At 56.6% G+C, this 127,573-nt stretch overlaps 38 protein-coding genes and 1 non-coding gene across 39 annotated transcripts in view; 20 read left to right on the plus strand and 19 right to left on the minus strand.

The window, feature by feature from the left end:
* The first annotated feature begins 2,013 nt into the window (after positions 1-2,013).
* F5Z01DRAFT_667504 (uncharacterized protein) lies at positions 2,014-5,637 on the plus strand. The gene has a single exon (XM_046264281.1). It carries the CDS (start codon positions 2,498-2,500, stop codon positions 5,483-5,485), a length of 2,988 nt encoding a protein of 995 aa, XP_046113916.1. The 5' UTR covers positions 2,014-2,497; the 3' UTR covers positions 5,486-5,637.
* Positions 5,638-5,916: 279 nt separating this feature from the next.
* On the plus strand, positions 5,917-7,363 carry F5Z01DRAFT_667505 (glycoprotease family protein). The gene has a single exon (XM_046264282.1). The coding sequence runs from the start codon at positions 5,995-5,997 to the stop codon at positions 7,276-7,278; it is 1,284 nt and encodes a 427-aa protein (XP_046113917.1). The 5' UTR covers positions 5,917-5,994; the 3' UTR covers positions 7,279-7,363.
* On the minus strand, positions 7,364-8,543 carry F5Z01DRAFT_667506 (proteasome catalytic subunit 3). The gene is made up of 2 exons (XM_046264283.1): positions 8,265-8,543; positions 7,364-8,180 (listed from the first exon to the last, which is right to left on the minus strand). The coding sequence occupies exons 1-2, from the start codon at positions 8,400-8,402 to the stop codon at positions 7,461-7,463; spliced, it is 858 nt and encodes a 285-aa protein (XP_046113918.1). The 5' UTR covers positions 8,403-8,543; the 3' UTR covers positions 7,364-7,460.
* On the minus strand, positions 8,544-13,394 carry F5Z01DRAFT_667508 (C2 domain-containing protein). Its single transcript, XM_046264284.1, has 3 exons — positions 13,003-13,394; positions 10,309-12,944; positions 8,544-10,259 (listed from the first exon to the last, which is right to left on the minus strand). The coding sequence occupies exons 1-3, from the start codon at positions 13,202-13,204 to the stop codon at positions 8,961-8,963; spliced, it is 4,137 nt and encodes a 1,378-aa protein (XP_046113919.1). The 5' UTR covers positions 13,205-13,394; the 3' UTR covers positions 8,544-8,960.
* A 1,736-nt stretch (positions 13,395-15,130) lies between these two features.
* Positions 15,131-16,934, minus strand: F5Z01DRAFT_630545 (uncharacterized protein; the record flags this gene model as incomplete). Its single annotated transcript, XM_046261732.1, has 3 exons — positions 15,131-15,702; positions 15,765-16,159; positions 16,231-16,934. The coding sequence occupies 3 exons, from the start codon at positions 16,932-16,934 to the stop codon at positions 15,131-15,133; spliced, it is 1,671 nt and encodes a 556-aa protein (XP_046113920.1).
* A 925-nt stretch (positions 16,935-17,859) lies between these two features.
* On the plus strand, positions 17,860-19,028 carry F5Z01DRAFT_695764 (uncharacterized protein; the record flags this gene model as incomplete). The annotated part of the gene is made up of 3 exons (XM_046266267.1): positions 17,860-18,339; positions 18,396-18,503; positions 18,554-19,028. The coding sequence occupies 3 exons, from the start codon at positions 17,860-17,862 to the stop codon at positions 18,722-18,724; spliced, it is 759 nt and encodes a 252-aa protein (XP_046113921.1). The 3' UTR covers positions 18,725-19,028.
* Positions 19,029-20,895: 1,867 nt separating this feature from the next.
* On the plus strand, positions 20,896-26,129 carry F5Z01DRAFT_684214 (uncharacterized protein; the record flags this gene model as incomplete). The annotated part of the gene is made up of 11 exons (XM_046265914.1): positions 20,896-20,947; positions 21,086-21,141; positions 21,412-21,852; positions 21,910-22,199; positions 22,300-22,994; positions 23,043-23,068; positions 23,126-23,260; positions 23,313-23,437; positions 23,491-23,494; positions 23,525-24,536; positions 25,006-26,129. 11 exons carry the CDS (start codon positions 20,896-20,898, stop codon positions 26,127-26,129), a joined length of 3,960 nt encoding a protein of 1,319 aa, XP_046113922.1.
* A 95-nt stretch (positions 26,130-26,224) lies between these two features.
* On the minus strand, positions 26,225-30,424 carry F5Z01DRAFT_431711 (P-loop containing nucleoside triphosphate hydrolase protein). Its single transcript, XM_046259687.1, has 6 exons — positions 30,316-30,424; positions 30,171-30,255; positions 29,554-30,115; positions 29,409-29,503; positions 26,410-29,356; positions 26,225-26,347 (listed from the first exon to the last, which is right to left on the minus strand). The coding sequence occupies exons 1-6, from the start codon at positions 30,338-30,340 to the stop codon at positions 26,321-26,323; spliced, it is 3,741 nt and encodes a 1,246-aa protein (XP_046113923.1). The 5' UTR covers positions 30,341-30,424; the 3' UTR covers positions 26,225-26,320.
* An 833-nt stretch (positions 30,425-31,257) lies between these two features.
* Positions 31,258-32,668, minus strand: F5Z01DRAFT_431496 (uncharacterized protein). The gene is made up of 2 exons (XM_046259685.1): positions 31,512-32,668; positions 31,258-31,410 (listed from the first exon to the last, which is right to left on the minus strand). The coding sequence occupies exon 1, from the start codon at positions 32,305-32,307 to the stop codon at positions 31,642-31,644; it is 666 nt and encodes a 221-aa protein (XP_046113924.1). The 5' UTR covers positions 32,308-32,668; the 3' UTR covers positions 31,258-31,410; positions 31,512-31,641.
* F5Z01DRAFT_640649 (uncharacterized protein) lies at positions 32,313-34,066 on the plus strand (the record flags this gene model as incomplete). Its single annotated transcript, XM_046262534.1, has 3 exons — positions 32,313-32,367; positions 32,454-33,673; positions 33,734-34,066. The coding sequence occupies 3 exons, from the start codon at positions 32,313-32,315 to the stop codon at positions 34,064-34,066; spliced, it is 1,608 nt and encodes a 535-aa protein (XP_046113925.1).
* Positions 34,067-34,681: 615 nt separating this feature from the next.
* Positions 34,682-35,600, plus strand: F5Z01DRAFT_630522 (uncharacterized protein; the record flags this gene model as incomplete). The annotated part of the gene is made up of 2 exons (XM_046261730.1): positions 34,682-34,846; positions 34,920-35,600. The coding sequence occupies 2 exons, from the start codon at positions 34,682-34,684 to the stop codon at positions 35,598-35,600; spliced, it is 846 nt and encodes a 281-aa protein (XP_046113926.1).
* Positions 35,601-35,734: 134 nt separating this feature from the next.
* F5Z01DRAFT_t101 lies at positions 35,735-35,824 on the plus strand. Its single transcript has one exon. It is a non-coding gene; the product is annotated as a tRNA-Phe (tRNA).
* Positions 35,825-36,017: 193 nt separating this feature from the next.
* F5Z01DRAFT_430725 (Calcium/calmodulin dependent protein kinase) lies at positions 36,018-37,819 on the minus strand. Its single transcript, XM_046259683.1, has 5 exons — positions 37,592-37,819; positions 37,461-37,512; positions 37,028-37,392; positions 36,582-36,967; positions 36,018-36,525 (listed from the first exon to the last, which is right to left on the minus strand). The coding sequence occupies exons 1-5, from the start codon at positions 37,596-37,598 to the stop codon at positions 36,148-36,150; spliced, it is 1,188 nt and encodes a 395-aa protein (XP_046113927.1). The 5' UTR covers positions 37,599-37,819; the 3' UTR covers positions 36,018-36,147.
* A 748-nt stretch (positions 37,820-38,567) lies between these two features.
* On the plus strand, positions 38,568-41,703 carry F5Z01DRAFT_431732 (putative fungal-specific transcription factor). Its single transcript, XM_046259688.1, has 3 exons — positions 38,568-38,685; positions 38,752-40,381; positions 40,441-41,703. Exons 2-3 carry the CDS (start codon positions 38,893-38,895, stop codon positions 41,400-41,402), a joined length of 2,451 nt encoding a protein of 816 aa, XP_046113928.1. The 5' UTR covers positions 38,568-38,685; positions 38,752-38,892; the 3' UTR covers positions 41,403-41,703.
* Positions 41,704-43,120, minus strand: F5Z01DRAFT_431733 (uncharacterized protein). The gene has a single exon (XM_046259689.1). The coding sequence runs from the start codon at positions 42,832-42,834 to the stop codon at positions 42,004-42,006; it is 831 nt and encodes a 276-aa protein (XP_046113929.1). The 5' UTR covers positions 42,835-43,120; the 3' UTR covers positions 41,704-42,003.
* Positions 43,121-45,131: 2,011 nt separating this feature from the next.
* Positions 45,132-46,903, minus strand: F5Z01DRAFT_430751 (WLM domain-containing protein). The gene is made up of 2 exons (XM_046259684.1): positions 46,694-46,903; positions 45,132-46,640 (listed from the first exon to the last, which is right to left on the minus strand). The coding sequence occupies exons 1-2, from the start codon at positions 46,824-46,826 to the stop codon at positions 45,283-45,285; spliced, it is 1,491 nt and encodes a 496-aa protein (XP_046113930.1). The 5' UTR covers positions 46,827-46,903; the 3' UTR covers positions 45,132-45,282.
* Positions 46,904-46,906: 3 nt separating this feature from the next.
* F5Z01DRAFT_667554 (sulfate transporter family-domain-containing protein) lies at positions 46,907-49,812 on the minus strand. Its single transcript, XM_046264285.1, has 2 exons — positions 48,671-49,812; positions 46,907-48,624 (listed from the first exon to the last, which is right to left on the minus strand). The coding sequence occupies exons 1-2, from the start codon at positions 49,641-49,643 to the stop codon at positions 47,096-47,098; spliced, it is 2,502 nt and encodes an 833-aa protein (XP_046113931.1). The 5' UTR covers positions 49,644-49,812; the 3' UTR covers positions 46,907-47,095.
* Positions 49,813-50,245: 433 nt separating this feature from the next.
* Positions 50,246-51,723, plus strand: F5Z01DRAFT_630519 (rab-GTPase-TBC domain-containing protein; the record flags this gene model as incomplete). Its single annotated transcript, XM_046261729.1, has 3 exons — positions 50,246-50,728; positions 50,778-51,550; positions 51,600-51,723. 3 exons carry the CDS (start codon positions 50,246-50,248, stop codon positions 51,721-51,723), a joined length of 1,380 nt encoding a protein of 459 aa, XP_046113932.1.
* Positions 51,724-52,543: 820 nt separating this feature from the next.
* On the minus strand, positions 52,544-54,698 carry F5Z01DRAFT_431508 (hemolysin-III family protein). Its single transcript, XM_046259686.1, has 2 exons — positions 52,854-54,698; positions 52,544-52,560 (listed from the first exon to the last, which is right to left on the minus strand). Exon 1 carries the CDS (start codon positions 54,537-54,539, stop codon positions 53,001-53,003), a length of 1,539 nt encoding a protein of 512 aa, XP_046113933.1. The 5' UTR covers positions 54,540-54,698; the 3' UTR covers positions 52,544-52,560; positions 52,854-53,000.
* A 990-nt stretch (positions 54,699-55,688) lies between these two features.
* F5Z01DRAFT_432429 (putative hydrolase protein) lies at positions 55,689-56,613 on the plus strand. The gene has a single exon (XM_046259692.1). The coding sequence runs from the start codon at positions 55,830-55,832 to the stop codon at positions 56,448-56,450; it is 621 nt and encodes a 206-aa protein (XP_046113934.1). The 5' UTR covers positions 55,689-55,829; the 3' UTR covers positions 56,451-56,613.
* A 469-nt stretch (positions 56,614-57,082) lies between these two features.
* F5Z01DRAFT_684224 (major facilitator superfamily transporter) lies at positions 57,083-58,717 on the plus strand (the record flags this gene model as incomplete). Its single annotated transcript, XM_046265915.1, has 2 exons — positions 57,083-57,766; positions 57,830-58,717. The coding sequence occupies 2 exons, from the start codon at positions 57,083-57,085 to the stop codon at positions 58,715-58,717; spliced, it is 1,572 nt and encodes a 523-aa protein (XP_046113935.1).
* Positions 58,718-58,866: 149 nt separating this feature from the next.
* Positions 58,867-59,935, plus strand: F5Z01DRAFT_432413 (Fms-interacting protein-domain-containing protein). Its single transcript, XM_046259691.1, has 3 exons — positions 58,867-59,362; positions 59,419-59,662; positions 59,713-59,935. The coding sequence occupies exons 1-3, from the start codon at positions 59,016-59,018 to the stop codon at positions 59,752-59,754; spliced, it is 633 nt and encodes a 210-aa protein (XP_046113936.1). The 5' UTR covers positions 58,867-59,015; the 3' UTR covers positions 59,755-59,935.
* Positions 59,936-63,553: 3,618 nt separating this feature from the next.
* Positions 63,554-65,971, plus strand: F5Z01DRAFT_432474 (uncharacterized protein). The gene is made up of 2 exons (XM_046259693.1): positions 63,554-64,313; positions 64,466-65,971. The coding sequence occupies exons 1-2, from the start codon at positions 63,720-63,722 to the stop codon at positions 65,840-65,842; spliced, it is 1,971 nt and encodes a 656-aa protein (XP_046113937.1). The 5' UTR covers positions 63,554-63,719; the 3' UTR covers positions 65,843-65,971.
* A 572-nt stretch (positions 65,972-66,543) lies between these two features.
* On the plus strand, positions 66,544-67,714 carry F5Z01DRAFT_432563 (ThiJ/PfpI family protein). The gene is made up of 2 exons (XM_046259694.1): positions 66,544-67,351; positions 67,406-67,714. The coding sequence occupies exons 1-2, from the start codon at positions 66,820-66,822 to the stop codon at positions 67,537-67,539; spliced, it is 666 nt and encodes a 221-aa protein (XP_046113938.1). The 5' UTR covers positions 66,544-66,819; the 3' UTR covers positions 67,540-67,714.
* Positions 67,715-67,730: 16 nt separating this feature from the next.
* On the plus strand, positions 67,731-69,844 carry F5Z01DRAFT_714909 (uncharacterized protein). The gene is made up of 3 exons (XM_046266510.1): positions 67,731-67,994; positions 68,100-68,576; positions 68,633-69,844. Exons 1-3 carry the CDS (start codon positions 67,908-67,910, stop codon positions 69,479-69,481), a joined length of 1,413 nt encoding a protein of 470 aa, XP_046113939.1. The 5' UTR covers positions 67,731-67,907; the 3' UTR covers positions 69,482-69,844.
* Positions 69,843-73,051, plus strand: F5Z01DRAFT_714911 (kinase-like domain-containing protein). Its single transcript, XM_046266511.1, has 5 exons — positions 69,843-70,467; positions 70,520-71,888; positions 71,943-72,060; positions 72,100-72,192; positions 72,242-73,051. The coding sequence occupies exons 1-5, from the start codon at positions 70,236-70,238 to the stop codon at positions 72,926-72,928; spliced, it is 2,499 nt and encodes an 832-aa protein (XP_046113940.1). The 5' UTR covers positions 69,843-70,235; the 3' UTR covers positions 72,929-73,051.
* On the minus strand, positions 73,012-74,770 carry F5Z01DRAFT_667571 (Endonuclease/exonuclease/phosphatase). Its single transcript, XM_046264286.1, has one exon. It carries the CDS (start codon positions 74,482-74,484, stop codon positions 73,099-73,101), a length of 1,386 nt encoding a protein of 461 aa, XP_046113941.1. The 5' UTR covers positions 74,485-74,770; the 3' UTR covers positions 73,012-73,098.
* A 34-nt stretch (positions 74,771-74,804) lies between these two features.
* F5Z01DRAFT_432706 (uncharacterized protein) lies at positions 74,805-77,146 on the minus strand. The gene is made up of 2 exons (XM_046259697.1): positions 75,263-77,146; positions 74,805-75,204 (listed from the first exon to the last, which is right to left on the minus strand). Exons 1-2 carry the CDS (start codon positions 76,668-76,670, stop codon positions 75,182-75,184), a joined length of 1,431 nt encoding a protein of 476 aa, XP_046113942.1. The 5' UTR covers positions 76,671-77,146; the 3' UTR covers positions 74,805-75,181.
* A 340-nt stretch (positions 77,147-77,486) lies between these two features.
* F5Z01DRAFT_667574 (uncharacterized protein) lies at positions 77,487-78,867 on the plus strand (the record flags this gene model as incomplete). The annotated part of the gene is made up of 2 exons (XM_046264287.1): positions 77,487-77,678; positions 77,732-78,867. The coding sequence occupies 2 exons, from the start codon at positions 77,487-77,489 to the stop codon at positions 78,602-78,604; spliced, it is 1,065 nt and encodes a 354-aa protein (XP_046113943.1). The 3' UTR covers positions 78,605-78,867.
* A 2-nt stretch (positions 78,868-78,869) lies between these two features.
* Positions 78,870-79,669, plus strand: F5Z01DRAFT_714922 (dUTP diphosphatase). The gene is made up of 2 exons (XM_046266512.1): positions 78,870-79,220; positions 79,280-79,669. The coding sequence occupies exons 1-2, from the start codon at positions 78,980-78,982 to the stop codon at positions 79,531-79,533; spliced, it is 495 nt and encodes a 164-aa protein (XP_046113944.1). The 5' UTR covers positions 78,870-78,979; the 3' UTR covers positions 79,534-79,669.
* F5Z01DRAFT_667578 (Ribokinase-like protein) lies at positions 79,670-81,070 on the minus strand (the record flags this gene model as incomplete). Its single annotated transcript, XM_046264288.1, has 4 exons — positions 80,857-81,070; positions 80,785-80,795; positions 80,652-80,731; positions 79,670-80,587 (listed from the first exon to the last, which is right to left on the minus strand). The coding sequence occupies exons 1-4, from the start codon at positions 80,908-80,910 to the stop codon at positions 79,671-79,673; spliced, it is 1,062 nt and encodes a 353-aa protein (XP_046113945.1). The 5' UTR covers positions 80,911-81,070.
* A 529-nt stretch (positions 81,071-81,599) lies between these two features.
* On the minus strand, positions 81,600-82,896 carry F5Z01DRAFT_432689 (proliferating cell nuclear antigen, N-terminal domain-containing protein). The gene is made up of 2 exons (XM_046259695.1): positions 81,728-82,896; positions 81,600-81,666 (listed from the first exon to the last, which is right to left on the minus strand). The coding sequence occupies exons 1-2, from the start codon at positions 82,493-82,495 to the stop codon at positions 81,649-81,651; spliced, it is 786 nt and encodes a 261-aa protein (XP_046113946.1). The 5' UTR covers positions 82,496-82,896; the 3' UTR covers positions 81,600-81,648.
* Positions 82,884-85,603, minus strand: F5Z01DRAFT_667587 (Mysoin-binding motif of peroxisomes-domain-containing protein). The gene is made up of 2 exons (XM_046264289.1): positions 84,515-85,603; positions 82,884-84,458 (listed from the first exon to the last, which is right to left on the minus strand). Exons 1-2 carry the CDS (start codon positions 85,375-85,377, stop codon positions 83,354-83,356), a joined length of 1,968 nt encoding a protein of 655 aa, XP_046113947.1. The 5' UTR covers positions 85,378-85,603; the 3' UTR covers positions 82,884-83,353.
* Positions 85,604-86,138: 535 nt separating this feature from the next.
* Positions 86,139-92,855, minus strand: F5Z01DRAFT_432833 (uncharacterized protein). Its single transcript, XM_046259698.1, has 2 exons — positions 87,953-92,855; positions 86,139-87,896 (listed from the first exon to the last, which is right to left on the minus strand). The coding sequence occupies exons 1-2, from the start codon at positions 92,660-92,662 to the stop codon at positions 86,244-86,246; spliced, it is 6,363 nt and encodes a 2,120-aa protein (XP_046113948.1). The 5' UTR covers positions 92,663-92,855; the 3' UTR covers positions 86,139-86,243.
* A 565-nt stretch (positions 92,856-93,420) lies between these two features.
* F5Z01DRAFT_432907 (uncharacterized protein) lies at positions 93,421-95,864 on the plus strand. The gene has a single exon (XM_046259699.1). The coding sequence runs from the start codon at positions 93,568-93,570 to the stop codon at positions 95,749-95,751; it is 2,184 nt and encodes a 727-aa protein (XP_046113949.1). The 5' UTR covers positions 93,421-93,567; the 3' UTR covers positions 95,752-95,864.
* Positions 95,865-96,303: 439 nt separating this feature from the next.
* F5Z01DRAFT_684236 (uncharacterized protein) lies at positions 96,304-97,836 on the minus strand (the record flags this gene model as incomplete). The annotated part of the gene is made up of 2 exons (XM_046265916.1): positions 96,304-97,767; positions 97,822-97,836. The coding sequence occupies 2 exons, from the start codon at positions 97,834-97,836 to the stop codon at positions 96,304-96,306; spliced, it is 1,479 nt and encodes a 492-aa protein (XP_046113950.1).
* Positions 97,837-119,172: 21,336 nt separating this feature from the next.
* F5Z01DRAFT_678214 (uncharacterized protein) lies at positions 119,173-120,594 on the minus strand (the record flags this gene model as incomplete). The annotated part of the gene is made up of 3 exons (XM_046265428.1): positions 119,173-119,878; positions 119,932-120,190; positions 120,243-120,594. The coding sequence occupies 3 exons, from the start codon at positions 120,592-120,594 to the stop codon at positions 119,173-119,175; spliced, it is 1,317 nt and encodes a 438-aa protein (XP_046113951.1).
* Positions 120,595-123,612: 3,018 nt separating this feature from the next.
* F5Z01DRAFT_432912 (uncharacterized protein) lies at positions 123,613-126,474 on the minus strand. The gene has a single exon (XM_046259700.1). It carries the CDS (start codon positions 126,295-126,297, stop codon positions 123,727-123,729), a length of 2,571 nt encoding a protein of 856 aa, XP_046113952.1. The 5' UTR covers positions 126,298-126,474; the 3' UTR covers positions 123,613-123,726.
* A 35-nt stretch (positions 126,475-126,509) lies between these two features.
* F5Z01DRAFT_667603 (uncharacterized protein) overlaps positions 126,510-127,573 on the plus strand; it is a 1,614-nt gene continuing 550 nt past the window's right edge. The window contains exon 1 of the mRNA XM_046264290.1: positions 126,510-127,573. This exon is cut by the window's right edge and continues 550 nt beyond it. Within this exon, the coding sequence (XP_046113953.1) occupies positions 127,351-127,573 (223 nt within the window). The 5' untranslated portion in view covers positions 126,510-127,350.

Raw genomic sequence — 127,573 nt, forward strand, 5'->3', positions numbered from 1 at the left:
CCCCCCCCCCCCCCCCCCCCCCCCCCCCCCCCCCCCCCCCCCCCCCCCCCACCCCGCCCCCCCCCCCCCCCCCCCCCCCCCCCCCCCCCCCCCCCCCCCCGCCCCCCCGCGCCCCCCCCCCCCCCCCCCCCACACGTCAAGGTCCGGGGGCGTGCGAGGCCTATGACTTACCAGGAACAGGTGTCAGAGGAGGTTGTGATAGCGACGGGCTCGTCTTTGGGTTGTTGAGGGATAGCAAGGTACCCGCCCGTTGCTCGCTGAGGGTCGTGTGCTGGCCAGCCGAGGAGCGCCTTCGGTGGTGAGACTGAAATGGCCTGCCGCTGAGGGAGCTCGAGGAGCCGGCCTCGGGAGGCTGAGACGGCGCCAGCGTGCCGGTTTGCGAGGACGCAACGGGGACAGGTGTACTCGATTGTCGCGACGGCTGGTCAGGCTGGTCAGGCGCCGCTCGACGGTGCTGGCCGAAATCTGGGAAAAGCGGGATTCGTGTTTGTGATTGTGGCGCGCTCGCCCGTTGCGAAATGCGAGTCTGGCAGGTTGCGCAGCGTCGCAGCGGTGCGTGCGATGGTGTTGTATGTCGTGTCGAATGGGGCGCGCCGCAACGCAAGGAGGGTCGGACAGCGTCGAGTCGTGGTATTGAAGACACTGGGTGGTGGCTGCGTCAAACCCGCGTGACTAGTGGTCTTGGTTCGTGTTGACGATTGCAATTGGCGGTGGTGCAGCCGTAATGATCCTTGGAGCTACTAAAGCATCGCCAAAAAAGCTCATCAGATACGACAGGGAGGATCCAGATTCTGTTCTGGACACTCTGTTGGACGCTTGTTGATGGTGGTCAGGCTAATGAGGTGCTGGCTTGGCGCTGCGGGTTTACCTGCAGTGGCACGCACTGGCAGCTGAGATCGCAGATAGGGGACCGACCCCCTGAACGCCGGCAATCAGTGGGGGGTGCAGTCCGGACTGTGACGCGGGCTGTTTGAAGCTCTGGTGAGGTTTCATAAGGTCCAGTCGCTCGACGAACACGTTGCCTATCAGATAATGCTGTTGGAGTGCGTCTTTCTAGAAGATTACATCGGCAAGTTCATCAAAGTCCAAGTCTGGCGCCCGCTGCGCATCGTTCAGCTGCCATGCGTCAGCAAGACCCATACCTTACCCAGCGCAGCATGGGATGCCTCACAAGGTTTTCGGAAAGATAATACTCAAAAAATAGTCAGTCTTGGCATGCTACTTGAGCACCTCTATCTCTGTGTGACTTAGGCCGGAAGACAAGTACCACATTATCGTGCCATGCTGCTTTCTCCCTGCCAGCACCATTCCAGACAGCGTCTCCTGGGCCTTCATTGAACTAAAAGGTTCCTGGGCCCCATCCCCAGTTACCGTCATACACAGCCTTATTTACTATTAAATATCATCTCACTCTCTGACGCGGTCTACATGACCTACTTTAGACTACTCACCCACCAGGCGAGGGCCATTGAGAAACATGACACGTAACCTAGCGTTCCAATGCCTTCTTCACGAGCACTCCAACCGCGTGGCACCGGCGGCCCCTCACCAATTGAGACAGATGAGGGCTAGAACGTGCTTAATTCGAGAATTCTTCAAGGCCCTTTGAGCATCGTGAGAAGGCTGCGCTTGTCACATACCTATCAATCATCATGCTTCAAGACTCAAGTCCACGTGAAGTGGCTCAGACATGGTTTCGGGCATTTATCAAGTTAGTCTGGTTGCAGCTCTTCATCTTTCGGTATGTGGGGGACAGACAGCCCTGCCACAAGACGTCGTGATTTCCACCTGCAGCACATGTAATTATTTGATCTTAACTGAATGAAATAATTATGAAGAACTCGACAAGTGAATAACACTGTACAAATGTGAATAAGAACTGGAAGATTGTTCTGCAGCGGCAGGCTGCGACAATGGGCCAATCACCACGCACCACCAGCTCGGCGCCAAAGGGTAGCCAATAGTGGAACGCCGCGACCTCACCAAAGCGCCTATTCCAAACGCTCATCGACCGTGAACCATCACAAACCATCGAGTTGCTTGCGTATCCTTCATCCACGACGCTGCCGTGCGCCCCTCCAGACGCGACATTGCGGAGATGGTTGTTTTATTTAGTGAACATGACATACGTTCGACCGGCTTGGAGCCGCCAGTCGCGGCTCTCTCATCCGTTCTCCCATGCGAACCTAGTCCTTCTTCTCGGTCCAGTCCTCACTCTCTCTTCAAAGTTTCTTGAAGCATCCAAGATTCCTCGCTCTCTTTTCTTCCCTTTGTATTGTTCGCCCTATTGTGCCTCTATTGTTCGTTGCTAGAACCCACATCCACTCCCTATTGTTATTGTCACTCGTTCTCCCGTTCCCAACAGACAAAAGCGTTGTTCTTCCTACGTTACCAAGAGCTCTTACCAACAGAAACCTCGCTTCGACGGTGAACTAGTTGTGGCAGGCCACCAACATCAGCACAGTACGATCGTTACCATTATCAAACAGAGCCAATCATGGCAACCACACACATACAACCACAGCAGCTTGGGGATTCAACCCGCCGCCAATCTACCGACGACTGGGAGAACTGGGAGGATGAAGATGTCGTCACCCCAATAGACCCGAGTGAGCAAGTCGCGGTCGATGCCGCGCCCCCAAACTCCTATTCATCGACACAACAGAAACACCATGGCCCACGACAATCACTGCCGAGACTTTCAACTACCAGAGTTCGACGCCTTAAATCAAGGCACAGGCAGAGGGCACAGAATGCAATGGCGGGGATCAAGGTCATCACGGACATGACCACGTTTCGAAGACTGGATCAAGCTCACTCACACAACGGAAGACCTGCCAAGTTCGTCGATGCGGCGGCGCTCAGGGCACTGGAGGGTGAACCCAACTCGGCTTCAGTAGGCAACTGGAATTGGCTCAAGAAGAATAAGGGGAGGAGCCCTGCCTCGGCCACGCCTCAGACTTCGACCCCAAAGAGCGGAGGCGTCAACTTGACACCAGGAGATGCGCCGATCATGATTGGTATCTCATTTCCTCCCGATAACGAGAACAGAGGTGGCGACACTACACCAAGTGTTCCGAGCGCCAGCCCTGGCGAAGGGCCGGCACATTCCCCACGGGGACCATCAGGGCCACAGATATCGGTTTGGTCCCCTGACACGCCAGAGACTGCGTCAACCACCAACGGCTTCCGTCCCGCATCGAGCATATACTCACAGGCCACCAACCTCAGTGGGTCTAAGCAGCCCATCAATGAAGATGTGCCTCCTGTGCCTGCCCTGCCGTCCGGCTACAAGACGTCTGCCCATCGCCGACTCATCAGTCTCGAAGGCGGCAACAACAGCGATGATGGAGGGTCACCATGCACGCTCTTCGAGGAGGATGGAAGCCCAAAAACTCCAAAGTCAGCCCTGCAACAGCGGATGAAAGTCGCGGGCTTGACACCTGACAGCGCGGGTTCCAGAGCAAACGGGTGGTGGGATCACGTTGTCACACCTTTCATGGACAAGCGGTTCACCTTTCAGAGTAGGAAGACAAAGCTTGATTCGCCGATCATGGCAGGCGAGGCGCAGACTCATGACAGCCCTTCTCATGACTTTCCTGTCGATGAAAAGGTTCCTCAGACTGTCGCCTTGCCCATACCTCGCGCGAGCCCGCCTCCTATCGTTCGAGCACCGACGCCTCGCAGGACACCGACTCCCCCGACCACTGAGGACCGTCGCTCCGCACAGGCAACACCACCTACCTCACTGGCGTCGAACAATCCTTTTCTATCTGAGAAGACGCAGGTCACGATCACGCCGAACCTAGCACTCGGGACTCCCCCGCCCTATTCTCCGCCAAGACAACCCCATGAGCAAAGTAGGGGCGTCCCGATGCGATACCGTGCAGTCTTTCCACCTGGGCACCCTCTCCAAGCTCAGTTTCCACCATCGCCTGTGCCTGGCCCGCCTGGCTCACCGGGGCTAGCGGCCACCATGACATCGCAAGGCGCCACTCAGATGACCAACATCCCTATCACCCCTACATTTCCCCCAGACATGCCAGCGCCTCTCCGCGTGCCGCTGCCGGATCGCGCGTTGGCAACCACACTTCTCCAAGAACACTCACACGATGCCCGCGGCGACGCACACAGGGTAGAGCGTGAACGGCGGCGACATGAGAAAGAGGATATCATGGCCCGGAAGCTTGGTGGCTTCTGGCGAGGCAGGGGCTGCATTCCTTCCACTGGTTGCTTTGGGAGGACAGGTCGCGAAGGGCGGAAGCGCAGAAGATGGTGCCTGGTGATAACTGCCTTGCTACTCTTGCTCATCATCCTCGCCACTGTACTGGGTGTCGTCCTCACGCAACCCAAAGGAACCCACGAGGTCGACTCGATCTGGCGTAACTTGACCGACTTTCCGCCCATGCCAACAGGTGTCCTGACAGTGGTGGGAAGCGACAACACTGTTGCCAAGTCTGGCTGCACTGAGCCGTCCACGCTCTGGAGTTGCTCCCTGCCCAAGGAGAAGCATGAATCTGTCGCCCCTTACAAGGCGAACCAGCCGACCTTTATCATGCAGATTCAATGGGACAACAGCACGCGCGAGCAGTGGAACGTCCCGAATGGCGAGCCTCCGAAGTCTGTGGCGCGACGCTCCACGGGGGTTGCCGCCTCGGCGCGCGCCTTCGTTCGTGACGGTCAAGCAACCGCGTTCAAGCCAAATCCCGAGCCGCCAGCCTTTGAGGAAATGTGGTTTTTAGGAGACACCACAGACGAGATTGAATCCGATGAGAAAGCCGGCGAGCCCGCGCCATTCTTCATCAGTCTACTTGATTCTGTTGATGATCAGGTTGAGAATTCTGTGCTTGACAAGAGACAGACAAGGATAGGAGATGATCTTGTCAAGGACCTCATATCGGCAGCGGATCTCGGAGAGGACGGTACACCGCAGCCAGCGCGGATGCTCCCAAACTCCGTCCAGCAGCCCGTGCGATTGTACGACCGCGGTCTGCCCACGGAGCACTACGGCTTCTACACGTACTTCAAGCGGACAATCTACCTCAAATCGCTCAACAACACCGCCAACGACGTTCCACTGGACAAGGACGGCGGCTGCACGGAAAGCGAAGCAAACTTCTACGCGACTTGGTCGCAGACCCGTATGCTCGTCCAGATCTGGACCCAGACTCTGGAGGACGGCTCTCAGCTCTTGCCGGAAGGTGACAGCATAGAGGGCACCCCCGAACTGGTCAGACCAGGCACAATGCCCTATCCAGTGACCGTGACACTCGACACCCATGGTGGAGATCCCAAGAAGAAGTTTGTCTGGTACTGGCCCATTGACGAGCGAGGGCAGCTGGACCAGGACAACCCCAAGCTGCTTCCCAATGACCTGGAGTTTGCAGGGACTGTCGTGAATCACCGCAAGAATGACAACGATTCGTTCGGGGGCTTCGACGGAGGGACAGGCGGTTGTCGATGTGAATGGGTCAACTGGACATGAGTGAACTTGTTTTTGTGTAGTAGTTGTGGAGGGAAATGTACTTGCTAGCGTTGCTTCAAGGCATGCATCAGGCGGCGTCAAAAGGGATTATGAACTATATATAGCTTGAATGAACAAGAGGGAGAGCGTACTTATCAAGGCTTTATCATCCTATTGATTTCAATCTCTTTTGATACTGTGACAAGATGACATGTAAAGCTGTAGTGTTGTATCGGTGTCAGCATGAACGAGGCAGCGTCAAGTTGTGCGACACTAAACGACAGCATGGCAGGTAAACCTTTCATCAGGTACCGAAACACTTGACGAGAGGAATACTAAGCCATCCACAATTCAAGGTAAGGTGAGCAACGTCGCTTATGCTGACGCTGGCGCACATGTCGCTGCCGATACAGGGTAGCCACTATTCGCATACCTCACATGGAATTTGGAATATCGATACGTACTTTCATGTTTCCTTCCCAGATCCAAGACCTCTCCAACTCCAGTCCTCTCCATGAGTCCACGACCTCATGCGCTTCCGACCATGTTCCCTCCTTCCTAAGCGGCAGGCCCTCCTCCGGCCATCGCTGTTCTCCGCCAGATATCTGACGACCCTCGCGATCGAGACATCATGCGACGACACGGGCGTCGCGATCCTCCATCGCAATGACCTGACCAACGAGCACAGACTCCTCTTCAACGAGCGCATATCGAGCGACCACCTCGCCTTTGCAGGCGTCCACCCCGTCGAGGCGGCCAAGGGCCACACCCGCGCCCTCGCGCCGCTGCTGCAGAAGAGCCTGCCATTTCTGCCGGACGGGGCCACCAAGCCGGACTTTGTGTCCGTGACGAGAGGTCCGGGCATCGTGACCAACCTCGCCACAGGCCTGAACACGGCCAAGGGCCTCTGCGCCGCGTGGAACGTACCCATGGTCGGGGTGCATCACATGCAGGCCCACGCCCTCACACCGCGACTCGCCAGGGCGATCCGGGCGCCCATGCCCGTGGACGAGGGAGGGTCACTCGACGGGTCGTTTCTGTCGTTGCTCGTTTCGGGAGGACACACGCAGCTTGTACATTCGCGGAGCCTTGTCGATCATGAGATCCTCGCCAGCACGCTCGACACGGCCGTGGGCAACATGCTCGACCAGGTGGCGCGTGTCGTCCTGCCTGCCGATGTCCTGCGCTCCGCCACGGACGTCATGTACGGTCGTCTGCTGGAGGCGTTTGCCTTTCCCGACGGCGGGACGGAGGAGGAGTATGCCTTCTTCCAGGCCAAGAGCAAACGAGGGGAGGAGGCGATGGTGCTTCAGAAAGAGGGTTATGACTGGGCTCTCAACACCCCCCTCGCCCACACGCGGAAGCTAGAGTTCTCATTCTCCGGCCTGGGCTCGAACACGAAGAAAATCATGGACCGGGTGGGTGACATGGACGTGGAGCAGCGCAAGGTGTTGGCGCGGTACATCATGGCGGCTGCGTTTCGGCACATTGCGGATCGCCTCGTGCTCGCCTTGACCGATGTACATGGTCTGCAGGCGTGTCCTACGCTCGTGCTGGCGGGCGGTGTGGCCTGCAACAGATTCCTGTTGCATGTTGTGCGCTCCACGTTGCGTGCTAGAGGCTTTGGTTTGAAGATCGCGGTGCCGCCCGTGGGCCTTTGCACTGACAATGCGGCCATGATTGCTTGGGCGGGGATGGAAATGTTCGAGCGTGGATGGACGACGGACTTGGATGTGTTGATGATCAGGAAATGGCCCCTCGATGAGAGGATAGATGGTGGCATCATGGGTGCCCCCGGCTGGGTGAAGAACTAATTTTGGACCCGTGTACAAACAAACTCCCGTATATAAATGCATCACATAGTCAGCTGGGTTTCGAGCATAAGCACGCATTACGGCATTTAGATTAGAGCAAGTCTTAATTGAGTCGTTATTCTTCATTTGTTGTACAGCTGTTTGATCTGCTGCTGCGTCTCCCACTACCATTCCCGCCCCGTCTACTCCAGCTCGCTCGTGACGTTGGAGAACTCGCCCTTCTCGAGCTTAGTCTTCCAGAAGATGGGGTTCGTGTCGCTGAAGCCGTGGCGTGTCCAGCCCTTCTCCTCAATGTGGTACAGGTTGATGTAGCCACCAGAGTAAGCATCCCTATGCGCCGCCGCGAGGATACTCCTCCGCCCGAGCTCCAGTGCCGCCTCGTTGCTCAGCTCGTACTTGTACTCGGCGTCCAGCACACCGTACGCAAACGTCTGACCGGACCCCACGCAGAACAGGTTGCCCGCCAGCCGTGTCCCGTCGCTGTCGACGTAGTACAGCGCAGGCCCCTCCTCGGCCGTCACGCCCGCGCACATGGTGCCCATGCTCAGTCCCATGCCCTTGTACGAATACACCAGGTTGGCGAGAATCTTGCTCGCGGCGGCGACGCTGATGCGGCGCTTGTGACGCAGCTCGTGCAGACGGCACTGCATGCCCAGCCAGGCGAGCCAGTACTGGCAGTCGGCGGCGCCACCGGCCATGGTGCCCAGCAGCACGCTGTTGATCTCAATGACCTTCTTGACGGTCTGGCTGGCAATCCAGTCGCCGGCGGTGGCACGGGAATCGGTCGCGACGATGATGCCGCCCTGGAAGCGGAAGGCGAGGGTTGTGGTACCGTGGGCGATCTTGATGGGGCACTCTGGGTTGGATCGGTCGTCGGTCGCAGCGCGGAGCCATGAGGAAGGCTGTGGATGACAAGTTAGATTCCCTGTCCTGATCGGCCGCCACCTGGACAGCCCGCCTGGCTCTACTGGATGGAAGGGTCATACCTGAGCCACGGGTGGCATGGCAAATTTAAGAGAGAGATGATCCGCCGGGTTCATGAGATCGTGAGACTCGAGCTCATTCTCGAAGGGGTCTGATTCCTCTGCCGCGGGGCGGCTGTACTTGGCCACGAGGGCGTCCATGATGGTGGATTGTGAAGGAGAAAAAGAAGCGGCTGTATGTGAGATGGGCCGTAGAATGACGAGATCTGGGGTTTCGTCGCTACGGTCGTCGAGGAGGTGGTGGACCAGAGTTGTGGTAGACGGTGGGATGAGGTTGCTTGCTGAGCTCCAGTCAGGCAGCTTCCGCGTCGTCACTGGCGCTCGCCAGATGTGAGGAGACTTGGAGTGTGGCTTGCCGCTGTGGCTGAGGGCCCCACCAGGGGGGAACCGTGACTACACGCTTGTAGTATAGGGTAAGTAGCTACATCTGAGGGATGAGCAGCATGACAGACAAGCAGGACAAACTCGACAGGTTTAATTGCAGTTGTACGGTAGATCATGTAACAATAACAAAATTGTCACAGATATAGAAACTACATTGCTATTCTAGCCCGACCAAGGAACCCTTCCCCGACAATACACATACTTGCTTCACAATTAGCGCACTGATAACACGAACTCTGCTGAACCAAACCAGCGACAATATAACAGCAACAACAGTCCACATCACCCTCCTCATCACCATCGCGTCGCATCCTTCTAAGCGTTGGGCGTCCCCTCCCTGCTGCTGCGTCCCGTATCGCGCTTGCTCAAGAAGCTGCGTCGCATATGCGAGCGGCTCGGGGAATCGGCCGACAAGCTGGATGACTCTGGCAGCTGGAACGTGCTCTTGATCACGACCGTGCCGCTGCCCACGGACACCTCCTTCTCAGCACCAGATCCGGACTCATCGACGACATACTTGGTCTCGCCGAGTTCGTCGTCCCTACCAAACGTGTGATCACCCTTGACCTCGACCTTGAAGAAGGTCTCTGCGGTGCATGTGGCCTTGAACGACTCGTCAAAGTTCCAATGCCCGTCAGAGGACTTGAAGTGCTTGGTCTTGCCAACGGTCTTCTCCTTGCCGCCCAACTGGGTGATTTGCACGTACAAATCGGATGAGGGAGGGAAGCCAGTCGCACTGACAACAGTAAAGTGGGCTGTGCCCGTGCCTGCAGCACCTGGCTGGTAGCTGCGAGTCGACGCGGCGCCGATACTCTTAGTACGGCTGTGGTTGTTTTGGCCTTGGCTTGTTGTAGGTCGGTCAGTGGGGGTCTCAGTCCCGCCTCGGGATCGGGCCGGACTGTCACCTCCATCTGTGGTGATCATGGGCACCGATCCATTCACTGGCTCGTCCTCATCCTTCTTGCCGAAAAGACCACGACGCAAGAAGGTGGCACCCTTGCCAACGCCAGAGCCCACCACACCAGCCACGGCCGCTCCACCCTTGATAGGGGCGCCGGCAACACCAGTGACAATCCTCCCAGGACCACCAAACGTGCCTTGGAAGGTAGAGGTGCCCTGTCGAGCGCGTCTGACGTAGTCTGGCCGGAAGAGCATGCGGACCCTGACCGTACCGGATTTGCCGTCAAGGATGAGCTTGGACTCGGTGGCTTTGAAGGGGTCGAGAGCCTCGAGGTTGATATTCGCACCTCCCAGGAAATCCGGCTTGTCGGCAAAGTCGTAGTCATAGACCTTGACAACGAGTTCGGCGGCTGTGCGCGAAGGTACTTCCACCTCGAAGAACTCATTCCATACTGGATTGAGCGTCTTCTTCTGGACCTTGGTCTTGAAGATTTCGTTGCCGTTGAGCTCGAATTTGCAGTAAGGATCACTCTTGCCGTTCCTGTCAGCAGATGGCAGATCTTGACCGTCGAGAATGTCGAGGCGCAGCTTGCCCATGTTGTTGATGCTCTCGCTTGGATCGAGTGACATTTTGATGGGCACGTATTTCAAGCTGACCTTGACCCAGCCGCCGCGGCCCTCGTCAGGCTTGAGCTTGAGTATGGTGGGGTTGTTCTGCAATCGTTAGCAACGCCCGCCAAAGAGATTTCTCCAAGAGACTTACCAAGCATTGCTTGAGTGTATCCAGGGTGTTGCCACTGAGGGACGCCAGGTGTTCGTCAACGTCGTCACCCTTCTTGCGAGCCTTGATCGTAAGACGCGAGAACTCGAGCTCGCGAATGACACAGTCGCCAATCTCTTCAAACTTGTAGTTCCGCTGGGGAGCCGTGGCAGAAGTGTAGGACGGATACAGGTGATCATCGACGAAAACTTCCAGCGAAGTGTGAGACTCGGGCATCTCAGCCTCCATAAGCCTGAAGATCAGCAGACCGCTCTCATGGCGAAGCAGCTCCTCGGGGCTGAGGCGCAACTTGGGACGTTGATCCACGGACGGCCTCCCAGCGGTCGTGGGCGTTGGCGGTGGAAGGGAGTCCGAGTCGGTGCCGCGGCTCTTCTCTGAGCTTGGCTTGGCGAGGCTCGCCTTGAACTTGCCGGCGTTGCTGGCCCGGTCGCTGGACATTCTCGGCTTCTCGCTGACCTCGTCCGATGAGGGCCTAGGTTTCGCCTCGGCAGCCTCTTCTTCGTCTTCCTCGGGGTCGGCAATGTTCAGGGTTGGGTAGAAGGCCGCGGTGTAGGTCAGAGTACCCTTGGGCATACCCTTCCCGTGGAGAAGAAGACCGTCCGCGCGCAGCTTCTTCTGGTCGTGGACGAGGTATTCGCCATTCTCCTCTTTGACGTAATCACCCGCAAAGAGCTCCACCAAGCCCAAACTGCGGTCCTTGCCCATCTTCTCGGTGTCCATGACTTCCAATGTAAGCTTGTCGCGGGGTGAATGAATGGGCACGTAAAGGACCTCGTCCCACTCGGGGTTGAGGTCATTGCGGAAAGTCACGGTCCTGGCCTTCTCGATACCGGACAGCAGCACGCGAGTGTAAGGGTCGGATTTGCCAAAAGCCTCAAAGTTGCGCAGATCGTTGGCCTTCTTGAAGTGAAATCGCATGACGCCAATGGGGGTAGAGTATCCGCCGGTGCCAACGACTCCTGATATGGCCACAGGTCGCCACTGAGCGGTCATGTGCACACGGCCGGTGGAAGCGCCAGCCAAATGGTACCATTCCTTTCCTTGCTCCATGCACTCAAGCATATCATCAAGCTTGATCTGGTACTTGCCAAGCACCTGGTCGCCAGCGAGATCCCGATCATCCTTGACCGTAACACCGAGCTTGGCCTTCTTGCGATCAGTGATGAGGATCTCCCGGGAGCCATTATCCCAGATGGGGTTGTTTGTTCGTTTGAGCTTCTTCGTCTGGTGGATCTGCTTGCCGTTGAGGAACATGGTGGCATAGGGGTTGAGTTGTCCGACCAGACTCTTGGTGCCGTCCAGATCCTTGGCCTGCTGCACGCTGAAACGGAGAATGCCCTGGTTGGACTCTGGCGGAGGCTCCTCGACACCGTCCTCATTCTTGGTCGTCTCCAAGACCGGGAAGAAACGAAAGTCAGCTGATACGGTTCCGCGAGCCTTGCCATCTGCAATCACTTCGAGACGTTCGTTCTCATGCACATGCAGTTCCTCGAGGTTCTCCAAGCGGAACGAAGCAACACCGAGCATCTTGGATTTGCGGAACTCGTTCTTGTCGAACACCTGGATATCGAGAGACTCGGTGAAAGAATTGATAATGATGTAGTGAGTTTCGTTCCAGCGGGGGTTAGCGTTGTCTTCAATCGTCTTGGTCCGGGCGAGTTCAGCGCGTTGATTGACCGTGATGCAGGCGTATGGATCGACGGTGCCGGCGAAGTTGTCTGTGTTTTTGAGGCCGTGGGCACCGTGGAGTGTGACAGCCAGTACACCGACAGCTTGGTCCACGGGCGAGCCTGCCAACATTTTGGCCACTTCGATGGGGAAAGTCTTGGGCGCATACATCATGGGCGCGAGGTTACCATGAATCTGCTCCTGGATAAAGCTCTCCAGACCAGGGATGAAGTTGATGTCAAAACCGAGGGTATCACCACCCAAAGGCTTACAGACATAATCGATCATGGGTCGCTCGAGGAAGCACATTTCGACTCGCTCAATGTGCGGGAACGGAATCTGGAGCTTGACCTTTAGCCTCATGATGCCGGAAAACGCCATGTCCTCCACGATCACGTCCAGTCCCTTGCTGATCATTGCCTTGCCAACACGGATTTCCAGGACAACCTTGGGGTTGATCTTGTTGGTGAGCTGGCGAGCAGTCATGTCGGCGGTGTCGTTGGGGGTGAAGCTGAACTTCCAGTCCATGAGCACAATGTTATCTTCTGTCTTGGGGTATGTCTTGACATGCTCCATGCGCGGGGGTTTGGTTCCGAGCGTGAATGTCTTGAGCTTCAAGCTGTCGAGGAAAGATGGCGTGGCGGTGCTAAGGACCTGGTCGACCGAGTTGATGACGGTTTGCGCCAGCACAGGCTGGTAAATGGGCCAGAACTTGACGAGGAACGAGTTGATCCATTCCAGCGACTCGTTGTCGTCTTCCAGCTTCTTCATGGCCATCTCGCGTCGAATGTCATCGCGGAAGTTTCGGCGCACACGCCGCAACGAGGTCCTGTAGTACACTGAGCAGGTAACCATGATGATGAGGACCCAACCCAGGCCACCGCCGAGTACGGCAATTAGCCATGAGAATACGCACGCAAAGACAATCACGGCGCAGTTGTGGTACCAATCTGAAAAGGTGTGAGAAGAGGCGCGTGGGCAATTCAAGAGCGCTGGGTAAATACTTACCACCATAGAGGTGATCTGGGAGCCTGCCTTCGACCCAAGTGGCATGGTCCAGCAAGCTCTCGCCGTCGGTGATCTTTTCACCAATGGCACCAAACTTTGGGGCCCAGCCTGTCCGCGAAAAGGGAGGTTCACTCGCTTCTGGGTCTACCTCTGCTACCTTGTTGCCAGATGCATCCTTCGCAACGTCAATGGCACCTCCCATGCCCGCTTCGGGCAGGTCTTCGTCGGGCCCAGTGCCATCATCAATGTCGGAAACGATAGCGGTCGCCTTGTTGTGCTTCCGGAGCTCGGGAGGGACGGCCTAGATCCATCTTGTCAGTCCGGATTCGAGAAATGCGTACTCGGAGGCGAGTCACCGAGGTCTACTCACAGCTTCCGCTTGGCGGCGCTTCTCCTCGGGCGAGGCATCCGGGTCAAAGGTGAATGCAGGCACGCCCGCATTCTTCGACTGTGCGACCATCTCCTTTTGCGCGTCGTCTGCGGTGACACTGCTCTCAGGGTTGTCCGCCGCCTCAATCACGCCCTCGGTTTTGAGCTCCGCAGCTTCGCGTGACGCCATGGCTGCGGTTTCTAATCTTCGCAGAGGCAATAGGTGCCAGTGGATGTTGTACCCAAGGCCGATTGGGTCGGTGCGCGGTGCTCAGCAGCTGTCGCGCATGTGCTGTCAAGACCAAGTAGCTAGCTTGTCGAGAGCTACTGGCTGGGTGAGGGGTCCGGAATGGCGAGAGGTTGGCAGGGCGCGAGTCGAATTGTTGTTGGAGATGCGGAGTAGGCGCGTCGAGAAGCGGGAAATATAGCGCGCAGGCCCGGGTCGGCTGGTAAAGGTCAAGTTCGACGCCCGTCGAGGGATGGAGGGAGGGCAATATGAAATGGCTGTCGACGACAGGTGGAGAGGAAGGCTGGAGCTGATGGAGGGAAGGCAAGCTGCCTTAGCTTACCAGTAGTAGGGAGCGGGAGCCTACTAGTGGAAGTGCGGCTGGAGCAGGAAGATTCCCTTCCAACCTACTAGACTAGCTTGCCGCGAGCAGATGGGGGGCAGAATAGAGGACAAAGGAGAATTGAAGCGTCGGACGACAGAGAGTGTGGTTGAGGCGAAGGGAAATGGACTGGATCGGGCTGGACTGGATTGGATGCTGAACCGGATAATGGTGACTGATTGTCAGGCCCCTGCCCAGCTGCCCAGCTGAGAGGGCGACGTAATGCCCAGAATTGACCCTCATCATTGGTGGCTGGGGTTTGAATGGTACCTTTCACGGCACACAGGCCACGCCTGATGACGAGGTATCTCTCACCATCCCCATCTCCCCACCCGCCCTGTTGATCCTTGCGCCAACCAGCGGCCCATCTTCAAAGGGCCAAGGTTGCGGCGGGGCTTGCTAAAGATCGATCTGCATGAGCTATTATGGATACGCTGGTAAATGATCAAAGTCGAGAATGACACCAACTTGCAAAACCAAAGTGTCGCCCTCGGCTGGCGGCCTCCATTGCAGCCAAGTTAAGTATCTAGGGTAGGCATTCGGCAGCTAATAACAGTAATGGATCGCAATTAGACATTTGGCCAGGTCTCACGAAACATGAAGGTTTCACAGCTGAGCATTTCTGTTGAGACCAGAGTAGCCGTGCACTTTGATTTGGCCATTTGTGCCTCCTGGTCCAAGCTGCGGGCGCCATCATCTCCAGTTTCGCGACAGAGTACAGGGGGCATACAGGCTTCATGTTGGCGTGTCTTTGTCATTCAACATGGGGCGCTGTATATTCGCAGCCCTCGCCAATACAAAGTTGTAAGTATCGGTTGTAGCGTCTCTGCGACTATTAATACCCTATGTAAAAGTCAGCTTGCCAGTCTCATACGTAGCGCTGCTTGGAAGTGAGAATTTAAGGTCATAATTGCTATCGCTACATCGTTCCAAACAGAGAAAAGAAGTAATGATATGCTGAGCTACTAAAGAATCAAGGTAGGGCGACTATCGCGTCTCGTTTCCCTGGTACCAGATACTGGGAGAGTGAGGGGAGTGTATGCCAGCTCCTCATGCCCCCGAAAAGCATACCACAGACTCCCCGTTGCGCCGAAACAGAAAGAATTCCATGACTAACCGTCCATGCTATGTTGACAGTCGCAGATGCAGCGCTAATATCCAAAACCGTCATGCTGGTGCACCGGGCACCTCCCTGGATGGTTGACGAACCACGCGGTGATGCAAGAACGATGAAAACGGCAGAGACACTCCAGTCGTGCCATTGGCACGCCGACCGCAAACTCCTCCAAGCATATGGTGCATTCGGCATCATCGATGCAGTCCTTCTCGGTTGCTGGGTACGTGTACATGCCAGTCCTCCTGGGTGCGACCGCGGGCTGCTCGCGTGTGTCGCCTTCTGCCCTCGGCAGTGGGCTGCCGTACGTGCTGTGCGACTGGATGCACGCATTGATGTGCTCTTCTCGCAGAGTGGCAAAGTCTGGGAGTGTCCGCCGAGGCAACTCGCGGTGGCATATGGGACACTCGTCTTCCTCTGCGATCTGAGGAGTTGGTGGCAGGTTTCGATGGCGTGGTGAGGCCGGTCCTTGGCTAATGGAGCTGTAGCGCGCAGGATAAAAGGGTGCAGATGAGCTCGAAGCGCTGGTTGAGTATCGGGCATGGACACCAGGGTAGTACGTGGATGGGCCCGGCCGCGCTCGTGATGACTGGTGAGGCATGGCGTGAGCTCCCGGACTCTGCAACGAGTTAGCACCGGCGTATTGGAAAGCAAACACCACATTATACTACGTACCATTGTGACACTTCTGTGTCTCGGCGCAGAACTTTGAAACACGTCGTTCTGCTGACCACTGGCAAAAACAACGCCGTACCTGTGAGAGGCAGTCGCCGCACCATACGCATCTCCAATACTACTTCGAGATCGCTGATGTGGCACGCGAGCCGAGCCAGGCGAGGTCGGCGACAAAGGACCCGAGGCATTCTGAGGCGGCGCCACGTTCGGGTCTGGGACGCATGGATTGCAGAGTCTGACCCTTTCACCTCCAGACCCATGAACATCAACATACCCAATTCCGAGTTGATCCATGAGCAAGCTCTCCGGAGGAAGCTCGTACCCCGGTGGCCTCACAATGAACTGATGAGGTATGATGATCCGATGAGGTGAGCAAGCGTTGCACACGACCCTTCCGCATTTCCTTTTGTCCACCCGAGTCAGCGAATGTCCGGCTTGGACAACAAGCCTCCGGTGCCTTACCTGCAATGGTGCTTCCGCACAAAGAAGCTGAACTGCGTCTGGCAGATTGGGCAGTACGTTACCTCCGCATCCGGCTGCCATCTCGGAGCAATGTATTCGGAAGATCTTCGACCGCCCGTGTGCGGTCTCGAACGGTTATGGGGCAACGCTGGAAGAGGTCCATGGCCCAAGGGGATCAAAGGTCTTTCCGCGCCAGGCCGGAACTCATAGCGCCCCGGCGTACCAGGCGATGGCGGTAGTCGACTGGCGGATGCCTGGCTAGGTCTGCGAGCAAAGGAAGCCATGCGTTCATCTGGCCGTGCCGACCCTTCGTCGTCCGACTGCGCCTCGTCTTCCGTAGGTTGGGGCGGAAGCGGACGGTCGCGCGGTGCGATCGCAGGCGTTGTTTGCTCGTTCTGTGTAGCTTCGCCTGGTCGGCTCGCCATTCCCAGATCTTCCAGGTCCAGGTTGGGCGGGCGGTCCGCGTGACGATCGGTCGGGCTCGAGCGAGATCGTTCAAGGGTGTGGGACGGACAGTCGAAGTATCGTGAGCACTCTTGGTCGTGGAAGTCTTGGGTTCTCCACGGACAGCTCTGGCGGCCAGGAGATCTCCCAGATGCGGAAGAGGCGACGGAATCGGAGTATATGCTATCAGGGCGATGGCTGGGTGCGTCGTCGGCGAGGTCGGTGGCGGGGCCTGCTGCATCCGGCTGGGAGCTTGCCATCGTAGTGCATTCGAAGAAGCTGGCTTCTTTAACAAGAAAAAGAGGGAATAATCAGGCAGTCGCTGTGATTATGAAAGGAAAAGATGAAAAAGAGAACATGCGCACGTGGGCAATAGGTGCGAGGGTCTCGATGAGCCCAAAGTTGCGCCCTTAAGTCACTCTGCGACACGCTTATTAGCACCTTGGGGGGTGGTTGACTCGCACCATCCGTCTTACCTTCGGCTAGTCTAGGTCAGGTAGGGTCTAGTCATGCTGCATCATGGACGCTGTCAACGGGTTGAGCCGCACCGTAGCATGCGATTCGGACGGCGAAAGAAATGATTCCAGATATGCACTCGTGCGTCGTGCGAGGGGAAGCTGGAACACGCGATCCAGGTTGCGTCGTCGATAAGTCACAGACAGGGATCATGGAGCATGGACTTTCTTATCGGTAGATGGGGAAGCTTATCGGGATCCACTTTTGACAGCCCGGACCTGATCACGCTACGTCTCTGATTAGTCATTTTATACCATTGCAGTACAATGCGTTGGTTTTCAAAAGACATTTGAAAGACTGGTAAGCGCACTGCAATGGGAAAAGTGGAACATGCCGTAATTTCAAAAGTTATGTCGCCAACTGACCTGGACATTTATGTATCCCAAGATGCTGGAACAACGTCGCTCGCTGCTTGCGATTGCTGCCAGCCAACTTCAGCAGCGAACTGCTGACTACCCTGTGTCTTGACCTACTACGTACTTATGGCACGGTGCCTGAAAAGTAGCACTCGTCCACTGGTAAGGGACTTTCACTTCCTTCTAGAAAGAATTACTCCAAGAGGGCTTATTTACCCCGCATTGGCATTAAACGTAACCTCGAGAGCTGTTCACTGCTGTCACGCTACTAGTCCGTATATCCTGATCACACACCAGCCTGTCGCTGCTAAACATGAGTGCAAAGCCTGTCGCGTTAATTACGGCTGGCTCTGCAGGACTGGGAGCTGCTACTGCCAAGCTTTTCGCAAGGAGTGGCTTTCGTGTGGCCGTGAATTTCAACAATAACGAGGCGCGTGCAAACGATCTAGTGCAGCAACTACGGTCCTCGACAGAAGATGCAGAAGCCAATGATTTCATAGCGCTTCGTGCCGACCTGGCAGACCGCGACGCCATCTACAAGTTGGTAGATGCTACTGTCGACCATTTTGGGCGTTTGGATGTAGTCTTCTCAAACGGCGGTTGGACGAACTACAGGGACATCACCAACCTGGACGACAATGTTGTCGAAGACGATTGGGACAGGTGCTACAATATGAACGTCAAGTCGCATCTGTTCCTGATGCATGCATCCAAGAGTCATCTGGATAAGACATCGGGCTGCTTCATTGCCACTGCTTCGTTGGCTGGAGTGACTGTGAGCGGGAGCTCACTTGTAAGTCATGGAGCTTATTTGCCAGACGGACTCACACTGACGGCTGGGTGCCGCAGGCGTACAGTATCTCCAAGGCAGCGCAGCTACACCTCATCAAGGGTTTGGCCAAAAGTGCTGGTCCCAACATTCGAGTCAACAGCGTCTCGCCTGGTTTGATGTTGACCGTGGGTCCCAAGCCGAACATGTCTCGGATACAATCGCTGACAAGTCTTAGGACTGGGCTAAGACGGTTTTCCCCGAACACGTACCCGAAGCGACGCGAGAAAGGACGCCGCTCAAGCGTTTGGTGACGGTCGAAGACGTGGCTGAGCAGGTGCTGTGCTTCGTCAGATCCAAGAGTGTCACTGGTGCCAATGCTGTGATTGACGGCGGCCTGTCTCTGTGACTGCGAGGAACATGGATGACACGTAGTAGTGTCAATCGTGCTACGTAGCGCGTCCAATCCATTAGATCGCGTCATATACTCAAGTTCAGTGACCCGAACAAATAGATAATTAGCGCCTGGCCATGTTCTGGAAAAAGCAAGCAACCTCTCTGAATCGACTCGCAAACATTGCCCATGTACGGCACGTAATTGCCGTATTGGCGGGATTGAAAACGATTATCGTAGAATAGCCTTGTTGGTGTACTGTCAGAATGCTGCGATATCGCATGCTGACATTGTCCATGCCAAGATTGCGGCTTGGACCCTGCCGAAGGACACGCGTACTCGTTTCGCCGCAAGTCACTCGCCAGCGCACGCAGAAACCCAGCAACCGCCTCCGAGTTTGTCGTAGGGCTGACGATTCGTGCCATTGCTCAAGAGAGCTGAAATGGCAGCGCGGAGCAACAGCCATTCCTCTTCGACGCTGATACAAAGGCTCGCGCACACATGGTCATCGTTTTGATGGCAGGGCGTCAAGTGGCCGAACCGGGGACGCGTGGCATTTCATGGCGGATCGATTCTCACGAAGGAGCTTGGCAGCTTGTGCCTGTGATCTTGGCACATCAAAGGTACCACAGGCAGAACCCACCGCAGGAGGTGCCGCTTGATCATCCACAGCACTTTGGGCATCGAAATTGCGAGGCATTGGGGCCGGCGGTTGCCGCTGGATGCACTGACTGACCTACAAGTTTGAATCATGCACGTACGTAGTACGTAAAATACGTGGAAGTGGCACGGATATGATGGTATCGGAGCCGGGCGCAGGCAGACCCCCTCATTCCGAAGGTGCCATTGCCAAGCGAAAGCAGGAAAGGCAAGCAATTGCCTATGAATAATAATCCTCGCGAGGGCGCAATTCGGGGACGAGTAGGCGACAGATCGCACGCAGACCCTCGGACGGGGTGGAAATGGTTAGAGCATCCTGTTTTCGTTGCTTGCTGGAGTTTCAGCGACAGTGACGACTGACAAGCGCCGTTGACTTGACCGGAGTACCGGCCTGGAGCGACTGGAGGTCGGGAGGGTCCGCCAAGAGATGGTACGCGCAACCCTCCTTCCGTGACGCCAGTGATGATCGGGGGGGGATACAGAGAATTACAAATGACTGGCGATGCTCTTCTTGCCCCAGTTACGAGCTGGGCGAGAGGAGGGGGGCAAGTGCGGTGTCGGGCAGTACGCGTATTCCATGAGGAGAAAGAAGCTCAACTCAACAGGAAGGCACGGTTCAGGTGATTATCGCATCCACCCAAGGTACCTCTAAGCTTGCGCGGCTGATGCTTATCGATATGGACCTGACTGCCGGAAGTCGCCCACTCATTATTGTGTGCACCCGAGCCGGACGCGCGGATGGGTGAGAGAGAGGAAAGAGGCAAGAGCGAGCAAGCAGAGCAGCGTGGGCAGGAACAAGACGCAGCAGGACCTTATTTGTACGAATACACGTATTCAGGGGTAAAGCAGATCTCAGACACCATCTTCGTACCTTAACGTATCCTTAATTAAAACCTTGTTGCTATTCTCCGGCGCCCAGCCTGAGCCATGACGAGGCCTGCCGGCCCAGGATGCATCGATGATTTGCTTGAGCGCCGCCGCGGTGCAGAAAAAGAGCTTACGACGACAGCCCACCTCGGAGCGCCTCGAATATGCACTGACGGACCGGACCCCCCTTGGCCTTGACTGTCGGGGTCCAGTCCTCCCAGCCCCAAGTTGACTTTCTCTTCCAATCTTGCGGATCTGCTGCGTACGTGCGTACGCCTTCTTCATCTTCCTATCCTCAACGCGGCTGACTCTGCCGACCAAGTTACACCAGTTTGGCTCAACGGGATCAGCCTCCACACCCGCACCCGCACCCGCACCTACATACAGTCAACCAGCTCGCCGACCAGCGACTGGAGCGATACGCGCATTCGACAGGAAGCTCTTGCTGCACTGCCTCTGCGCCGCCCATGTCGCTCTTGTATGCGACGCCTCTGCTGGGCCCACTGCTGTCTGTGAACCACCTTGCGCTGCGCGAGTCGTCCAGGCGGGTTTGGTAGTTGTGGAAGACTTCTGGTGGCTTGTTGAGTTGGGGCGGGCGCTGGACTTGTTGGACGTCTTCTCGACTCCCACCCAGACGGACAATCGGCAATTCTGGAACCATGGCCGGGCCACTGTCCCATATCCTCGACCCTCCCCGGCCAGCATCTGGACGTGATCTTTATCCAGCCTCTCCTTCTTCGTATGCTAGTCAGCAACATTCACCACAGGCGCATCCGCAATCGCAGCAGCAGTCCAGGAACGTGTCCAGGGTTGGCGCCTCTGTCAGTCCCAATACGCGTAATCACACAGTCCCACCAGTATCGCTGCCGCCACCAGTGCCGTCGGGCTCAAGCTCAACCCTACAGGTACGACTGGCGCCTCCCACTGCGCCCACGGCCTCATCTGTGCATTCGCCCACGCTGAGCCCACCATTGAAAGAGCCGGCGACAGTTGCGCAAGTTGGGCATCTTCGCACACTCAGCCATGGCTCGACGGACGCTCGCCACCAGCCGGGTCATAGGGCCGCGTCACCTTCATCTCCGGCCTTGACTGCGACTTCGGCCCCGGCTGTCAATTCGAATCGCGACACAATTGATAATACTGCGAAAAACAACCCTCCCCCGGCAAACCCGCAGACGAATCATCGCGGCACCAATCTGTACGCATGCCGAGACTGCGGTCGTTCATACTCTCGACCAGAGCACCTCGTGCGTCATGTTCAGACGCACACTCTCGGCCGTCGATTCGTATGCGACATCTGCCAGAAATCCTTTGCCCGCAAAGACTTGCTGCGACGCCATGTGGCCAACCATGACAACGACTCGCCCAAGAAGCGCCGACGTACTACGAACTCCCCTGGTGCCGGCCGGGTGTCCCACGCCTGTCGCTCTTGCGCCGTGGCTCGTGTGAAATGCGACGACACAAAGCCTTGCAAGCGCTGTGTCACGCGCAAGCTCGAGTGCGTGTCAACCGAAGCGCCGTCGACGGCGGCCATGCATCTGATGCATTTCTCGGCCAACGCACATTCCTCTGCGCAGGGCAGCAGCAAGGACGACAATGAGCAGGAAAAGGAGGACGTGGCGGCAAGGCGTACGACAGCGGCGGCTTCTATCAACAACAATGGACCGGCCCAGTCGACGACCACCACATCGCGAGAAGAATCCCACTCGCCGGGATCCATGTCCTTCTCCAACCACCAAGCTCAACCCCGCCCTCTGCCGACAACTGCGCCTCAATCAATGCATGAGCTGGCTCCGCTGCACCACAATAATCAGCGACAGCACCACCGCCACCACAGTCAACATCGCTACAGCAATGACCGACTTGGCAGTTCTGTCACCCCTCTTCCTTCCTTCCAAGCCAGATTTTCGAGTCATGAGCCTAGTCAGCTGCTGACACCAGAGACTTATGCGGAAAAAGGCAGGTTGCGGACACGCACACGGATATCAGAGCCCTCAGCTAACCAGACCCCGATCTATAGGAGCCCCGATTGACCCTTTATCCGAGTTGCAGCCAGCCACTAGTGCGATGGACCCCAGTCGTCTCCCCTTCTCCGAGTTCCTACGAGATGTTGTCCATGAGAACTCGGCCGAGACGACACGCTCCGGACCCGTCCAAGGTCTGACTCTGCTTGACTTTTGTGACCAGGGCAATCTTGATCTCAACGAGGATGATCTTGGCTTGCTGGACCACTGGAACGTGGACGGTCACCAATCGTTGTCTCAGGGGATAAGGTTGGCGCCAGGCGGGCACATCCGTGACGGCTCCACAGACATGGCGCAAGTGCGCCAGGACTTGGTGAAAATGTGGACGAACTCGACCTGGACGCCAGCCAACAACGGCAAGAGCCGCAACAGTGGGACAGCTGCGAGTCCGGCCAGCACGCCTGACATGCGTGATCGCATCGACAGGATCACACCGGAGAGGCTTGAGCCTTCAGCTCGAGACCGTGTGCTCGCAATGGTCCTCAGTACATGCCGGCCAGGCTCCAGTGCCATGCGAGTGGCCTCCTCGTTTCCCTCTGTGGAGGTGATGGATGTGCTTGTCCAGAACTTTCTGCTGTCCATGGCAAATCAGGCTTCACAGTGGATCCATTTCCCAACTTTCCGTCTTGACGGACAATCAACGGAATGGGTCGCCATGGCCGCTGCTGCTGGTGCGGCCCAGTCGTCCATGTCGACACTGCGAAAACTCGGGTTCATCCTACAAGATGCGGCTCGTAAGTCAACTGAATCCCAGAGTACGGGGATCGAACATATGCTGACAGGAACAGGCGCCACCCTCCCGACCCAAGTATGCACGCTCCTCACCCGAGCACATCTGTCTCCTGTAGATACTGACAAGTGGCAGTTTGAGGACAACACCCCCACCGCTCGCGATATTGGGCTCGTCCAAGCGCTGCTTCTAGCACAAGAAATTGGCCTGTGGAGCGGCAACCGGAGGAGAATGGAACTAGCCCAAAGTCAACTTGCGATCCCCGTCACGGTGAGTAGAGCATGTGCCCGCGGCCAGACACAGACATCTGACCAATAACCAGCTCCTGCGATATCGCAATAAGTTCTTACGTTCCTCTTATCCGCATGTGGCAGTCGATCCCTCGGATGATGGCGCTGAGCTAGAAGCCAAGTGGAGGCTTTGGGTGGAACGGGAGCGATGGAAGCGGTATGTATAGCCATCAACCCATGGACGGCTGTGTTCAGGACTGACTTGAGTAGTCTGGTCTTCCACTGCCTGCTTCGCGATGCGCAGTGTTCCATGGCGACTTTGACCAACCAGGCCATCTCATACGCGGAGCTGACGCTGCCCCTGCCCGAACCAAAGGAGCTCTGGATGGCCGGCAGCGCGCTTGAGTGGAAGGCCGAGTATCTGCAGCGCCATGCTGATCGAGGCCGCCCCCTTCCCTCAATGGGCGACCTATTTTACGACATACATCAACTGTCAGGCAACATGCAGCGCTTGGACGTGCAAGCGTCCGTTTCGATCTACTTGCATGGCTTCTGGGCTCTGATACTCGAGTATCGGCGGCTGAGCGCCATCCACAAAGCCCGCTCCAACAACGGCAGCGTGGGAGGGAACCAGAATCTTCTGCTCGGATCCCGTCACCAAGAGCTCTTGAAGGACCTACAGAGCTTCCAGCTGCTTGCACAGGAATGGCCGGACGTGACTTCTGAAGAGCACATGGTACTCAGCTTTCTCATCATGAGCTTGCACGTTTCACTCGACGACCTGCAGCTCTTCGCTGGAAAAGAGGGAGAGGACCAAGCGCGGCGCACCTATCCCGTGCTGCAGCAGTGGGCATCCAGCTCCGAAGCCCGGTCGGCTGTTTCGTGCGCAAGCCAGATTCTCCGATACGCAAAGGCCGTCGCGCCTGGTCAATTGAAAGACTTTTGTGCGGTGGCGGTGCAGCAGGCCGCTCTAGCTCTGTGGGCGTATGGTGTCATCAACAAGGCCAACAACAAGGGCCCTCCCGCTCTGCCACCGCTGTACCAGTCTTCTGACCCCGTGTACTTGGATGGCACCGATACCATGCCCATTCAAAGATTTGTTGGCTTTGGTCAAGGTCGGCCAGCCATCCGCGGACCGACGAATGGCGAGAGCGCATCCGAGTCCAGTCTGGACGATCCGCGCGCTTGCATGGCGATCACCCAGGAGGTTCTGCGCAGCAACATGAACGACGGATGCGAGAGCCTGCCGCCCATGGTGGAGAATCTTTGCACGCTGGTCAAGCAGCTGGGAGACGCTGCTTGGGCCGTTGGGCTGGGTTCAGCTTGAGAGCGGAATGGTGGTGATGAATGAGCGACAGCAAGCACTACTATGCTACTACTTTCACGACGAGATACCCCCCTAACGGCCGAACAGACAAAAGCTACCTGTACGATAGAGCTCATGTAAATAATGTATTGCGTGCGACCTGTGCCTTGTTTGTGCTGAGAATTGATGATGAATATGATGACTGATTCATGAATACGGGGATGCTCGACTGGACGGGGGACGCTGCGCAATCGGATGCTCCGGCACGTGGCAGGCACGACCCGTCCGTCCTTCGTTCGTGCCTGCCCGATGACCTCGAGGCGTGGTCTAGTTCAGGTACCGTGACGCGGCGCCGTCCTGGAGAAAATAACGCGGAAACCCAATTCCTCACAATTCCTCCACCTCGTCCACAATTCTTTCGTGATCTTGACCTCATCCTTAGTCCCCTTTGAGCTGAGGCCCCTCCTTCAGGCACGCAGCCATGGAATCCCCCGCCGCCTCCACCACGCTCCTCGTCACCGTGACCGTCACCGCCCTCGCGACGACTACCCTCCTCCTCGTCGGCAAGACGACCCTCTGGCCTCGACGCGAGAAGATTCTCCCCAACCCACTCAAGACCGCGCTTCCCCATCTCCCCGCAGAGTCCCTCAAGTCCCTTGTCTACCAGCCCGACCAGTTCCCCGGCGCCCGTGACGTGGACACGCCCTATGGCAGGATCCGCGCGTACGAGTTTGGCCCCGAAGATGGGGAAAAGGTTCTCTTTGTCCACGGCATATCGACGTCGTGCGTAACGCTCTCGCCCATTGCGCACGGTCTCGTAAAGCGCGGTTATCGCGTCTTGCTGTACGATCTGTTTGGCAGGGGGTTCACGGATGGCGTGGGAGATTTACCGCACGACGAACGGCTGTACATCACGCAGATGCTGCTCGTGCTGGCGTCGTCGGATCTGAGCTGGACCGGCAAGAGCGCGCGCCTCAAGGTCGTGGGGTACTCACTCGGCGGCGGCATTGCGGTGCAGTTTGCGGCGGCGTTCCCCAACCTGGTCGACTCGCTGGTCCTGTTGGCGCCGGCTGGGCTGATCCGGGCGGAGCTCTTTGGTGCCGTGACGCAGTTTGCCTTCAAGAGCGGCTTCGTGCCCGAGACGCTGGTGGCCTGGATGACCAGCAAGAGGCTGCAGCAGCCGATTGCGCGCAAGAAGAAGTTCCCCGAGGTCAAGGAAGTCGAGGTGGCGGCGGCCGAGGCGGCGGATCCCGCAGAGGGAGTGCGTGCCACGCCCATGGAACACAAGGTCCTGCACTACGTGCGCTGGATGGTGGAGCATCACCGTGGTTTCGTGCCCGCGTTCATGTCATGCATTCGATACGCGCCGCTGACCGACCAACATGAGGTCTGGGCGAAGCTGGGTGAGAGGAAGAAGGGGACCACGGTGGTGCTACTGGCCAAGGGAGACGAGATTATTGATGAGGCTGATTACACGAGGACCGGGTTGCCGTTGATCGGCGGCGAGGACAAGGTGTTCTGGAGGGTGCTACCGGGAGGCCATGATTTTGTCATGACACATGCAGACGATTGTCTCAAAGCGCTAGACGAGGCATGGGCATAGACAGAATAAGGTATAGAGGGCGCAGATAGACCATAGAGGGCTTTCTTGTTGTTGGAAAGACGTAGAAATCGGATTGTATTTCTTAGAGCAGTGTGTGATTGTACAAATGATGCACTCATCTCTGGGAGTGAAGTAGATTTCCCAACCATTACGCCAAACAATGCGAGCTTTTCTTTTTACAAAACACTCCTCTACCGATCGAGTGCTTGACTTTGACACTGAAAAGGGGTAAGTCAGTACGAATTCTGCGAGCGTCGGCTGGGTTCTGGTGGCGACTTACCATTTGGTAGTAGACACCCTTCTTCTTCAACAACTCCACGTGGTTCCCCTTCTCCAGCAGCTTGCCGCCCTCACCGAGAACGAAAATGACATGAGCATTCTGCACGGTGGCCAGGCGATGTGCCACACAGACCATGGTGCGTCCCTTGCCTGCCTTTTCAAACGCGGCCTGGACGAGCTTCTCGCTCTCCGAGTCGAGACTGGATGTGGCCTCGTCGAGGAGCAGGATTTGCGGGTTGCGGATCAGCGCGCGGGCGATGGAGACACGCTGCTTCTGGCCACCGGACAAAGAGACACCCCGTGAGCCAATGTTGGTATTGTAGCCTTCAGGCAGCGACACGATAAAGTCGTGGATGGAGGCGTCGCGACAGGCCGCGTGAAGCTGCGCGTCCGTGACGGAGTCGGCGTCGACACCCAGGAGGATGTTGTCGCGCAGGGTGCCCTGGAACAGAGTAGGCTCCTGAGCCACCAGGGAGAGATGTTTCCGGTATGCGTAAATGTTGACGTCGGTAATGTCCACGTCGTTGACGAGGATCTTGCCCGCGTCAACGTCGTAGAAGCGCTCCAGGAGCGAGATGATGCTCGTCTTGCCGCAGCCCGAGGCGCCGACGAGCGCGGCAAACTGGCCCTTTTCAATGGTCAGGCTGAGGTCTTTGAAGACAGGGTCGTCGCGCGACGGGTATTTGAATCCCACGTTGCGCAGCTCAATCTTCATACCGCCCTCGCTCCCGGGGATGCCCTGCTCGTCGGTGTGTTCGTCGCGGAGCCTGGACTCTCGGGCGTCGAGGATGCGGTTGGCGGACGCGGTGACCGAGGCGGCATTGGGGCCGAAGCTCAAGCTGTTGCCCGCAGATTCGCCGGCGTTCATGACGGCCATGAGGCAGACGAAGAAGGCGATCAGGTCGACCTCGCCGCGCAGCAGCAGCCGGCCACCGTAGTAGAACAGCAGCGCTTGGCAGGCCATTGTCGAACTGTCGGCCAGGCCGAAGATGATGCTGACCCAACGAGCCTTCCTGTACGCCGTGACGACGTGGCCTCGACACAACGTCTCGAAACGACGGCAGATGGGCTCCTCGAGCGTCAAGGAGGTCACGGTGCGGAAGGCACCGATGGATTCGGACGCAAACTGGGAACTGTCGGCGAAAACATCGTTGTTCATCTTGGCAAACTGTAGCTCGTAGCGAAAACGCCAGTACGAGGAAGCCAGGGTGATGGGGAGGACGACGCAGATGGCCACGAGGGCCAGCTTCCAGGCAAAGACGAGGGCGATGATGACGGAGCCTGTCAGGTTGAAGAGGGCAATGTACACCATGGACATGTTGGCCCCCATGAGCTCCTCGAGCTGCTTTGGGTCATCGGCCACGCGCGAGGTGAGCGTCCCGTGCGATCGGTCTTCGTGATCAAAGTAGGCTGCCTTTTGGAACAGGATGGAGTCAAAGTACTGCTGCTGATACTTGGCCCTGACGGTGCCGGAAATGCGGGTGGACGCGGCCAGGGTGCCCAGGTACGCGAGACAGACGCCGATGGCGAGTACGGTCCACATGAGTGACCAGAAGCTGGCCTCGTCCATGAGCTTGCCTGGTGGGTACGGGGGGTTGCCGTACTTGAAGAGGTCGATGGACGTCGCAAACAGCCAGGCTTGGATGGGGATGGCCGCGCCCGCACAGGCGGCGAAGAAGACGACCAGCGCCAGGAGCAGCCATAGATTCTTGGACTCCCAGAAGAAGAGGCCGAAACTGCTAAACAGGCCACGCTGCTTCGCGTTCTTGGCCTTGTCCTCTTCGTCATGCTCGGCGAGTGCGGACTGTGCTTCGCTCTTCTTGCGCGTCAACGAGTCTTCATCGTCGTCATCATGGACCTCGGCGGTCTTTGCGTCGGCTTCGCTGGGCTCGCCCAACGACAAAGCTTGAGCCTGGACCAGGCCCCTGTACACTCCCTCGCTGGCAATGAGACTGTCGTGCGTGCCGCTCTCCACGACCTTGCCCTTCTTCAGTACCACGATGCGGTCAGCCTTCTTGATAGTCGAGAGACGGTGGGCAATCGTGATGGTAGTGCGCCCCTTGGCAACGCGGTCGAGGGCGGCCTGCACGATGCGCTCGCCACGTACGTCGATGGCGCTGGTCGCCTCGTCAAGGATGAGGATCTTGGGTTTGCGGACGATGGACCGAGCGATGGCGATGCGCTGCCTCTGGCCGCCAGACAGCCTTGCGCCACTGTCTCCGACAAGGGTGTCGTATCGGTCCGGAAGTTTGTCGATGAATTCATCGGCAAAGGCTTCAACGCATGCTTCCTTGACCAGTTCTCTTTTGCGCTCCTCGGGCTCGTGCTCCCACTGAGAGCCGTTGAGGCCGTTGGCAACGTTTTTGTAGATTGTGTCGTTGAACAGGAAGGGCTCCTGCTGCACGAGCCCGATCTGTGACCGCCACCAGGTGAGGTCGATCTCGTCCAGGTTGTGGCCGCTGGTCTCGACAGTACCGCTCAGGGCGATGGGCGGACCGGTCTCTTCCTCCTCGGCAATCGATGTAGGATCGTCGTCCTCACTCTCTTCCTTCGCCTTCTTCTTCTTCTTTTGCTTCTCCTGTTCCTTCGCCTTTGCAATCACGTGCTGGTCCCTCAGCGTGTACCATCTCTCAATCAGGCCAACAATGGTACTCTTTCCAGATCCAGAGGGACCAACGATGGCGGTCAGCTTGCCGGCTTCCAAGGTCAGATTCAGGTCGTCCAGAATCTTGACGTGCGGGCGGCTGGGGTAGGCAAAGGTCACGTTGCTCAACACAAGGTCGTCGTCGGCATGCACGTCGGGCTCTTTGAGGTGACCCTTGTTTGGCTGTGGTGCATCAATGACAGTGAAGAATTCGCAGGCGGCGACGCTGGCCTTGCCGATAGCCAGGAGTGGCGTCGAGATGCGCTCCATCGAGAAGACAATCATCATCACGGATAGAAGAACGCTAAAGCCCGTTAGTGAGTTGCCAGCTAGCAGTGGCAGCTTTGGGTACTGACACAATAACGACGCCAGGATTGTCGATCTTGTTCTGGGAGTACATCCTGGTGCCGTACCAGAAGGCAAGGCCAAAAGAGGCGAATGCACCAAAGAACTGCGCATTGTTAGTGATAGATGGCTTGAGTGCATTGTACTTCCACTTACGACGAGGGCGAACTGGACCGAAATCAGGGGCGACAAGCGCAATGCCTGCTTTCGCGCCTCGGCGACGTGCTCTGCGAATCTCTTTGACGTCCTGGCTTCAGCACCGCTCGCCATGATCATGCGAATGCTCGCCAGAGCTTCACTGGAAACGGCACCGGCCTTGGCGTCCGCCCTGCCTTGCTTCGCATGGACCTTGAGAACCAAGGGTAAGATGACACCGACGGCCGTGACGATGAAGACGACGCCGGAGAAGGTCACCAGCGCGAGCTCCCAGTTCCAGGTGAAGGCTACGATGATGGCAGCGATCATCAGCGAGGTGAACTCGACGAACACCCCAAGCTTTTCCGAGATGCCCAGCTGGAGGACGTTGCTGGTCGACGTGATGGTGCTGACGGCGTAGCCGGGGGGCATGGAGTCCAGGACGTGGATGCTCTGGCCGAAGAGCCTCTGGAGATAGTGCAGACGGATCGCCGACGACAGGCGAATGCCAATCATACGAAAGGCGAACTTGTTGATGGAACCGGCACCCCAGCGAGCGATGAACAGGGCAAACATGTAGAGGCTGTTCGATATTAGTCTCGATCATTGTCGCCTCGAGGGAGACAGGGTAGGCCTACGAGAGCCTGTTGATTGTGGCTTTAAAGTCATCTGGCGTTTGACCATCACCAATGGAGAAACTGCTGAAATTACCGACAAAACGTCCTGCGCATTGGTGTCAGTGGTGCGGATGGAAAGCATCGTCGCAGCCGGGTCATGGCATACCAAAGATGACATTCATCAGGGGCATCGTGACACCAGCGCCAATGGCGCAGAAGAAGCCCGCCGCGTAGGCGAGGAAATCCCACTTTGTGGCATATTGAAAGATGCGCTGGGATGGGTGAGCTCAATCCTTTGGCGAGAGTTGATGAGCAAGTGAGGCCTGGACTCACCAGATAGTCCTGAAAGGTCGCTGTGCGCTCAGGGCGAGCGCTCTTCTTGCGCGCCTCATCCTCATGGACGACGGGATTCGGGTTGGACGCGTCGGGCGAGTCCGCGGTAGGCCCCACGGTGGTTGTCGCTGTGGGCAGAGGAATGTCGTGTTTCTCCAAGGAGCTGCCCAACTGGGCGCTCTTTTCCTCCGCCATGGCGGTTGTCGAAGGGGGATGGTGGCAGCTGGTGCAGGGTCGTGAAAGGCCTTGGGAATGGATGACGGTTGGAGGTGTGGCACTGGGTTGCCTCCAGTCTTTAATGTTGTCACGCTGGCGGCAGAGCAGGCAGCTAGGGTGTGCCAAGACGGGTGCCTAGGCCCTGGTTCGAGAGGCGTAGGAAGATGATTTGGACCCCTGTGATCTTAAATACATTAAAAGTACGTATGTACATACGTAGCACGTTTGCAATGCGAGATCCGACGAGCATCAAATGAGACGTGCTCGTAGATGCCATCCCAGGGGTCAGAATCCCCCGCAACTATCATGATTCATTAGCAGGGATCAACCCCAACATCAACAAGCGAAGTACGGATAGTAGATAAAGAGCTTCGGTCCCGACTGTAGATTCGATAAAGTCTTCAGTCAAAAGCTGACCACTACTGCCGTGCCACTTTCTCGCATCTGTGGAAGCCTTGAACAAGGCAGCAACCGTATTTAGACCAGATTTTAACCTGCATAAATTGACTTGGCTGGTCAAGTCGAAGGACAACTCGAGTCTGGCGACAGCAGCTCGCAACGCAACGCTGACGGGTTCCGGCTACAGCCCGACGCCCCGCCCCGGGCACGACGGTAGACTCTGAATGCTGGATTGTCGATCAAATGATGGTCTCTTCAACGCGACAAGCGTTGGCAAAGGGCTGCTCAATTGCCAATAGCCTGCTACCTTATCCTGTTACGGTTATCATCGGGCCATGATGTACTCGTAGGGGACCTTGGTGGGGCCTTCTCTTGAACAGGGCTGAAGGCTGAAATGTTCATGGACTTTATTACCTTACCGTACGAGGGGAGAGATGTTGACTTTACTTGCTGTCGATTGTCCTTCTCGCTTACCCCTTTCTCGGTGAGCCTCTAGCTCGTCCACCATGTATATGCAGTACCTACGTCAGTTAAATTGAAGCCTTCAGTATATGGAGAACCCTGATTCATCCATTTGACAATTAATAGGCCGCATCGCCCCGTGTGTAACAACAAAAGTATCTTCCAAGAAGCATATTTCATGAGTCACCGGTAGATATTGGTCAGACCCAGCTCTTCTGTGTTGTCGCTGTTTGCGCTCGATGATCGTCACAATCAACTTCACAGATGCAGCAAAGACAGAGCGCCTGAGGCACCCCCTGCGGCGACGGACCCGCAGAAATCTTTTTCCCTTTCGGATGGACAGCGCAGCGTTTAGTGGTCGTGGGACTGGAGCCACGCTGCTCCTGATGAGTCCCAACTCCCAACTAATTAACTGCCCAAGCTTTGCTGGCTCGGACTGGACTGGAGCACATTGCCTGTAGCATAGGCGGCGCCGATGCATGCAGCAGCAGCAGTCGACCTCGAACCCCGATTTTACCCCTCCAACCTTGAGCCTGGATGAAGCCGCCTGTGGGCAGAGTCCTGTGCAGATCTGCCGCTGCCACTGCACAGAGTCCTCCTCCATTTCTTTCTGCCCCGCGATCGCGACCACGCACAACAGCCACCACAACCACCACCTTGACGAGCCTGCCACGACAACGTCGACATCCCCTCTCCACGACGACGCTCCATCATCGCATCGCCCACGACGACGCTGCACAGAGCGCATTCGACATGGCGCCCAAGGCCCCCAAGTTCGAGCTCAAGACCCCAAAGGGCACCAAGGACTGTCCGTGACGCATCCTATCCTCTGCAAGCACAGCAAGATTTTTTTTTTTTGGCTTGCTTCTCTCGTACCCGGCTGACACCACACAGGGGAGGGCAAGGACATGGTCATCCGCGACAAGATCTTCAGCACCATCACGGACGTCTTCAAGCGCCACGGCGGCGTGACCATCGACACCCCCGTCTTCGAGCTCAAGGAGATCCTCTCCGGCAAGTATGGCGAGGACTCCAAGCTCATCTACGACCTGGCCGACCAGGGCGGCGAGCTCACCTCCCTCCGCTACGACCTCACCGTGCCCTTTGCCCGCTTCCTCGCCATGAACAAGGACATCCAGAACATCAAGCGCTACCACATTGCCAAGGTCTACCGCCGCGACCAGCCCGCCATGACAAAGGGCCGCATGCGCGAGTTCTACCAGTGCGACTTTGACATTGCCGGCATCTACGACCCCATGCTGCCCGACGCCGAGGTCATCCGGGTCATTAACGAGGTCTTTGAGGGCCTGGGCTGGAACGGCGAGTACACAATCAAGCTCAACCACCGCAAGATCCTCGACGGCATCTTCCAGGTCTGCGGCGTCCCCGAGGACAAGATCCGCACCATCTCCTCGGCCGTCGACAAGCTCGACAAGCTGCCGTGGACCGAGGTGCGCAAGGAGATGACCGTCGACAAGGGCCTGGCCGAGGACGTGGCCGATCGCATCGGCGAGTGGGTCGTCCTCAAGGGCAAGCGCGACCTGCTGGAGAAACTGGAACAGGACGAGAAGCTGTCGGCCAACGAGTCGATGAAGCAGGGTATGGCCGACCTCCGTCTGCTGTTTGAGTACCTCGAGTCCTTCAATGCGTTTGAGCGCGTGTCCTTTGACTTGAGCCTGGCGCGCGGTCTCGACTACTACACCGGCCTCATCTACGAGGTCGTCACACAGGGCTCCGCCCCGGAAAAGGCCCCCGTCACGGCGGGCGAGGAGGGCGCGGCGGCCGCCCCGAAACAGAAGAAGAAGAGCAAGGCCAACAGCGAGGACGACGATAGGTCGGACGACCCCACTGTCGGTGTTGGCAGTGTCGCCGCCGGTGGGCGTTACGACAACCTCGTCGGCATGTTCTCTGGCAAGACCCAGATCCCCTGCGTCGGCATCTCGTTTGGCGTCGACCGCATCTTCTCGATTACGAGCGCGCGCATGGCGAAGAACAAGACGGCCGAGCAGGTCCGGAAAAACGAGGTCGACGTCTACGTCATGGCCATGAGCGGCAATGGCTTCCTGAAGGAGCGCATGGAGGTGTGCGCTCAGCTCTGGAGTGCGGGCATCAAGGTACGTGGAGTTCTCGTGCACGAAAAAGTGCTTTGAGGATCTCTTCTAACGTGATTGTAGGCCGAGTTCATGTACAAGGTCAAGCCCAGGATGCCTGCGCAGTTCAAGGCCGCGGACAACAATGGCGTGCCGTTCGCCATCTTCCTGGGGGAGGACGAGGTGGCCAACAAGCAGGTCAAGATCAAGGAGTTGGGTCTCAGCAAAGATCACCCCGAGAAGGAGGGCATCCTGGTCTCGCAGCAGGACTTTGTCGCCGAGATGAAGGTGAGGTTGCAGCGGAAGAAGGAGCTCGACCAGGTGGCGGTCCAGGCCGAGGGTCTCAAGGTGGTGGACGGCATCAAGAAGGGTGAGCAGGACGGTGACGCGGCCGCAGAGGCAGCGCCAGCGTCGTGACAGCCGCATGGCATACAAAGATAGAAGAAATAAAGCACGTTGATCATCCAGTCATTTGGTGCCCGGCGCCGGTGAACGCTCCGCGCACGCCAAGTGGAGAGCACCAGCACTCGGCGGGAGACGAATGCAGGGCAGGGCGCTCTACCAACTCCCGCGCAGTCAGAGAAGCTGAATTGTTCGACCGGCTACGCAATCAGGCGTTCTCGCCCCAGTGTCGACATGCCGAGCGTCTCGGCTCATGCATGTCTCTGTCGTTGAAAGCCCCTCCAACCCAGGCCGCATCCCTTACATCTGCTGCACCAAAGCGCATGTTCACCCTTGCCCCCCTGGATCCCGATCCTCTGCTGTTTCATATCTCAGCATCTTGTCACAATCCGTTTACCCTCACATTTCGCCTCACTTGGATTAATTTTTGTTTGCCTCATAAAGTACACACATACAAGTACTACAAGGCATCAAAGTTGAAAACCCACGCCTCAAGAAACACTTCGCAGAGCAAGTCAAGTCGGAGTAACCTCCCCTACCGCCATTATGCCCTTGGGTCTGCCGTCCTCGACTATTGATCTCCACGGCATCTTTGCGGGGTTGAAGATCCCAAGCACGAGCAGCAGCAAGATGGCCAACGCCTCAACGCGCGTTAAGAAAGCGCCAGGGATACGGCCACGTACGAGGGCAGAGTGGAAGAAGGCATTGGGCGACGTGAAGAGAGAGTACAGGAACAGGCGGTACCGCTCTTGCGCAACGAGATGCGAGGATCTACTAGATGGCGCCAACACACTGGTGAGGCATCCTGGACAGCGTACCTACCGTACCTGAGCAAGTGACACTGTCCCGCTGACAAGGAGGCACGCAGAAAACCGCCGAGGCAGTACAACTTGTGTATCTACACTTCTACGCGGCCACCTCGCTCGAAATGCAGGTCCGCAGTCTACACCACGCCTCGTCCTACCGTCTCACCCTCCGGGACCAGGCACGACTGCACTACCTCCAGGCGGCGACCTTGTCGGAGAGCGAGGCCAGGTCTCTCGACGAGGGCACGCCGGACCTGAGCGCTGGCGACGACGACGTCTCTACGAGAACAAACTCCCCAACACCGACGGTCACGAGCAGTGGGGAGAGCGCCGGCAAGACAGACAGAATAAAGACCTTGGTCAGGGTCGACTCGCCGACACTGGGGGTAGCAGAATACGGCGAGGCAGCACATGACGACAAGCAAGAGCCTCTGTGTCTACCCTTGGCGAGCATCGCCACGCCTGGATCGACAGTGTCCGCCGTGGAGGACGCGGAGGCGAGACGGAACGCGATGCAACGCTACGCTTCGACGCTGTCTGCGCTACATCGGCAGATTGTGACGGTACACCTGCCAGCGTTGAACGACGACGCTGCTCCGACGAGCGGCCTCGATGAGGAGCCGAAAGCAGTGGATATTAAGTCCAAGTGCGAGAGGCTAAGACGTGAAGGTGGGAGGAAGAGATTCGATGCGGGGCGGTATGAGAGGCTACGAGAGGCTGCCCTCGCGGACCTGGGAAACTGAGGTCTTGTGTGGTTCTGTGATGTTATTACGGGTGACGGACGGGGAGAAATGCAACAACAGTGAGTAGAGGTCGATTCACCTCATACTGTCTTGCTATATGAGCCACAATTGGTGGGACAAAGTCATCAATCCCAGGGGTGATGGCGTAGTTGGGAGCGCGTTCGACTGAAGTACACCTCAGTCTCATCATCGAAAGGTCACCGGTTCGATCCCGGTTCGCCCCAATGCAATAGCATTACAACTCGATCACGAGTTGTCTCTCTTTTGCCCATTGTGCACACGATTGGCTTGTCCTTTTATTTTTGCCGAATTATCATGGTAGTCTATACACTCGTTGTCCAACAACATGTTCTATTACCTGTCTGTCAAGTTTTGGCTGGGATGAGGATTTTTAAGGCCTGCACTCACACGTGGGAGACACCATTGTGCACAGGAGCGCGATACATAAACACTCATGTGATGGGAAATTGAAATTGAAAGAACACGCTGCCTATATCATCCAATATCATCGAAATCGCGCCACATGCCTGCTGCCGCCGCTGCCTCCTCAGAACTGCCCCTTCCTTTTCGCCTCCTCGACCAGCTCCCTCTCGGCTTGCTCGGCCTCCTCCTTGGCCTTCTTGTCCTTGAGGGCACCGAGGACGACCTCGCGGAAGACGGCGCCGTCCTTGACCTTGTCGCGCAGGAGGTTGGTCTTCTTCTCGCCCTCGGGGATGGCGCCGGGCGCGCTGTCCTCGACGTCGCCCATCTCGTCGCTCTCCTCGTCCGACTCGACCGTCTTGAGCGCGGCGATGCGCTTCTTGAGCGCCACGGCCATGATGGCGTGCTTGAGCTTGGCCCGCGCCTCGCGCTGCCGGCGCAGCTCGGGGAGCAAATCGTGATCCGTCGCAGTGTGGCCCACCAGCCAGCTGTGTCCCAGGGCTTGCTGTGTGGCTTGTCAGTCCCATGTCCTCGAAGGGGTCTCTCTGTACGTTTCCATACCTCGCTAGTCCAGCGCTTCTCGGGCTCGGGCACAATGAGGCGCATGATAAAGTCCTTGGCGTCGTCGCTGACGTCCTTCCAGTACCGCTCGTGGAAGACGACGGAGCCGGAGCAGCACTCGTCCAGCAGATCCCGGAGGTTCTCGCTGCGGAAGGGAGAGTAGCCGCACAAGAGCGTGTAGGTGATGACACCCATCGACCACATGTCCACGGGCTTGCCGTGGCCCTTGCGGTCCATCACCTCGGGGGCGGCGTAGCCGAACGAACCGGCCATGGTCTGCAGCGATTCCTCCTTGTTGTCCAGTGTCTTTGCGATGCCAAAGTCGGCCAGCACGATCTCGGAGTCGGGCTCGGCGGTGACGTACAACAGGTTCTCGGGCTTCAGATCTGGCGCCTTGTCAGCTGCAGAACGGCAGTGGTCGAGGTGCTGTTGTCCCTCTCACTCACCTCTGTGGACCACTTCGTTCTTGTGGAGGTAGTCGACGGCGCTGAGCACCTGCTTGATGGTCTGCGACGCATCCTTCTCCGTGAACTTGCCCTGCTCGCAGATGCGGTCAAACAGCTCACCGCCGGTGGCGAGCTGGGTGACAATGTAGAACTTGTCCCTCGACTCGAACCAGTCCACGAAGCGGACAATGTGCTTGTGCTTGAGCCGTTGCAGCATCTGCAGCTCGTCGTAAACCATCTTCTCGTTGCCCTTGACATTCTTCTTCAGGATGATCTTGACGGCCACCTTGCCCGTGGGGCCATCGGCCTCGCGGACGACACCATATGTTCCGGCACCGAGGGTGCGACCAAACTTGTACTTGGCTCTGTTCGAGGGGCGGTTGTCAGCGTTGGGACTTGGGACCCGTGGGGGAGTGTGGAGGGGTGCGCGTACTTCTTGTCGTAGCTCTCGGGCTGGCCACCGAGCCTGTTTAACATGCCTGCGACTTTGACATTGTTAGCCAGTGCTTCCTTGCAATGTCTCGTGTGGTCAATGTTGGCTTCGCATGTGGGCAGGCTACCTACAGCTCATGGCGACGACTGTATGGCGGGGTATCGCTGGGCGGTGCGAAGGAGGGTTGCGCTCCTGTTGAAGCTATGTGCGACCAGCGCTTTCTTTGGTCAGGATGTAGGAGAAGAGAGTGTGTCTCTACGTTAGAATGGGTGCAAGTGAGGAGTGATTGTGGTTTTGCTGCTGGCGTTGCGAATAATTAAGGAATAAGACGAAGAGGGAGGGGGCACTGGGCTGGAGGGGCCGGGGTTGATGAATGGATGGCCGTTTGCCTTTGGAGCTGTAAAGCCTGTAATTACCTAGCTCCAGTTGGCTGTGATGGATGCGCAGGCTGCACGACGACCTCTAAGAATTCGAGTGTGTAATTGAGCCCCCAGTAATGCTTGATGCACTTTTCAAATTTGATCTATACGAGAGCACTGTCCTCATTGTCTACAACGTAAATCTACGCGGCTGCCGCGAGGCCTGGGGCCCTGACAGGGATGTCCGTCTGTCGCGGCAGTCTGGCGATGCTTGGCGGCTTACTTGTACGTACTGCGATAGCTCGGGGCGTTTTGCGCTGTTTCATCGGGCATCCGACTCCTGGGCCACTTAATTTGTGTTCCAACTTCCTGCGCCTCGATACTGGTTCTTTTGGGTCCAGATATGCCGAGTTTTCGATAGAAGTTGTGCCCGGACTGCTTCACAGGGCACCATCAGCCTCCGCAGGGCTGATTCACAGCCCCAGTTGAAGACGCGTATCAGCCTTGGCTGCGCCTCGTCAAGCCACTTCCGCAAATTGACTGTAATATCAAACCAACATTAAACTGATGAAAAGTTCCTCGTCCAGCGCAATTGCAGTAGTATCAGCTATACACTACCTAAACTTTTGTATGAGCTGGATGCACAAGATAATACTGCAAGACTACCTACCGCAATAGTTACAGCGCCCAATGTTGGCATTGGACAGGCGTCCAGGGTAGGTAGCTGACTTGCAGTGGACTGTGGTCAGACAGGTCGTCTTCTGTGACCGAGATCTGGCCTCATGGGCTGTGAGGATCTTTTTACATGACATTGCAAAGGCCTTAGATGCAACGTACCAACGGTCAACTTTATAGCTAATGTGGTAGTAAGTTTAATCCTTGAGGACCGAGGCTTGCGGTTCTCGGCTGTGTAGACTCTGCTGACTCATCAGCCATCCAGGTCGGCGTTCGGCGCAAACGGCCTCCATGAGCGTTTTCGAGCATCCTCAACGGTGGCCAAGGACGCCGACCCGCCGATCTAACCTCTGCGACAATGCGACAAATGGGCTGAACGGGCTGCTCAACGGGCCACTATGGAGCTCGATCCACGCCTGAGGGGTGTCTCACATGACGGCACCGCCCAAGACCGCCTACACGACGTCAACAACCCTCGTGATCCCCAGCGTCCCGACATTGTCGCAGAACACGACGATGGCGCCACGCCGGATCCGAAGCGACAGCGCGCGTGCGACAGCTGCCGTGGTCTCAAGGTGCGATGCGATCCGGACGAGGACGAAAAGGAGCCGTGCAGGCGCTGTCGCAAGGCGGGCAGGAAGTGCATCGTGACGCCCCCCGCCCGGAAGAGGCAGAAGAAGACGGATAGCAGGGTGTCCGACCTCGAGAAGAAGATCGATGCCCTGACGGCCAGTCTGCAGGCCAACAGGAGTGGCTCGGCTGGGGCCGATGCGGCGGTGGACTATGACTACCACCGCGCAGGCTCGGCGCACCAGGCCAGCCCCTACCATGCGAGCGCGAGACGAGAGAGCGCAGAAACCTCAGGGACACCCGTGCACCGCCGGTCTGCGGTCGACGAGTTCCGCGACAGGGAGAGGTCGCATGGCGCAAGTGGCTCCATGGGACATGCCGAGCCTCATGGCGTCAAGAGGAAGCATCCGGAGAGGTCGATGAGCCAGGACGACGAGCTGCATCGTCCAAAGGAGTCGCCCATGTCGAGAGCATTGCCTTCGCCTTGGATACGCCCGGACCAGGGCGATGTCATCGATCGGGGCTTGATGAATCTCGAGCTGGCCCAGGAGCTGTTTGTGCGGTATGCGGATCACATGGCACCACAATTCCCCGCCGTCATCTTCCCACCGAGTCAGAGCGTCTCGGAGCTACGCAGGACGAGGCCCGTCCTGTTCCTGGCCGTCATGGCTGCCGCCTCGTCGGAGATACAAGCGCTCCAGGCCGAACTCCAGCGCGAGCTGATGATGGTATTTGCCGAAAAGGTCTTCCTGTCCGGTGAAAAGTCCGTGGAGATTGTGCAAGGGCTCCTCGTCGCGACAGCCTGGTACTGGCCGCCGGAGCACTTTGAGGAGCTCAAGTTCTACCAGCTGGTCCACGTCGCCGCCGTCATGGCCATCGACATTGGCCTGGGGAAGAAGAGCGCCCCCCTCCGATCAGAAGCATCCATGCACAACTTCAGCCAGCCCTGGCGCGCCAGCAAGAACTTGGCTGTAGACCCGGCCTCGATGGAAGGTCGACGGACGTGGCTCGCCTGTTACTACATGACGTCCAACACGTCCATCTCCCTGCATCGGCCCAACCTGGTGCGCTGGTCGCCCTTCATGTCGGAAAGCCTCGAGCTGTTAAAAACGTCACCCGACGCTGCCCCGTCCGACCAGTACTTCTGTCACCTGGTGGCGCAGCATCGCCTAAGCGAGGACATTGGCGAGCAATTTCTGATGCACGACCCTACCCGGAACGTAGACATCAACGACCCCAGGACGCAGTACTCTCTCAAGGTACTCGAGAGGGATCTGGAAAAGTGCCTTTCGGGTGTTCCTGAGGCCCTCCAGCAACGTGAGTGCAGGTGTCTCATCTTCTCATGGTAAACAGGCTGACTGACTCCTTTTCCCCAGCGACCATGAAGATTGGGCACAACATGCTCAGTCTGTATCTGCACGAGATCGCTCTGCGTACGACCAACCACCGCGCACCGCACATTGAGCTGCGTCCGCCGTTCAATACCGAAACCTTCAAGGAGGGCGTCGGACTGTCGGCCGAACCCCTGTCCGCATCGCACATCAGCGCCGTATCGGCTTGCCTGAGCGCTGTCGACGGCATCTTCACCACTTTTCTCGGCATGGACGTGGTTGAAATTCGGTACCTGCCCGTCTTCAATCTTGTCCGTGTCGCCTACGCCATCGTCATCCTCGTCAAAATGTACTTTTCCGCGTCAAGCCCAGGGTCGGAGCTGGGTAAAGTCATCAGCAAGGGCAACTTACGGGTCGAGTGGTACCTCGACGCCCTGATAGACAAGTTTCGCCAAACCGCGGCTGACGATCGATGCCGTCCAGCGTCCAAGTTTCTTTCCGTCATGTCGATGCTCAAGAGCTGGTTCATCAAACAGGAGAAGGCCGAGCAGGAGGGCGGTGCTGCCCACGCGGCGCGGACAATGTCGCCTCACGAGCAGAGCCATCATACCTCCAACCTGCATGTCTTGTCCGAGGTCGCCACGAGTAATGCCTCGCCGGCGAACAGACCATCGCATGCGTCACACACCTCGGACTTCCGGCCTCCCCCGCCTCCGCCATACTTCAACCAGGATGCCACGGCGACGGGGACACCACCGCACTCCCAGCAGCAGCACCAGCCGATGCAGCCGTTCCCCGACTGGTCAGGCCAGCAACAAATGACGCCGCACCAAATGGACATGAACCTCATGGGCCCTGCCATGGGACTCGACATGAACAGGCCGCCCCTCGCGCCAGAGTCGCAAGACAACGGGGCGCGGATCATGCTGGCCGAGCCGTGGTTCGGAGACGTATTCAGAGGCTTCCAAGAGTTCCAGGACAACACGGGACCCATGTTTCCCTTCTGAGATGGGCATTGGCTCTCCTTTGCAGACCAAAATCTCACAGGTTCTACACACTGCATTTTACATATGTAGCCTGCTCAGGCAGCATCATTAACGCATAGCGATCACGAGATAACGTTTCAATTTACATAAAGTAAATCTGCCATGCTCATTCTCCGATTCAAAGACGACACAGCATAGTAACCTGACGTAACAATCCTTGCATCCCGAAGTCTCCCTGAAACGCCTGATGTTCGGTTGTGTCACTGAAATAAGTCCAATGGAATCCTGTGCAATCGCGATATCGAAACAACTGTCGTCTCGTACATGTGTCTTGAGAATAGTCGAGATAGCAATACTTGGTCATCTCATCTTCATCATCATCATCGTTGTCTTCTTCTTCTGCTGCTGCGCGATCATGCTCAAGGGCTCCTTGCCGTAGCCCCTCTTGTCTCTCGACATATCCGTGTCCTGGTACCCCAGAGTCCAGTATCGTATCAAGTGTTCTTCCTGTAAGCAAGCTTGCCATCGACGCCGAGACGAGCCAAGCCAAAATCAAAGCAAAACGCACAAAACGCCAAAATTGCTCGCTTCCATCAATCAACGGGGTGTGCATGGACGCCCCTCAATCCATGTAAAAGTCGCCCTTGAGAATGCGCTCCTGGAACGCATCGGGCTTCTGCCTCTGAGGCGGGGGCTGCGGCTTCGCTACAGGGGTCTGCACCGGTGGTGCAGGCAGGTCGGAAATGGACTTGGCGCGGTCGTGAATGGGCGCACCGGCCCTTGGCGGCGAGCTGCTGGCGAGGGAGAAGGACGGACGCGGTCCTTGTGTGACGTTGCTCTCGGCACGAGACCTAAGCTGCTCGGACCAGTTGAAGCCTTGCTGGTCTGATCGAGCGACACTGTCAGAAGGATTGCTCTGCGTCTTGAAATTGCTTGCCTGCGGGAGAGACGTCGCCATGCCAATGCTGGCACGACGGCTAGCGGCGAGGGTCGCAGCGACGCTGGGCCTTCGCATGGGCTGTGCTGGAGGTGGGGAAGATGGGTTGTTGTTACCATTGCCAGGGCTGCCGCCGGGGCGGTATCCCCTCACGGCGGAGCCGCCAAAGCTCATGCGCCGCGTGAAAGGTGTGGTCGGGGCGGTTCTGGCGCCCGTGTCGTCGTCCTCGATCGCGTTCTCGTCAATTGAATCCGAGTTGTTTGAGTTGGTAGACATGCTGCCGCGCCGGATGCCGAGTGAAGCGGCGCCGCTCTGTGAGGCTCCAGACAACCCGAGCGTCGTGACCGACAAGCGACGGCGGTTCGCGTCGGCTGCTGTGGAATTGGGTGGACCAGGGAAGGCTGGCCCAGTGCTGCCAGACGGAGGGCCTCGTTGGAACAGGTTGGACAGAGCGGCCTGCGTGATGGAGCTGCGACGTTGTCGAGGGTTTTCAGGGTTGGGGCCGTCTGTAGACATTTTGTGTCGTGCGTGGTTTACGGACTGAAGAAGACGAAATGTGACGGGGTGACGGGCGACTTTGATTGCGTGTGCAGTCAAACGGAAGAACAGAGCTGTCGTTCAGAGCGCAGGCAAGCTAGCCGACGGAAATGTAGTCGTATGCTTCCTTTGAGCGCAGCGGTGAAAGAGGCATCAAGGTTGCGTTGGGGCAAGTACGTCTTCTGACGGCGATGGGTGTTGAACCAGAGCTCAGTCAAGAAGGCCGCAGTGGTCTGATGTATGAGGAGGGGTCTCACAAGGTCCAAGTCGATAGGACCGTCTTGTCACAATAATGGCGCGATTTGAAGGGGCCGGAGGCCGTAGCAGCAGCTTCAGTGGTGCGTATGGTGATCCGCCGCTGTCCGCTGGATGAAACACAGTGTAGGAAGTTGGCAGTAAGGCGATAGACTGAAGAATAGGGGAAAAGTACGAAGAGAGGAATGGGAAGACGGTGGGAAATGAAGAAGGGGGCCAGAGGTAAAAGTACCTGGTAAGGAGGGAGTGGTGAGCTAAGGTAAGGAAGGCAAGGTATGTGATGGAGTGGGGGATTCTAGGCTTGCAGCAGTGTGAGCGACCAGCCAGTCCCCGTCTCAATCCAAGTGCAGCAAATGACACGGCTTCGTTGAGATCGACCTGCACTGAGTCGCGGAGCTGCAGCCGGTGCGTCGTGCGTGCGTATCTGGTAAGGTAGGTGGCATATGTTTGCGTAGCGCGAGGTATGGGGATTGCAGGCGTTGTCTCGATGGACCCTTGGGATCGACGGAGCCTGAGGTCCAGTCCCTTGTCGCTGGCGTTCCGTCCGCAACTTGTGATTCTGGCGCCTGCTTGACTGCGTGATCGCGGCACACACGCTCTGCGCCATGCCACTCACTGGCAGTACTGGTCTACTGTGGCTGATGGTGAATCAGTTCGCTCATGGGAGCTCCAGTCTCGTTGGTGTGAGAAGACCTATGAGGTGAACAGTTGACGCAATTGCTCGGGCCGCTTGGTGGGGTGCTGCTTTGATAAATGGCTGATGCCGATCGTGCAACGCAATGACGGATCCTGCCTCCAGGCTGTGTGACCAAGGGACCACGATGATCAGTGGACACCAGCCGTTTTGGATTGATTGATGAGGTGGCCTGTGATCTCTCGACAGCGCTGGCCGACCTTCCGGGATGATGGCGGCGAGATCGGTCGGTCAGGGCGCGAATCCCTTCAGGTTCGTAGACGGCGAGGGGGTGGGACCTCGACTGGAAACGGCAGAAGGTGGTGACGTCGAGCCGATGCCGGTGGCTGATGGTGGAGTTATCGCAAGTGGGGGTCTGGACTAGCTTGCCTGGTGGCTCTTGCCCTGAATGTCCTCCTCGTTAGCCTCTGCCGTAATCACTCTTGTTCATCGAGGCAAACAGGCAGAGTGAGCACAGGAGAGCCAGTGTCTTCCGTAGAGACCATAGGGGCTCCAGCTCTTGCCACCCAGAAGTAGATTGCGCCATCACGATGTCGTCCGACGAGTGTGTTGACTTATGGCCACCATGCACATGGCCAACCCCTACTGCAATGAGCTAACGCGGCAAGGTCGCAGCTGCCATCAAAAGTCTGGGGTCGATGGACGGCCTTTTGCGGGGTAAAAGCAAACAACTCGCACGCTTTCCCATTCGCACAATAAGCTTCACATCACTCGCGCAGTAAGCGACCTCCAAACCTTCTCGTTTACCCACATCGTGCATAGAGATTGGCCTATCACTGTAGTGTGCTCACTGTAGTGTGCATTCTTACAAATGCTCCCTTTGTCGATCTCCATGACGCCCAAAGTGAGTGTGAGACGGGATCGACCCTAATCCAATACACCGAAGGTGCGCGGATCTTCCCTCGCGATAAGAGATCGATTGCTGGGTCGAGCCAGCACACCCTCGCTCCTTGTGTAGTGTTCCGATCAGATCACTTGCTTAGCAGTACTTGTACGGTAATTGAGGCCGTGCTGGTGTCACTACGAACGTGACAGACAGGCGAAACGACCACCCCCTCCACTCCAGTCCCTTGTCATGCATCCTCCACGTCGCCCGCGCCACAACACCGACAAGTATCGTGCATGTTCACCCCGCACTCTACAAGCCCAAACTATAGACCATCGTCCAATGAGCATCTGACACAGCCGTTATCGTCGCATTCCAGGACTTCAGTCCTTCCGTGCTGTTCCACACAATCTTCATCTCATCCCCAAGGCTTGCATCGTGCCGGCTCGGGAGGACGCGCCTAGAGGCTGGCGCCTCCACGACTACTTGGCGGCATGCACCTCCCCAGAACCGTCGCGGTCTGGACTCTCCTTGGTGTCTGCTCGTTGCACGCCCTGCTGCGGCTCTATCGCCAGGAGCACGTTGCCCGCCTATTATAGTAAAGATGATGAGGACGCCAAGATCCTGCCGCGACCAGATCAATGTTCGCAAGTCAGGTCTGCACCACCTTTCTTGCGCCGCAAAGGCCACATATTCCACTGTCAGCTGTGTTCCGGTAGCCAGTGTCTTTGCATGTTGCGCGATCACAACGCCAGTTTCCGGGCGTCACAGCAGGGTCCAAGACGTTGGCGCACATCGCACAGGTGATGGCGTCGGTCACATTGGCATAAGAACACGTCGAACACGCCATCGTGGGTGTCTCTTCCTTTCCAATGTCACCGTGTGATCCTGGCTGCGCTGAAGCTCTTGTTCTCGAAAAGGATGCTCCTGGTGGTGATGTGATTCGCTGGCCCGGCCCCTGTGCTGCAGACAGTGGTGCGGACGGTATACTGTTCAACGGGGACTCTGTGCGGCTCCCAGGCTCCCGTTTGACTCGCGTTGATTTCGGTGCAAGACTCGCGATCCGCTCGCGTGCAGCAGGACTCTGTTTACTCGTCGTGGTGCTCATGGGGATGTTGGTGGGTACACCTTCCTCCAGATCAATGGGCTCCTCTTTGACCCCTCGGAACACGTCCTGCAGCTCCTGCAGCTCGCCCTTGACTTCGGGATCATCGGCCTCCTCGTCTTCGCAAATTTTGATCATTCCCCTGCCCTTCTTGTCCTTGAGTGTCTGACCATCAATGTCCACGGCATCCTTCGTGTCAGGGTCGACGTCTTCGTAGACATCATCGCTGTCCGAGGCCGTTTCGCCGTCGTCGTCGTCCTCCTTGACAAATTCCTCTTCCTTCACCTCTTTCTGCTGCTCGAACCGAGCGAGAGCAGCGGCAGCGCGGAGATCACGTCCGCGAGCACTGCCTGCCACACGTGGTTTGCCCTTGATCTTCTTTCCCTTCTCCAGCTGGGTCTTCGTCGCCTCGTCAGCCCCGAGAGACTGGCCAGCCACACCAAATTTCTTCTCGATGCGCCGTTGCTTTCGTTCCTGGTAGCTCAGCTGGGGCTTCCTGCCTCGCTTCCGTCCTCTCGACCTGTATGTCCCACCACACAGATGCTCCGGTAAAATCTCCCCCTCACGGACTGTGTCTTTCTCCCACATACCCGTCTCCAGGCCCTTTCCTCGACCCCAAATCCCATCGCCTGTATAGCCCTTGGCCCAGAGCCCGCGCATCTGTGTGGCGTAGCCGTTGCGTACCGCCCAAAAAGCTTTCGAGTGGTTCATTTGCTTGATATGTGCGAGCTCGTGCATCATGACCATTTGCACGTATTCAAAGGGGAGCCACCGACCTGATGACGGTGATTTGAGAACCAGCTGGATGACCTCGCCGGCATTGAAGTTACGCCCAACAAACTCTCGATTCGGCGGGAATTCTTCGAGAGACATGACGTACAGATGGTGCTCGCGCATTACGGGCACTTTTCTAGCGTCAGCAGATCATTTGCGAAAAGAAAATCACGGATGCACCTACGGCACTGGGCTGCGATGCGCTTGAGGAAGTCTTGCGCGATAGCCTCGTCCGGCCCACTGAGTGGCTTGATGAAATTGATGTTGTCATTTGGGCGGGACTTCTTCACATTGAGGCGCTGTATACCCCACGGCATTGTATAGGCTGACTTTCGATCAAAATCTGACTTGACTTTTGCAAAGTGCAAAACGTCGAGTGTGTTGGGAGAAGATTGTGGGTAGGCTGTGTGACGTATACAGTGGTGACCGCGTTAAGTGAATCGCGAAAATAAACGCGAGGTCACGTGGGCATGTAACCAGTAGGTGCTATCGAGTGCTCTCCAGGAGTCCAGAGTCCAGGCTGCTGACATGTAACCTACCAGATATTCAATGCCACGACTGTGTTTCACTCAAATCGATTGAAAAATTACAAAGTATCTGCTTCCAGCAAGCCACGTTGTTCTTGTCGTGCCTCTGCATTTGCAATGGCGCTTTGTACTGCACTCGTCAAATCGATGTGCAGCATCGGCATGTCGAGGCCGCTCATCACTGCCCCCTTACGTTTCCTCTTCGAAGACGATCCCAGTGAAGGTTCCTTCTCTTCTCCATCGGCACCATCTCCAGGCGCCTGAGGGAGTGGCTGGTCAGGAGCCAGCTCCTCATCTCTGGACAAAGTTGGATGAAGTCTGAGTTCACGTTCGTTGGCGTCATTTTCTGCCACCGCCGCTGCTGACGAATTGCCACCGATTTCCGCGACGCTGAAGATGGATTTCCACCGGTGGTGCAGGCCGTCAGATGGCCTTGTTGGTACACCGAATCCACCGGCAACCAGAGCGCGCTTCGTCCATCGGTTGTTTATACAGGCAATGTGCCAGTCGACCACATCTGGCGAAGCATACATGTCGAGTTGATTTCTGACGTCAATGAGACGTTGTACTGAAGTGATGTCGACATGGTTCACGGAGCTGAAGTCCAAGACGATGGCTTTGAGAGTGGGGAGTTCGTCTTCAGCACTCGGCTCTTGTCGAGATTTGGCGGACTTTCGAGGTCCGGGATTGTTCCAAGGCCGATCGCCTGGACGCTCAAAAGTTTCGACGCTCGTACGACGAGTACGCGCATGAATGTAGTCGGCGAGGTAGTCAAGGGTCGAGTTGGCGTTTGGATAGTTGAATCCCTCGGCAAACCGATAAATGAAGATGCCAGGGTAAGGGTTGCCCAGAGACACACTGGGGTTCGATCCGTCGCCGTGATCGATGGGCAAGTATACATTTCGCCCCGCAGGCCCGTCTGTGGATGCCTCCTCAAATGTTTCGTACTGCCCGGCCACCTGACGGTGATTGTCTCGAATGACGTGGTCGCCTATGACGGAGTGGACCTTTATCTTACCCAGGAACTGCCCACGGGCTTTGAGGATCCGATAGAGCAGGATCGCTAGAGAGCAGCCGACCGTGGCGTATAGGCCGTCTTCGATGTGTGAGAAGACGCTCACCACGACGCCTATGAGGAAGATGATGCAGTCCACAGGGGAGACACTCCAGAAGTGGAAGACCGTTTTGGGCGGAGTGATGAGGTCTCCCACAGCATGGATGATCACAGCTGCGAGGACGGCACTCGGAATATAAAAGAAGATGCCGGTGAGGAAGTACGTGGCCAGTAAGACGACGGTGCCAGTAAATAGCCCGGCGGCAGGCGTGCGTACGCCAGCCTTCGACTTGATGGCAGTTCGGCTGAAAGACCCAGTTGAAGGATAACCACCCAGAAAGGGTCCGATAATGTTGGTGATTCCGATGGCAACCATCTCTTGGGACGGGTCGATTGAATAATTGTTCACTCGGCCGAACGACTTGCCAATAGCAATGTGCTCAACGAGCATGACAATGACCGTTGCGGGTAGATATGACGAGAAACGGCGAACAAGATCGGCATTGATCATCGGACTGCCGACTTTTCGAAAGCCTGTTACTGTGAGCGTGATGCAATCATGGAAGTTCAAGTGACTAGCCTTGAGGGACGTTGCCCAAGACCTCGAAAGCTGGGTCTTCCCTTCTCTCCCGGTTCACGACAAAGCTGATGAAAGTGTAGAGTATGATTACAGAAACGGTCCTCATGGTGTTGATGAAGAAGATCAGATGTCTTCTCTTCGGAAAACGGACGGCGGCCTTGCTCAGCCCATTGCGAACCAAGTAGAGCGCACAGAGTGCTGACAAGCCCATTGCGGCATCAATCTTGGCCTCGGACAAGTGTGCCAAGGTGTTGATGATCACCTCGTAGGGGGGATCGCGGTTGGAGAACCCCTTTACGCCGAGTAGAGCCGGGAGTTGACTTGCTGCGATGGTCACAGCGGATCCGGTCATAAAGGCAGACAGACAGGTAATCGATATCAAATCCACTATCCATCCCCATCGGAGCAGCCCAATTGCTAGGACAATCAGCCCCGAGACAATGGAGAGCGCCGCGGCTATGGTGTGTGCCGGCGTGTCGAGTCCAGATGCATGTACTGCGTCGACGACGTTGCCAACGAGCGTCGACAGCACGGCCACAGGGCCGATGGATATGTCTTTGGACGTGCCAAAGATCCAGTACAGCATAACGCCCACAAAGGACGAGTACAGGCCATACTGCGGATCGAGTTTGGCTAGCATGGAGTACGCCATGCCCTGCGGAACGACGACCGCCCCGACTGTAACTCCCGCAATCAGGTCAGAGGCGAGCCACTGCAGATTGTAATGACCGACCCAAGACAGGCATGGCAGCAGTGATCGTGCGTACTTGAGTGTCTCGTCAAGAGATGGCACCTGGCCTTTCACCCACTCCGCCGTGGTTGGCGAGCTTTCGAAAAAGGGCTCACTTGCATGCTGTGCAAGCAACGGCTCGTCGCAGACTTCTTCATCGCAACGCGTGCTACCCGGATTCTTGAGCTCGATCCCTAGAGCTCTCGCCAACGTACGTTGCAAGGTGCCTGCGTTGAAAACCATGGTGGCGTCAAGTCAGAAGCCCGATGGAGAAATGGACGGATGGGTGTCGTGCTGTTGACGGGAGGGCAGGTTCAGGATTCTTGGCCAGCATGCCCTGCGATCATGTCGCGTCTGTCCACATCACTCGTGACGGAGCAGAATGTGAGTGACGCACGTTGAGGAGCGAGGGCGGGCTGTCTGTCCTGTGATACAGTCGAGGTATGTACCTGGTACTGATAGATAGGGCATGCACGTAACGAAGCTCGAGACGAATCCCGATTGATGCATGTGTACGTAGTACAAGCAGCACGCGCCCGTCGATGTGAGATGCACGCACTGACAATCAGGTAGTAATGGTGAGCCAAAGTGACCAGCCGGGCACATGAGGATTTTGAGGGTTCTTCCAGTTCACAATGTTGGATTTGTGTCATCGTCCGTGTTCACCTCATCTGACTTACCTCACCAGGCGCGGCGCGCGGTTGGAGGTCTCGTTCTTTCCCAGCCACCCCGCGACGTTCAGACATTGAATCTAGCATCAACACAACACCAATCTCTCGTTCAGATCTTGTCCTCATCCGCCTACTTCATTCTCTTCGCATGTTCTAGCTTTCGAGGACATCATTATGGCCAGTCCGCCTCGAGAACCAATTCCATCGCTGAAACCGTCGCTTCTCCAGCCTGAGCTCCAACCCCCACCATCACCGCGAACTCATCGCGCCTTGCGACGTCTGCAGTCCGCCCATACGTTGGGTGCCAGCAACCGAAACTCAGCCCACATACCCTCGCAGCCCTCTCTCATATCCCAGCAGCGTCAGCAACAGAATCAGAACGCGCCGAATAGCCAGCCTGTCCAGCGCAATGGCTCACCGACGCGCAGCACCCGTGGTCGCGCTAACAGCGATGCCACGCCGCCGCTCGTCCACCAGATGAATGCCGTCACGGCTGCGAAGCGACCTGGGAGCCGGAAACCCGTCTTTTCACACGGCCACCTCTCTCTCGACAAGATCATACGCGACGGACCGGCTGATGGCGACTATATCGGTGCGCTCGAGAGCGCGCGGTGGAAAGTAGTGGATGAGGGCATCAAGAGCGCGGATGACGGCATGGTCAGTTCGCAAGAATGACAATGGAAAGAAGGGGATGCTGACTTTGTAGTCTACCGTGAGGATCTACGTATGGCTGGTCCTGCTCAACGCGCCCATCTTGTCTACCGACGACTACCTTGCCCTAATCCATCGAGGCGCCTCGCCTGCGTATTCGAAGATCCGAAACGACACATTCCGCACGCTTACGACCGATCCCCTTTTCCGACGGCGTGTGAGCGAAGCAAGTCTGATACGTTTGCTGAATGCTATAGCTTGGACTTTGCAAGACGCCCGAGAGGAGGACCGCCTGTCTGGCCCCCGCAAAGCAAGGTCGTCAATGGCTAGGGCGAGCCTAGCAAGCAACGCATCCGACAGCTCACAAGGACGTAAGTTTTCCCCCACCCAACCTCTGACAGATTCTAAATGGGAAGAAAATGCAGTCGAGCCCGGTGTGTACGTGCAGGGCATGAACGTCCTAGCGGCCCCGTTCCTATATGCAGCGCGCAGCGAGGCCGAAGCCTTTGCGGCTTTCCACACCTTACTTACACGAGACTGCCCTGGATACATCCGTGGTGCGATGGATGGCGTACATCGAGGGTTAGCGCTGGTTGATAAAGTCCTCGCCATCGTCGACCCCAAGCTAGCGATGTACCTGACCGCCAAGGGCCTCTCAGCCGAGATCTATGCTTTCCCATCAGTCCTCACGCTGTGTGCGTGCACGCCACCCTTGCCAGAGGTATTGCGCTTATGGGATTTTCTTTTTGCGTATGGACCGCATCTGAATATTGTATGCATCGTTGCGCAGTTGACCATTATGAGGACCCAGATCCTAACGTCAGCAAGGTGAGTAGCCTTTGTCTGGCCTGTAGATGCCATTGACTAACGTGCTTAGTCCCAACAAAGTCTTGAGGTCCTTCCCTCAGCTCAACGCCGATCTTGTCAAGAGTGTCACGATAGGGATTATCAAGAAGATTCCCGATGATGTCTACAACGAGATTGTCAATCACGCTTTGTGATGACGATGAACACCGCAGAACGGAAATTGGATGCACTCTGTGCTGCATGAAATAACGAATTGTATGTCTGCTATGATGAAGCTTTCATTGGCGTCAGGTACACAGGACACGGCTTTATGGCATGCTTGTAATTGGCGTTTTAGGTTAGGTGCCCTAGGGAGATGTTATACCAAATTGACATTGTCCCAATTTGGATTACGTCCACTGCTTGGTTTGCCCTCAGTTCATATCTCACGTGAAGCAGATCGAAGCTTTGTTCCAACTGGGTGGCACGAAGAACAAGGACGTCCATCCAACACTCAGTAGCCGATGACCTACCCGCTGTCACAGGTTAGATAGAGATAAAGGAGATGTCAACAGATCCCATGAGCCAGAAAGGCAGTGACTCAAGTATTGGACAAATGTTGATTGAATCGCTCGGTTGCACAAACACCGAGGTCAGCTCTAGAAGCGTAAGAAAGTACTATGCAAAGATATCTAATGCAACCCCAAGATTGTCGTCAAACAGCGACAGTAACTCATCGCAACGCCAGTGAATGCCGCACGAAACATATCGCTTCGCTCTATTTTATGCGTGATAGCCCGGTCCGAAACTTCTTCTCTCTTCGCATCTCCTAGGCCACTTTCCCAATTCCTGACCCAAGTCCGTACAATCATCAAATTTCGTCAGCATGGGTTTCATCGAACGCGCCCTCTTCAGCATCGGATTCGTGACGTGTTGGTTGGCTGATCACAGCCAGCCTGATGAGCTATGCTTGCAAAGCGTTGGTGTGCCCGTCGACTCGTCCGCATGTGAGTGTCTGCTGACATTCGTAGATCGACTGCGTCCGGCGTTGCCTCAACACCCGAAAACAAGCATGCCAGGTCATCAATACACTTTTGCGCTGGCGGATCAAAGAGTGCGTGTGGTCTGCCGCGATGCGCTTCGGTCTCGAGAAGGAAGCATACAACCTCCGCGTGTTGTACGATACGATCATTCCGCAACTCCAAGCCCTGTCCTGGCATTTTTGGCTGTGCTGTTGCATCCTCATAACTCTCGCATGGTACTGCCCAAAACGAGGTCGGCCTTCTCAGCTCCAGCCAGCTGTGTAGGATATTGAAGGAACACTAGGTGATAATTTCGACGTTGCGACCAACGATGGCGAACCGAATAGGCGCAAAGGGGGAAACCCGTCGGACGTTGAGAAGCCTGACAATGACATGACGTGGACTTGGTCGCCAATCTCCATGAACTTCTGCACAGGATAGCACAGCTCTTGTACTTAACTTCTGTATCTTCAGTAGGCGGGACAGCCGCCTTCCGCGCGATCAAAAGCGCTGGCAAAGAACTGTTGCATGGCGGTATAATGGAAAAGAATGCCCCCGAGGACCGCAGCATGCCACAAGTTGTGACTGCCCCCAAAGTAATCAAAGCAGCCCGGGCACCACCTCTCTGGGATCTTGCTTGCGTAGACAACCGCGCCGGCCAGATAGACGAATAGTGATTTGAAAATAGGCGAGTAGAAGTCGTAAACAAACTCCACACTATGCGTCCATGAGAGCTGTACCATGGGCATGAACCCTGTCAAAGCCAGGCCGACAAAGAAGGTAACGCGAGCCCACGCCATGTCCTGTCCATTAAACTTTGGGTGCCATGGCATAATGACACCTCCGAGACCAAGAAAGGCGGACAGACTCATGTAGATCCAGCGGCTGACGGGGTCACAGTAGAATGCGGTGTACTCGCTGGTCATGATGGAAGCTGCGATGAGGAGTGAGATGCCCGTGTAGTCGACACAGGCGAACGTGGAGACGGCTTCCACATCAGCGACGGCGTTCATCGTATGCCAGATTGTTGAGCACACGAGTGTCACACACGCCATGACGAAGAAGACTGCCGCGACAAAGACGTCGCTCTTGGTGCTCAGAGAGAAGTTGGCACTGCTCGGGTAGAAATACAAGGCCACGGCAAGGACCAGGATAAGGCCCAAAGCATGAGACCAGATGTTGAACGACTCGTTGGAGGGTCGGAAAGCCGAAATGACACACTCGACTTTGGTCGCGCTGAACCGGTAGCCCTTTCGGATGTGCGGGTTGTTCCTCCACGGCGTAGGCAAATCCTCGTACATCAAAAGTCCAGTCTCCTGCGCCTTGAGGATGGTCATCTGGATATGCTCCTCCAGAGAGTACGCTGCGTCGCGGGCTCGTTCAAGGCCTTCGTGGACCACCTCTCGGGCCCTCTCAATACTCTCGTTTGCCACACGTCGGCCTTCCCCCACAAAGGCGCCTGCTGCCGTGGCGGCATTAGCGAACCCTCGCTCTCGAAGCTTGTACGCCCTGTTTTCGAAGTCGGTGAGCATAGTCTCGAGAAGGTCAATACCCATGTGTGCCTTTTCGTGGAACGACTCGGCAGCTTCCAGCGTCTCTTGGTATCGCGTTTCCAAGGTCTCTACCATGACCTGCAGGCGTCGTCGCCCCTCGCCAATGACTTCCTCGGAGGCATGTGAGCATCTTGTGCGAACAGCTTGCAACGTGGCAAAAGCCCGTGCAATACTCGAGTCTTTGCTGAAGTCGCTGTGTGCGTAACTTTCGATGAGATCCAGCCGACGCTCCAACTCGGAGAGGAAGAGGTCGACCTTGAGGAGTAGCCCCTCCTCGCCTTCCATGATGTGACCTATTATGGACTTGCGTCTCGGGAGGAAGAATGAGTGCCGTCGGCGTTGCGCCGGTTCGCTGCTACCGGGACGGCGCAAGTCGGTGCCAGAAGAGACGGCTGTTGTGTCGTCCTGCGCTTCATAGGCACAGGCCGAGGTCAGCGCAGTCGTAACGTCGCCCATGATGTTGGCGGGGTTTCAGCATGGGCGCACTTGTGCACGGAGGGTCAGTGAGACTTTTGTCGGTGCGATGGGCGAGAGAGAAAAAAAAAAGAATCCGAGGATAGCGGCCAGACGTTGGGTCCCAGCAGCACGCGGGGTGGTGGAGGCGTCAATTGGTTGAGTTGGGATGGTAATCAGCAGCATGCAATGCGAAAACAGCCGCATAAGACCCAATTATGGTTCTTGGCAGGAATGCAAGGGGGCGAATTCACAAGCGGAATATAGAGTGATCAACAGCGTAGGTAAGTGGCGCGGGGTGTACGGTTCTAGGGACAAGACTTTATGAGAAAGATGAGTAGGATGAGATGTAGGGATCGGGATCATGGTCAGGTCGGTCGGGTTGTTGTGGCGGAGAAGCGGATCCAGCGCCCAGCTGATGCCAAGCGCGAGGGACTCGGTGGGTGGATGACGGAGTCTTCGTTGTTGCCCAGGGTTCAACTGCCCAACTCAAAGTCTCAAACCAGTCTTGCTCAAAGAACCGGACCAATGGAACAACAAGGTCCCATGCGATGGGTGGCTTTGGAAGGCCCAAGTGGGCTTCAACTCTCAACATTAACGCAGTCGGTTTCCCGTTGCGGTAGACGTCCGCTAGCTCCGCATGCGAGCGCTTGAAACGTTCCGACGATGCTGGCCAGGCACTGGAAAACGGCAACGTTAGAAAGTAATAGTCGGGCTCTAGGGAGGAGAGCGGATTCCTTATGTTAGCGATTATCATTCGTTGGGCAGAGAATGCGCAGCCGGCCATAATCAAATGTCCGAAGTTCTTGAAGGCCTAACCTTGGCATCCAGCCGGCGTCGTCATCGTTCAAATAAGGTAATGCACGTGATGTCTGGCAGGGACCCCTGCTCCTGCCATTGTCGAAAAGCCCGTCTTGCAAGTTGCAACCACGAAAGCCGCATCATGAATGGCATCAACTCTGTACCTACGTCCCTGGCTACTACCCTAAGTCGGCAGTATGCAATTCGCATCAGCTGACGCGAGGCCGGATTACAGTCCCAACCAGATACGCGCGCAAATCGCTATTATGCCCGATAACTCCACCACAGCAGTGAATTTGCACCATGTCGCCGTTTCGGTGCCGATGGACCAACCCCAATGGGACAACGACCAACATATGCCTATCGCCGCTATGGCCGGGGCATGCTGGCCAAATACTATATCAATAGACAAATGATGCCTTTGAGGCAGTCTCGACGGACAACAGAAACTCACATCTTGTTCTGATCCATACTTTACCACCAAAGTCCACCATGTGCTCTGCTGCCAACCCCAGCGAGGCTGCGGCCTATCCGCCTTCCAAGACTGCACTCGTACTCCTCGACTATCACAACCTTCTCTTTACGCGTATTCAGGGAGACACCAGAAGCAAACTGACCTCGTCGGTCAAAGCCTTGTCCAAAGCAGCCAGAGACAACGGCGTGCCGATCATCCACGGACTCATTGGCTTCAAGGGCCTGCCCGCGGAGACGAGCAAGCTCCGCGCCAGATTGGAGGAAGGCATCCAGTCAATGGTCGAAAAAGAGCCGCAGCTCGCCGAGGAGTTTGGCGAGTTTGCTTCGGGAGGCGATTCCGATAATGAAATCACAGTCTATCGAACCGGGACTGTTTCTGCTCTGAGGTCGGAAGGCATTCACGAGTTCCTCAAGAGTAAGGGTGTGCAGAGCCTGATCATCGGTGGGATTTCGACCACGGGTACTGTCTTGAGCACGGCAAGGGAGGCGACTGATTCGGGCTACGTTGTTACGGTTGCGAGGGACGCATGTTGGGATCCCATCGAGGAGAGCCACCGTGTTCTTCTGGAGCATGTTCTTCCGATGACGGCTTGGGTTGCTGGTCATGACGAGGCTATGAAGCTTCTCGCTGGCTCGTGAGACTCTTTCATGTTGGACCACGTTTAGTCAAGATTCAACTCAATACCCTACATTCGTTATATGTACGCGATGAAGAAGACCCCTATATATGTGAACTACCATCTTCATCCGCTATCATAGGATCTCTTAGTGACTTGCGTACGCCATTTTTCTTAAAGCAATGTACTATTAGTTCGAAATAAACCTTTGATTCCAACGGTGAACAACGCCAGCCGTGGTTGCCTGAATACTTCATCCCTTGAGGCTGGGCAGCGGCCCCAACCAGCCATTGGTCCGCCTATATTTCGAAGGGTTGTTTCAACCCTTGTTCGTAAGTCCATCGATCATCTAGAGGTCACCCAATACAGCCAATTCAATGCATTGCAATTTACTTGCAAGGATCTGATGGCCGAGAAGAAAATCAATCGGAGTTAGTCGACATACGCCAGGTTGAGTCTCGGTGCCGAATCGGCACGCGCAGATCTCCACCCAACTGGAGTTCAAGTCAACAACCGGCCATACAACATGAACGAGGCGAGAGCCGGTTTGACTGAAATAATCTGCAATCATATATATAGAGCTTGCATTGCTGTTCTGGAGAATGCCGACCACAGTAGCAGACGCTTGGAATGATGGCAACATCGCGACAACCCATGGCTGACCAAGCCCAGAGCAATGACACTGGCCACGACCGACATGCCGAACATGAACACAAGCATACTCCCGAACCAGGAGAAATGGCACAGCATGCGCCAGAAGACTCGAGTACCCTTCACTCCATCTTCTCTTCTCGGACCAAGACCTTTGTCATTTTGATGACAGCCGTCAGCACCTTCTTCTCCCCATTATCAGCCTTCATTTACCTGCCCGCCATCACGCCGATCGCCGAAGGCTATCACCGGTCTGTAGCAGATATCAACCTCACAGTCACTCTGTATCAGATCATGCAAGCGATCGCGCCTCTCTTCTTCGGAGACCTGAGTGATCAGATTGGAAGGCGACTAGTGTACATGATGACCTTCTCGATATACATCGGTGCGAATGTGGGCCTGGCGCTGCAGAACAACTATGCAGCCCTGATGGTACTGAGAGCCATGCAAAGTACGGGCAGCAGTGCTACCGTGGCCATTGGGAGCGCAGTCATCGGTGACCTGACGACAAGCGCTGATCGTGGAGGGTACATTGCAGCTGTGCAAGCCAGTGTGCAGTTTGCTCCAGCTCTGGCGCCGGTCATCGGTGGGCTGCTCTCGCAATATCTCGGATGGCGATCCACGTTTTGGTTCCTCGTCATTCTCACGGGCGTGTTCCTGTTGGTTTATGTCCCCTTTGTGCCAGAGGTAGGTGCTCCATACCTGTCCACTCCCGAATACGCCGAACTGACCATCATCGACCATCATCAGACAGCGAGGAAGGTAGTCGGCAACGGCTCCATACCTCCACCAAGAATGAGCAACTCTCTCATCTCAGCTCATTTGCACCGGAAACGGGCAGCCTCCAACGCTGACCCAGAACTATGCACTCGGCAGCAGACAGCCGGCCCTGCGAAGCTTCCTCGCAAGATTCCCATCCCCAACATCTGGGCCGCGATTCGCATTGTCTTCGAGAAAGACGTGGGACCACTCATGATCTTCATGTCTCTCTTCGTGATGGCGAATTACGCCGTGATTGTCCCTCTGCAGGACGTCGTCCGCCGTCGGTACGATTTCAACGATATCCAAGTCGGACTATGCTTCATCCCGTTCGCCGTAGGATCGGTACTCGGTACCCTCGTGGTGGGTAGGGTCCTCAACTGGCATTACGCTCGCGTGGCAAAGAGCATTGGGGTGTCGCCTGATCGACGGAAAGGCGACGACCTGAGGAACTTTCCGATTGAGAAGGCTAGGCTGGACATCATGTGGCCTTGTCTCGCCCTCACCCTGGCCGCCATCGCGTCTTGGGGATGGGTCATCGACGCAGGCACGAGTCTTGCTGCGCCTCTCGTGGTCCTCTTCTTCGCAGGGTTTGGGCTCGCGGGGCCGATTGCTATCCTGTCAACGCTGATGATTGACCTGTATCCGATGAACCCTGGGCGCGTATCCTCATGCTTCAACTTGACGAGAGCCTCATTCTCGGCTGTCGGCACAGCCGTGGTGCAGTACATGATTGACGCGTGGGGCTATGGCTGGACATATGTGTTCATGGCATCCATTGTTCTGGCTGCCAGCCCTGTCATTTGGATGGTGAGGACGCGAGGGCCGAAATGGCGTGAGGAGAGGTATCAGAAATTCCAAAGCAGGCGGCAGAATTGAGATGCCGTGACAGCATCATGGGTACATGTAGTCAGCAAATGTAGTTGCGCGAATCAAAAGTGATAGTGACGAGTCTCAGAACGAAAACCCGCGTGTGAACTGTGAAGAGGTAATAAAGAGGCCCCGAGTCCATGTCCTGACTCAAGCCTGATGTTAAACCGTGACCACCGACTGTCGTTCCCGCACAAAAGCGGGAGCTAGCGCACCATTGCTGCAGCCTGCACCACAATAGAATCGACCTCATCGAACAATCAGAACTTCGACGACTACCCATCATCAACACCCCCAAGCCGCCACAATGAACGTCGATAATCTCATAACGGACCAGAAACTTAATGTCATTCTACAAACTTCGCACCAGGCCTGCGACCAGGCGCACGCGCTTGTTGACCTGATCGATCAAAACACTTCGGATACGCTCTCCGCGACGCAAAAGGCGGAAATATCGAAACAGCAATCGCTGCTCCTCGCCACGGTCGCGCAGCTGAGGGGCCTCAATCGACATGCGAACCTGGCAGCAAGAGATACCAAGGCTGTGACGCTCGAGGCGCGCCAAACGGTGGATAAGCTGCACCTTCAGCTGCAGAACCTCTATTACGAGCAAAACCATCTACAGGATGAGATTGCCGCATGCGAAAGCTACGAGTAGGCTGGCTCCCAAGCGCTCTCGTGGTTTGCGGAATAGCTGACCAGTGTCATAGTCACAAGTACCGCCAACTACCGCTGATGCCGGTGGACGAATTCCTCGCACAATATCCCGACCAGGCCACAGACGACGAGAATGCTCTGCTCTTTGCACGGATAGATCACGAACGCGTCGAAAGAGAGACGCTTGAGAACCAGCGACAGGAGCTGCTCAAGAGGAAGCAGAAACTCATTGCGGACAACAAGCGGCGGAAGGAGGATCTGGCCAACCTAGACAACGATTTGGAGAAGTTCATTGACGTGGGTAGAAGCTCGCCCGCTGGTCTTTGGATTACTAACGAGGCACCTAGGCTGCGAAACCCATCCAGAAGCTGTTCGAGAAGGAGGCCTGAAGCACGCAGAGGGGAAAGGTGTGTTAAACGTGGCTGTGGCAGGAAGCCAAAGACTTCATGTCGCTATCGACACTCATATCAGGGCGATATTACTTGTCACTTTGGAGCTCGCATTGTTGTGCTTCGTGCAGTACACGTACGGATGGGCATATCGCACAGCGCACGATCCGGATGCTCAGCAGACAACGTTTGGATGATTACAGCTCGGCTTGCATGGTGCTCTTGGTCGGGAGCTGGCGCTCAAAGCGGGAAACTAGCAATGTATTTAACGGCGTTTAGGATGATACCCTGTAGGTTTTAACAAGTACGTCCCAAAGTCGACATTGTCGCTTTGCGTGGACTATCACAAACGGCTCTCTTCATCACCAACGAGGCCGCCGACGGCAACATTGAAGGTCAAGTCTACCATATTCAGACACGCTCTCCGTACAGTTTCCGCAACCAAGCATCTCTCGGAGGAGTCTCAAAACGGTTGCTACAGAACTCCCACTCCCTCTCAGTCCCGAGGAGGCGCCTGCGATCAAAGTGAGATGTAGGAATGGATCGAAGAAGCCGTAAAGCCTCAAACTCTCCTCCCCAGCGGTGACTCCATCGTCTGGTCCGTGTCGTCGCCGTCCTCTGTCACCTTGCATTCGGTTGTGACGACCTTAAACGTCTTGTTTCGGTCACTGGGGGCCATGCCCAAGAGCTCTTCTAGGCTTGGTGCTTCTGCGAGACGATGGATCGATTCCATATTAAGGTAAATAAAGCTTAGACAACTTCTTATTCACAGCATCCATAGCATCATTGACCGGCGTCCCGTGCGTTCTGCTATTGCGGTAGTCATGTTCAAGGCGAACTAAGACTAGGCTCTGAATGCCACAAACGGCCTGGTTGAACTCTTCATCCTTGTCGTAGGAGGGGGGTGGCTAATTGTACCTTATGTACCATAATAAGGGGAGAGGGCAAGCTATGGACATCCTTCCGTGACCCATCCTCCTTCATCAGATACTAGTAGACTGGCTTGCTACTTGATCTCAGTATCAAGAGACACATTGTATTAGCTTTCTTCTCGAGTTAAAATAAACAATAGAGCTTTACGGACACTATCACACCAACACATAATGAGAATTGATTGCTTAATATATGCATATACGCATCACAACATGGGCTATGATCTCGTTAACGAGATATGCCCTCAGTATGGTATTCGCTTCATAATTATTGTAGGTAGCAACTTTCAGCCCCAATCGCAAGTCCTGCGGGACCTGCCACGAGATTCATTTCCCAGAACGGACCAGAGAGCCAATGAGAGTGCATTTCATGCGGTGATTGAAATTACAGTAGCAGGGGCCAATCGGCAACTCTCCCAGGAGCTAACACTGTGCAGATTTGACAGAGCGAGCTTCTCGAATGAGACAACATTCACCTTTGTGTGTCCATGTATAACGGCCCAATGTGGTTCCAGTTCGAGGCACGTTGTCGCTACGGGACTGTTATTAGTTCGCATCCAGCTGCCGGTGCGTGCAGTAAGGTCGTACTCTTGTTTTTAGATCGCAATCACCTGGTCTAATGGCAATGGTGCCCATGACCCTAATACTGGCACATGATGGATTTCCCGCATTAGTTATGCAGTTTCTTAGACGTGCATAATAAATCCACAGTCTCGCGCTGAAACTTGTTGTTCTACCGGTCGCCCTCAAAGAACTAGACATCGCGGGGCAGACCGTCGGCTTGAAGGACACGACGTAATACAGTACGTGGCCCGCCGTCGTCAGCTGCGAAAAGGTGCAACTACAAAGTCGATATAGTTACTTACTTGCCTTCTTTAGTGACAGCCGACTACGTAGTCGATATTCGAAGAATACTCTCGTCTGGAAGTGGCGCTTCCGCGAAGCCTGCAACACTAGCAGCATACCAATCGCGTGTGAGGCGTCGTCATCGCATTAGAGTCTACTTGTACGTACACGTAGAAACGGTCAACTGCGAGATCGCGGAACAATACCATCATTGATCTAGATACTAGTGAGATCTCCTAATTAGTGTGTGCTTCCATCACGAGGGCATTGGAGGAGGGATTCATCATGCGGCTGCTCACTGTTGGAACTTGGCGGCGCGTGATGCCACCAACAAACTGCTACGTACGGTTGGAGGCCTGCAGACTGGAACCAAGAAATTTATGACGGAGCCACGCATATCCGCACAGGTGCTATACCCGCAGCCTGCCGCATGCTTTGGTGTGACCCTGTGCGAATCATCAACCTCGCCAACCAACCAGCCTGCCTTTCTCTTCAATGCAGGACGGAGATTTCAGGAGGGGCCCGTCCCCGTCCATTGATCCCGTTCACGAAGGAATTTGTTTAGCTGTGGGGGACAAGGACGGTCTCTATTCGACCGTGCACTTGCGAGGCGTGAAACTCCGACATGGTCGCATAATTTAATGTCCATCTTCCGTGCTGAGAATTGTAAAGCACTTTCCACCCCAGCGAGTGTATTTCGTGCACAGACAGCTGAGCACGTTTGAACGAGACAGTCGACTACAATGACGTTGTTGGAATGCAGCGCCAGGCTCAGCCCCCAGTGCCTTGGATGGGCTGGGGCCTCGAAGACATGGAGCCTTTTGCCCAGTGAGACACAGATTCACACAGGGTCGATTGATTCAGATGCGCCCCACGCCAGTGACTATTAGTCTCCCGCCTGTGAAATTATTAGCGGCGAGATCCTGCCTCTAGTGCGCATTACAAGCTTTTATGAAGGCTTCGCGCTTCGAAGCAGCTGAGGTGGTGCTTGGCCTGTGGCTGACGGTTGAGACCCAGCCTCATAGGTATTCGGATCCTCGCCCACATGCCCGCGCTCATCGCCCGCCCAGCACGCTGCCACACCGGGCCCTGACATGACGCGGCACGGAGATGGCAACTAGGTTTTCTTCCTACGGTGGCATTGAGCAGTATGCAACCTCCGCACTTGATGTGGGCGTCTGTAGATCTGAACAGCACGATGTACCTCATGCTACGCTTACATCTCGGACCAAGGCATCAGTTGTACGAGGAGGAAGCGATTCCTATCGCCATTTGCAGCGCCAAGCGGTCCGCGGGGGCTCCAGTCAACCGCTCCAGTCTCTCGAGTCGAACCTCATGTCGTCTTCCCTGCACATGGCTGCTCCTGGCCAATCTAAGCTAGCCCAAATACAGCAATCGCACGGTGCCCATCTACGTGTACTACACGCTCATGTCTCTCGGTCTCTGTAACCATAGCCCCGGCGCGCGTCACCGTGCTTGACGCCTGCAGCGGGTTTCCTCGGTTCGATAGCTCTAGGTTCATGAGGTAGCAACAGCATTGCTGGGCCTGAGCCTCAGTGCCATAATTTGATGGTTTGTTTGGCTTTTTCAACCAAGGTAGCCGACTGCAGAACGCACACGAGGCCAGCCTGCTCAGTGAACGTACTAAAGTCTTTCAGGGGCCCATCTCAAATTTCGCTCCATGTCCACTGTCCAGTCCCTCAGGCTCATTAACCCCCGGTCAGGGATCATTATCCATAGGTGGGCTTGGCACTGTGGAGCACGCTATCCCCAAAGGCCAAGGCTGTACCAATTGCCCTGTCCCTCCCGTCAACTTCTCGCTCGTGGTCGTGGCTCTGGTCCCTGGCCGCGCTGAGCCTCCAGCCTCTCTCCGTCCGTCCCCTTTTACCGCCTTCCTTCCTCCTCCAGTCCTCCTCCTTCCTTCCCTCTTCCTCCCCCACGCCCTCTCCCACCTTCCCGTCTCGCCCTCCCTCGAATAACAACAGCGAGGTTCCTCTCGGCTCGCCCCGAACTCGTCTCTCCTTAAACCCTCGGCCCCTAAAGCGCGCGACATATTCCGCCCTCGACGTATCAGTCGCAGATCGGCTCTATTCGCAACTTGACCTAGGACGCGCAGATTCCCTACTCGAAACAAAGTACACTTAGTCGACACGGCATATCCCAGCATACAGGTTACGAGCAGCAAGAATGAGCCTCCTTGCGTGGTGTTCGAGACGGGTGGGAGGCCTGAGCATGATTGCGATCATTGCTCTGAGCTACTGGGTCATCACGTCCGAGTCGGTGGTCGAGCGACATGGCTACACGTTCGAGCACCCCGAGAGCAAGACCGCTGGCTACACGTCGCCCACGACGACGACGGGCGCGGGTATCTGGACAAGCATCTTTGTGTACTACTGCGTCCTGGTACACTTGGCCATCGCTACTTTCCCTCTGCGCGCGTGTTGGGCTGTCTGGGACATCACACAAACCCTGAGCCGCACTACGCGTAACTCTCTCAGGAACCTCAAGAGCCGCCCCATGCACCGCCGCGGATCATACGCCTCGGTTTCGAGCTCGGAAACGCTCATCTCGTCCGAGCCTCAGACGGCCGCTCCCTCTACTGCGACTAGCAGCGAAGCCGGGGATTTTGAGCCAGAGATGTACACCGACGGGGGCGATATCTCCAAGGGGGCGTCTGTGACACATGCCATCATCATCCCCAATTACAAGGAGGAGCTCGACACGCTTAAGGAGACTCTCGAGGTATTGGCGTCACACCCCCAGGCTCACAATTGCTACGATGTAAGTCCACGCCTCCAGTCCCTTATCAATTGGAATTTGGAGTTCAGTCCCACCCACGTGCTGCGAGCGCGGGGCGCTCTCGAACCAGCCACCACGAGTCGAATTGAGTCTTGCTAGTCAGGTCCGAAATGAAACTAACAGAGCCCCACCAGGTCTACCTCGGCATGGAGCAGCGCGAGCAAAATGGCGAAGCAAAGGCGCTCGGCTTGGTGCAGAATTTCGCGAAGAAGTTCCGCTCAATCGATTACGTTGTCCACCCAAGCGACATTCCTGGGGAGGCCGCCGGCAAGGGCAGCAATATTGGCTGGGCCGCACGCAAGCTGAGCGCAAAGTATGGCGAGAACCGCAAGAATGTTATTGTGACAGGAATCGACGCCGACAGTCACCTCGCCTCCAGCTATTTTGCGCAACTGACGGATATGCACCTAAACCACCCCGACACCGCATCGACTACCCTCTACGCCGCTCCCATCATCTTCGATCGCAATGCGCACAGCGTTCCCGCCATTGTCCGTATTGCTGACATTCTGTGGAGCGCTGGAGGCATGTCGGGTCTGTACCGCGGCTCTGCCATCGCGCCACCCACATCGGTGTACTCTCTGTCGCTCGAGTTGATTGATCGCGTTGGCGGCTGGGATACCGACGCAGAGGCCATTGGCGAGGATCTTCATATGTACGTCAAGTGCTTCTTTGCGCTCAACGGCAACATTACCAACCGCACAATCTTGAGCCCTGTCAGTCAGAGCAATGTGGCCGGCGGCGGCAAAGGCGGCCTCCGTGGTCTCTATGTCGATATGCAGGCGCGTTACAAGCAGGCTCTCCGCCACATGTGGGGTGCCCTTGATAGTGGCTTCGCCCTCCGCAAGACGGTTGAGATGTGGCAGAACCGAAAGCAGACGACAAGGGCTTTCCGACCCCTGCACCAGTCTGCTGGCGACAACTTCGACACATATTTCCCTGAGAGCCAGCTCGGCCCGCAGACGCCCGACTCACCACGCGAGAGCGGCATCTTCTCCGATGTGACACAGGAGGACATGCCCGAACCTCATCTGGAGAACCTCTTCTACATGGCTCACCGCCTGTTCGAGGCTCACATTATGCCTGTCCACATGACCGTCCTCGTCCTGGCGAGCACTATCTTCCTGTGGGCTACGGAAGGAAAAGAAGAGCTTGCCAGCCTCCGCTGGGTCATTGGGTGGTGTGGGCCCATCCGTGCCGTGGGCTTCATCGCCGTGGCTTGCTACATTGTCATGTACGAGCGCTACCACACCATCTGCGTGACGACCCGTGAGAAGGAAATGAAGGAGGCCGGCTTGTACGAGGGCATGTGCTTCTCGTACCGATCGTTCAAGACCAACTGGACCGATTACGCCATGATTCCCCTGGTCGCGCCCCTGTACGGCTCGATTCCTTGTATACAAGCAGAGATCACTCATTTCTGGACGATAGACCTGGTGTATACGGTCAGCAAGAAGGTCACGCGGCAGCGCGCGCGGTCCATCCATGACGCAGCTGCCGCCATGGCGTAATGCAGCATGGTCCGACAATTTCATTCGGGTTGGACCCGTGTTTTTCTTCTCTTTTTTCTTTCTTTCAGAAAAACGGCGTTTGACCAGATTTCTGGTCCACAGGAGCATGATACATGTCTGTATATAGATCGACTGCCATTTGGTTTCTTGTTCATATGCTTTGGCTTGGCATGGCATCGACATTGGCATAATACTTTTAACGCAGGGGTTTGGCAGCAACGACCGGAGTTCAGGGGAACACATCAGGCACGATGTGTCTACGACTGGTCATCACATTCGCTTTGACAACGGGACGGGACGGCACGACGAACGACATCAGGCAAGAGAGCAACGGGGGGCATTTGGGCCTTGGAGCCGACGAACAAGACTCCCCCGAACGGGAGGGGACCAAGCCAGACGGCGGAGCAAATGCGCGCCGTGGCATAATGAAGTGGGCGGTAGCCGATGTAAAGAGCCAGCATCTGGAATGGTCTCAGGCTGGCGGCATACCTAATGATTGCTCCGTAATCCTAATACGATAGAACGCCCGGGCAGTACAAAGTCGACTGCTCAAGGCTCGCTTGAACATAATTTTCCAGAATGCTCCGTGACTACTAGCCTCCGTGTGGGTACAATCTACAAGTGTAGTCTGGCGGTGTCACAAAGTACGTTGTTTGGTTGTCGTTTTGGCACTGGCGATAAGTTTGTTATGTGCCGCATGCTTGCAAAAGCGTATGAACCGATACAATGTAGGACCTGTGTTCTTCGGCGTAACTGTTGCCCGCTGCATCATCAGTCGCCGAAGCTGCCCGGATACAAGTCGGGCGTTCAAGTACGGAGTAGAGCACGTCGGAATACTGCAAGTCTGGCCGTGTCCGAGCGTGACTACGAGTATAGTGGCTATTGGTATATAATGAGGTACAATGACGGCTTTATTGGGAGAAGCATAATTCATCTTCCTCACTACAACTCACTCTCAAGCTTACAAGTCCGACATCATGTCTGCTCCTATTCACATCGGCGTCTTCATTCCCAATGAGGCCCAGTTCCTCGACACGGCCACTGTCGATGTCCTGGGAAGCATGTCGAGGGAGTACCTGGAATTGGTTCCCATCCCCCAACAGATCATCGACATGGCGCCCAAGACGACCATCTCGTACATCACGTCGCCGCGAAACGGCAAGGACATCCCGATGACTTCAGGCGGCAGGCTCAAGGCCACGCATCACTATGGTGACGCCGACGTTGCGCCTGGCAAGCTGAGCGTCATTGTGGTCCCGGGTCCGTACCCGGATGCCAAGTTTGATAAGGAGGGCTTGCAGTGGCTCCACGACCACAGCCAGATTGAGGGCGTCGACATTCTGAGCGTGTGCACCGGTGTCCTTGTCTGCGGCGAGGCGGGTATCTTGGAGGGCAAGACGGTCAGTGGGCCCAAGATGATGCAGGACGAGTTGCAGAAGAAGTATCCTACTGCCACTTTCACCGGCGCAAATCAGAGATGGGTCAGGGATGGCAACCTTTGGTCCAGTGGTGAGTTTTCCTGCCATTCACATGCACAAGGCGGTAGCGCTGACGAGTGATTAGGTGGTGTTACCAATGGCAACGACCTGATGGCAGCGTTTGCGAGGGAATCGGGCAGATGGCCTCAGCCAGTGGTCGATCTTGGTCTGGAAATAACAGACGTCGGCGACAGGAAGCAGTTCTATAACGAGTCGTAAGTTCACTCGTTGATGAAGATATCATGGGTGGAGGTGGATGGTGCAGTGATGCAATGCCAGCCTGCCAGTGGGAGTTTGGGTGGGGCGCGGCCGTTGCTGAGACAGCCACCGATTAGAGTCTTATCGCGCGCTATGATTCGTCACAGGCTCACCGCTGTGGGGCTTCCAAAAATTTCTAGAGAAGTTAGCCTGAGGGCGTCAGTTTGCACGAACTACGCCTCGAACTTTTGCATCCGTCTTTTCTCTCTCTACTACACATTCCTCTGTGCCACAAGTGATTGATCTTTTCCGCACACTCAAGATCGCCATTTCAATCCTCTCTTTCTTGTGTCATTTCTGATCAATCCTCTTCAACACCTTTCACAATCATGTCTGCCGTTCCTGGTCCTGTGTACGGGCTCGAGATCCCGCCTGGCGAGATCTTGATCCCCGCTGGCACTGACTTCCCTGCCTCTGTAAGTCATCCTCTGCGATTCATCATGTGCGCACGCAGTCAAAATGTGCTGCGCAATGATGCGCGCCCGTCTTCCGCTTCACGCGACTAACAATGGCGCCTTCAGTTCCGCATCACCATGGCTGCTGTCGACCCTACCCAGGAGCCCGAGGCTGATGAGAGTGGCAACATCCCCAGTGTCCCTCGCTCTACCCTTCGCATTGTCAAGCGCACCTTCCCGGGCCTCGACGATGAGGAGGATGAGGAGCTTGACGAGGAGGCCCTGCGCGCCTTGATCGGCGAGAACAGCGATGATGAGGACTCTGATGACGAGCCCAACGGCGGCCCCAGCGACCCCGCCAAAAGCAAGAAGCAGAAGCAGTCTGCCGCCATCAAGGCGCTCCTTGCTGCCACCAACAGCGACGATGATGACGAGGAGATGGACGATGCCAAGCCCAACGGCGTCTCCAAGTCCTCCAAGGCGAAGGGCAAGGCCCCCGCTAGCGACGACGACGACGAGGATGAGGACGACGATGAGGACGACGACAGCGAGGATGGCGGCGACATGGAGGACTTTGTTGTCTGCACTCTCGACACCGAGCGCGTAAGAAAATTGTCCTTTCCGTTTCGTATCAGCCGCTGATGCTAACCTGACTGCAGCACTACCAGCAGCCCCTCGACATCACTGTCTCCCACAGCGAGCAGGTCTTCTTTGTCGTTTCCGGTACCCACTCTATCCACCTGACTGGCAACTACATCATGGCCGACGAGGATGAGGACGATGAGGATGACGAGGACGAGTACGACCTCTCCCCTGATGAGCTCGACTTCACCATGGGCGAGGACATGGATGAGGACGAGAGCGATGAGCTCGACGACGTCGACAACCCTCGCGTCACCGAGGTCGACTCCGAGGAGGAGGCCCCCAAGTTGGTCGAGGCCAAGAAGGGCAAGAACAAGCGCGCCGCCGAGGCCGAGTCGCTCGACGAGATCATGGCCGCCGACGAGGCCAAGCTCTCCAAGAAGGACAAGAAGAAGCTCAAGAACAACAAGGGCGAGGCTGTCGCCGCCGCCGAGGAGGCCAAGAAGGACAAGAAGGTCCAGTTCGCCAAGAACCTCGAGCAGGGTCCTACTGGGTCCACTGCTGAGAAGGCCAAGGCCACCAAGGCCACCGTGGGCGTCAAGAATGTCAACGGCGTCACCGTTGACGACCGCACCATTGGCAGCGGCCGCACCGTGAAGAACGGCGACTCGGTCGGCGTTCGCTACATTGGCAAGCTCTCCAACGGCAAGCAGTTTGACGCCAACAAGAAGGGCAAGCCCTTCACCTTCAAGGTCGGCAAGGGCGAGGTCATCAAGGGCTGGGACGTTGGTGTCGTGGGCATGGCCATTGGCGGCGAGCGTCGTCTGACCATCCCTGCTCACCTCGGCTACGGCTCGAGGGGCATGCCCGGCATCCCTGCCAACAGCCAACTGACCTTTGATGTCAAGCTGCTCGAGATCAAGTGAGCGAACGGCGGTTGTATAGATTCCAGATGGGCCCTGCTCCCGGCTCCTTCACGTTGAGCAAGACGGAGCGACATGAAGCAGCTCGTCTTCCTGACATGGATGTGTTTCCTTACCACTTTGGCGTTCTGTCGTTTTCATTTGGATTTTCGGTACCCGAGGCAGTGTAGAGTCTTAGACCTGCGAGAGTTGATACATTCCAGCGGGAAGGACAGGACGAGGATATGCATTGAGGGGATGGGTTCCTCGGGGCGCAGGGAAAAGTTGTTTTGTAAGGTATGCTGATATCAATCTGTGAGAACGTCAATGAACCAGATCCTGATGTCCACACAGTTATGGGAAGACTTAATGAGAAAGCTGAACCGTAACTTGACTTTCTTTTGCTTGTGTGCCATGAATCGTGAGCCACCTCGAGGCAAGTGCAGACAGGTGCCGACCCTACCTTACCTGGTATCTAAGTACTAAGTAAGTAATTGGCAGGCAGGCAGGTCCCTAACGCCTCGCAGTACTCACAGAAAGAGCAGTTGCCAACTTCTCCTCTGTTGTCTGAACGCTTCTGGCTCTACTCTGCTCACGTCTTCTCTCTCCTTTCTTCTGCATCGTCATCACTGTTACTGACCATCAGGTCGAGCCTCGCTCGCCAACAGTCTTTCTTTAGCAGTGCATTAGAACCCAACACCACTCACGCATTACCATTTATCAAGACTCAACAACCAGATAATCAGCGTACTCACGTTCTTTCGAGCTCCCCGTGGCCATGATGCGCCAAAATTGCGACAGGTGCAGCCGCATCGTCCTCGGACAAATTGCCGACAACCCACAGACGGCTCAGCCAGCTCTGCTACCCCGTGTTGCTCCTTCGCCAACCGTGAGCCAGAAGAGCGAGAGCCCAGCACCGCCCGAAGTGCCAAAGCTGCGTCATGCTGGCTCTCGTGTGTGGTCCGAACTTCGTGGCGCCATCAAAGCCGTTGGCAGGACAAGCCAGACAGGTACAGCAGGCACGAATCATGGCTAAGAAGGCCCTTCATGCTAATGATATAGGCTCAGAGGTCTCGACAACTGTGGACCTTGTACGGCGCAACACAGGAGCGGTACAAGATCACACCCTGGTGGAGGAGCCCTTGGTGCGCGCAGAGACAGATCCGCGGCTCGGCTCATCGTCTTCTCGATCACAGGGGAGCAGAGGATCAACAACGCGGGAGTTCGTTCGGAAACTGAAGCAGATCGGACTACCCGGCAATGGCACGGCTCTTGCACGTACTCAGCCAGGAAGACGCGGCAGCTCTTTTTACACTCCTCCCAACGTACAATCAGCTTCACGCAGTGAACAAGGTAGCACGCCGTTGACAGATCGGAGTGTCACTGAAGGTTACTCTACCGAGAAGACATCCACCGACTCGCGGTCTTCTGTCCTCACAAATGGGAAGTCAATGTGCCGAGCCAAGCGCCGTTTCCCTTGGACTCAGTCTAGCCCTGACTTCTCCCTCTGCACCATAGCGGAATCTGGTACGGAGCGCTTTGAACCTACAATTGCTACCGTGGAAAGGGCCGCTGCTGCCAAGGTATATCTTGAGGTGCGGCTTAACGAGAGGCTGTACCTCGCAGACTCCCGTGCCAGAAGAATGCGGCACCTAGAGGCCCAGCTTTATTACAGCCCTCACCTGAGAGAAGTGGAAAAGGACATTGTACGGTCCGGTGTGTTCACACAGGAATCGTGCCACTTGAGAGAGCTGCGAGTGCTCGAAGCAAAGAGTGAGGCCGCCGCCAGGGGTATCTCGAACGTCTCGCCCTTTCTGGATCACTACGAGCCAGTCAGAGTCCTTGGCAAAGGCAGTTTCGGCGTTGTCAAGCTGGTCCGAGAGAAGAACCAAGACCGGTCTGCAGCTCAGCACAAGCAAGTGTACGCCATGAAGATCATCCGCAAGTCAGAAATGCTGCGCAATAGTCAGGAGGGCCATTTGCGCGCGGAGCGAGACTTTCTAGTGGCTTCTGAGAACGCAGAATGGGTAGTTACTCTAATGTGCAGCTTCCAGGACGCTGCCAATCTCTATCTCGTGATGGAGTACATGCCTGGCGGCGACTTCCTCGGACTGTTAGTCCGCGAGAACATTCTGATCGAGAACGTGGCTTGCTTTTACATTGCCGAGATGATTCTGGCTGTGGAAGAGACGCATCGGCTTAAATTCATTCACCGTGACATCAAGCCAGACAATTTTCTCATCTCCGCCACGGGACATCTCAAGATTTCTGACTTTGGACTGGCGTTCGATGGTCATTGGTCTCACGATCTTTCATACTATAACTATCACCGATATTCGCTCTGTAGGAAACTGAACTTGGACCTTGCAGGAGACGAGACAGATTGCAGGGAGCGTCGCGATACACAAAAGCAGGTTGACAAGAACCGCATGTTCTAGGAAAGTGTCAGTCACCATGAGAAGATCGAGCGGAGAGTGATCGAAAGGCACGGCAGCAACGACGAAGGCCGCAACCTTGAGGACCTCGTTGGAAGCAGAAATAGAAGCGCAATTCGTGCTGCAGCTTGCTCAGTCGTGGGAACCAGCCAGTACATGGCGCCAGAAGTCATCGAAGGGCGGGCGTATGATGGGAGATGCGACTAGTGGAGCATCGGCATCATTTTGTATGAGTGTCTGTACGGCCATACGCCCTTCCTTTCTGATGAGGGCCGACAGAAGACGAAGGAGAACATCACGGTATGTTGTGGCGCTGACATGGAGGATGTCTCATGATAACATCTTGCAGAATTTCCAATCTCGCTTCTTCTTCCCGCACAAGCCTCATGTCTCCGACAAAGGTCAGGATTTACTGCTGAAGCTGATCCGGCACAGGAGCGACCGTCTGTGCTCCCGGAGATACAAGCTGAAAGACAACGGTCAGCTGGATGCTGGCAGGTCAACAGACTTTCTCGGGCGCCACGTCTTCGCCGACGACGGCGAGGACATCAAGGCTCATCGTTGGTTCCGAAACGTGCCATGGGACCAACTGCACATGCTGACAGCTCCCTTTGTCCCTCGGGTGGACGGCCCAGAAGACACGCGGTACTTTGACGAGTCAGACACCGTCGCAGATATGACTGTTGCGCACGGGGAGCGAGCACTCACGCCAGCAGAGGTCAGGTGTGTTCTAGAGGAGTGCCATCCAGCAACACGAAACTTGGCGGTCGACTTGGTCTCCAAACCTGCTGTTGAAGCCAGGCTTCCCGGCATTGACCAGCAGATTGATGATGCACTGGATGTTCCTCCTGACGAGAAGTCACTACTCAAGCGCTTCGTGAGGGAATGCGCCCCGAAAGAACGCAAGAGACCACGCGACAAGATCCTCCGAGACCCTAAAACCAGGGATGTGGCTCTGGATATCAGGAAGAAAACGGCGTTTTCCGGTTACACCTGGAAGCGAATGACGCCGAGGACGTATGTGGGATTATTGTGAGGAAGTGTAAGCTCCGTTGGATTAGGAGAGGGCATCTCTCCACATCGGCTTGTTCATAACCTACGGGAAGTTGCTCGATGGGGAAGATTGCAAGTAGTTCTTAAGTTTCTATCGTTATTGGATAATTATTATGGAGAGCATGCATACCTCGGGGCCATTGCTCAGTGTCACTACTGGAGAGATCCGTAGACTGTTGTTTGAGAGTTCCCCGAGCCGACTGCCTTTGCATTGCGAATCTCCCATTCAAACTCTCTGAGACTCCGCAGCTCGCTATTGAAGAAGAGCAACGATAGTAGCCCTTCGATTGTGCACCCGGTCAACACAAGGCTAGCGACGAGCATGAGGATGAACGCAATGTAGCTGTGCGGCACGAACCACACAGCTACCAAACAGGCGACCCATAGGAGAAGCCCTACGTAGAAGCGAGTCCTCCGCCAGAACTTCTGGCTGTGCTCTCGCGTCGTGTACCACTGCAGTCTTTCCAGAATCTGGTCGTACATATCGAGACTATATTTGTCTTTCACCTGCGCCGTCTTCGGGGCTGGCTGCGTGGGCAGCGATGGATCAGCACCAGGGCGCTTCAACGTCGTCAAGACACCAAAGTGATCTGACAGAGATACGTGCAGCTCTGGGTGCCTCTCTGTCATGACTACTTTAGCGCCCTTGATGAGCCAGTCTTCCGATCCGGCGACAGACGTCGAGACGAAGACGTAGTCCAGCCGCTGACCATGCGGATCCGCTTCATCAGGACTCACGGGCTGGGGGTCCCCTTTCAGGAGCTTCTTCTGCGCCTCCTTGGACCAGCGCCATGTATTGAGCACATTGTTGCTAGTCATGCCATTTTCGACAATGTTGTGCCGCGCCGTGGGGGGGGCCTTGTGATTCGGACCCAGGGCGCTCTGGGGATGCAGCGCGCGCCACGAGTCCTGCAGCGCAGACGTGGTCTGATCGAGCAGGAGGCGGTAGGGAAGAGAGTCGGGACGCATGTTCCAGTCGCCCGCCGCAATGATCAGGCGTCCCTTGTGCATCGAGTCCCTGATCAGCTTGCCAGCCTGCCACGACTGGGCGAGGCGGTGGGTGATGTAGCTGTCGCGGGGCCCGCTCTCGTACGGCGCGTGCGTGTGCGTGTTGAAGATGTCGACGAGACCCTGCGGTCCGCCTGGACCCGGTGCAATGCGAATGGTGGCGCGCGCGATGCCCTTGCCCACGAACCAGTCACCCCGCCAGAAGGCCGTGGGACGTCCGTTGAGGGTGTAGGGTGTGAAGGTGCTCTCCTCGATGGGGTACCTGCTCAGTATGGCGAGGCCACCGCCAAAGGCGCCGGAGAAGTAGTATTTGCCATAGGGGAGGAGATCCACGGTGGCCTGGCGGATGAGGTGGTAGTCGCTCTGGGTGAAGAGCTCCTGGAGACAGACGATGGCGGGTGCCAGGGCGTTGATGTGCTTGCCGATCTCGGTCATGCGCTGGGGACGGAGGGCAGAGATGTGGAGGAGACCCCATACGTTGAGAGTGAGGACTGATATTTCATCCGGGGGGTCATGCTGGGCGGTGGCCATGATGGTGGTGAGCAAGTGTGACGATGGCTCAAGTGAGCCAGTGTCGCCGGTCAGAAATGTTCTAGGCAGCTAGAGACGCGGTGCAACAGACGCTCTGTACTTGTTTAGTAAAGCAAGGCCATGGTGGTCTCTGCTGGTTGGTGAGTAAAGTTTGTGAGGTTGTTGTTGTTTTGTCTTGGTGTAATGTGTTGCTGTGACATCGTGTGGAAAAGTGGTAGACGGTACGCCATCAGTTGCCCACCACTTCGCCGTGGAAATACACATCAAGATCACGTCCGAGTTAGAGACATTCAAATAGCCCTGGAAAGGCAATTTTTGGTATATTAGCAACGAGCGATCGAAGGTGGAAGTCAATATGGGCCAGACGTAGGGTAAACTGCATGGCCGAGGCCTCTAACGGTATCGCTAGTGGCAGCAAGATCAAGCAGACGAGATCCAACCTCACTGAGAACGCATTCATATCAAACAAACTATCGTTCATTATAAGCTCTACGATAATCCCTGCACTGCATTCATTCGACCGCCCCCAACAAGCCACGCCAAGATAATCGTTCTTTGCTTTTTGCATACCCTTTGGTAGTAAATCCGATGATGCGCCTCAAAACGTAGAAAGTGAACAAAAAGAAATTACATGACGGAAAACGGCCGCACGGTTGTCTCCTGGTCAGACGCCGGACCGCTGCGGCAGCAACCTGATCTACACGCGGTGCTTCTCCGATTCTGCGTCGCACGTTAGTCAGTCTCTGTTCGCTCATATCAAAAAGCCCTGGGAACTCACCAAGACGAGAGTACAGCATGTACAGGGCCATGCGGTTGCACTCCTCCGTTCCAGTCACGGTCACGAGACGCTCATTACTATTGTCTTGCGGGTCGTTGATCTTGATCATGCTGCCGCTCATCTGGCGTATCTCGTTGATCTTCTGGCCGCCCTTTCCGATGATGGCGCCCACCATGTCGTTGGGAATGTAGATCTGCTGCGTGATCGGGCCACCGGGCGCACCGGCAGGGGCTCCCTGCTGGGGAGGCATAGGCTGGCCTTGCGGCTGCTGCGGCGGCCCGCCCATATGAGGCTGCGCGTGAGCAGGGGCGCCGTAGCCGGCGTGCGGTCCTCCGTACGGCTGCGGTACAGGCTGCTGAGGGTGTCCGTGAGCGCCGTGCGGGGGATACTGTGGCGGGTACGCCTGGGGAGGCATGTGTCCACCGCGACGGTCGTTTTGGCGGTAGTAGTTCTCGCCCCGACCAAAGTGGCCGGACGCGGGCTGTGGTGAGTAGGGCACGACCTGCATCCCGCCGGGGATGGAGCCGGCAGGCTGGCCGCTGCGCGTGGCATAGGCCGAGGCTGCGGGGCCTCCAAAACGCTCGTTCAACTGCTCTAGGAGGGTACTACCCACATAGTACGTAGCAATGTGCACGGCGTCCGCAACACCCATCACGACGAGCGACCTCTCGCTCGACATGGGCAGACACGAGTCGGAAGCGTTGAGTCGGGCACCCGAAGCCTCCTGGATCTCGCGGATTCGAGCGCCACCCTTGCCAATGATGGAACCGATCAGGATGTGAGGCACCAAGAGGCGCAGGGGGTAGGTCTTGGACGAGGCCGTGGAGGCCTCGTTCAGGGGCTCGTTGTTCAAGGTGCGGATGATCAGGCCAAAAGCCTTGGCAGCAGCGTCCACTATACCGCTGACTGTCAGGATTCGCTCGACCGCCCCCTTCTGGTAGTCGCTGACGGTGCACTTGGCGTTGGAGAGCTTGCGAATGTTGGAGACGTTCTCGCCGCCCTTGCCAATGATCGTGGCCGCCTCGGGGCTGGAGATGACAGCGCGGATGTGTATCCAGGCCGTCTCGTCGTGCGCCGATGCCGAGTTGACGGCTGTTTCTGTCGTGGAAGCCACGGTGGCCGCCGCCGCCTTGGGGTCAGCTACTTCCGGCATGGGCTCCGCCTCTTCGCCGACGGTGACACTGGCGCCGTCGTCATCGCCATCCTCGTGCGCCGCAGGTTCGGGCGCGGCTTGCTCCTCGGTGGCGACGGGGGCCGCTTCGTGTTCGACTTCATTGTCGTGCTGCACGACCTTGTCGAGGGCAGGTCGCTTGGCGTCGGGCTGGTCGCCCTCGTGCGAAGGTGATGAAGGCGCCTCGAGGGGACGCTTGGCTGAGTTGGTCGTCTGGGTTGGCGGGGATGCAGACATTGTGGCGATTGGAAACTTTCTTCACACGCGTATGTAAATTTGATCTTCTTCTTTTTTCTTCTTTTTCTTCTAGGCTCGTCTATCTACACTCAGGGGTTTTCAAGGAAAACGTGCTGGTGTAGTGACTGGGCCGGGTGACAAGGTCGATGCTCCTCGCGCAGGTTGGAAGTGGCTGTGATCGGGAATGTGTCGCGAGAGAGGGCGTAGTTGGGATCAAGCAAGGGCTGGAATTGGAACTGTGCGCGCGCGCTGTGATGTGCTCCTCTAGGAATCGTCGGGTGCTGGTGCAGCGTGTCGTGATTCAAGGTTCCCGAGGGCGACGTAGGGACGGACGGACGGGTGGGAGATTGTGTGATGCGATCGGCAACGGAGGGCTCGAAAAGCAGAAAGAAGAGGCAGCCGCTCAATTTCAAACCTTGTGACCGTTTGCTTTCTGATGAAATTAGCCGGGGCGAAGCTATCCTCGAGCTGGCCGTTTGATCGAAGAGCGTCGGTGTCGGTTCGTTCGTAGCGCTTCGTAGGACGGACGGAGCGTTCTAGGCAGACAAGAAATTCGCTCGATGCTGTGTGTAGTACCAGCGTTGTCGCTCGGATGCGGTCGACTTGGAAAGATGACCAAGGGTGTTGCGCAAAGGCGGAGACACAGATGATCGACAAGGCCAAAGAAGACGTTGAGCGTCGCGCGAGATGAAGAAAAGGGACGGACGGGGGAAGGAGTCGAGGCACCGCCGGGCGCTGAAGCCTGAAAGCAACAATCACGTGACTGGCTTTGGCTTCAAGTCAGCCCACCACCTCAGTCGCATGAAGAGCAGCTGAATGAAACAAGCACGCGCGCTTAAAGCCCGATTCAAGTTGACAGTGATTCACTGCATAGACACAAGGCACAGCGGGAGGACCATGGACAACGACGCGCGACGTGCAGAAGCTACTGCGTACACTGCCAACCTAGACTTCACGCTGAAGGAGCTGCAGCGCAAGGTCCAAGAACACGAAGACGAGCTGCAACGCGTGAGGCCCCCCAGTCCACGCTACGAGATGTGAGCTTAGCTAACGCACCGCAGCTGAAGGCAAATGACACAGCTATTGCGCAAACGCCAGCTGGACAGGCCAAGGTTGTAAAGAAGGCCCTCGAGGAGGTCACAAACGCAGAGCCCTTCCTACCACATGCCAGTTCTACGCTGCCGGCCCTGCTGGCTCTCAGAAGGACGCACCAAACGATCATCGAGTCAAGGGCCTACTTGGAATCGCAAAAATCCGTCCTGAGCCGCGAGAAACGGCAGCTGGAAACTGGCCAGGCCGACCTGAGAGACCAAACACTCCTCAGCGAGGCATTGGATGCCCGCATTGTCGAGTTGAAGGCCGAGGTGTCGTCTAGCGCACGGGCACCACCTGGAGACGGGGCTCGCAAGAAGAAGGAAGAGCTACAGAAGAAGAATGCCCACTACGACGCCGACAGCAAGCGACTGTTCAGAGCCTTGGACAAGTTCATTGACGAGCATCTGGCCGTCATGCTCGCAGCAGAGGAGCTGGGTGGACCTGTCGTGGGCGACCTCATGGACATTGACGGAGCAGACCTTGCCTCTGGCTTCAACGCGCAGGGCAAACTGAACCGACCCAAGGAGGGCAGCGTCAGCCACGAGAACATGGAGGACAAGCGCCAGCGACGACTCGACGAGATCTGGGGCCCTGCAGAGAGTGGTGCGGCGCGGAGAGACGAGGATGAGGTCGCGGCGGCGGGCCGAGAGATGAAGGAGCTGATCCAGGCCCTGATGGGTCAGCTGCAGGATGCCGGCGGGGATTCTTCCTCCTCATACGTGGTGCTGTCGAGGGAATCCGCCGCCGCGAGGTTTCTCGTGAGGAGCAAGGTGGCCCAATTCCATGCGAAAGATGCGTCGCGACTACGGTTGATTGACTTTGGGAGGGAGTTTGATTGATCTGGAGGCGCCCTGGGGTCAACGCTGGAGGAGCTCATCACGAAGCATGCACCTCGACAACGAAGCGGCGAGCAGTCCCTTTGAAACATGCCTGATCATGGAGAAGTATTGCATAATGAAATCAAGACTCATAACCAATTGCTATTATTAGTCTGGGAATTGCCCCGTTGATGTTCAGCCAAGAAGCTCTTCAAACCCCTGCCCTCCATTGGCCAATGCGCGCCCACGACGCGTCTCAGCTGGCCCCGCGTCGCGTCACCGCCTTCTTCTTTCTTTCTGTCTTCGTCCTCACCCATTCCCTCGTACGTACTTGAGAACCTACTCAATCAAATAGTACTCTCAACCACCTTTGTCCAGACCCCCCCCCTGCACAGAATGACCTCAGCCTCCAACGACGCTCCGACATCCCCACCCGCAAAGCGCGTCAAGACCGACGACACCATGGCCGAACCCAAGCTCCTCGTTAAGAAGCTCTCGGACAAGGGCCGTGTGCCCACCCGCGGCAGCGCCTTTGCCGCTGGCTACGACATCTACGCCGCCAAGGACACAACCGTCCCTGCGCGGGGCAAGGTGCTCGTGGACACGGACATTTCCATCGCCTGCCCCGCTGGTACCTGTACGTGACCCCCCGAGAACCGCCCCCTGCACCGCCAGCTGCTGACACGAGACCATTAGATGGCCGCATAGCGCCTCGCTCCGGCCTCGCCTCCAAGAACTTTATCGACACGGGCGCGGGCGTCATTGACGCCGACTACCGTGGCCAGGTCAAGGTCCTCCTCTTCAACCACGCCGAGACGGACTACGAGGTCAAGGAGGGCGATCGCGTCGCGCAGCTCGTCCTCGAGAGGATTTACACGCCCGAGGTGGAGGAGGTGCAGGAGCTGGAGGAGAGCGTGCGCGGTGCTGGCGGGTTTGGCTCGACTGGTTGAGGGATGCCGTCGTGATGATGAGACATGAGACAATGAGAAAGGATAGAGTGACATGGCACGTACAGGTCAAGAAAGTCACGGGAAAAAGAGTCTATAAGCCATCTATGATAGAAGTAGGCGAGACAAGAGACGAGTTTCTACATCTCCTTCGCCCGGAACTGCACCTTTGGATCACGCAGACAATCCGGGTTGCGCACCAGTTGCAGCTCGGCCGCCTTGCTCTTGACGAGGTGCATCTTCTTGTCGTCCTTCTTGTCGTCCTCGGTCATGCCACGCATCGTCTTCTCCACGACCTGGCCCATGCGCTCGCTTGTCCGCGACAAGAGCTCGTGCATGCTCGCCAGCGTCTTCTCGGCCGCCTTGGCCAGCGGCAGTTCGAGAGTCGCCACGTCGTCGCCGCTCTGCCAGCTCGTCGTGCCGCCGAGGCCCGGGACGGCCGAGACGGCTTCGCGCATGCGGACCACCATGAGGGCGGCAAACATGTCGCCCGTGCCGCTGAAATAGCAGTTGATGGCCGGAAAGACGATTTTGAAGAGCCGCGCCTGCCCGGCCGACGTCATGGTCGAGCCCACCACCGACAGATGCTTCCCCGCGGAGGAGGGCAGGTCTTCTGGCGCGTGGGGCAGCGTGACGGACGTGATGACGACGTGGGGGATCTTGTAGGTGTCGTGCAGCGCCTGGATGGCCGCGGTGAGACTGGCCATGTCCTTGATCGCGACGCCCGAGAGCAGTTCCGCCTCGAATTGATTCGGCAGGATGAGGTCTGCGTACGGAACCAGGCCTCTGTATGCCGGCACCACGTCCTCTGCCACGTACAGTCGCCCATTGTCCCCCATGACGGGGTCGAGCACCCAGAAGAAGTTCTCCCTGTTCTTCTCCTTGAGGGCCTTGGCGATGGCCCCGACGGCGTTGACGGCTTCGGCGCCCGGTATGTACCCGGAGAGCATCATGTCAAAGTCATCGAGGTAGGCGGACTGGAGCCCCTCGTAGAGGGCCGTGATCTCCTGCGCAGTGGACTTGGTGCCCTGCCATTGTCGGTAGCCGGTGTGATTGCCTTTTTTGCCATGTCAGCGGATGGACGGACGCAGGATCGGTGCAGCAGGCCGTGGTGTCCTTACTGAATTGGACGGTGTTGAGGGCTGCCACGTCGCAGCCTAGGGACTGGAGGGTGAAGACGGCGATCTTGTTGCCGACGTAGCTACAGACTCAGCCTCACGTGCAGACACAAGTACAGGATCATGTAGGGTTTACCCTGAGACAACCTGTGCGGGTGCGTGGTGAGCGATTCGTTCTCGGATTGAAGATGGAGGAGTCTTGACATACATGACTGGCCACAGCCAGGACTCTCGTCTCCGGCACGGGAAGCAGCGAGGTCATATTCTTGTGCAGTGTGCTGGGAGCAATGCGACGCACAAGATGACGGCAGGGTCCGCGAGATGATTATATGAAGAATGAGGATAACGTGTGATGTATGAATGATACTAAGACGTGAGTGAGCGATCAGTGAGCGAGGGAGTGAGTGAGTGAGTGAGTGAGTGAGTGAGTGAGTGAGTGAGTGACTGCGATCTCGGGAAGGTATTACGCATCAGCGACGATGTTTCCACCACGAGGTCGGCAGCTGCAGCACGATGTCTCTCTCCATCAGATCAAATGCCTCTTCCAGGCTCCGCCAGCCGGGCTTCTCCAGTTTTTCCCATGGAGCCAGAGCCGATGGTGGTTCTGGAATGTCAGAATCGAGCAGCACGCACTTGTTGGACTTGCTTGGCCTGCCCCGCTTCTCCTCCAATCATCGCCGCCCCTCCCTCCATCTTGTCCTGTCCGTTGAGACTTTAGAGGTCAGGCAGAGAGAGAGATTGTGTTTGAAAAAGATATTGCTGTCTAAATCATTCGTCGTTCGTACACGGCCTTGGCTCGGACATGTCCCCCGCGTAGCGCTAATTACAGCCCGTCGACTGAACCTTTGTTCCTTCCCTGTGCTTTGCTTCGCGCACCACATGCTCGCATACAGAATAGAATAGCCACAGCCAACCCGCCTTGGGCCCCTGTTTTCCTACGAACGCCAGCCCAGCAGCGTAAAGCATTTTCGTCAAAACGGTCGTGATATTGGTCAGGTCCTTACTCTTCGTCACCAATCTAGCAGACGGGTCAGTACATGGAGGCGCAGAAGGTTAAAAAAAAAAAAAAAAAGACATACCTTGGGCGCCAGGTAGAAGCGCAGATAGCTGCCCGAGCCCAGGTCGTAGGACACGAGCAGCGGCACCTCGTTGGACAGGCTGATTGTGACGGTGGAGGAGACAGAGGTGGCCTTGCAGAAGTTGACGAGGTACTTGAGCGAAAAGGTCAGGCTGACGGGCTCGCTGAGGTTGATCTCGACATTGTCCTTCTTGCTCTTGTCGTCGAGGGTGGTGTTGTTGCGGAGGGTGACGCTGCCGCTGCCAATGTCGCCGTTGGCCGAGAACTTGATGCCGTCCTTGGACGCGTCGATGCTCACCGACTCGGACATGGCCGCCAGGTCGGTGCAGATGCGGCGGAACTCGGTCGAGCTCATCGTGATGGCCGCCGCGTACTCTGTCTCGGGGATGCCCAGGTGCTCCTGGTCAATGTCCATGAGCTTGAGGTCGTACTCGCTGATGCGGTCGTTGGTGCTCGTCTCGAACTGCAGGTTGACCACGTCGGGCGTGTCCTCGGCCTTGAGCGTGAGGATGTCGTCGCTCTGCGCCGCGCGCAGCACCTTGGTCAGCGACGTCAGGTTGACGCCTAGCGCAATGTTGCGGTCGCAGCGGTACGGCGAGAAGGCCTCCGCCTTGAGCATCATGGACACTAGCGCCACGTGCGAGTTGTCCATGGCCTGCAGCGCGATGCCCGAGTCATTGCAGTCAAAGTTGCAGTCCTGGACCAGGTCTTTGATGGAGTCCACCACCTTCTTTATGAGATCGGCTTGTTCGAGGCGTGCTTCCAACATGGTCTGTCCCCCTCGTTAGCTAACTTGGATTCGCACGCACGACTGAACTGGGCGTGAATGCACTGACCGCTGATTGTGTGATGGGTGTGGATTAGTGAAGAAGAGTAGAGAGCACAAGTGGCAAGTATGTGTGACAGGCGAGTCGATGTCGATTGAAAGGCTGTTGTGGTAGACTTGAGCGGAGGAAGAGGTAGATCGAGCTGAATGGTGGTGATGGTCACGTCAAGTTTGCTCAAGTACTTTACGCGAGGGGGAGCTTCTGGCGGGCGGGCTGGAGACGCGTCAAAACGCCAACCGAACGCGGGGCACGAGACTTCGCGTTTGCGCCCAAGTGAAAGCACCCAAGGTACTTACTACTTAATATTCATCACCCTTGCCCACCTCCGCACATTTATTTAATTAAGAGGCCGATGAGATCAGTCAGGCGCCCTCGTGCAAGTAATTCATTGTGCCAATTATTGCAAATTGATTCGCTGGGCGGCACATTCTGCAGCGACCCAGGTTATGTGCGTACTATGTACATGTCTGTCCCAATGCGAGACCCAGCAATCCCCGACGCCAGACTATGCATTTTTTAATTCCAACCAGCAAGCAAGTAGAGACAGAGGAAAGACGAAGGTCTCCCTGAGCCTTCTCCGGGTTCGTGCACCAGAAAGCCCATGCCTCATGTGGTGGCTACGAAGCCGTAGTTTGTACAGCGATGAGTGCATCGCCCATATTATGTCCAAGAACAAATAAGTAAAGACGAAAAAAAGAAAGGGAAAAAAAGATCGTGGTATCGTATGCTGCTTCAGCAGCCGCTGTTGTCCGCGATTTGTGCGACTGATAGTCAGTGGGGAAACAAAGGGGGAAAGCCCTTCACATGGACATGACCCTTGTATTCCCAGGAGGCGCGCTCGTCCTGGTGCGAGGGCGGAGGTTGATGACGGTCTCCAACTCCTTCATCATGCCCCTCGTGGCCTCCACGTGTTGTCGTGCCGTCGCTCTCTGCTCCCTCTCCTCCTTCACCTTGGCGATCCGCTCCTCTCGCGTCAACGTGCTGCGCTGTCGGGGCAGCGCCACAGCCTCAAACACCTCACGCTCCGGCTCGTCTGACGGTAGCGGAGACTCGCCCGTGAGCTTCTTGAGCGCCGCGGCGGCGTCGCCCTCCTCGTCCACCGTGGTGAGGCCGCTCAGGGATGTGGTCGGCGAGATGAGCGCGCTCATCGAGGAGAGCCTCTTCTCGTTGCGGTCGATGCCCTGGGCAAGCGCGGCCTTGCCCTCCTCCCACACAGCCATGAGCTCCTTGAGGTCGCTGCCGATGGACTCGTACTGTGTCAGGAGGTGAGGGGCCAGCTCCGTCAGGTCCTGCGAGTCGTTGAGCGCCCGGTCGGACTCCTCGCGCAGTAGTTGCAGTTTGGCCCCCAGGCCACGGATGCCCGAGCCCAGCGAGTTGAGCTTATGCAGCTGTGATCGCCATCGTTCCCTCCCCGGTGTCAGAGGTGTCTTCGGGGCCGAGGGAGGCGGAAACGACTCCTCCTCGTGCAGTAGATCGCGCAGTTTGACCATGCTTGCTTTGGTGCTGTCGTTCAAGCTCCTCAGGGCTTCGACGGCCGTTGTCCAGCGCATCAGGTCCGAGCTCTCCCCGTTCGCATCCAACGCCAGCAGGGAGCACAGGAACACTTTGCGGATGATGTGGAACCGGCTCGCCGCGATCTTGAGGGTGCGCAGCGATTCTGGGTCGTCGAATTCTTCCTCGTCGAAGCCGCGGTTGGCGTCGGAAATGTCAAAGTCGCTTATCTCGTAGATGTCGAGGTACTTCTCCAGATTTGTCTGCTCGGCGAACCCGCGGACAACCGTCGACACCTGTATGTACGTCTTCAGCACGTCTGCGATGGTCGATCGGAGCGCTTTGCGCAGGCGCGCACACTTGCGATCTTGGACCTTGTCCTCAATGCGCGAGACGGGGGGTAGCGGCGCAGAGCTGGATCGTTTGTGTTAGCAACAGCGACATGGACATACACGGTCTGGGCAACCTACATCCGGTATCCTCGCGATACGAGGCCGACATCCTGAATCAGCGAGAGTGCCGACCCGACGACCCCGTCTAACTCTTGCGAGGCCGCCACAAACGCTGCCACCTCTGCAAGCGACTGCTCTCTCCGATATCGTAGCCACTGCCTCTTCATGTAGACCTGGCCGACGAGCACACCCGCCGCAGCCAGCGCCACCAGAAACACCAGCCTCTTCTTCGTCACACGGGTCGTTCCCTTGCCCAGTACCCAGCTCAACACCGTCGCGACGGCCAACGCGCCCAGAACAGACGCCGCCATCCCCTCAGTCGAGAACGTCGGCCCGTCCGACCCTGCCATGCCCTCGCCCGGGTCGAGGGGCCCCTGCGACGGGCCCGGTATCGAATGCCCGCTGAGCAACTGCGACGCCACGATTACGTATCTGAACTTTTCGAGAAACTTTGCATTGTCCGCCCGGTCGATGCTCGCCGCCATGGCTGTGCTGTAGTTCCTCTTGAGACCCCCCTGCGCCGTACCGCCTCTTCCCAGGGGTCGTATGTCCAGTCTCGGTAGCGCAGCACTCTTCTTGGGGCCACCTCGAATATGCGGTCGCCCCGTTGGCGCGAAGCGAGGACTCGGGCTGGGCGATGTGGACATGACACTGCTCTGATCGTGGCCGTCCACGTCGTCGTCGTCGTCATGTTGCTGTACTGCGGCGCCCCATTCGCTCTCGTCGCCAGAGCCGGCATCGGCGCGCAGGTATGCGGCGAGGGGTGTTTCTTCGTACACGACGGGCTCCATGGGCACGGGGCGCGTGACTGCGATGCGTGGAAGAGGGTGTACGGGCGCTGGAAGGAGGGACGTGGTTGAGTGCGCTGGGCGCGGATGCATGTGACTGATGGTCGGTTTCGGCGGGTTCGACGCTAGTCTAGGGTAAGTGAGATTAAGTTGATGCCAGTCGATCTGTCGTCATGGCTTGCGCGATCCTCTTGCGGTGCAGACAAAGGAGAATATGCTCAAAGTTTAAGGAATGAGAAAAGAAAGGGAAAAGACAGTGGGATTGATTGACGTGGAGGAGGCTCAAGATCAAGGAAACAGGTAGGACGATTAATTAGCAAGTGACCACAATGAACAAAGGAGACGGACAACGGACAGACAGGTCACAGACATCAGCCGCTAGTACGAATGGGGTCATTCGGATCACGGGCAGGCGGAGAATGAGTAAGCGAGGCGTGGCGTCCGATTGGCTATAACGCAGCCCAGCTATGCCACGCGGCGAGTTCCCTAAAGGTACGTACCGAGCACTGTAAGGTCCAGTCGTCTGCGTCTCCCACAACCACTCACACGCTGTCCTGCCCAATTCACAAACTGCTTGTGTCTAGCTATTTCAGCCCATGTGTCTGTCTTCAAAAGAGCAGCGCATCATGCCCGAGCTCCCCAAGCCTCTGCCTGACCAGAGGAGGGCTGTGTGTGCGACGCATGAAATTACACAATCTGCCTCCATCTGGGGTCCACGGGGGTTCTAACGTTAGGGGCCCCGCCCCCTAACTTTAAGGGCCTAATAAAGTCTCGCCCAGTGTTTTGGTTTGTTTGCAACAGGGGCTTTGTTATTATCGCCCGGGAAAGCAGCGACTAATATAGTCCTACAGTGCTCAGCATCTCACATTTAGACAGAAATGTGTATCATTATTGTCATTATTCGCATCTCCACGAAGATCATGAATTCCATCGCCGAAGACATGCCCCCGCCAAGCTGACTATCTATCTGCCGTACCTCGTCTGCGCAATCCTGCTTCTCTTGTCTTTGTCTTCTTCCTGTCCCTCAAGGCTAGTGTCCTCATGGCCGAGTCCCAATCCCAGAACCTCACATCCCTCATCCCACCCCCAGGCCCTCGGGACTCCGCCGTCGCTTGACCCCAGTGCTTGTCACTGTCCACATGAATAATTCCCTTGGCCACTTTCATGCTGCCCCGATGCGCAAGCATCGCATCGCCCTCTCCGGTGAACTCGTCTGTCCAAGCGAATCCACCGCCCATGTTCCGCCCTCCCCTCACCCTGCGTGGCCTCAATCTGCGCCAGACCCAATCCTGCAACGCCTCGCCCCGGTACGCATATAGCAAAGCGATCAAGACCACCACAAGTGTGACGGGCAAGCCCGTTGCCCAGAAGATCTTCTGGGAGAATTCCGTGTCCCGAATATCAGTGACATTCATGCCCATGAAACTGGTCACAAACGACAGGGGCAAGAATAGCAGTGTGACAAAGGTAAACACTCGGATTGCCTTGCCGTGGTCCTCCTCCAGGATCTCAATTGTTTGCTTGACTTGCTCTTTCAAGAATTGAGACTTTTCGCGCAAAGTGCTGATGCTCTGGGCTTTGGAACGAAGTAACCTCTGTTGACGGCGGCCAAAGTCTCGCTCGATTCTGAACAAGCCCTTCCTATCACACGTCGTTGGGCGCAGGGAGCCCGGATTCAGTAACTTGAGGTAGTTGCTCAAGACTGTCTCTTGCGAGTCGAGCAGGCCATGCAATGCATCCAGCTCCTCCTCCAGCGCGCGGATATCTAGGAACACTCGTTTCTTCGGTCGGCGGTTGGCTTCGAAGCGAAGCTCTGATACGTAACGCTGGTACAGCAAGAGGAAGTCCGGCATCCCAGGATTGGTTGAGGGAGCGTGCGGCAGAACAGGCCTGTTTTGTAAATTCGCAACAAGCGCCATGAGAAGGAACTCAGCCCCGACGGACTCGATACCAAGACCATCGATATGCCGACTGGTGCCCTTCATCAGGATGATATCCTTCTTCGCATCTTGTAGGTAGTCGTATGCCAGCCCCTTGCTCATTTCTTCCTGTCTGATGAGCCTCTCAATCTTGCCGTTGATGTAGGCTTTTTGGCGAAGAGCCGCAGACCTTCGGCGATTGTAGAACGAGAGTAGGTGGGCTTGGATGACGAACATTGAAACCACCTCCTGAAACGCGTACACCACTTTGCTGGGGAGCGGTGGGCGCACCTTGGTAGACTGCTGACTGGCACTGGCCACCAGAGCGTGCAGTTCTCGGATGTAGCCAGTGATTGGAAGAATTCGGGCCAAGAACTCTTCCAGATGCCGCAGATGGCCGGCGCCAGGTTTTGGTGCCGGTTCGTAGTCTGTTCCCCGGACTCGGTAGATCCAGACGAAGCATGGATCATCAAAGCAATTGTCTGACTGAATAGAGCAATCGAAGTGATGCTCATGTAGATGCAACAGCGCGGCATCCGGCGAGGTATACTGCTCCTTGCCGGAACAAGCCGAACATCTAGCCCAGGACTTGCTGTGCTGTACGAACATTTCCTTTGCGGGATTGTCAAACTCAGCGACTGCGAATGACTCGCTGGGGTCATTTCTCAAGTCCATGACATCCCAGATGACTTGCTGTAAGATCCATGTCAGTTACCATTAACCATGTGAGATGCCTATCATGCGCTTACCCGAAAGATTTCGTCGACTGCCCCCCAAAATCGCACACACACATGGTGATTGACATGGTCACCCGAATCAGGCATATAGGCTTGAAAAATCTCCCTCGACACATTGAACAGCCGCCGCATGAGCTCCTTGTCATGACGTTTGCTCTGTATGGACTGCTTCTGCTTGGCGGACGGGGCCCCGAGGCCGGATAGAGACCGCTCAAAGGATTGCTCCCCGTTGTTTGCCTGCTCCTGGCTTCTGTTTCTGCTGTTCTTAGCGCTGTCCGTAAGAGTGTCCGGGTCGGGTGTCGGGTCATCGTCGTCAATATCTCCCTTCGAAGTTTGATCTGCCTCTGTATTTTCAACTTCTGGCTCAGCCGACATGCTGTCTCCCATCTTGTCGCGCACATCGCCTTCCAAGTGTATCCGTTTTGTAGCGGGCTGATCTCGCAGAAATCCGTGTCGCTGAAGGACATCATCCAACGAACAGCTGTACGTGCGGGAGTATAGTCTTGAAACGACACTCTTCGAGATCGAATGTTTTATGGTTCCCAATATGCTCACCAATGACTTCTCGACCTCGTCCTCAGTGCGCTCATCCTTGCCAGTCTTGAGTCTCCATTGCAAGAACGGCACCAAGCGCATTCTTGGACAAACTTCATCCAGCGGCAAAAGGGGCCATTCGTATGTGACAGTGATTGGTACGCCCAAGTCAGATATGAGGGGGCGGATATCCATGACATACTCATCGACCCAGTCAGCCTTCTCGTCAGCCGCGGGGTGCGGCTTTGACCTATAAAACCCACGCAGCTTCTGGGTTTCGAAGATAGAATCGGTTTCGGGATCAAAATCGATAAGTTCATAGCGTTTCGTAAATATTTCGCGCCCGTCGACGTCGAAAGCACGCCGGAGAATGAGCCTCATGATCACCGAGTCATTTGCTACCCCCAGAGGCGTCCGTTCTATAGTTGACAGCGTAGGGGCAAGACCCGGGATCACAGGGGCGTCGACCTCATATAAAACCCTCTCCTTATATGCCTTTTGTTGTTGCCCTTTTACTCCGACGCCTGTATGTATCGAAGTTGCGCTTCCCACAGTAGATATTGAGGAGCTGCTTGATTCGCTCGAGTGGTCAGAATCAATGTCGAATCCGTGTCCCGATGACACGTCCTCGCGCGGCTGGAAGATTTCCGGGTCAGCCTGTCGATAGCGATTTGAAGCATTCACAGCATAGCTCGAAACAGAATCAGATCTGCGATACGTTGACCTCTCTCGTGCCGAAACATGTCTTTCGCTCCAGGGGTGAATTGGCGAGCGGCTTCGGAGGCGTGACGAGCCTTGGGTTGAAGAAGTGTAACTTGAACGTGCATAACGCAAGCCTGGGTCAATGCTTGGCCGCCTGACAAGATCATGATGATGAAGAGTAGGAGAAGGTAGGGGGTCTTTGACGTCCTCCTCCCACTCAACCCTTGTTTGTTTCGGTTGATGGGGCTGTTTCTGGGTCCCCTCCCCTTTCAAAATCTCAATACGCTGCTGCATGTCAGGGATGGCACCATATTTGAGATCTGCCGCCATATGGAAATCGCGTGTATTCTCAGCGTTACTGAGTTTGTCCAGGAGCTCAGAGAGACGCTGCTCAGCGCGCACGAGCTCAGCAGCTGGCGGCCCGGTGCTCTCAGTGGCCCCCCCAAGACCCAAAGATGGCTCACGAGACAACGATTGCCGCCGTGGCAACGTAACTAAGGGCTGGGTCAGTGCAGGCGAACTCCGTCGTAGCATATTCCCCCAGGGTGCAGAAACGGTGACTGCCCCTGTTGGCTCCGCGGTTGTGCTAGTGTCCGAGAGAATCGAAGGTAAGAGGGCATCTTCGGGACGTAGAATGAGCTGCATGCTGCTAGAGTGAGCATTGTTCTGCTCAGGACTTGGGACCGCCGTGTTTACGCCATCACTGTCTGTCGGATGAACAGCTTCGTGCATGCTGCGGGCCGTAGACTCTCCTGAAACAGGCGATAGTTGATACTGCGAGTTGCCACTGGGAGCATCATTCCCTTCGCGTATGCCCCGAAATGGGCTATCGGCATAACTTTCCCTATCATGCCGGATTAATGCAGCGCTCATCTCCATGGCACGCACTTTGTCATTACTCGGTTCTGCTTGATGCTCCTTGAACTCTTTGAACGGAGAGATCGGTCTCGGCCGAGTTCTTGTGTGTTTGGCCCCGCGCGCAAGCAGTACTTCTGTTTTCGCGCTGCCCAAATGAGCATCCGTATAGAGCTTGGGGCCTGGGTGAGGTCGGTCCCGGCTAGAGCTGCGGTGAGGATACGGGAGTCCATAACTCCTCGTCGCTGGGCGGCACTCTTCGTCATCATAATACGGATAACGTGCACAACTTCGGCCCTTTTCATTCCCCACCTCAGGCTGCTGGAGCACTACTGACAATGTGAGGGGTGCAGTATGTTCGCTTTCCAACATCGCAACCCAGCGACTGGGGGTTAGGATATCCTCGCCCTTGTATATCGCCCACATGGACGGATCGGCATTGTGACCCGCGACAAGCGCAACAGCATATTTCAGAAACTCGGCGAAACTGTAGTCAGGCTCAATGACGACAGGATAGGAACGGTCATTCTTGTCCACTAGTCGAATGACAAGAGGCTCCTCGGCGCCGGGCGATCGATCGTTGACGAGGATCGTGTCACCGCGTATATCAGCTGCAGATTGCTCAGACATTGTTATGAGCACGTCCGACCCAATGAGAAGGCACCAGAGCTGGTTGATGTGCAGCACATCTTTGCCCGGCTCTCTGGCACCCACCTTCTGCACTACCTGCCCGCTCTCGCGTTCATTTCCCACATCGTACCCGTACAAGGATTGCAGGAGACTTCGCGGTCGGTACTCCGTGTCAGAGCCGCGGCGGCTGAGGTACTGGCCCAGGACGAGGAAAGGAGACGCCAGGAATAGTACGGGCGTCACTGCATTGGCTTGCCTGCCTCTCCCTTGCGCAGTACTCTCCGTTCCCACGCAACGCAGAATGCAGCCAAGTTCAAGATGGGGGCCGCATTCCGAGGGCCCAGTGAATTGTTCCTTGACTCTTTCCAGCGTCTCCATGGTAACCGATCTGGCGTCTTCGGTGACAAAGGGACAGTTGAGAACCAACCGCTCCAGTGGCTTGAACCTCAGTGCAGGCTGCTGTACATGTAGCCATCGCATTTGAGCAAGGGCTCCGATGTCCAGTGTCCTCGGACCAGAGGGACAAACCAACGTGGTCCTACCCACTCCAGTCTCAATTGTAGAATACTCCGATGCCTGAACAGTCATGAGCTCCGTCTTCGATAGCTTGTCAGTAAGAGATGTGATGGGTTGCCTCCAGGCAGAGGCCTCAGGGGCGACAGGTAGCTCCTGGCTCGGGGTACTGGTGTGAACTGTCCGGTGTCCCCCGTTGAGACGCAGTTTTACAGAGAGTCCTGCTTTCTCCACCTCTCGGGTCGTGTTAGGATAATAATCAATCACGTCGCGATCAACGCTCAGGTCTGTTTGGCTAGCGTAGCTGTCATTCGATGCGTATGTTTCTGGCAACGAGGTCGTTTGTTCAGCCTCGATGTCGACTGGTTCTGGCGGCCCCCTAAGGGACCGAAGGTGCTTTTTCACGCCGTCTAATTCCTCCTTCAAATGTCTGAGGTTCGTCTTGCGCACGATTTCCTTGTCAAGGCAGTCGTTGTGCTGCTCTGAAAGGGAAACGTCCAGCTCGTGTTGCATGTTGTTCGCCTCTACCACCTCCTCGTCTAGTGACGCCATGCGTGCCTCCAACTGGTGCGTTCTGACTTCCATATCCAGCTGACGCCTTTCGCTTTCCCTTTCGGTCTCCACGCGCTGGCGTAGCAACGTGTCTGTCGACACATCAAGGGGCAGCTCTTGCAGTTGCTGTGTAAGTGCGTTTTTGACGGCGACAAGCCTCAAATGCTCCGAGGCGTCTGCGGGTTGCAAGTTGGAGCGCTCGAGCTCTACCTTGGCAATTTCAGCTTCCACAACCTCTGCTAGACTAGCTTGATTGTGATCAGGCAGCATGCTCAACAGCTTTTCGATGATGTTCTTCCTGGCATTGCGAACATGATCATCGAATGAAGGACGATCCGATCGCAATCGCTGCAGCTCGATCTGCATCTGCTGTCGTTGCTGCATTCGTAACCTATTTTCCGTTCGTAGCTCCAAGCAGCGGTTAACTATTGCACCCCTTTTGCGGTTCCATATTTCGTTATCGTCATTAAGAAGCTTCTCCTCCCGCTCGATCTGATCGTAGAGGCTCGATCTCTTTGCCAGTGTTTCAAGTGCTTCTGAGCCCTCGGGCCCTTTATACCAATCTTGCCGCAACGACGAGCGGGAGTAGGAAGGGGACGGCGATCGACGGCGTTTGTAGTGTCCTCCATAAGGATTTGGTGTGATTATGATTGGGGATGGAGACCGCCGTGTGACCCTCACTGGCGATATATAGCGCGCTCTAGTTCTCTCACCCGATAGGGAGCGTGGCCTCCGTGGTAGCACATGATAATTTGAATCGCCATACTCGCTGTCGCTGCGGCCACGTCCGCTATGTAGGCCGAATTCTGGTGACGGCGGCTCGTTGTACTCACGACGCGGTGATATATATCGGCCCCTTGGTCGAACTCGAATCTCAACCTCATCACTATCGGAATATGGCGCGTCGGGATCATTGTCGGGGGGGAGAAATGACATGACGAGCAGCAACCAGTCAGCCTGGTGATCGACACTACCGTGTCCCGCAGCGATTCACAGTGCTGCCGAAGACCCAGAAAAGCGCAATTTCTAGTCTTTACTTTGGAGGGGTACCACTTTGGTTAAGAAGGTTTCCAGCTGAGCGACGAGGCAGGCCAGGTAATAATATAACAGCTGCAACTCCATGGTTGTATCTGCATGTCAGCCCTGCCACCCCTGCTGGCGCCAGCGCCGGTACAAACCCACGAGGTGAACCCAATTGACCATCCATTAACCATTTGACTGAGAAGCGGCAGGGACGAAGCCGGAAATAGGCATTCGTCCCCTCAGAGATAGAGAAAGCGATAACATTCCATCCAGCGTAAGTAGGTTTGGGTACGCATTGTTCAACAGCTCAAGCTTGAGTCAATGAGTGTGAATGGTGAGTGGGGTCTATCGCGACGGGTGGTTCGCTCAGGCATGATGCAGAAATTGTAGAGCACAGCCTGTCGGTGGGTGAACAGAGACAATGCAATTGTCGACTCTGCTCCCCTTGAGTGGCATCTTTGAGTACTTTGTTTCGTTGTAGGTGATGTGGAACAATGAGCTTTCCGCATCTCCCACAGATACTATAATTTACTAAGGAAATCTGGAGGGAAAGAGCGATCAGCGAGCCGATCCGCATGTGGATACTTGGTAGTTGTGATTAGTGGAGCTGGAGCTCGTCCACGGAACAGAGTAATGCCGCAAGCCGGCTCCAACAGCAACCACCAATTCGAGTGCAATTGACGTCGCGACACATCTTGCCCGCCAGGCTGGAGTCGGCAACCTCTATGTACACAATTGTTACTCGCCTCACGCCGTCACGACTGGACATGCCGACACCATAAGGAACCGAACCCCCCCAAAAGCACTCGGACGGCCCAATGGCCACCGCGTCTCGATGTCGTGCCAAAACCCGGCAACCGACACCGAGCTCCCAAGCTGCCATCTGGGTCACTGATCTGATGCTACGCCAGACATACGAGCAGTTCCAGCGCCGGACCCTCATCACCAGCAGCCTGAGCGGCGCACACAATAATTCGCCCGAGGCACGACGACGGCGCCTGGGGCGCAGGCAATTGACGGCTTTTCTCGAACCTCCGTCGCCGTACCAGCAGTCGTGGTACTTTGAGCTGCTAGGCAACAAGAACGAGTGGACATGGCACCCGCCGTCCAACGCCGAGCAGCGAAGGCAGAAGGAGGCCAAGATCACAGTCGAGAGCGTTCTGGAGAAGATCACACGATGGCTGGAGGCGTCGGACCTGGACAAACCCTTTTTAGACCCACCGGTCGATGATGCTCCAAGCCTCGACACAGCACCAAGTGCTGCAGAGCGCGGCGCCCTGCTCACAGAGGTGGATTCTCTCCGTCGCGAAGTGGCTTCCTTCCAAAAGATCGAGGATGGCCGGTTAAAACACGCACTCAATGCCTGCTGCAAGCAACTACAGTCACGCATCGACCGCCTGGACTTTTCTGCCAACGATGTGGCGGCACTGTTGCTGCCGAGCACGCACACGGACTGGCACCCCGATCTCACGCGTAAACAGCACACCATGATCACGCATCGACTCGCGAAAACAATGTTCGACATGTTGTTCGCCGTGCACAAAAAGGCACCTACGACGCAGACGCTCGAGGCACTGCAGGCTATCGTCACGGGCATCTACGCAATGCCCCCGAGCCATCACCAATTCCGGCTCTTTTCATTTCTCATGCACGTTCCACTATCGGGGCGCGATGCCGTCCTTGACGAGGAGGGTCTCAAGTATATCCTAGAGGCCTTTGTCAACATTCATGGCGACTACATTACAGCACTCCCGATGCACGAGTGGCACGTGCGAATCGCCAAATTTTCAGAGACTTTCAATAAATTCCCGACGTCGGTGCTCAAATCACTTGTCGACGGTGGCAACGTGTGGAGCAACGACTCATCCCGTCAGCGGGACCTGACGTGGCTGCTGCTCCACGCCCTGAGCACAAAGGAAAGCGTCACAGATGTTCTAGTCATGGCCCAGACTTTTCGCGAGCGCCACGGGCGCTCGGAGAATGAGGGCTTCACGTCGGCCGAGGCACGGGCCCTGGTCATGGCGCGCATGCGCGCAGGCGGATTCGTGAGCAGAGACTGGGTCGTCGACATGCACAAGCAAAGCGCAAGATACTCGCGTGAAGCGTCGCGCTGGACGGCGCTCGCCGCGACATTCGAGGACCCGACGTTTCAGGGTAACAACGCGGCGCTGAGATTGCAGGACTTTGTGCAATTCCAGCCGTTCGACAAGATGGTCACGCGCTTCGACGTGCAAAGGTGGCATCTCCAGGCTCTCATTCTGTCGTGGATAGATCCCGAAGCCAGCCACTTGGGCCCTGCAGCCCTCCGCGTTATGGAAAGGGTCGCCGGTTTTACAAACGCGAAATCCATCAATGTCCGATTCTTTGAGGAACTGGAGCACGTCTTCCACATCTTGCGCACCGGGGGAAAGCTACTCATGCTCGGTAAAGGACAGGATACCTCGGCCTTGCCAATGGATACTGTCCGCAAAAGGCTTGAAGAGCTTCTAGTCCGGATGGCCTGCCGGTACATGCAGTCCAAGGAGTTGAGCAACCGCCAGGCCTTGAAGGGTGTTTCTCTGTGTCTCCAGGCTAGCGAGACCATCGCAAGGCCTGTGTCCGGCCTGGGGGGGCAACCGGCCGTGGGCTCGCCAGCCGTACTGCGTGTTGTGTCCGAGGTTGTGTTACAAGATCTCGAGCACGGGCAGTACGGGAGAAGCGCGCGTTTACAGTGGTTTGTTGGCAAAGTCCGTCAGTACCACGGCGAATGCGAGGCGGACAAGGTCCAGAAAACACTCCACGGCTGGCGCAATTTATTGGCTGCCCGTAGCGCGCAGGCATGGACTTTGGCGAACGAGGGAGTTAACTCCCAGCCGAAGCGGAAGAGACGCGCCGAAAGACAGGGAGCATCTTTGAGTCCCGTCGAGGCTTCATCGGTGGCGGACGAGACACTTGCACTGGATACGTCTACTGCGTCCCCAGATCCGTTTGCCAACCTCAGTGCTGAGCGCAGGACATCCTGAGTTATGAAGTGTGATGGCCATCGTTCTGCATCCCCTTCGAGATATCATGGGAGAGGACACACCTAGATAAAGATGATGAATATACCCAGCTAGTGTTTACAAGCGAGCCCATTATGAGTGTCCCATTGTCACCTCGACATCGGTGGCACTGGCGCATAGTGACTATATCTGCATTTTGCGGCGCATACTCTAAGTACCACTAGAGCCCTTGTCATTAGTAGTGTCCATGTGATCAAGAGTAGGCATGTGAGGCATGAAGAGAGCATGCGTAATAGATTGCATAGGACATAATACATAAACATGCCGGCCGTGATAATCTAGAGAGAGAAAATCAAAGAAATATAAAAAAAGAATAAAGAAAGAAAATGGAAACAAAGAGCACCCAAACCTAACGCAAATAAAACCCTGGATATCATAACCAACCGACCCAACCGTCTGCACCCCTTTCCCATACCCATCCGTGTAATAGATCCTGGACCCGGGCCTTGTGATTCATTACCCCAACCGATTCTATTCCCATCCCACATCGTGCACAGAGATGTATTGGTGCACCTACTCGCCCATGTGTTCCGTGACGACACTGATGTGGCTGCGGCCACCGAGCAGCGACGCTCCCCCAGCGTCACTCGATGCCGCATAGCCCCGGCGCCCCTTGGGCGTCGCGACAACCACCTGGGCGGGGCACACCACAATCTCCTCATCCCCTACACCATCATCGCCGCCCCGCTTGACCACGAGGGGGAAGAGGACGACGCGGACTACTGCGCCCTCGGCCTCGAGGTCTTCGTTGGACGACGTGTTCTTCCCAGAGCGCTCATTCATCATGCTGGCGTTGAACTGGACCGTCGCCGCCAGCTCGCCTTCCGAGTCGTACTCGGGCTGCAAGGGCGGAAGCATCATGTACTCCGCCTTTTGCGTGCGCATCTCGATGGACAGATCCACAGCCTCGCGGAGGACACGCCGCAGCTGGGTCTGGATCTGGCTCTCGAGATTGCCCGGCGGCGGGAGAATCTTGCAGAGCGTCTGGAAGATGGCCTGGACCACGGCCTCGGTGTCCTGGTCCTTTTGTTGCTTGAAATTGTCTCGCTTGGCGAGAAGGGTCAGCGTCACGGCGCGCCACTGACGGACAGCGTGTGGCGGCCCGACCTCTGTCAGGTTCTTCTCGAGCGACTTGAGCTTCTGGCGCTGCTCTCTGTCCATGCCAAAGAGGTAGCGCGTAAATACAAACTCCCAGATCATGTTCATCGTCATGGACATGAAAATGTCCCGACGCTTGACGCGATCTGCGAGATATCTGTCGACATCGGAGCCGTCCAGCACGGCATTGTCGAGACGGTCAATGGTCTTCTCATCATTGATCTCGCTGGTCAACCGGCACGCGCGCATGTCGGAGAACTTGGAGAAGCGCAGCACCCACTGCTGGACGTGGGAGCAGAGCTGCTGGCAGCGGTTGTCAAAGTGATCCTCATCTCTGATGTCGAGGAAGTCGCTGTCGGCAGCCTTGGACTCGAGTATCTTGCGCTGCATCTCGCGGATCTGTTCCTTGGCATCCTCGAGCTGCGCGCGCAGTTCGGCAATCTCGGCGTCCTTGTCGGACAGCGACTGCTGGAAGGTATTGTGGGCGCCCCGCGCCTCGGTGAGCTCTCGCGTGACGCTGGCATGGCGAGACTCGAGGTCTGTGTAGCGGCCATGGTCTTGTTTGGCGAGCTCGGCGTTGGCGCTGGTGAGGCCATCGTTGACTTCGGTGAGGCGTGTTACTTCATTCTGCAGGAACTGCAGGGACGCCTTGAGCGACTCGATCTCGGAGTCGCGGTCGGATAACGCAGTCGCGGCGCGTTGAGCCTGCGTGAGGTTCTGCTCGGCGTGTGATCGTGCCTCGCTCAGCATGCGATTCTCTGCGAGGAGCTGGTCGACTCTGGATTCCAGCTCGAGCACCTGCATGCTCTGTCTGCGTCGCATGCTGTGGGGCCGAGTCGGGGATCTGGGCGAGCCGATGCGGCCCTCGCCAAAGCCATCCTGGTCATTGTCAGTTTGATGGGAATCAAAGGAAGGGGGATGGCAGCGACTCACGTAGACATCGGTCATGTCCTTTTGACGGACACGACCCTCGTTGGCGACGGGTGTCGGGGTGTTTTGTTGACGGAGAGCTCTTAGGTCGCCGCTCACGCGCTTGTCGACCCGGCGAAGTGGAGGAGTGGGGGTGTTTCTGGGCGGCAGCTGGGGGGTGCTGCTGCTGCTGCTGTTGCTGCCTGAGCCTCCCAGTCTGCCTCTGCCTGGACTTTCAGGCCGCAGCTTGAGTGGCTCAGGCGTGTGTTTACGCACGAGGCTGGTGTTGGACAGGGAACGTCGCGCCTGTGGCTGAGGCCCCACCGTAGCCCCACCATGACCGTCTTGTGGCTGGAGCTTGCGGCTGGTGCTCGAGTGGTCAGAGACGCTGCGAGAGGAATTGGCTGCTGGAGCTGGACCAACTCCAGCTGCCTGCGAGAGCTCGCCATAGTTGCGTGACCTGACGCTGCGCAGCGACGGTGACTCTCGCTGTTCTCTCGATACTCTTGGTGTCGTCCCCGTTGGTGGCGTTGCAGCCGCCTCGCGCAAGTCTCCGTAGCCCTTTGACTTGCTTGACCTCAGTGATGGCGATTCGTGCAGTTCCCGCGGGCGTACAAACGAGGGCGACTCGATGAGCTCCCTCGGCTTTGGCAGTGTGGGCGTGTCCCTCAAGTCTCGAGTGCGTCCTATCGATGGAGACTCTCGAAGCATCCGAGGCTGACTTGTCGTTGCGGGCGTCGAAGCCGCAGCTGGGCTAGAGGGCTCGCATTGTTGGACCACCGCTTTCCTTGTGCTTCTTCTCTTCTCGGGCTCTGGAGTCAGCTCAAGCGCAGCTGGCTCTTGTAGCACTGGAGTCCCAAAGACCGTTCCCACCTTTCTGTTTGTAGGCGTCTTTGCCGCCCGCGCTTCAGGCTCGTCTCGATTGCGTTGTTGCTCCTGCCCCTCTGCAGCCAGACGAGCACGGCTGCGACGCTGATGGAGTCTTGGTGCCCCGGCCGCAGGACCACTGTCAAGCTTGACATCACTTCCCGCTGGCTGTAGTTCTCTGCTCGCGTAGCTTGGCTCGGGCTCTGGCTCAGGCACTTCTTCCACAGCAGGTAGAGATCGCGCCGGCGACAGCCGTGAGCCCCCATAGTCTGAGTTTAGGACACCAACAAGGGCTGATGCTTGTGTATCTTCCTGCAACAGGCCACTCGTAGGCACTTCCACATCCGAAGGGAATCGTAAAAGGCTGGGCGGCGATCTAGACACCGGGATCATCTCGCCGCGACCCGCGACTGGACTCTCTTCCACCTCCATGTCGTCCAGGGGCGCACCTTGACGAGGTGTCTCTTTCCATCCGCCTTCGGACCCTGACAAGCTTTCACCTTGAGGGGTCAACAGCGCTTCATTGCCCTCGACTGTGTCGACACCGAGAAGGGACTCGCCATGTGGAGCTACAGGTGTTGTCTCGAGTAGTCCCGGTCCTCGAAGCTGCTCCGAACCGAGACCCTGGTCGGATTTGTCCACTTCAGTCGAGCCAATAGCCACGACTGGTTCTGTGAGTGCCCTGGCCTCCTCCTCCTTCGACTCCGGCTTTTCGTCCACAGCCCGGAAACGTTCGTCTTCTTTTTCCTCCACCACCTTCTCCTGTTTCTTGCTCTTCTTCTCCTTCTTCCCGCTAGTGCTCTTGGACGAGGCTGTCCCTGCGGTGAGTGCGGCGCCCGCTGCAGCCATGGTCAACGACTCCCCAGCAGACGTCTCTGCTGAATCTTGGGGCACTGTTGCTTCTTTTGCCAGAGGTACTGGCTCAGCCGATGCTTCAACTTCTTGCATCATGACGTCGTCGTCTTTCCTGGGCTCATGACTGGCGGAGTCTTTGTCATGGATTTCTTCAGTAGACTCAGTGATGTCTGGCATCATGATATCGTCCTCAGTCATTGGAAAAGTTTGAGTGCGTTCCAGTGCCGGAGACACTGCCATCGGAGTTAGGGCCACGTCTCTGTCCAACCTGTCATCTTTGGGCTGCTGACGGAGGTCCGCTTGGCCGCTCTGTGGGACGTCTACCAGAGCTTCAGGACCGGTAGGCACCGGGATGGGCTCTTCAGAGGGCGCTGATGTCTGTACTGATTCCTCCAGCGTTTCTTGCGCAGACATGCGCTTCTTTCCCTTGTTGCTTTCTGGAATCTGGCTTACTGGGGTAGCGTCCTCGGCTTTTCCGGTCAAGACGGCTGGCTCAGGTTGGTCAAGTTCCATGGCAGTGGCGGATTCGGATACTCTGTCAACTGGCTCTTCGACGTCTTGGCTGTCCACTTCGGCTTCCGGGTGTGCCAAAAGTGTCGTCGATGTCATGTCTTCGACCTGCAGCGAGCTGGACTCCGCACCAGGAGTATCCTCATGGCGCTCGTCTTCCGCTGCATGTCCATCGCCCTGCGGCAAGTCCCTGGCCTCGAGTGTAGCGTCCGCTAGGCTCGGAATTGCCTCGTCTTGATGAGCGGTCTCCGTGGACTCAGGTAGGCCGCCCGTTTGCTCCGCGGACTCTTCAGTCTCGCCCCCTGGTGGTGTTACCGACGCTGCAGCTAGAGCCAGCTTCTTGGCTTTCTTCTTGTCCTTCTTCGACTTCTTCGCAGAGCTCGCCTTTTCTTCCTTCTCCACCTCATCCACCTTCTTCGTTGCCATGTACTCTGGCGCTTCTTCCAATTCCTTATCTGCGGACTCCATCTCCGCCGGCACGGGTGGTTCGCCAATCAATGGCTTAGGCACATCAGGTGTCTTATGGCCAATACCGGCTGCCTTTTCCTCCATCATCTCCTCATCATTCTTAGGCAGCTCGTCACTAACTGAGGCACCCCAAGCATCCTGATCATCGATAGCAGCTTCAGCAGGTTTTGGAGAGGGTTCTTCTGTCGCTGCTGGGGCTGTGTCGACCTCAGCAGATATAGCGGGTCTGTCGGCGTCGCCACCTTCGTCGACAAGCGGCTTGGAGTCGCGTGGCTCGGGCAGTTCCTCGCTTGCCTCTACAGGCGTGGCTGGGTCCAATGTTGTAGTAGTGGCTGGCACCTCAAAGGGATCAGGGAGCCCCAGAGCCTTGGCTTCCTTCTTACGTTTTTTGATCTCCTTCTTTGACATGCCTTCTGTTGATAGTGGTTGCGCCTCAGGCTCATGACCTGCAATGACCTCCTTGTCATCGTGGGCAGAACCGGTGACATCGCGAGGTGCCATAGCAGTGGCGACATTGGGGTCGACGTTTTGGGTGGAAGTGGGCTCTTCGACTGTCGTGGGCTGGACGGGCTCTTCGACTGCCGCTGGTTGTGCTGCGGACAGCTGAGCAACTTCAGAGTCAGCCGCGACCTCGGTCACCGCCGGACCTGCGCTCCCAGCTTGATCAGCAGGCAGCTCCTCCACAGGCTCGGGCTCCTTCGGAGTTTCAAAAGTCGGCTCCCGGTCCGTTGCTGCGACCTTAGACTTTTCCTTCTTCCGCTTCTTCTTCTCCTTCTTAGACAGGCCGGCAAGGTCTTCGTCATTGTCGTCAAATAATGGTGTTGCGGGCTCTTCAGTGACAACGGGATCTTGTGCACTGTCCTTTGTCGGCTTGGAATCGGGTTCCACCTCCGCCTGCACTTCCTCAGAGATCGTAGCGACCGGCGGCTGAGGAGTTTCAATCACCGTGATATGGTCACCGGCCATGATGGCAGCATTGTCTTGTGTGACTTCCGCGGGCTCAGTGATTTCAACAGGCAGCTGTGGTCTTTCCGACACGTTGTCCGGTTCGTCAATCCCAGGCTGAGCCAAAGACTCAGAAGCCGTTCCAACTTCCGCTGTTGGCTTAGTAGCTTCTAATGGCTTCTTGTCTTGGTCGGCAGCTTCCTGTGCGGTAGATTCCGAGACTTCTGTCGTAGCCTTAGCCTTTGCCAGTGCCTTCTTCCTCTTTTTCTTCTCTTTGCTGGAGAGCCCCTTTGCCCAGTCTTCATCCTCCTTGTCTGCTTCCCTAGTCTCATCTACCGGCGCCTCGATCTCGGCTGCCGGTTCCGCAACCGAGACCTTCTTAGTTGCTGCTGGTTCGGTCCCCACAGGCTCAGCGGGAGCTTCGATTTCTTGATGGGCATCGGCTTGAGCGACCTCGTCAGAAGTTGGCTGTCCTTCTGCTTCGGCTCCTCCCTTAGCCTGACCGCTCGCAACTTCAGTATCCAGTGCACGAGCCTGAGCTGCCTCAATTTCCTTCTTCCTGCGCTTCTTCTCTTTCTTCGACAAGCCCACAGCCCAGTTCTCGTCACCCATGGTCTCCTCAGCAGCAGGGCCTGGCGGCGAAGTTGACGCGGCTGCCGGAACTGACTCCACTTGGTCGCCCTGCTGGGCACTGATAGTCTTTTCCTCTTCTTCCACAACGGCAGGGGTAGGGGATTCGGAGCTCTGGGCATCTTCAGCTCCAGCCTTCTGTTCTGCGGTATGCTCCTGCTGGGTTTGGTGCTCTTCATGCCGTTCTGCAGCCGTCAGTTCTGAGTCGATGGGAGTAGCGACCTGATCACCCTCGGTTGAACGCTCCAACGAAGCACTGACAGGGACTGCAGCAGGCTCGGGGGGTTCAGGGGTGACGCGCGTTGCATCAGCAGCCGCTTGCTCGGCCAATGCTTTCTCGCGCTCCTTGAGCTTCTTTTTCTTCTGCTTCTTGGTCAACCCAACGGCCCAACTTTCATCGACGTCTTCGTCCGGGGCAGGCTTCGGCTCGTGGGGCTGAGAAACGGCATCAGCCTCACCTGCGTTCTCGGCCTCGGCTAGAGGTTTCTCAGTCGAGGCAGAGGGCAAATCCTCGGCAGGGGGTTCCACGACGAGTGCAGAGGTCTGTTGCCCGCTGGCATTAACAGTTGGCTCAACAGGTACTTTCTCTCCTGCAGGCTCTGCCTTTTCCTCCCGTGTTGAATTCTCGTTCTCTTCAAGGGGCGCCATGGGGGCGAGAGGACCATCAGAAGAGACTTGCGGCTTCGCAGGGGGTTCTTCCGAAGCATCTGCCTGGGGCGTCGGGGCGCGTTCAGGGTCCTCTGAAGCGGCAGGGGTCACTGAAGCGGCTGCTGCCGCCGCCTCTGCTTCTTTCATTGCTGCAGCCTTGGCCTTCTCACGCCTTTTCTTCTCCTTTTTGGATAATTTAGACCAGTCCTCCTCCTCATGGGCAGTCGGGGCTGCCAGCACATTTACAGTGTCCTTGTCCATGGCTTCAGGAGCTGCTGGATCCTTGTCTGTAAGCGCCTGGGTGGCTTCGACAATCGGCTCGGGCGTAGGCTCAGGTTCAGCTGCATGGGCAACATTTTGATCAGCTGGTGACTCGACAGTAGGAGTGCCATGATCGACAGCAGCTTCTGGCAGAAGGGTCGGAGCAGTCTCAGCAGGATCGGCACCAGCCAGCTCGTCAGCAGCTTGTTGTACAACAGGCTCCTGGCGCACCCCCTCAACCTCGGCAGCTTGGACATCGGCATCTACTGCGCTTCGCGTTGGTTCGGATTGTTCAGCCTCCTTGCGCGCCTTCTCTTCCCTCCTTTTCTCGACGCGCTCCTTGAGCGCAGCGTGGCGTTTGCGATCCGCTGCCTTGACAAGTCTCTTCTGCTTCGCCAACTTAGCCTCAAGCACGGAGAACTCTTTTTCTTCCTCGGCTGCGAGCTGTGCTTCTGCTTCGTCTTCTGGCGAGAGGTCGAGTGTGGAATCCACAACATGTGTCGGCACCTTCACCGGAGCCAAGTCTAGGCTAGACTCGGTCTCTGTCGCCTCTTTGCCGGAGTCGGCCGGTTGAGTGGTGGCAGCTTCAATTGAAACATTGTCATCAGCACCTTCATCTGCGGCCTTGCTCATGGCGGTTTGGTCCGGCGCCATGTCCTGGGGCTGGACCTCAGCTGTTGGTGTTGCTTCCTGTTGAGCCGAAGCTCGCGCAGCGGCCATCTCCTTGAGCTTCTTCTTTTTTTGCTTGGCAGACAAGCCGAATGCCCAGCTCTCATCCTCCTCCAGCGGCACTTCCCAAGCAGTCGGCGTGGTACTTTGCTGTGTTTCAGTCGCGGCTTCTCCGCTCTGCTCTGTTGCGGGTGCGCCGATCTGATTGACAGTTTTGGCGCTGCCAGCCTCGGTGCCCTCAGTGAGCTCGTCGACTGGTGCTGTGACAACTGGTTCAACCTCAGAAGCTTCTTCCACAGTTGTATCCTTGGTAGGGGCCTCAGGGACAACGTCCTCGACCTGTTTCTCTGGGCTCTCTGAGGTAGCCTGGGGACTTGGTTCAGCAGTAGCCTGAGTAGTGGCTTCAGCGGTGGTAGTATCATCCACAGTTGGAGGAGACGCTGTTGCCGCAGCTAATCTGGCTTTCTCCATCTCCTTGGCCTTCTTCCTCTTCTCTTTCTTGGTTAAACCAACAGCCCAGCTTTCATCGTCCTCCACGCTAATTGCTGGTGTGACTGCCTCAGGACCAGGGGCGTCACTTTCGGCTGGCGTTGCTTCAGCTTCAGCTGGACCAGCTTCAACACCTCGCTCTGGCGCTTCGCCAGCCGAAGCACCTCCTATCTGCGCAGTAGCCTCCTTGTCTGCTTCAGGATTCTCATCCGACGGCGGCAGAGTGGCAAGGTCACTAGGCGCGTCAATCTTGCCACCGGATGCCGATTCGAGGTTCCCTTGCTCCGCAGTCGCAGCTCTAGCGGCAGCCATCTCCTTGAGCTTCTTCTTTTTCTGCTTGTTGGATAGTCCTACTGCCCAGCTCATATCGTCTTCAGGCTCCTGCAGGGGTTGATCACCCGTGGAGTCCACACCAGGAGGCTTCCCCGTCGGGTCATCGGTGACCTCAGACGGCTCATTTGCGTCTCCAGAGTATTCCTGGAAAGCCTCTTCCTTGGCCATTTCAGTCCCTTCAGCAGCTGGTGCTGCAGTATCTGCAACTTCCTCTGTAGCTTGGTCTGCGCCAGACTCTTTCGTAAGTTCAACTGGAGTCACAGGCTGGACATCGGCAGCTAGCGCAGCAGCCTTGGCCATCTCCTTTTTACGTTTCTTGATCTGGCTCTTTGACAGTCCTTGCATCCAGCTGTCGTCCTCGATAGCGGCGGGAGGATCATTACTGACATCGGCTTTAGGAGAGTTGTCCGCTTCTGTGAATTGCTGCTCCTGCTGAGGTGAAGCAGTTTCCATTTTATCAACTTGCCCAGCTGGAATTGCTTCAGCAGGGTCAAGGATTCCAACCGCAGCTTCAGAAGGCTTGGTTTCGGACGCAGCCAGATCAGCGGATTGTGTATCGGCTGAAAACTCTTCGGGGACACTGGGACTGGGCTCGACATCAGCAGATTCGATTCCTGGAGCGTCGGCTGGTGATTGCTTGGCGGCGTTTGCGTCAGCTTCAGCGGCAGCGGCAGCTTCGCGCTGAGCCGCCTCCTTCTCCATTTCCTTCTTGCGTTTCTTGATCTGGCTCTTCGAGAGACCAATCATCCAGCTGTCATCGTCTAAAGGCATGGGCGCGGCTTCTTCTACCGGAGCCGCAGCTGCGGCGGGTTCTGTCTCGCTAGGTGATGGTTCAGCCTCCACGGGAGCAACAGCTCGAGTCGCATCTTGCCCAGACTCGGCGATGCCGGAGTTAGGAACATGGCTAGTCGAGTCGTCAGGTTGCTCCAGGTCGGTCTGCTTGGACTCTTCAACGAGTGTCTCGTGAGGCTGCTCGGCAGCTGCAGCTCCAGTGTCGGTTGGTTCTTGTACTTCATCCTGAGCCTCGGCCTCAGCGTTCCCTGCAGCCTCGGCCTCAGCCATTGCCTTCTTGCGTTTCTTGATCTGGCTCTTCGAAAGGCCTTTCATCCAGCTGTCATCCTCAGCCGCAGTACTCTCGACCCCCGATTCTGTCACAGTCTCTGCCATTGGTGCCTCGGATTCGGTTCTAGTATTCGTCGGCTCGTCCTTGACAGTAACGGCCATGCCCTCCGAATCATCGTTGGCAGCAGGCGTTGGGTCATTGGCCCCGATATCAGCTGTCGAAGAAGCGGGGACTTGGTCATGGGAGCTAAGGAGGGATCGAGGCTCGTCTGGTTCTTGACTCGGCATGTCTGCAGGCGTATTGCTGACCAGGTCCTCGTTTGCATTGGTTAACTCGTTGGTAGATTCTGGTTGCTGGATAGCTTCTGAATCCACCTCCTTTGTGGATGCGGGCGAAGGCTCAGGGTTAGTCTCAGGGTGAGCCTCTGGCTTTCCTGGCATTGAATCGTCTGCTGCGGCAGATTTCGCCGCTTCGGCCATCGCCTTCTTCCTTTTCTTGATCTGCGATTTGGACAGCCCGACCATCCAGCTCTCGTCGTCTTCAGCCGCAGGTGCGGGTATCGGGTGGGATGGGTCGTGCTCAGGCTCTTCCAGGCCAGGTTGAGACTCTTGTTCCTCTGGACCTGATGCAGTGACAGGCTCACTCACAGTCTCGGGGGCCTCGACTTCTGTAGTCGGTGAGGCCTGCACAGCATCCACTTCCAAAGCCGTTTCGACAACGGCTGGCTCGGGCTCAGTCGTGGCCTCAGAAGGGATAGTGTCGCCGCCGGTGGGAGCGGCCTCTTCAGCACCCTCTTTGGTCAAGGTTTCGGAGGTGACTGTTGTCAGCTCTGCTGATTCCTTTGGCTGGGCTGCGGCTTTCTCCATTTCCCTCTTGCGACGCTTGATCTCTTTCTTGGAGAGCCCCTTCATCCAATCATCAGTGCTATCGGCAGATGGTTGCATTGTATCCTGGGGAGCCTGATCGATAGTAGCTGGAACATCAAGCGCAGCAGTAGCATCAGGAGGTGGGTCGGCCTCGTCCTGTGTTTCTGGCTTTGCTACGTCTAAAGCCTCTCCATCGGAGGGTTTGGAAACTTCCTCCGACAGATCCAATGCAGAAGTAGCAGGTTTAGCATCGTTATCCGAGGCTGCCACACTGAGAGCAGCGTCCGCTACTGTGATTGCAGCATCTTGGGTAGGTTCAGCTACTACTGCTGTATCAACAGTGGTATCAGCAGTAGCAGACTCGACAGGAGCAGCTGCAGCTGGGTCCTCGGCGGTAGCCTTTTCCTGTGCGAGAGCCTTGGCCTTCTCCATTTCCTTCTTTCGACGCTTGATCTCCTTCCTCGGTAGACCCGCCATCCAACTGTCGTCATCCTCGACTGCAGCAGTCTCGGCGACCTTGTTGTCAACTTGCGCGGGCGAGACAAGCTTTTCTATGGCAGGTTTTGGCTCGTCATGCTCCTGAATCGCAGCATGCTCAGCACCAGCCGGCTGCTCTGAAGCCATAGGCTCAACGTCGTTGTCCCGCACTTCCGCCTCGTCGGGAGCCGTAGATGGCTCAGACCTACTTGCTGTAGGGTCCTCTCCAATGGGTCTATTGACATCAGCTGTGTCGGTATCAGGGACCAACTGCTCGACGTCAGTTGCGTCTGCTGCGCTGGCAGCGGCTGCCGCTGCTGCCTCAGCTTGTTTCGCCTTCTTCAGCTTCTTGATTTGCTTCTTGGACAGGCCTGCGTATTCATCCTCATCGGCCGGGGTCTCCTGCTCTTGTACCTTTTCCTCAGCAATAGGAATTTCTAACGCAGGTCGTCCAGTGGCGTCCGGCACTGCAGGGCTATCCAAAGATCGGGAGGATCCTTCGGTATCTTGATTCTCAGCGTACGACTGCTCTCCTGGCGCCTTAGCCTCATCGCTGGGAATTTCGGACCCTTCAGCAACTGTGTACACGGAAGTCTCTGCAGGCGCAGATCCAATATCGGTTTGCGTTCTCTCGACCTCAGATGTGTCAAGCTCAGGGCCAGCAGGCTTGGACTCGCTGTCAACTTCTAGCGGAGCAGAGTCCTCGTTTTGGGACGGCTGCGTATCATTGGCGGCCGCTGGGTCTTTGAGCTTAATTTCGGGATCGAGCGTGGTTGGGCCTGAGTCTTGATGGGCTGCAGCAGTTGATGAGGTGTCTTCAAGATCTGCTTCTGCAACCTTGGGGGCCCCGGTATTGTCATGATCCTGGGGAACGATATCTGCATCCGCCGTGGCGGTCGCGACGGCCGCAGCGGCAGCAGCGGCGGCGGCGGCCCTCTCCCTCTTCATTTTCTTTTTCTGCTTATTGGACAAGCCAATAGCCCAGGACTCATCATCATCATCAACGCCGACTGCAGATGGGGCCTGGGATGGCTCAAGCTTAGCTACTGACTGGAGGTCTTCGTTTGACGCAGCGTTCTCAGGAGTCGGAATCTCCTCGATGGTGGCAGGTTCAGCGACACTTTCAGCGCCCTCGATCTCCGTTGACACGTCCACAATTGCGGATTCGCCCCCAGTAGGCTCCTCTACCGCGGTCTCCTCTACCACTGTGGAAGTCTCGGGTGTTGGGGGCTCTTCGACCGCGGCAAGGTCTTCGGTCGCAACAGGCGCATCGGCAATGTCAGTAGGTTCAGATGACTGTCCAGCAGGCGCCTCTTGGTTCGAGTCCTCAGCTGGCGCTACACTTGCAGCTGCAGCTGCTGCCGCTACCCTCTCCTTCTTGAGCTTTTTCTTCTGCTTATTTGAGAGTCCCTTGGCCCAGGACTCATCATCTTCCGGGGTAGTAGCAGTTACTTCTTGCGACGAGACTTCTTCAGGTGTAGCGTCGGGGACCGGAGTGGACGTGTCAGCAGTAGAAACTTGCTCAGACAAAGGCTCAACTTCTTCTGTCGACGCGTCTAGTTGTACAGGCGAAGTCTCTCTGCTCTCTGACTGACTGTTGGGCTCATCGTCAGCCTTTGTTAAATCAGTAGGCCCGGTCGACTCCTCGGACGTCTCGGGGAGAGGAGCAGTCGGCTCGCTTTGCGTGCCCGCGTTGTCTTTACTTTCCGAGTCACTTGGCACCATCGGAGCAGCAGCCAGGGCGGCGGCGGCGGCGGCAGCCCGTTCCTTCTTCAGCTTTTTCTTCTGTTTGTTAGACATGCCTGGGGGGAAAGAATCATCATCATTTTCATCAACATTGGCGGATTTGATCGCATCAGCAGCAGCCGGCTCCTCAGATACTTGAGCATCCGTGGCGAGCACTTCGGCAACAGCAACGTCTTGCTGTACGTCAGGCGCCTGTGCAGCCACCAGAGCTGGCTCCGAATCCGTATGAGCAGGAGGCGCTGCCTCGTCCATCGGCTCATCAGATCGGACACCGACAGCGGGTACGTCTTCAGGGATATCTTGCAGGGAAGATCCGCTCTCCTTCCCATCGCCAGGAGTAGCGGTAGATTCACCAAGGTCGAACGACACAGACTTCTTCTTTTTGTTCTTCTTCTTGTTGGTGTTGTCTTCGGAAGCAGGGCCAAGGTCCGCTGCTTCTTCTGTGGATAGTACATTGCCTTCATCCCCGTGAATGCCCGTATCCGACAAAGCCCGAGTTCCAGCAACTTGCAAATCCTGTGCGCCGCCCTCAGACACGGCCTGAGGGCTGTCGACGACGACACTCGATGTCGTGGGGGCGGGTTCTCCAGCGGCGTCCAAGTTGGGATCCGGTCTGGTCATCGATTCGGGTTCCTGTGCTTTCTCAGACTCGGAATCTTTAGCTTTCTTGTTCTTCTTGCTCTTCTTGGACTGTTTGGAACTGGACCCACCCCACTTGTCGTCAGGATTCGCGTCGCCGGATATGGACTCTGCAGGTGTGACGAAACCAGATGTGTTGTCCGGGCTGGTATCATCAGTTGGATCCTTGGCGGAGCCGGTCATGGCTTCCTCCCAGGCATCAGTGGTCTCAGACTCGGCATACTCAGCGCGAGGGGTTTGAGCACCCTCGTCGCCAGCTTCATCAAGTGAGTGATCCACTGGTTTTTTCGGTGTCTCGACACCAGGCTCGGCCTCTTCTGTCGTGTCCGCTGGGTTGGCCTGCTTTTTCTTTCCTTTCTTGGACTTCTTGCCGGTCACCAGGGTGCTCCACTCATCCTCGGTGCCCTGGGATCCAGGAGTGGAAGACCGTGGCTTGTCCCATCCGAGGTCATCTGTCGGCGTTTCTGGCTGGGCACTAGGCTTGGAGAAAAAGTCGTCCTCAAGATCCCAGCCTTCGCCAACCGCGGGCGCTTCTTGCTCCTCCTGCTCGCCGTAATACTCGTCCCCTTCATCTGCTTGTGGATCAAAATCCCGCTCGTAGTCGAATTCGGGATTGTAACCACCCCAACGTGGACGAGAACGCTGAGTCGGCGTCTCCTGTTGTGTAGTGTCGTTGGAGGGTTGATCGTCCTGGCTAAACAGCGGTTCCGACGGCTGTGTTTCAAGACCCGGGGCCTGGTCCGCGATCTTGCTGTCATCGACGTCGCCCTGAGGCACACTTGTTTCGTTGTCATCGCCACGATGGACCACAGTCGCGGTCTCGTCTGCCTCGCCCTGAGCAGCTGCAGTATCAACGTGCTCGGGGTCGAGGAGTTTCGCTGTAACGGGGGGCTCCACTCTGGTCTCAGAAGCGGTCTGATCATTAGACTTTTCGGCAATCGACTCGCCCTCTTCAGGAGCATCGAGTTGAAGCGCCAAAGCCTTCTTTTTGTCCTTCTTCTTTTTCTTGGATTTGGTCGTTGTTTCCTCGGCAGGAGCAACCACATCCTCTTGAACTGTAGTCTGTTCAGGGGCCGGGGCTTCGGGCTCCTCTGGCTTGACATCTGGTTCGGCAGGTTGGTCAAGGATCTTGGGATCTGGCTCCCCGGTTGATTCAGCTGGTGGGGGAACGGCTGTCTCATCAGCAGGCGACGCAGATTCTTCTGGCGTGTCCGACTTGATCCACGAGCTGTCAGCCTGAAGTGCTTTCTTGCGTTTCTTCTTCTCCTTCTTCGACAGCGCTGGGGTGAGAGCTTCGTCGTCGGCACCAGCTTCAACGGGTCCATCGTCTCTAGAGTGCTGAGCAGGATCGCTATCAGCAGGCGCAGTCGCATCGGGAACAGCGATCTGCTCGCTCTCTGTAGCAAGAACACTGTCTCCCTCCCTTTCCTCTGCTTTGGGATCGCTGTGGGCATCGGCCTCAGCAGCAGCGGGTTCAGCGGCAGGTGGCTCAGCTTCAGGTTGCGGCTTGTCGCTGGCAGCAGATTCGTTCTCGGTAGCGAGAGCAATGCCGGCGGCTGTGGCGGCTGCCGCAGCTGCCTTCTCCTTCTTCTTCTGCTTCTTACTCTTCTTACTACCAGAATCAGCTTCGAGCTCCTCAGCTGGCACTGCCGGTGCCTCGATCTGCCCTTCTGCCGCAGAGTTTTCTGGTGGCGCAGGCACATCGGCGGGAGCCTCAAACCCAGGAGTTGTGGTCGATTCGCCCTCGATAACAGGTTCAGTCTCCTTGGAAACCTCGAGCGGAACGTCTTCCTTGATTTCCTTTGATAATGTTTCTTCCGGGTGTGCTGACTCATCCTGCTCCAGTGCAGCTGCCTTTGCCTTCTTTTTCTTCTTCTTGCTCTTCTTGCTGCCTGAATCAGGATCCTCGGCAGCGGGCTCAACAACAGGCTCGGCGACAGCTTCAGCGACAGGCTCGGCTGCCACCTCTTCACTCTGTGCCACAGAGTCTTCGGGCAAAGCAGAAACAGCCGTCTCGCCGGCCACCTCGCGAGTGCCTTGGTCGAAAGGAGCTTCAGCGACTGCAGCATCAGGTTCTGTAGTCTCCTCGGTTGGAGGCGCAAGTTCATCGGGTTGCTCAGCAGGAAGCGGAGTCTGCGAGGCTGTATCGATATCTGCATCGGTCTGCTCGGTTTCGGATGGTTTGCTTTCGCCTGCGTCCGTGGCTTCCACAGCCGCGGCCTTCTTCTTGTTCTTCTTCTTTTTCGACTTCGGCTTAGACTCCCCATCATCTGTCACTGCCACCTCAGTGTCCTCGGGTGCTCCGATGGCAGCGTCTGCAGTAGGTTCGATAGGCGGTTGGGGTTCATCGACGATCGTCTTCTCAGTAGGCTCGACAGGGATGGTACTCGCCTCAGTCTGGGGCTCAGTCGCGGCACTGGGCCCGTCACTTTGAACGTCCGTTACATCTGTCGTGATCTCAGGCTCTGCCTCTGGAGCGTCCAAGTCCAGTGACAATGCCTGCTTCTTCTTAGCAGCCTTTTTAGCTTTCTTCTTCGCCTTGCCTGTGAGCATGCTCAAGTCAATGTCGTCGTCGGCAGCCCGCTCCTCGGAGGCTGGTTCAGGTGCTGGCGAAGCATCAGCAGACAAGTCTCGGCTGCTTGGTGCCGCATCCTCTCGAGCGTCGGAGAAGTTCTCATCGGTCGACATCAAGCCTTCGTCAATGTCTGCAAGGCTGCGGCTGTTCCCAGATTTGGAGGGCGAAGAATCAATGTCGTGCAGCCTCTGCGCCACTGTCTCGTTGTCTACAGTCCTATTCGACTTGGTGGAGGATGGCTCAGACTGCAGCAAGTACGAGCTTCGATCCTTTGACATGGCTTCAACGGGATCCGGGGTTTGATGCTCACCCGATTCGGCGCCTGCTTCACCCACAACAGGCGGGAACTCGGGCCTGATCTCAGCTTTCGGCGTCGTTTCTTGTGATCCAGCACCATCATGTGGCACGAATGCTGGAACGGCCGTGTCGAGACTGAGTGGCGGTCCTCCACGGTCTGCTTCCGCATATCGACCTTCAGCATGCTCATCAGCCGACTCCCAGGCTTCAGATCCAGGGCCGGGGGAGCTCCTGGACGAGGCCTCGCTAGGAGGAAGAGCAGGCAGATCGGCTTGATCGAGATCATCCGGTGCCGCTCCATGGCGGTTATGCTCGAGCAGATAGAGTGGTTTATACTCGCGGCTGTTGTCCCAAGATGTGGGACGAGCACCGCGTCGTGTTGAGCTAGGCGATTCCGGCATCTTTGGAGACCCGGCAGGCGACGGCTTGAACACATTGGGCGACGATGGTCCAGATCGATTGCCCATTCTGAGTTGTATAGGGATAGCCGTGTTGCTATGCATTTTGACTGGTGTCTCCTGGGCGCTCTTACGCCTGGCGTGGGCTTGCTTCGTGTTCCTCTCCTCGGGCGGTGTGTCTGGCCTGCTGTCCGGCAGACTAGGCAGCTCCTCAGGGGCCTTGACGGGGGATCCAGGCTCGCTGGGAGGCAGAGGGAGAAGGTCGCCATATTGAGGGTCGATGGCCGGTTTAATGGCCCTGGCCACGACGTCGGGGTCCAGATCGACGTCGCGCGACCATTCAGTGATCTCTTGAGAAGGGTCCTTCTTCTCAGAGAGCGCATCGTTGGCATTGAGGCGGGAGAGGGTGGACGCAGCGGCATACCCAGCAACACCCGCCAAGCCGACACCCGCGCCAAGGGTGCCGGCATTACCTAAAAAAGACTGACTCTTCGATTTGTCGTCGTCTCTCTTGAAGATACTGGAGAAGAGGCCACCGCTGCTCCTCTTCTTCGAGAGCTCGGCCTTACGACCACCGGGCGCGGACGCCACAGACTTGGCATCGTCATCGTCCTCGTAGCGGTATGAGCGCCTGCTCGACTTCCTGTCATCGCCGCGAGACTCGGACACAACGGAGCTAACGTCGCGGTCCTCAAACAAATCCCGGGTTCTGTCCCTGTCCGGTGGGCCATCGCCGTACTCGTAGAAGTCCTCTGCAGTACCACTGCGTCTCTTCGACTTGCGGCTGCGCCTCGAAGTTTCCGAACCAACTTCAGAGGGCGCTGCTGAGCGTGATGGTGAATCGTAAGCGCCTGAATCGCGTCTAGAGGGAGAGTCATGGCCACTTGATTCACGCTTGTGCCTGCGGCGATGCTCCTTGCTTTCTTTCCAGCTATCGTCGGCGCGGCCGGCCTTGCTCAAGTCGTCGACAGAGTAGGAGCGCGAAGACTCATACAAAGCCGATTCGCGCTTCGACTTTTTCTTGTGCTTCTTGAGGTCCTCGTCCACGCCATCTCCATTCTTATCCTTTGACAATGACAAATCATCAACAGAATAAGAGTGGTCGATAGGGGCCGTGGTTGGCGAGTCGTATAAGCTCTTGGACTTTTTCTTGGACTTTCTTGGCTCGTCCAAGTCATCGGTAGACCTTATATCCCTGGAAGAAGCAAGGTTGGCGAAGGACTCGATGGGCACAGAAACGCGCGAGCTGTCGAGGTCATCCAAATCACGGCTCCTACGGTCCTTGGACTTTCGGTTGGATGAGTCAGGCCAGGTGCCATTCTCGACCTCAGCTTCTGGAAGAGACTCGGGCTCAGCGTAAACCTCGGTTTCCCTGGCTGATGATGCCGCCGCGGCAGCCTCCTCTTCCGCCTCCCTGGCCTCCTTAGCCTCCTTTTCGCGCTTGCGCCTCTCCTTCTTGCTAAGTTTGACGGGTGGCTCCTCTTCCACCACAGGAGCCGGCTCAGGGGCTTCGACAAAGGGTTCAGGCTCTTGCGCAGGCACATCACGGGCACCGCTAGACTCAGCAGCTTCATCAGCGAGCTGCTTCTGCAGCTTCTCCCGCCTCTTCTTCTCCTTCTTGCTGAGCTTTCCCGTAGACGATGTAGCATCTTCCGTAGACTCGGTGGGCTTGACCTCGTCTTTAGGAGTCTCGACCTCACCCAGAACGAACCCAGGCTCAGTCGGGCCGGGTTGTGGCTCACGTGAGGCAAGATCAGACACTGTTTCAGAGTACGCAGGCCTGTACAGGCCATTGCCATTGATTTCGTTGGTGCCAGGAGGCGAGTCTCGGCGACGATATGTTGGGTCGTCAATGACAATGTTGGGGTCGAAGCCAGTATCCTTAAGCCCAGCTGCCAGGGTGGCAGCGAACTCAATGTCGTCGGCAAAGGTGCCGGGCATCTGCTCCGGACTGGGACTGGAAGGCTTGGGTCCGGGCACAGGAGGTGCGCCATGATCATCTTCCATGCGATAAGCGTGGATGGACCGGCTTGAGCTGGGATCCATCTCCTTGGGCGACTCGACAACGATCTGAGGTTCATTGTCGGGCTCGATGCTGCTTCCAGCCATGGCGGCGGCAGCGGCTCCCCAGGCGCTTGTCTTATCTAGGCTTGGCCTCGACGATCCGCGCTCATCGCCCAATTCGCGGTCATCCCTGGGCTCAGGCGTCACTACTTTGTACTGGTTTTCCCCCCAGCTGACAGACTTTGCAGGGACAGTCATGATCTCGCCGTTTGGTCCGACAACAACGGTAGGCCCAACATCAGATTGTGTCGTGTCGTCCTCGATGTCTCGAGTCCGTCTCCTGCGGGAGCTGACACCAACCTCGGATTTTGACGATCTGGTGTCGTCTCTGTCCTTGTCTTTGCGCCTCTTGCCGATGCCAACGTCTGACTTTGAAGACGAGTCTGTGTAATCGCGGTCGCGTACATCCCGACCCTTGCCACGTTCATTGATGCTGCGGTCTTCAGGTTGGTCCTTCTCTTCCTGCACTTCAATCGCAGGGGTGGTCTTGCGGCTGGATGCCGGGGTCGGGTACACCAAGTTCAAGAGTGGGCGCGCACGCTCAGTAGATTGATCGCGCATGTAGTCAGATCCGCCGTACTCTGCACGGAACCGTGCCAGCTCGCTGGGCGAGAAGACATTGTCAATCCTGACATCGGCGTTGTGCTCGCCGTACTGATCCTGAGCGTGCTGCTTCATCTGCGGTGGGGTGACGATCGTCGGGGGATCAGCCTTGTCGTCCTCATCGTCCTTATCCCATTTGTCCATGACCGACTTCTCGGGAGTAGCACCACGGTTGCGGACCTCATCCGAGGCGATTTTCCGTGCGGTCTCTTGCTCCCGGTAGTATTGGTCTGCCTCGTCCTGTACTGCGTCCCTTTCACGTCGACTCCGGCTACGCGATCTGGATTCGGGATGTCCCTCACCACGCTTGCGACTCTCAGACCGAGGGGCTTCAGTCATGATGGCACCGGCCATGACAGCGGCCGACACAGGTGCTACTGCATGCGCTGCTTTGCTGGTGACGTAGTCTTTTGCTGCCTGTTGCTCCTCGGGGGTCGAGCGCTTCTTGTATTCCTCCACCATCTTTTCGATCTCAAACGAGTCCCTGCGGCTCAGGCGCCCTCCATCAATCTCAGGAGCGTCAGGGTCTGAGTCGTCAAAGATTGGCTCCCGGTCGACGACGACAACAGCTGGCGTCAAAGGCCTGGCGGATGCACCTGATGGCGGGTCGGTGTCATGGACTTGGTACTGGAAAGGGTCAATAATCGGTTTTTGGGGGCCCCTCTCCGTCTCCGTAGTCTTTTCGGAACCTGCCTTCATGGGTAAGGGAATGTCGCGATAGGCCTCGGGCACATCCTCGTCATACTTTCGGCTTGAGCGCCTCGAGCTACGTGAGACCTCGCTGCGAACTTCGGCGGGCTCATACTTGTCACGTCGTTTGTATGACTCGCGCGTCGGGTCCTCTTCGACAGCGTGGTCCCGGTGTTTCCTCGAGACATCGCTACGATCGTCTTGACGTGAGGAACGCTTGCGTTCCTTCTCCTTGTCCTTGTCGTCATACACGGAGGATCGAGAGTCGCGCTTGGGCTTGCGTTCCTTGTCCTTTTCACGGTCCTTTTCGCGTCGCTTCTCTTTTTCGCGCTCCTTCTCGCGCTCCTTCTCTCGTTCGCGCTCTTTCTCTCGTTTTTCGCCACGCTCTGAGCGCCTTTCCCGCTCACGACGATCAACATCAGCTACTTCGCGTGACTCCTTGCGATCGCTGCGGTCATCTTTGCGGTCACTGACCAGCGCAGTTCCAGCAGCTGCGGCTGCCGCACCGACAGCGGCAGCGCCAATCCAGCTTTTGCTGTCAGAGCTCTCCTTTGGAGGCTTAGCATCACGTCTCGTGACGTCCTCGAGTTTCTCGGCATCGTACACCTTGGGAGATACCGTTTGCCGAGGGACAGGTTGCTGCAGGGGAACAGGCGCTGGCCTCGATCTCTGCGGGAGCTCGCGCTGCAGTGAGGCGTCGAAGCGAGAAGGATCCGCCGTCGCCACTGGGTGGACAGTGCGCATAAGGCCCAGGGGCTCGGTGCTAGAGCGTGTGAGAGGTCGCGGGTCACGCGTGAGTGGCTTGCCGTCCTCGCCAAATCCGCAGGGCGTATTAATCATGCCACGAAGAGAGTTGACAGGACCGAACAAGTGCGGGTCGACGACTGAGCTCTTCCTGTCGGCCATGCGCCCAGCTGCTGCTGTCATTGCTGCGCCTGTCACAGCGCCGGCGGCAGCTGTCATTGTCGGGCGGATAGCCTGCGAAACGACAGTCCCATAGGCCATGGACGAATCGGCGCTATCATCAGAATCGGACTCAGAATCAGAATCATCGGAGGCGGACTCCCATTCGGAATCGTCCGCGGAAGAGTCGACCCTCATCTTCGATCCCCCGAGGCCCCGGCTCTTGGCCCCAGGCTTTGAGCTCTGATAGTTGCTGTACTGGGTGGCAGCAGAAACGAGACCAGATGGACGGGATAGTCCCGCCCTCCGCATGTCATCCTCGTTGCTTGCCTTCGCAAGGTCAGAGAGCTGACGCCCAATTGCCATGATCTCTTCATCGGTCTTTCGCCGACGTGGCGTGGGTGCCTTGGGAACGAACTGGTTGTTCACATCATAGTAGTCAGCCGCGAGTCCTGCTGCAGCTCCAGCAGCTGCCGTAGCCGCCAAGGGTGCGGCGAAGTTGGTCTGCGCTTCATGCTGTGTCGGGGGATGCGAGAACGATTGCGAATGCCCATGCGACGGCGCATAGTGCGAGGGCGTCTGGGGTTGGTGGTGGCTGCTGGAGGCCTGGGCCGCCGCGTAGGCGGCAGCACCCGCCGCCGCTGCCGTCGCTGCTCCAGCTGCTATTCCCGTAGAGGGCCCGGACGCCGAGGGCAGGGAGGAAGAGTGGCCATGCTGCGACGGTCTATCGTGTCTGGCCGTGAAATCGCGACTCGATTTCCTCCGTGGGATATAGCCCGTGCCATATGCGAGGTCCGAATTGACGGACGAGCTGGAAGAGTTGCCAAAGTACAGCACGCGCGCCCTTCGCTTCGCTTTGCCGCTCCTCCTCCGCCTTAGACGGCGGTGCTCTGATGGTGTGCGGAAAAAGGTATTGAAGACACCGCCTAGTCCCCTGGGTTTGGGAACTTCGGGGTATCGTCGCGAGATGTCGAGGAGTGAGGAGGATGTGGAGCTCGAGCCGGAGGAGCTGGAGTATGCCCTATCGCGATGGTAGGATGGAATGTGGTTGTGTCTAGCGGTCTCGGTTGGTGCCGCGCCACCTGGCGCCCTTGTTGATGACTCGCCCGCTGTCTGTGAATAGTATTGTGAGGGTCGGCCGCCACGATCATCGTGGGTCGTGCTATAGTATGTTGCCGACTCGTACTGGGGCGTGCCTGTGTTGTGGAATGACCTCGTCGCGGTGGGAGGGACGACATGCTCGGGAGAAGCTTGTCTCTCGGCGCGTCGCCGTCTCCTGGAGCTCTCAGGGCTCCGGCGACGGGAGTCATCCATCGTTGCTGGTTCCAACGGACTGCGTCGTGTGCGCCAACCGTGATGGGTGATCAAGGGGCTGCACTGCGCAGTGAGCAGTCGGTGGCAGGTGGTGATTTTTGTTGTTGTTGTTTTGGAAGGCGCTGCCCAGCCGGAGCAGATGCTCTTTCAGCTGCGTCTCCAGTCGTCAGATCTCCCAGACAGGCCCGACTGGGTCGCTGGGCCCCGGCTCCAGTCCCCATCGTCGAAGAAGCGGTGGCTGGGATGGCCCTCTTTTGCCCAATCACATACTCGTCTCGCCGCCGCGACCATTGACGGGCCACGGCCAGACCCGCCCGAGCCCAATTGAAGCTGAGATGGGGGGCCACCGCGAGCGAAAGTCCATGATGTGGCTGACAGAATAAAGAGCAACGATCGCTTCAACTCATCGCCCAGTCAATCGATACTTGATGGATTGAGTATTGCGCATGGTCGCTGCTGTGAAGCTGCGTCTGCGACAGATGCACTGAGCTTACATCGGTTAGGAAGTCACTGATGCCTTACACACTGCTTGGGTACGTATTCATGCGTTTCACTCCCATCGTCTGCTGTGCTGAGCGGTCTATTTTGTCCTCAACCGGAACCACAAGTGCCAACTGGCAATGCATTCAAGACATGCTCATTCGTCATGAGATCGGGTCTCCTCATGCATGTCCTGCAGAGCCCGCCGAGTCGCCGAGTGGGCTTTGCATTTTTACTTACCCGGTAACTCATAATTGTGTGCTTTTCACGCTTACTACAACCATAAAGTTTAAGAGATTTTAAAATGACTATCGACCTCCTATCTCTCGTGACCGATGCACAAGGACGCATTTATATTCTTAGTACCCATGCGCCTCCGAATGCTAAGCCTGGCCCACGACGCCAAAACGGAGCTAAACTTGCACACAACAAAACATTTGTGTGAGTCCGAGTCTTGTCCACCAAACTTTATTATTCCACCCCTCAAACCGCAATATCCCCATAAACCTACACAGGTGGCTGAATTCATAGGTAACAGGCCGCTTTGCTGTATAAGGGGGTTTCTCAATCGGTCCTCCCCTCCTCCTAGGACGGATTCATGACATCGTCGCCATGAGAGTGACTGGGGTTATTGCTGGCGCTGGGCCGCGGCATGCCCAAAGTGCTGTAGTAGTTGAATTGCACGGCATAGTAATAGCCCTGACCCGCTTCCGATGACAGACTCGGGTCCGCCAGGGCACCGGAGGATTCTGCACCCCAGACGCCGTTGCGGCCTATGTAGCCTTCATATGGCACTCCGGAGGGAAAGAACAAGTCCCCACGCGGGAGAGCGGCCTGGCTCTCATCGAAATTCGTGGCGTAGATAGAACCAGGAGCGGGCAAGGCATCGGGCAATCCTAGATAGCCTGCGCTCGGCAGCGGGAGTTGGCCATTGACAGGGGTCTGGCCAAGTGGTGCACGGTTTTGTACAGAGCTGCGCTCTAGTTGGTACTGCTCTTCGGCAGACGCAGTCCACAGCTCTGTCTGCGGCGTAGCTGTGTGATCTTCATGTATGCTTTGGCCTTGGCTTCGTCGGAATGTGCGCGTGCTTTCAGCGCCACTGGTATTGCCAGGGGACGTCAGGGGACGCTGCTGAGTTGAAGCCGCCTGGTGTGGCCCGGACAAGGTGATTCTGCGACGCGAAGATGGTCGGTTCTCGGCCAGCGCGGCGTACCTCGCACGCCTAGCCCGTAATGCCGCGTCAATCAATCGTCGTGATGCTCGGTCTTCTGAGTCGTCGCGTCTATCCAAGCTAGGTATGACAGTTAGCTCGGATCTGGCCTGCTCGGGAAAGGGTTGGCGTACAGCTGACGTCTGACTGACTGGATCTCGCGAAAGTACTGCGCCATATTTCGCAGCCAGCTCGTGGCGATGCAACGCCCGTGCTTTTGCACAGACGGAACCAGCCGAGCTCGACAATACGGGCATTCCATGTGCCTGGATTCCGCGAGCCACCTTTGCATACATTGGTCGCCAAAAACATGTTTGCACGGGAGCTGCAGGGCCACCTCGCTGATCCCCTCGGGGGTCTCGACGCCGTAGCTCTCGAAGCACATCTGGCATTCTGGTGATGAGGTCAATAGAATGTTCCCAGTACCACGTCGATGCCAGCTTACCAGTCGAATCCGCAAGTACCTGGGCTTGCTGGAATCCTAGCAAGGGCTTCGTCACCTTGATCCTCCACTCTCTCAACGGCGCCTCTATAGCCTCCCTTTCATAGTCTTCCACGTTTGCGCTGCCGAATTCGGAATGCAGACGGTTTCTAGCTGCGCGCACCGTCTTGTCCACTTGGGCGATACTGACATCCGTAGGCCGTGCCGCCTCTGCATCTACCTGGTCAAGCCAGATGTCATATTCCTCGTCCGAGTCGTCTTCGTAAGGAGAGTGCGTTGTTAGAGGGGCCTGCCTCGGGAAGGGTTGTCTGACGCCAACCTGGGTGCCATCCCGCGGTATGGCCAATGGCGGCATGATATCTCTGCCTGAGAACAGGATCAGCATTTGTACAAGCACACAAACGACTTGGTTGCGTAGCACAATATCCAGTGCCTAGTTTTGGCTCTTGCTACACATGGCCAAGGTGGTACTGGGGAGTCATTCCTTACCTGCAAGGGCGGTACTCCTAATATCGGCATTTGTGGATGATGTGTGTTCAGTCTGGTGGGCAGAAGAACGCACAGCATGTCGAAAGGCAATATCAGCTCTTGATGACACAGTTGACATTCGATTCCTGTGACCATTTTCATGGCTTGGCGCGGAGTGCCATGATGCGCGGCTAGACCTTGCTCTAGGGCTGGACGCTGTGTGTGGTGGCCTTGAAGGATTTAGACTTGACGCCTGGGCTCTGCGCCTGTTGATCGCTGTTAACCGGGGGAGTTGAGTGACCGGATCCCTCACAGCTTGGCGATTGATAAAAGTCCCCGGTAATGGCGGCAGTGGAGCAGGCAGAGGTGGTTGAGATTGTCCAAATGTGAAGCTCGGGCGCGGATAGTCGGAGTCGTGAGATGCTTGACGCGCATGCGATGATCTGTTACTCGCCGGTACTGGAGACAAATCTTCCGCTAGATTATGATCACCGGACCTGTCAGACTTTCTTTGAGCCCCCGGTTCCCCAGATAAAGCATAGATATCCATGGCGAGTTAATCCTTGTACAGCTGTCCTGAGCGGCGACAACATGCGCCTGCGTCCGCCGTCGCGGCGCTATCCTCGACGCAGGTGATATCTGCACACGTATAGAATAGGGTCGCTGAGAGCAAGCCACATATGACTATGTCTTGTGAATGAATATAATGCGCGCTTCGGCTGGCAGAACTGCGTTCGAAGCACCGCTCTCTTCGCACAAGAGTAAGTCCAGATAACAGCGTGAGGCGAGAGTCGAAAAGGGCCGACGCTTGCGGCTGATCCGCAGATATAGGCGAACGCCGAAGAACCCCAAGGCCCAGTGAATCAACTCCAAGATGCCGACGAAGATGAGACGAAGCAGGTGACCGAGCGATACGATGGGCCAAGTGTTTGCTCGTGTGCACTGCGGTGTACGGTGATGCTGCCTTGCTTTTGGCAACTCCAGTCAATGGTCTCCTCTTCCCGCCCGCCTATTGATTTCCAGTGTGAGGTGAATGCCTGGCCAGCGCAGCCCGCCCCAATGTGCACCGTTCGCCTCAAGCGTCAGTCAGTCAGTCAGTCAGTCTGCCCAAGCCGGAGCGCGCACAAGATTCTGGCCCAGCGACTCGAGTATCGGACAGTGGCGAGTGAGCGAGTTGATTGCCCTCGCTTCCAAAGTGCCACAGGCGAGCGACTGGAGATGCTGGCGCTGGGTATCAAGGTGGAATGGGTACGCAGTTGAGATGTTGGCGGCACAATGTGGTCGGTCACTGGGCGAGGCGCGATGAGGAGATATTAGATATTGGACAAAAAGTCACACGACAGCGAGGGCAGGAAGAGGAGAAGGAGGAGCAAAGTTGAGGTCAAGAAGTGTGGCCTGTCGGCGACGTAACCTGCGGGAGGAGGCTCGACTGCGAGTCAGCTGAGACTTGTCCCGAGCCTGTTTCTGGAGGCGCAACTCCAACGGGCCATTACGGGGTCACAGCACGACGGACCGACGGTGATCACAGTGCTAAGTAGGCAGTGAGGGCAAGGGGCGGTGGGCACACCGGTTGCGAGCGAGAGCGAGTCGGGTGCGTGTAATGCGTTGCGTTTGCGGGACATGGAGCGTATAAGCGTGTGCCCGCCCGCCAAAGCCGTGATAGCGAAAGGCTAATCAGTGACGGGGTACATGCAACAGGCCAAGATGGAATGTGCGTGATGACTGAACCGGAAACCAACGAACGAGCTGGGCAAAATGGCAAGCGGCACGAGCGACTGGACTGGAGTTGGGGCTGGAGATGATTGATGAGTGGTGAATGAGGCGGGCAGAATGCTTGCTGTGCATGAGATCAAAATAGCCCCAATGCCTGGCTGGTGTTGCAATGATGCGGCGGCCTGGGACGGACGGACGGCCTGGCCTTGTCGCATGAATGAAATGAAATGCAGATGAAAAGTCGCCCATGGAACGTGACGACCAAGGTGGTGAGGATGACGATTGGAAGCAATCAGCCGACCATGCGCTGCACTAATAACTTTAGTAGTTGACTGGACCTGGCTGATAGATGACATGGCCGACCCTCCGGAGCGTGCCAGTCATAATTATGCCGAATGACCCCCAACGGAGTGGTCGTGGCAGCATATGATCAATGGCCAAGGCAAGTTTATCATCGATCAATCAATCAATCACCTGCTGGTCTGGTCCGGCCTGGTCTGGCCTCGCCTCCAGTGAGTCCAGTCACCTCCGGTGCGCGTAGCACATGTAGGGGGCAGTGTATCTGGTTTGGTGGCGGCCACTTTGGCTCCATTTCAAGTTCGCTGTCATCAATCAACGACAAACAGTGCTAATCTGGGCGCCAGAGAGACAATATCCCTTGGCTAGCCCAGCCAACCACGCCAAGGTCACATTGCTGTCATCGATAATGCGGCCTGGGACTGTCTAGACTCTGGTGGCTGCAAGGAGGGGTTAATAACCGTTAATGGCTCGGAAGAAGCGCCATGCAGCTCCAGTCGTTTCGCTCGCATTGTTCGCTAAGATGCTGGAGCACAACGTACCCAAAGTACCTTGGCATTTCGTGCTGCAGCGGTGACCGCACACGGCGGTGAACAAGAAAAGGCTCAACAGTTTCAAATAAATGCTTGCTGTTGCTCCTGCCACCGCCTTCCGTTTCGGGCTGCTGCTTGCGGCACAATCGACTGAGCGCTAGTGTCGTAGCGACCGCATCTTGGAATGATGAACCAACTATTTGATCTGTCAGAGCATCACCACAGCGATGAATCCAGGAAATAATCATGCATGATCTTTGCCTGTAGCTTGAGGAGTAAAAGCAGCTTTTGATTCAGTCACATGCATGCAACGCTCTTGGCGCTGCTCTGCTGCGTCCTCCACTCTCTCGCCCCTATCGTCCCTGTGACCTGACTGCAGGCGATAATAGCACATTCAACCTTTCCCTGAGCAGCCTTCACGGGTATCTATTCACTTCATGGCTCATTGTCTCTACGTATTGCGGGATCACCACCGCTCACTTCTTAGGGATGCGGTACTTTCCACCCACGAGCTCCACGTTGCCCTCGGAAACCTTCTCGTTCATGAACTGCTGCAACTCCTCGCTTGTCCACGTGCACCCACCCGGAATCAGCATCTTCATCATGGTGAGAATACCGGCCAACGGCTTGGGGCCACCATTGGTCAGCATGCCAACGACGAATTGCCAGTACACTGTCTGACGCTGCTGTTCCTGCGCACTAATACCCTTAGCCTTGCGCGCCGAGGCAGGCTGCCGACTGCCATCGACAGTCGTGTCGGGATCGTCGCCGGGGCTCTCGTCATCGAGGCGTTCCATGACAATGTAGGTTCTATCGCCAATGTCCTTGAGAACCTTTTGTGTCTGCCAGAATGTGAGAGCAGCGTCGAGCAGATCTTCTTCAATAGTCAGCTGCAGCCATATCTCGTCAAAAGTCTTCTGGACAGGCGCCGTCTCGCCCTCTTGGTCAAAGGCAAAGATGACGGCTGCCTCGTATGTTTTGCATTCCATGTCAATGGTGCGGTCCTCCAACTCGAGATGTACGGTAGCCAGCCCCAGATGATCGAGCCAGTTAAGCTTCCGAGCGTTCTTGACTCGCTCAAAACCAGCCGCATACTGCTCCTGCAGCGCCGCGACAGGCTTTGGCACGACAAATGGTTCCTTTGGCATACTGGGCCAGAACAGCCTGGATAGGATTTTGGAGTGGAAGCCAAGCGAATGCCCATCGGCATCCAAGGTTGGCTCAAGACGCTGCGCGAGAATCGCATCTAAGCGACGCGAGTCTTGGATGTCCTTCATCATGACATCGCAGTTTTGCAGTGCAGGCTCGCCGAACCTCCTTTTGAGCAGCCCCAGAACTTTGAGCTCCTGTTGATAGCTCGTCTGGCTCGACAGGAGGCGTTCGGCAATGATGGCTTGGAACTCCTTGATGAAGATTTCCTGGGATCCCAGGGCACTGATCAGTGTGCCGATGACGTCTTCGTTCTTTGGTCGCTTGTAGTTGACTCCTGCGTCGACGGGATCGGGGATCCAGGACATGTCGTTCCAGTCAGCATCGTCGCCCTCGATCTGGCGGCGCTGTTGCTGGGCCGGGTCATTTAGAATAGTAGCTAGTTCCACCAGTCTCTTTTCGCTCTCCTCCTCGCTGAGATCCTTGGGGTTAGAAAGAAGTCCCGTAACGACAATGCGGATCGCGTCGTCTCGCTGGCACAGATAGAGCTGCAAGGCTTGGACCACCCGATCGAGAAGCACCTTGGAGGGATCCAGTGCATGGAATGTCCGGATCATAGAAACGTACGTCTGTAAGATCGACAGCGTCGAGCGCCCCGGATTGAGCAGTCTCTTTTGTAGAGTCGCAGAGAAAACGTCAGTCAGTTGCAGACGGCGCTCGGGTGTTGTCACCGCCGCGCGCAAATCATCGACACCCCCTTTGCTGTGAGGCCAGCGCAGGACAATGTCAAAGAGCTCCTGTATGCGGAGCGAGACCAGGCGTCCGATGCCAATGTCCTTCCAGCACTCGACATCGCCATACTTGACCTGGAGTCCAAGTCGGTTGAAGACGAGTACAGCCAGTTGGCCGTATCTGTTTTCGATCCATTCCCGCAAGTCAGCCATACATCCGGTGAGCATCGCAGCGGCCGGCACAGCAGACAGGCCTTCCCCTCGGGGCTCAGACCATACACCGGAATACGTCTTGTAGATGTGAGTCTGCATGCTAGAATCCATGATCTCGGCCAGCAGGGCTTGGAACTTCTCTCCGGCCAGGCCCACACTCTGAAGTGAGTCTACAAGCTCCAAAAGCTCAGCCCTGGGCACAGCTGTCCGCTCATCTTGATCCAAGCCTGTGGACGAACCTGGATGCGCGTCGTCGACACACACAATGCTGACTATGAGCCTACTCAGAACCTGGCGTAAGGCATTCTGCAGACCTGAGGTCCAAGAGCTACCTATGATGGCATGGAGATCCCGTCTAAAGCGCAGCATAGCATGGTGAGCACTTGATTCGCTGGCGTAGCCGCGCACGATCAGCGACAGGCCGTAGAGGTACTGGCGATGAGCCGCCTCGAGGGTGCGGATGCTTGCCAGCAGTGCCTGGTCATGACTTCCCTGGCTGGAGCATGCCGAGAGCAAGGGCAGGACATGGTTGACAAAGTGTTGCCGGACTTGATGCGTATGCCAGGAGAGTATGTCGTCCGTATGAGGCGCGAGAGGGACGGTTGAGCGGGGGTCGACGAGCAGGGCCACAGCTGAGCTGAAGACGTCATCATAGTCCTGCGACTCGGAGGCGAGTGTCCCGAAGGAGTCTTCAATGGCCACCGATGAGGGTAGCTGTATGCGAGACGTGACTACGTGCCATGCGCGGTCCCATTGCACCTGGTCGCTCATGAGCCCCTCATGAAGCCTGGGGGCGGCAGCATCAGTGGCAAGCGCCGAGGGGGGTGGTGGTGGTCCACCAAAGGGCTCGCCCGGCTCAGTCGACGGGAGCAAGGGCGTGGGTTGCGAGATTTCAGCGTCGAACACGGAGTGCAGCACCTTGTGCTTTCGCGCGCGGAACTTGGACACGGCCATGATGCCCTATTCCGGGATGAATTGCCGCTGCAGACGCGGATGGCGCATGCTGCTGGCAAGGTTTTTGCGCCTGGTCAAAATGCGCTTAGCACTGCGACGCCGGGCGGCTTTGACGGCTGCTTTCGAGAGGGTGTGGTTTGACGTTGTGGTCTTGATTGTTGTTCACTAGGGTCAATCAGGAGCGGCTGCCCTCCATTGTTGTTGTGGACCGGACCCGCGGCAAGCCAGGGGCTTTTTGCCTTAGTAATAAGCGACTGGGCTTACCAACAACCAACAACCAACAAGCGCGGGCGCTTGGGCGCTTAACCGCGATGCAGCAGCCACAACTTTATGCAGGCTGAGACGGCTGGGCAAGTGCATCCATCCGGCGTCATCTCCAGTTGCAGGGGCAGCATCAAGACTAATTGTCGAGCTGTCTACGCACGTACCTAGACAATGTCTTCTTGATACTGCTTGCACAGCCGCGTAACAAGCGGTTATTCGTCACCTTTATCCGCAGACCCTAATTAGCCATGTCGACGCTGAGGCGTGGGGCCTGCAACGTGAGACCCGTCGCGCCAAGCAGCGCCTGGACTTACTGGAGGCTGGGTTCTATGTGAACGCCAGGGCCCAGGGCTCAGCAGTCACCAGTACACCACCCGACGGCCGAAACTCTCCCAAAGCCTGTAACTGAGAGAATTATCTCTACCTAATTACCTTGCCATTAATAGCGCATCTATTATAAGGTCATTCCAAAGTCGCATGCTTCGCCCGTTTGGATCACCTGCAGCCATTTGATGCCGTAACTTGACTTTGGTGTCACGATTGACTGGAGAGGAGGTTGCGGATAGTGATGGCACTTTGTCGCGTGGACGGTGGAAGTTGTTGGGCCCACTACGCACGGCGACCAACAAGAGAACCTCCGTCATTCAGATTGTTCGCCTTTGTTGCCAATTGCTCAAGTCAAACTGGTACTTGTTGTGGCTGCGAAAGTGTCGTGCCAGGCGGGACTGCGCTTGTCGTGGCCCGCGGGAACGAAGTGGTGCCTATGAATTATAACATTGTACAAGTAACATGTCGGTGAGAGTCAGTCTGCTGGCGCTTGTTGATCTGCTCCGGCACCTGTGCAGTAAAAGCTCACAGTGGGGTTCTGGAGGAAGCAAAGAAGGAACCAACTGCAATCGTCCAACTACCGACGGTGACATTTTGCGTTGCGATAGCGCTCACACCGGGCAGGTGGGAAAGAAATGTGAGCTGCCAGCCACCCGTCGCGCCTTGCGTTGCAACGAAAGGACAG

Source organism: Emericellopsis atlantica, assembly GCF_019669845.1.
Source record: "Emericellopsis atlantica unplaced genomic scaffold F5Z01scaffold_44, whole genome shotgun sequence".
NCBI lineage: Eukaryota > Fungi > Ascomycota > Sordariomycetes > Hypocreales > Bionectriaceae > Emericellopsis > Emericellopsis atlantica.

Excerpts from the sequence above, each read along its gene's own strand:
- F5Z01DRAFT_667504 (XM_046264281.1), top strand. The coding sequence starts at position 2,498 with ATGGCAACCACACACATACAACCACAGCAGCTTGGGGATTCAACCCGC.
- F5Z01DRAFT_667505 (XM_046264282.1), top strand. The coding sequence starts at position 5,995 with ATGCGCTTCCGACCATGTTCCCTCCTTCCTAAGCGGCAGGCCCTCCTC.
- F5Z01DRAFT_667506 (XM_046264283.1), bottom strand. The coding sequence starts at position 8,402 with ATGGACGCCCTCGTGGCCAAGTACAGCCGCCCCGCGGCAGAGGAATCA. Across the intron at positions 8,181-8,264 it reads CCATGCCACCCGTGGCTCAG|CCTTCCTCATGGCTCCGCGC; the intron begins GTATGACCCTTC and ends TGTCATCCACAG.
- F5Z01DRAFT_667508 (XM_046264284.1), bottom strand. The coding sequence starts at position 13,204 with ATGGGAGGTGCCATTGACGTTGCGAAGGATGCATCTGGCAACAAGGTA. Across the intron at positions 12,945-13,002 it reads CCCAGATCACCTCTATGGTG|ATTGGTACCACAACTGCGCC; the intron begins GTAAGTATTTAC and ends ACACCTTTTCAG. Across the intron at positions 10,260-10,308 it reads ATACACTCAAGCAATGCTTG|AACAACCCCACCATACTCAA; the intron begins GTAAGTCTCTTG and ends TAACGATTGCAG.
- F5Z01DRAFT_431711 (XM_046259687.1), bottom strand. The coding sequence starts at position 30,340 with ATGCCCCTGATGAATGTCATCTTTG. Across the intron at positions 30,116-30,170 it reads GCCACAATCAACAGGCTCTC|CCTCTACATGTTTGCCCTGT; the intron begins GTAGGCCTACCC and ends AATATCGAACAG. Across the intron at positions 29,357-29,408 it reads AATCCTGGCGTCGTTATTGT|CGTTCTTCTATCCGTGATGA; the intron begins GTCAGTACCCAA and ends AACGGGCTTTAG.
- F5Z01DRAFT_431496 (XM_046259685.1), bottom strand. The coding sequence starts at position 32,307 with ATGCGCTCTGTGCAGCGTCGTCGTGGGCGATGCGATGATGGAGCGTCG.
- F5Z01DRAFT_430725 (XM_046259683.1), bottom strand. Across the intron at positions 37,393-37,460 it reads CCCGAGAGCTACGACAAGAA|AGCCAAGTACAAGTTTGGTC; the intron begins GTACGCGCACCC and ends CCCCTCGAACAG. Across the intron at positions 36,968-37,027 it reads GAACGAAGTGGTCCACAGAG|ATCTGAAGCCCGAGAACCTG; the intron begins GTGAGTGAGAGG and ends ACAAGGCGCCAG.
- F5Z01DRAFT_431732 (XM_046259688.1), top strand. The coding sequence starts at position 38,893 with ATGGAGCTCGATCCACGCCTGAGGGGTGTCTCACATGACGGCACCGCC. Across the intron at positions 40,382-40,440 it reads TCCTGAGGCCCTCCAGCAAC|CGACCATGAAGATTGGGCAC; the intron begins GTGAGTGCAGGT and ends CCTTTTCCCCAG.
- F5Z01DRAFT_431733 (XM_046259689.1), bottom strand. The coding sequence starts at position 42,834 with ATGTCTACAGACGGCCCCAACCCTGAAAACCCTCGACAACGTCGCAGC.
- F5Z01DRAFT_430751 (XM_046259684.1), bottom strand. The coding sequence starts at position 46,826 with ATGCCGTGGGGTATACAGCGCCTCAATGTGAAGAAGTCCCGCCCAAAT. Across the intron at positions 46,641-46,693 it reads GCGCATCGCAGCCCAGTGCC|TGCCCGTAATGCGCGAGCAC; the intron begins GTAGGTGCATCC and ends ACGCTAGAAAAG.
- F5Z01DRAFT_667554 (XM_046264285.1), bottom strand. The coding sequence starts at position 49,643 with ATGGTTTTCAACGCAGGCACCTTGCAACGTACGTTGGCGAGAGCTCTA. Across the intron at positions 48,625-48,670 it reads CTTGGGCAACGTCCCTCAAG|GCTTTCGAAAAGTCGGCAGT; the intron begins GCTAGTCACTTG and ends TCACAGTAACAG.
- F5Z01DRAFT_431508 (XM_046259686.1), bottom strand. The coding sequence starts at position 54,539 with ATGGGCGACGTTACGACTGCGCTGACCTCGGCCTGTGCCTATGAAGCG.
- F5Z01DRAFT_432429 (XM_046259692.1), top strand. The coding sequence starts at position 55,830 with ATGTGCTCTGCTGCCAACCCCAGCGAGGCTGCGGCCTATCCGCCTTCC.
- F5Z01DRAFT_432413 (XM_046259691.1), top strand. The coding sequence starts at position 59,016 with ATGAACGTCGATAATCTCATAACGGACCAGAAACTTAATGTCATTCTA. Across the intron at positions 59,363-59,418 it reads GCCGCATGCGAAAGCTACGA|TCACAAGTACCGCCAACTAC; the intron begins GTAGGCTGGCTC and ends CCAGTGTCATAG. Across the intron at positions 59,663-59,712 it reads ATTTGGAGAAGTTCATTGAC|GCTGCGAAACCCATCCAGAA; the intron begins GTGGGTAGAAGC and ends CGAGGCACCTAG.
- F5Z01DRAFT_432474 (XM_046259693.1), top strand. The coding sequence starts at position 63,720 with ATGAGCCTCCTTGCGTGGTGTTCGAGACGGGTGGGAGGCCTGAGCATG. Across the intron at positions 64,314-64,465 it reads AGGCTCACAATTGCTACGAT|GTCTACCTCGGCATGGAGCA; the intron begins GTAAGTCCACGC and ends GAGCCCCACCAG.
- F5Z01DRAFT_432563 (XM_046259694.1), top strand. The coding sequence starts at position 66,820 with ATGTCTGCTCCTATTCACATCGGCGTCTTCATTCCCAATGAGGCCCAG. Across the intron at positions 67,352-67,405 it reads TGGCAACCTTTGGTCCAGTG|GTGGTGTTACCAATGGCAAC; the intron begins GTGAGTTTTCCT and ends ACGAGTGATTAG.
- F5Z01DRAFT_714909 (XM_046266510.1), top strand. The coding sequence starts at position 67,908 with ATGTCTGCCGTTCCTGGTCCTGTGTACGGGCTCGAGATCCCGCCTGGC. Across the intron at positions 67,995-68,099 it reads GCACTGACTTCCCTGCCTCT|TTCCGCATCACCATGGCTGC; the intron begins GTAAGTCATCCT and ends TGGCGCCTTCAG. Across the intron at positions 68,577-68,632 it reads GCACTCTCGACACCGAGCGC|CACTACCAGCAGCCCCTCGA; the intron begins GTAAGAAAATTG and ends ACCTGACTGCAG.
- F5Z01DRAFT_714911 (XM_046266511.1), top strand. The coding sequence starts at position 70,236 with ATGATGCGCCAAAATTGCGACAGGTGCAGCCGCATCGTCCTCGGACAA. Across the intron at positions 70,468-70,519 it reads TGGCAGGACAAGCCAGACAG|GCTCAGAGGTCTCGACAACT; the intron begins GTACAGCAGGCA and ends CTAATGATATAG. Across the intron at positions 71,889-71,942 it reads CAGGTTGACAAGAACCGCAT|GCACGGCAGCAACGACGAAG; the intron begins GTTCTAGGAAAG and ends AGTGATCGAAAG.
- F5Z01DRAFT_667571 (XM_046264286.1), bottom strand. The coding sequence starts at position 74,484 with ATGGCCACCGCCCAGCATGACCCCCCGGATGAAATATCAGTCCTCACT.
- F5Z01DRAFT_432706 (XM_046259697.1), bottom strand. The coding sequence starts at position 76,670 with ATGTCTGCATCCCCGCCAACCCAGACGACCAACTCAGCCAAGCGTCCC. Across the intron at positions 75,205-75,262 it reads CATGCTGTACTCTCGTCTTG|AATCGGAGAAGCACCGCGTG; the intron begins GTGAGTTCCCAG and ends CGTGCGACGCAG.
- F5Z01DRAFT_714922 (XM_046266512.1), top strand. The coding sequence starts at position 78,980 with ATGACCTCAGCCTCCAACGACGCTCCGACATCCCCACCCGCAAAGCGC. Across the intron at positions 79,221-79,279 it reads CGCCTGCCCCGCTGGTACCT|ATGGCCGCATAGCGCCTCGC; the intron begins GTACGTGACCCC and ends CGAGACCATTAG.
- F5Z01DRAFT_432689 (XM_046259695.1), bottom strand. The coding sequence starts at position 82,495 with ATGTTGGAAGCACGCCTCGAACAAGCCGATCTCATAAAGAAGGTGGTG.
- F5Z01DRAFT_667587 (XM_046264289.1), bottom strand. The coding sequence starts at position 85,377 with ATGCATCCGCGCCCAGCGCACTCAACCACGTCCCTCCTTCCAGCGCCC. Across the intron at positions 84,459-84,514 it reads GTATCGCGAGGATACCGGAT|CTCTGCGCCGCTACCCCCCG; the intron begins GTAGGTTGCCCA and ends CAAACGATCCAG.
- F5Z01DRAFT_432833 (XM_046259698.1), bottom strand. The coding sequence starts at position 92,662 with ATGTCATTTCTCCCCCCCGACAATGATCCCGACGCGCCATATTCCGAT. Across the intron at positions 87,897-87,952 it reads CAGTCGACGAAATCTTTCGG|CAAGTCATCTGGGATGTCAT; the intron begins GTAAGCGCATGA and ends TGGATCTTACAG.
- F5Z01DRAFT_432907 (XM_046259699.1), top strand. The coding sequence starts at position 93,568 with ATGGCCACCGCGTCTCGATGTCGTGCCAAAACCCGGCAACCGACACCG.
- F5Z01DRAFT_432912 (XM_046259700.1), bottom strand. The coding sequence starts at position 126,297 with ATGGCCGTGTCCAAGTTCCGCGCGCGAAAGCACAAGGTGCTGCACTCC.